This window comes from Dermacentor albipictus, chromosome 7 (genome assembly GCF_038994185.2).
Source record: "Dermacentor albipictus isolate Rhodes 1998 colony chromosome 7, USDA_Dalb.pri_finalv2, whole genome shotgun sequence".
NCBI classification, from domain to species: Eukaryota; Metazoa; Arthropoda; class Arachnida; order Ixodida; family Ixodidae; genus Dermacentor; species Dermacentor albipictus.
The window spans coordinates 84,111,593-84,236,817 of record NC_091827.1 but is presented as its reverse complement, the minus strand read 5'-3'; the positions used below and the strand labels follow the sequence as shown (position 1 = coordinate 84,236,817).

Sequence of the window (125,225 nt, the reverse complement as noted above, 5' to 3'; positions counted from 1 at the left end):
CGCATGCGCCATGGAAACAGCTGTTCGCCGCGGCCCTGAAGTTGCGCTCCCGGACGCACAGAGGGCGCCAGCCTCGAGCTGCGCGTAAAACCCCTCAATCTCCCAAAGTAGCGCCATTCACTTCTCTCCTCCTCCGCTCGGCGCGGCCTCGACGGTGGCGCCGCCGGCAGTGGGCCTGCCGTAGCAGACGACGGCTAACACGCTACGGGAGGAAATCCGCGGAAAAGTTCGTTCGAGTCCTGCGGAGCAGTTTTTTCAATCTAGATCTTGCTTTGTCAGTCGGTAACTGGCCTTAAGAATGTCGTGTCGGATTTGCGGAAGAAATAGAGAAAAGCACCATTATTCAAGGCGTATTTAAGGCGTAAAGCGCGCGCACGTTGAAAGTTCGTGTTGCTGAAACACGACACAAGCACGCGGTGTGCTCAGACACGCGAGTAATTACCAGAGTTTCAGGTTTTGACAGCGCGAAAGTATGTGCACGTGGTTTCGTAGGTTAATTTACGTACCTGCAGGATGCTTTTGTTCGGCCGGCGCGTGAGAGATTCCGACTGTCTGCGGTCAGCAATGCCTGGCAGCAGGGCCGTTTCTGTTCCGCGCCTTTTACAGATGTACGTAGCTCATGCACAGGTTGTGGTGGCCATGAGCAACGTTTTCACACATAGGCGGTATAGATAATTTTAACAACTTACCAGCATATGAAATCGTTATTTATTTATTACAGTGCAAATGGTTAGAATTTGATAGAAAAGAAAGAAGGAACTTGATGGGACAACTGGAAAGAGGTTCAGAAAATAATTATCCCCCTCCCTCATTGGCACCAGCAACACTTTTGTTGAAGTGCTAATTTTATCTCTGTATACTACGTGCGTCTGTATTCTTTTGCGTTGTAAGTTTTCACAAGGAAGCAGTGTTGCGTTAACTGGAACAGTCAAGGCACACAAGACAGAAGAAAAGTTGATTCTTGGGTTTTACATCCCAACACCACGATCTCATAAGGCACGCCATAATGGGGGTTCTGGATTAATTTTTTTTGCAGCTGGGGTTCTTTAACGCACCCCCAATGCACTGGACACGGGCCCGTTTTGACACGGGCGTCAAAAGAAGAGGTTGGAGGAGCCGTGTCACTTAACAAAGCCGCGCGTTCTTTGCCATGCACTTGCTCGAAGTCAGCCCGCCCGATCTTGTGAATCCACACTTTTCTTCGTTTTGCGTTGCGCCCAGCGGATGGTAAAACAAAAAGCTTTTTGCCGTCACTGGGTCTGTTGTGGCAACCGTAGGCGCAGCAGCACGGCATCGCAATTAAGCACTCGGCCCTAACACATTGTATAAAACTACCGCGCTCCTTCAAACCGCCTGCCGTACTTCGTCGCGGAGGCCCAAAAATGGGGGTCGCAGGCCCAAGATTGGGGGTCGCAGCGCGCTGGAAAGAAAAGATATACAAAAGCGCGGCGCCTGCTCTGCGCCGGAAAGAAAAAAATATACAAAAGCGCGGGGCCCGCTTTCACGTGACACAGATTGGCCAATGGGGGAGCGGAGGAGGCTGGGGCGACAGGAGGAGTGGAGGAGGAAGCGCCTGGGTGAGCGGGGTGGCGGAAAGATCTAAGAATGGCGCTACTTTTGGAAAATTGAGGGGCTTTAGCTGCGCGTGCACGCCGAACTCTAGAGGAAGCAAAATCCTTGCACCCCTGGCGTCGCTGGCGCAGCGTATCCGACTTCGCCTGCCGCGGCCTGGCACGCCGAGAACGCCGGACTATATCTTGGCTTTTTAACGACAAACGGTATCAAGTACAACGCCATTTTGAGATGGTCGCATGACGACAATTTTGTTTGCTTCTATGATAGGCTAGCGGAGTAACAACCGCGTGACGTCCATGTGCCTTAATTGCCAACATGCTGTTTTTTTTAGTTGTATCTTATCGTAGAAAGTCGTCACATTAAAAGATAAACGTACTTTCTTGAGCTCGCACGTGCACTCTCGTTCCTCTTAAGCAGGTGGCTGTGTGTCGTTTGAATTTTGAATGTGTACTCGTGCTGGCTTCGTCATTTAGAGGGGGCGTTTTTATCTCGGTGTCTTGGTTATATATGCTTGTAAATAAAAAAAAATCATTTAGAAGTCAGCGCTTGTCTTCGTCGTTATTTCGGTCCTTTTGTTTATGTGCGCGCTGAAAGTCAATAACCTCCACGGAGGACGCCACGTTCAAAACTGAACTGCAGCATAATGGAAGTACAGTGAACTAGAAGGGTTCTAGTTAATGGAAGGCCCCTATCTTGGGACCTTAAACATAATGGAAAGCATCACCTACCGGTGCACGGGGCGCACACTCACGGCTGAACTGCACAGCAGCAGCAAAAACAAAAACAACAATAATGATAATAATAAAATGTGTATTATGGTGCCCAGGAACAGCTGCGGAGAATTCACATTGGCGCACTCAAAAAGTAATACGCAAGACAATATGTACAGAAAAGACAAATGTGGCCGTAGACGAAACGGTGTGGGATATGGAAGCCGAAAATGAGGTCTTACAACATCTTACAACATCTTACAAAAAATCTTACAACATTATTATATGCATATATACAAAACACAGGAAATGAACTCTGAAATATGTCAATAAAGGCAGAATAATTCGCGAAGGAAACAACAGGAAAAAAGAAAATCGATGTAAACTCTAAATCCACCTTTGTATCGCTAAAATGCTCAATCTGGATCGGGGTGAGCCTTCCTATCGTCGGTTACGCTATAACACCTCACCCTTTTTTTCTTTTTTTCTTGCTGTCCTTCCCCTGCTGGTTTAAAGTTTCGGTGAACAATCGACGTACGCCGTAGATAGTACAGTACGCGCATGCATGGCCGGCGGCAGAATATGCAACGATTCCTTTCCGGATGCAGTTCCTTTTCGCGCTTCGCCTGCAGCCGTGATCTCTGCACCACGAGGTCGCAGGCTCGACTCACGGAGACGTGAAAGGTTAACATACAAATTTAAATACTGGGTTGGGGGGGGGGGGCGCATTCCGGCCCCATCGGAATGCGGCTTCGAGATCAGCAGCGTAAACGGTGAATGATGGGAAAAAGATTTATTCTTTATGCAGGGCCATGCAGGCAACCTCAGTTGCCTTAGATATCATCATATATTCCCTCTGACAGCAGCTGAATATTAGCGGACAATGGGCCGCTCATTGTAGTTCATTCAATGGAGCAAATATGCAATGCGGACAATAAACCACATACGCAACCGCCAAGCAAGCAAACACGACAGCGCAATTTGTCGGATCTGTCGCAATTCCCTACCAGGGAGCACGGCTCGTTGGTCTAGGGGTATGATTCTCGCTTAGGGTGCGAGAGGTCCCGGGTTCAAATCCCGGACGAGCCCGTTTTTTTAATGTGTTTTACTATTTTTTTAGACAAAACTTGAGACGCCAGCAAAACATCAAACCTGTGCTGCCGGATCACCACCACTGCCACATTCCTCTTTCCTGAAGACATATATGAAAATAATCCAAGGCAGTGCCCAGTTGTCAGAGGAGCCTTGACTGATTAGTAACTGCAGCACTTGGTAGCATGCACGCTTCATTTGTGCTGATAAGCAGAAAAAAATAAGAAGTCCAATCCTTACATGACAAACATGTGACACCATGAAAAAACTAGCCACCTAACAGTGTCTCTGCCAGCACATTGTGAATTAGAACAACTGCGATAGCTAGCATACGGTCGTTGCAACAGCTCAAACCGAGCAACACAATGTGGCTCGTTCATGGACCATTACATGCTGTTAGATACGGGACATTTTTCTGAGCCTACTGCGAATTCCCCAGACCTCATCGAAACGCACCACAGCTAATTAAGGAGCGCAGAAACACGGACACCACATTCCTGAGGCATGACACGTGCAAACAAGTTGGCGGACCCCACTTCGTGTGCAGCCGGTGGAGCTATTCACTGCTTGGCTCTTCCTGAAAGTGAAGGGACGGGACTCTTCCGTCCTGGCACTGTTGCGGGTAAAGTGGATCCCGAAGAAAGACGGCTGTAATGCGCCGTGAAAACCTGGCGGCGTCGCCCCCTACCCTCTATGGTGACGGCGCATTGCAAGTCAGCAAGGCAAGACCGCAGGGAGAAGAAAGCCCTCGGACAAACACACGAGCAGCGACTCTCTTCGCTGGGTGTGACTCCATCGCACGGGCGCCTACCATTGGCCGAAAATGGCGTCACCTGAGCGGGCTCTCCCATTGGCCGAACGTGACGTGTCTTATCGACACCGAAGGGCTTAAAAGACGCAGACCGAGAGCACTCCTAGAGCATTCCTGGAGTCATCTCTTTCGAGCTTTTTGCCGCGGGCCGCAGTGTCCCAGTTGCTGCCGGCCCGTAATGACTTTTAAGACTGTTAATATACGCTCACTGTAAATAATGTAAATAAACCTCCCAAGTTTTTCATTTCGAAGTCCTCCTCAACTCCTACAGTGCCCAGCACATGGCACATACATGGTACCATCGAGCACTGAGGCACTTATGCTATCACATGTACATACCTGCCAAGCTGAACTTTAATATTTGTGAAGATACTGAGGACACAACAGTTAACAACCACAATTAATAACCATTTGCCCTTGGATGCAGCACATGAGCATCCGCAAACTTGGAACGACAGAGACCGACAATGCATTGTTCTTAAATCACAGTGACCTTTTCAACAAATTTGCTTCTGCCAATTTTGCCTCCTTCAGTCTCTGTAAACTTGCTCACAATAACGAGCCTTTAAAATAAAAATTAAAAGTAAATCATCTGGTTTTATGCGCCAAAACCACAATCTGATTATGAGGCAGGCCACCGTGGGGAACTCCAGATTAATTTTCACCACCTGTGGTTCTTTGACATGTGCCTAAATCTAAGTACGTGAGCATCTTCATATGTAGAACCTATTGTACTTCTTCAGAAAAGGGCGTTGTGATCGATTAATTTTTTGGATTACAATTCTAAATCAATGCCGCTGTTTCAAAGTTTAAATATACTGCCTTTTAATTTATTACTGGATCTTAACACTATATTGCATACTCATAATAGCATAACCACTAACTGTCCTTTGAGTGTATAAATTTTTTTTACCTTCCAGAAGCAATACACACAGTGCACTTAAGGGAAATTTTCTCTTGCCAAAAATGCATAATGTATATGGAAGGCGAAGGTTAAACAACACTGGAGCACTCCAATGGAACAGCTTGCAATCAGAAGTAAAACAAGCAAAATGTTTTTCAATATCAGTGAAATCTCATTATCACTCACTACTATTATCTGCATAGAGTTTTCATCTCGATGGTGTACATATGTTTACCTTTTTCACTCAGTGTATAGTTTACTAAATACAAATTCCTTTCTGTGTGTTTCTAATAGCTACGGTATTACACGTACCCTGCCTTGTGTTTATAAATGAATGTTTATGTATATATGATTTATTTATACTTTTTCGTATTGCTGTTAAGATTTTGAATTATAACTAGCATTGATCCTAACTAGCTTTGAACTAGGGATTCAGATATCCTGTACAACATTTCCTGTGTACTTTTATATACTTAAAGAAGGGAATTGCGCTAAAAAAGACACGGACGAGTAAGGACATGGACGGGCGCTCCTTACTCGTCCGTGTCTTTTTTAGCGCAATTCCCTTCTTTAAGTATGTACGACCGACTCGCCCAACAACGTGCTCTACTTTTATATTTTGAATAAACTTCAACTTCAACAACTTTGCATATCGCCCCACCAAAGTGTAACCACCACGGGTGGGATTGAATATGTGAACTCAAGCTCTGCGTGCACAAGTAGGTACCCTTGGCGTAATTTCACAATCAGCAGACTTTTAACATTGTCAGTAGGAAACTGAGAAGCAAACCTTTTAGGTCAAGAGAATTTATTTTTGGTAAAACTTGACACAGCACCTGTTAAATTGTAGGATGAGCCTACACTTGTAAGATTTATGAAAAATTCAGGTGAGTTGACAGGTGTGCAGATGTAACATTCTTCCCAACGTTTTTTAAATTGTAAGCCGAGAGAAATTGCAGGTGCACTCTTTTATGTCAGACATTCACAGAGAAAATACGTGTGAAATAACTCATCTCAATTGAGTTAACCACATCACAAATACAACAGCATTCACAAATTTTCATGTGCTACAATATAAAAACGAATTAATGGACATTACCCTCGGCACACATATCTGTTGAGGATTAGCACAACTTATCCATAACCTAAGAATGACAAGCTTCAAAAGATGACTACAACAGCAGGGTTGCCGCGAGAGCACACATTTGCTGCTGGACAATGCATAAAACTTAACGAGACAATTTCTGAAAATCTCGCTCTGATATGTGCTGAATGGAAAGGTGTTCATAAAAAATGCATCATTTAAGTGCAGTACCAGTTGAAGAAGTATGCTACACCTGTGAATTTTAAAATTTGTAAAAATTATGGGGCCAGGGTTAGATAGCGTACGTTTTAATGCGAACATTCTTCTTCGAGTCAATACAGTTGTCATGTATCTGGCTGTTTTCGTGGGCCGATCGCTAAGATAGTGCAGTCTAAAAATATGTGCTGCTGAGGACACTGGGTACATGCTACTAGGGTTGCTAGGAATGTGCCACTCTTCAATGAACCCCTTTGTTGCTAACATGTTTATGTGCCAGTGGTTAGGTATGTGCTGCTTTTCAATCAACCTCTATGACGGCAACTTGGGTCAGTGGGTATCACAACAACAAACACCTACGTGCTGTTTGCTGTACGAGTTGAGCCTGCTTGCATTTCTTAAAGGTTTGTCTCGAGCATGCATGCTCTTTGTGGGATATATATGCACTGTTAATGATTTAGCTTTACCGACTCGAGGGCGTTAATAAGGTTATTATGGTTGGGGTCAAAAATAGCATCGGCATACTCCAGCTTGGTCCGCACAAAGGTTAGAAAAGCAAGTTGTTTAATAGAGGGAGGAGCGAGGAAAAGGTTACAGCATAGATAACCTAGGGTACGATTAGCTGCATTTATTACGTGGTTAACAAGACAGGTCTAAGTTAAGTCATGCGAGATGTACACACCAAGGTATTTGAACGAATCAGTTGTTGCAATCTGCATGTTACTGATGCTATAATTAGGCATATCGGAATTACGCCGACGATGAATAGACATTAACACGATTTTAGCTACATTTAACATGGGCCAAGTGTTACGCCAGTTTTGTATGTGTGATAGGTCATTTTGTAACGCCCTATGGTCGGTGGGGTTAGTAACTGCTCGGCAAACCATACAATCATCTGCGAAGAGTCGGATATGTGAGGAAATATTACAAGGTATGTCATTGATCTATATTAAGAAAAGGAGGGGACCAAGTACGTTACCTTGAGGTACGCCTGAAAGCACGGGTGTTAAGGATGAAGAGTGTGAGTCAGCCAATATGAACTGCTGACGGTTAGTTAAAAACCCTTGAATCCAGCTTAGAACACAAGGATGAATGTTAAGACGAGATAACGTTATTAAGAGACGACCATGAGGGACTTTATCGAACACTTTTTTCAAAATCTAAAAATATTGTGTCAGTCGGGATGCTACGATCTAGGTTTAAACGTAAGTCGTGCAAGAAAAGAGCAAGTTGGGTGTGACAGGAATAATTTGAATAAGCCCCCGGTTCTGAAAAATTAGATTAAGAAATCGCTCAGCGACCATCTTTTGAATTATATTGAAATAATTTTTTTCCAAACTTGACACAAAACAAAAAATGAAAAAAATTATCCGGGTCATTATGACAATCGCTAAGGTTCAGATCTATAAATCTAACATTTAGCGATAAAGTTGTAAATGTTTGCCGGTGTGATTACGTTGTTTCATAACACGACCAGCAGCGTCACCTATGCTGTTGATAGTGCTATGGTACGATGATTGTGCATGCACCGACATGCTGTGCAAAGACAACCATTGGTACAGCATTCATTCAAGTTTACCATTCAACCTTTATCTGAAGAGATTCTATTGGGACCTTGGCCAGATTCTTATGAGCGTGATGTTCTAAAGGCTCTCATCGAATTCTTGCATGAGAGTGGTCTGGATTTGAGACTTTGAAGAGCCTTTGCTCTTCAAGTTGACTCGTCACGTCTTCATCTTCGTAATCAACCCTTCTCTCTGCATTTTTTACTCCCGTCTCCCTTCCCCATTGGTGAGCAGCAGGTCAAAACTTTGATACAGGCTGACCTCTCAGCTTCTCTATCACAATAAATGCGCGATGATCTTATATCATCTCCTACCTACATTTCCTCTCGCATTGATCATAGCCGTAAGGTTGGAATCATTCAATGCCGCACCAAAACCTGTAACGAAACAATTATTCCTAGGACCTCTCAGGAATGGAACCACCTTCCCGGCACACTTGTCGCAATCAAGGACAACTCAAAGTTTCGTTTGGCCTTATCAGACATCATTGCTCCCGGATGCAATTAACTAATCAATTTTGCTGTAATAACTAAGCATTTCTTGCCGCTTTGTTATTTGCTTGTGTACGTTTTTTACCCACGCCCCTCTGTAATACTTCGGTCTTGAGGGTACAATAAAATAAAAAATAAAGATGTCTCTCTCTTACTCTCATTATCATCATTAGCAAGAAGACCGAGATGACTCCTTTTTGTTTCGTATGTCAGTCGTTGAAGAACTGGCACATATCTCTGAAAATAATTTTCTTCCTTGTCAGTTTTTTTATTTGTATTTAAAAACTGATACATGGCCTTGGTAAAAAAACTATCACAGATTTATTCAGCAGAACTGTGAGAGCACCTCACTCGACACTAAATTCATGTTATCACAGTGACAGCCTTGGGCATAGCCAGCTTCTGCTGTATGTCTTTGTAGCGCTCCAGCTCGGCTGGCGAGACGGAAGGTACGAGATGCTTGAGGGCTGCCTGAAAGTCTTCCAGGGTAACCAGAACGTGGTGGTCATCTGCTGCTACAAGGCCTGCATGCAAATAAATAAGCATTTTCTTCATTCTTTACTAGTTATAAGTGACTGCTAATAGATCACCACCTTTGACATGGTGCACAAAGCCATTAAACAAAAACACAAATGAGTAGCAGTTAAGAGAAAATAAATACAAGATAGACAAAAGAAGTACTTGAAAGTATCTACGGTGAACTGAATGACAAGCCACCTATGACCAGTCACAGTTAAATTATACAGCACAGGCCTGAGTGGGTTGTTAAAGGCCAGTTGCAACAAAACTTTGAAATTGCACAGACTATTTTTGAAAGTACACAGAGAGAGCAGATTCTGTGGAAAATTTCACGTTTGAAGTACAAGTCGATGTATGCTTGATGGAAAGCTAGAAAAAAAATAGATAATTTTTTTACCAAGACTGCATAAAACATCACCTTTACCCCTCACTAGAAGTAACGCATAACTCAGAATGCCGAGAACCAGCATGGCTTTTTGGCGTGCCCTCTAAACTGGTGGTGCTCATGGTTTTCTGTAGTGCGCTGAAAACTCCTGGAGGTGGCACATTGGAATTCGCATCGTATCTGTTAACCACCAGGTGCATGTGCCGTCTGCTAAAGTTAAAACTCTTGGGGCTGTTACATGCCAAAACCTTCATATGATTATGCGGCGTGCCGTAGTAAGGGTCTCCAGATGAATTTTGACCACCTGGGGTTCTTAATGTACAATAAGTACATAGCATGTGGGTGTTCTTGCATTTCAGCCCCATCGAAATGGTGCTATTTAAAAGAAAATAAGACAATTACCAGCTCTGCAGCTTAGCCAAGATTGCTTCACTAGTACAGTGGAACCTCGTCGATACGATCTCGGTATGTATGATTTCCCAGCGCCAACATGCGCGATCAACAACACAAAAAAGTGACCCAATACAGTTACCCTTTCTTTTACCGGTCCATACGTTCCCAAAAACACGATCTTTCAGCATCAATGTTTAGTACATTCCTGAACTGCCATCGTATAATACGTTTTCCAGCCACTACATCCCATGTAAGCAAGAAAAGGTGTGAGGTGCGCATGACTGAGAACAGTAGCCGCCCACCACGGCAACTTCTCCGCAATACTTGCCTGCTCGAGTTTCTTATTCTGGTACCAGCAAATCTCCTCCAGGGTCGTTGCACGCCGTATCCACAGCGATTGCCAGAAACCCTACTGTGATAAGAATTTTTACTTCTCTGTTTCACAGCGCGTGGGCCACAGTGCCGTTGGAAGTGTACTGTACACTTTTAACGGGCGACAAACCCAACGTTCCCTGGTGCATGTGGCGAAGAAGGAGTGTCATGTATCACTCTGGCGACACCATAGGCATCGTATCCCGGTGTTGCCCACCAGCTCAATTTCGTTTGTATTCCCAGTCGCAGTCTCAAAACACTACGCAATAAGAAAATGACAATGTGCGCTTCTGGTCGCACAGGCCGTACCCGTTTGAGGCGCGTCTACATCTCGTGCTGCAATGATTAGCACTGAGTGGGCACATTAAAACTTCCTGCCAAAATGTCTCGCTCGGAGAAGCTGCTGCCCCTGGCCAAATTCAAGGAGCACAAACATAAGCTTGTGGATGCCGTAGAAACTTCTTTTTTAGTTCTCACACGAGCGACCAAGCGTGAGCAGACGATAGTCGGATTCTTCTGGATGTAGGCAATTCTTTTTGAAATTTGAAAGCAGATTTTCACTTACTTCAGCCTGTTCATTAAAATGCGTCAATAAATATATATAGTAACAGCAGGAAGAAGCATACTGATCCAAGCAGCCTTCTTGATTGATGTCAGCTATTGGCCAATGGCAGCCAAGTATGGGAATACGCTATATGACAAAATATAGCACCCGAGAAAAGCGAATAGAAGCCTTCTGTTGAAAAGAGAGTGTTCGAGAAAAAGGTGACTTTGTGCTCTACTTCCGACCTTCATGGACTGCACATGACAGCAAAATTTAGTTGAGATATAAACAGCAGCATATGCTAGCCGCAGACTATTTTTTTACCAAGGACCCCATTAAGCTGAATGCACCGCAAGATGTTACCTTGATGAGAAATTTCAGCACAAACAGCACAAAGGCAGCATTTTAGCTGTAACAATTATGCAGAACCGGCACTCCTGTTCAAGGAGCACTTGGTAGAACATTGGTGCAACAGTGGTGGAGCATGAACTAGCTCACTCTTTTAATTGTTACCGTAACTGATGACCTGTCAATTAGGGAGCAGTAGAGAATCGTAAGACATCAAAATAATATGTTTTCAGCCAGGTGCAAATTGTGTGCGTAAATTTTCTGCTGAAGAACGCCTGTGAAATACGAAAATATTGTGTGGCTACGCAGCTGCCCACACAGAGTTGCAGCGCCATCAAACATTCTCAGTTTAAAAGCATACGGTTCATTTGAGGCTCGGCGTTCAGGGTAGCACATTTCCTTGTTGGTGCGAAATAATCGCCAGGAGCTGATGGTGCCTCACGGAAAGAACACTTGTCCCATTATTGCGGACGCGCGGCCCAGCTTGCTTTCCTCTTTAGACTATTTAATGGTGTTGCTACCTTGTGCGTGCAAGTGCATAGTCACATGGTATCTTTAATTTTTGAGGGGCTTTCTCTCGTCGCCTGAAAATATAAACACATTATGTGTGCCTTGATGGAAACATCTTACTTTGATGTCCCTTTCCATCCTCTACAACTCGCTAATTGACAAATTGACATCTTCACAAGTAGAACAATGAAAATTTTAGTGAATTGCTTTTTATTAAACACGTGGATGTTTTAGTCATATAAAACGATGTCCTTTTTGAGGCCTTATGCATGATAGCTGGCACACCCTGCATATTCTTTTTCATAAGGGAGTGTTGGTTCTTGACAAGTCTTGCCAAGCTCCGATGACATAACTTCACAGTAAGGCACGAGGACTTCATTTGTGTGCTCGGAATCTTTCAGAATGTGCTCAAGCATGTCTTTCGCACCATGACTCTCACCTCTTTCCAGCTGGTCGATGTGGCGCTTCATGGCACGCACCATTGCAGACGATGAGAGCGAGTAGAAGTCAGCCCCGGTCAGACCCGGTGGGCACTCGTCGACAACAGAAGCCAGATCCAGGTCCTTGGCAAACCGGAACCTGAGGACAAGCGGTGTTCAGTTTGACAGGTAGCAGGCGAACCGCAAGTCACTCGACATGGCGCTTCATTTTTATCTGGCACACTTAGTTGTTCATCACTACAGTAAAACCTCGTTAAACCGTACCCACTTAAACAGTAGCTTCGTTTTAAAAGAAGTAAAGTCAAATCCCCGACTCAGCGGCCATTGAACATAATGTGTTTTGTATCCGCATAAACCGTACCAGCTTATTGCATACGCATCGGTTAAAACGTAGTGTTTAAACTTTTCGTCGCGCAAACACGGCGGTGAGCCGTCTCTATCGGGCGGCCCGGCAGAACAAGCCTCAGAGATCAGAACAACAGCCTCCAAGCGCCCTGTGCGTTTGCACGAAGCCACATCAACATCAACATCATTTTGATGCCGTGCTTTCTCTATGGCTGTGCCAGAGAGCGTTATGGTGTCGTGCAAGCGAGGACTCGTGTCGTTCCGAAGCTCGGATAAAAAAGACGCCGAGTGCTCAGAATAAAAGAAAAACTAGACATCGTCCGTGCTTTCGAACATGACACGAAGAAGTCGGTGCTGGCACGCAACAGGGATCTGCTGCTGGCTACAATGTGTGGCATTTGGAATGCTAAGAAGTTGCTCGGCAGCGCTGCTGCGAATGCGAAGACATGTCGACTACGAGGTTCGACTTTTCGGCATCGTTGCCTGTGTTGTTGCCGAAGTGTCGACTAGCGACAGTGATGAGGACGACACGGAAAGCGACAGCATGGGCGATTCAAACCCAACAGTGGCACAAGCTGCATGTTACGTCAGCCTCATGAATGCAATTGTTGCAACGAGAACAGGGGCGCGATAACGTAATTCTATTCCAAATGAAAAGTATTCTAAACTCCGGCATCCGGCAATGAAAAAGGCGCCCCCGAGACTTCTGCAGCACTACTGCGCACGTGCACGGAGAATGTGTAACGCCAACGAGGAATCTGCCATGTGAGTGTTTGCCGAGAAGAGGGGGCTGGCTGAAAACCTGGCACGCAGCTTCAGTAAGTTTGAGGCCGCTGTCGTCGTCGTGCTAGGCCGCTGCGGCATCAAACGAAAATAACCCTTTTGTCACGCGAAGTGACTAAATACTGCATGTTTTTTTCCCCTTTCATCGCACTCTCTCTGAGTTTCGTTTTCGACAGGTAAGTGGGTGATCTCATGCTATTCGGTTAAAGAGTACTACCGTTTAGTATATACTTTTTCAGAGCTCCGGACAACTACGGTTTAACGAGGTTTCACTGTATTTGATTTATGCCTAAGCACTCTTTTTTTCTTTTTGCCCGTTGTACTACTACAATAGTCTTTTATTAATTCGACTACAATTAACGAAATTTTTTTAGTAGTCTGACCCCAACAGAAGTTTCCAGCTGGTGCCTGTATATTTCCATGGACCTGAACTTTGGGTTTCAGATCATTTAGATAATTTAAACTAGGCTGGTCAGCATGCGTGCACCTGGCCCCAATGGTCACCACAGTTGTGGTTCCAGCTGTAATCTCAATGGCTACAACATGTGCCTTGGCGGCACGGGGGGACAGTGAATGCATAAACGATGTGTTAGCTTTTGCCAAAAACGTTTTGGCCCTCCTTTGGCAGATTTCTAAGCAAGAAAAAAACGGATGATGAGTTATTTACCTGATTCTAATGCGTGCATTTTCATCCAAGAAAATTGGTACGGAAATCACCCGCACGTTACAATCAGATCTGAAGCCGTGTTCACGGCACTAGGAGCAGCCTACCATCATTGCCATTGTCATTCAACATGGCGGCAAAATAGATTTTAGCCTAGGGTGACAATGACACGTTGCTTTCAGTTGACTAAAGTTGCATGTTGGGCTTGTTGGTATTGTTGCGATCGGTTGTTCACCCCGTGACAACCTCCAGTCACGGATAGTGTTATGGGAAACGGGCTGACAGCCTCATCAAGGTTGTTCTCAAATGGGATGATTTATGGCCACCAATGGTGTACCTCTGTCAGGAGACGTTTGGGCAATTATCAAGGCAACGGTCCTTTACCTGTCAGCCACCCAAATTGGCACGTCCATGCCGCAGACGGGGTCAGCATGCTATGCCCCATCCCCTGTTTGTGCCCAGTGACGTGCGTGTGTTTCCGACAAAACTCCCTTTGAAGGGAAAGGGCAACAAACCTCTGGATTGGTGGGACCTGAGGTCATCGGTCTCCTGTTGCAAGATTGGGGCAGGCGACTGAACAATGGCCACGCAGGGGATAAAAATTGGAGGCTTATCAAAGTTAAGCCCAGCGGATGCTTCGCATCTGCTGGGCTTAACCTTAGCGTATCCTTAGCGTTTGGAGGCATCTTGACCGCATACACGCCCGGCACAAAGACGCTGGCGCGGTTGCGGGCACAGAGACTGACGCGATGGCGGGCGCGCGCCGCTTCATCCCTGGCGTGACGTCACATATCACGTGATGCAGCGATGGTGGCGCCGCCGCCGCGTCGCGCGCGACGGCGTGAACCGAAGTGTGGAGGCCTCCGCCGGGCGACGTCCAACGGCGCGATATGAGGCCCCATCTGCAGCCGGTGTGACGTCATCACATGACGTCACATCATGTGATCTCACTTCAGGGTCAATGGTGGCCACCGCCGGGAGGCGACCGACGGCGCGATATGAGGCCCCATCTGCAGCTGGTGAGACGTCATCATGTGACGTCATGTCACGTGACCTACTTGAAGGTCACTTGAAGGTCAATGGTGGCCACCGCCGGGAGGCGACCGACGGCGCGATATGAGGCCCCATCTGCAGCCTGTGAGACGTCATCACGTGACGTCATGTCACGTGACCCCACTTCAGGGTCAATGGTGGCCACCACCGGGCGTCGGGCGAAGGCCCGAAACCTACGTTAATATGCTTCGCATAAAAGAGCGACGGATGGCTAGGGAGATTGGCTGCTACAACTTCTTCATGAACTCTTTCTGTACTACTTTGAACTTTCTTGTGAATATGTACTATAAACTTGATTATAAGATGTCTTGGATATTGGGCCCAACCCCACATTCCCTTACTCCTCCACGATCAAAGTATATTCCACATCTTCGGTCGCAACAGTATATCATGATGGAGGCAAAAGGCGTAGCGCATTTACGTTAAGGACATTAAGGATCTAATCCTTGTTAAAAACTCTGAGCAGGTTTTACATTGTGTTAACTTGCATGCTAAGAAAGGACTACAAGTTTTTTTCCCATCAACATCAAAGACCTATACTACTCGTTACCGCAGAGTGGACTCATGATTTGCGTTGAACATGAGATTGACGACTTTGGCGTTGTTAGGGTTCAAAACAAAGCAGGAACTTCTGTGGCTAATTTTTTAGAACTTTTAGGCTTTTATTTGTCATCTACCTTTGTTACTTGGAATGGTGTACCGCACCGGCAGAAAAACGGAGTGTGCATCGATTCCTGCCTTGCCCCGGTCTTACGTAATCTATATCTAGGCATGCTGGACAGATGCCTAGATGAAAGGTTAAAAGATTCAAATGTTCTTAAGGTATTTTGATATGTTGACGATTTTGTGCTCGTCCTTGGTTACCAATATCTAAGTAGTACCAATATCTTAAGCAGGAATGTGACAGTGAACTGTGCATTGTACGAGAGTGTCTTAGGCTGCTCACGATTACCTCTGAGTTATGTAGTGACGGTTTTGTAGTTTAGTAGTTGTAGTTATGTAGTTATGTAGTGACGGATGTAGTGAGGGTTTTTAGACCTACAGATTGTAGTAAATGACCATCAAACATGCTGCTGTTATCATCTGCGTGCTAACAAACCATTGCTCTCATTTCGTTCTTTGCACTCTAAACTTGTCAAGAGAGGCATTGTAAAAGTGTGCTTAATCAATGCTCTAAAAGAAAGGTATATAGAAAGGTATATAGGTATATATGTATGCTGTGATCCACAATAAATACTCGTTGAAAGTTAGCACCAAATGTGTGTGTCGTCTATGTTCTTCTTTTGTCCTGTTTCTGATGTGCTATGCCTTTTGCCTCCATCATTGCTTTCAGGCTTCATTTACGAAAGCTCAAAGGTGTCGGCGCTGTTGTCTGTAATTTCTGCGGGCTATGCACATGGATTTCTTTTTTTATGCTTTAGCATTAGGAGTGCCAAAGTGGGAAAAAGTGCAGGTGTGGGAAGCGTAGGAAGCCGGTCAGGTGGTAGAGGTGGAGAGGGGACGTGAGAGCTTGGAAGAGTGTGCGTGTGCATATACTATAGCGCAAGTGACTCCAGATCACCGCGAGTTGCACTTCACTCCTCAAAGAGGCAGGCCATGTGTTGAGTGAGCTCCTGAACGACACCTTGCAAAACGCTGAATGTGGTTGAAATCACGAATACGGGACTTCAAAAAAGTGCGACGTAATGCTAACGCATTTCTCTGGCACTTACTGCTAAATCGCTACTGAAATATTTTTTTCTTCTGTGTGGGTTGTTTTGATTGGGGGTGCTAGTCGTACGCATCAAAATACATATATTCGTTTGTTTTGTTTACTTAAAATATTGAAATTCGAGCCAGAATGATTATAGAATAGCATCATTAATATTTGATCAAACATTCAAGAACATTGAATATTTGCACAAGCTTATTAATGTCCCGTCTGTGAAGGTGAATTCTGCAGGTTTTGTATTACTTATAGTTGCCAGAATTGGAGGTGCACTAATTAAATTTTTTATGCTTCTATACAATAAGGTGGGTGTTAAGTTTGGGTGTGCATTGTTTTCTGCTATGAATCCACAAAAACTGGGTGCATTACATATGGGAGAACGTTGTAAACAATGGTACTGGCAAATAAGACAGCGGTGTGGTTCGGCCTGACAGATAACTACAGTAGATCAATACAGTCGGTCCTGTCGAGAAAGAATTAACAGAAGTCGACTGTATTTGTTAGCATACAACACAAATTTTAATGGCTACAGGGTCTTTATGCCCCTTTTCCATAGCCACTGAGGAGTGTGCTGCAAGTTTGTGGTGTAATGCTGCAATAACATAGCATGTGCCATTATTGCAAACTATGACAGACCCAGTAAAGTGACGACTATTTTATTTTCAAGCAATACTAAATATATTGCCCAATATCTCTTACTGTCATCAACTTTAATTGTTCACAAGCAGTAGGGTTCTACAGGTCAACGGAAAACCAGTTGCTTTGAAGCACCATTCTACAATTGACTTTTCCAATATCGTCAGAAAGCATAATTCACTTAGAAGCATGTTAACCATGACCTGATAGAAGAAATCTCCTTATCATAATTGATGTTGTTTATTGAAACACCTTAAATACTAAGGTAATACTTCCCAATTTGTTGTCTTACTGCTTGTCACTTGCATTTGTTCTTGCTTATATATAAGTAATCATAAGAATATTTTTACGATCCTACTTATTGTACTGTTACAATACACCTTTTTCTTGCATTTATTGTCACCTGTGTTTGATTCTGCTTGCTTATCAGAAATAAATTATATTCCCTCGTTAAGTTACTGTGATATGTCAAGATACTGAATACAGAGGACCTCATTCATATGCCTTGGAAAAAAAAAACGCTGGAAAAAGCAATGACCGAGAGAACGTACGATCCGAATTACCTAGAAACTTGAAAGGCTCAACTGTAGTTGGCATCTACATGATGTCAAGCGTTGGAAACGCAGACAAGCGTTGGAAACGCAGACGCAAATGTGTGGTGCCCGGGCAGCCCAAAACACATTTTCTTGTTTTCCTATTGTGTAATATTTTAAAATGGCCACGGGAAACCGCAACGAAATCGAGCTGGCAGGTGACGCTGTATGCCACTGGAGCGGCACGTGGCCTTCTCAATGTGGTACTTGCAGCAGGGATCGGCGGCGCGTCTGGGTTATCGCCTACTAAAAAGCATGAATTACACTTCCAACAGCACTATGCCCCATGCACTGTGAAACAGATAGGTGAAAGTGCTTATCGCAATAGGGTTGCCAGCTACAAAAAACAAATACAAGGGTAGTGTTTGGAGAAAGAAATATGTTAAAGCATACAATCACACAAAGTAAACAATGTGTGGGCATAAAAGACCTAGCCGAGTGCGTGTGCATGCGTGCATACGTGCGTGTGTGGTGCTTGCACTTGCTTAAAATGTCAAATTTATGGGCAATGAAAAGGGGTCCTGAATGTGCGGTGCATTTAAGAAACTGACACAGCAGTCCATAAGATCGGCCTGTCAGCTACTATGCATGGCACCTACTTAAGTGAACTCACGGTCCCTCACTTCACCCAATACCTGCTGGTGCTCGGCACTCAGCGAATAATCTGCAATGATGTGTTTCGAAATCAAATCAGATTATGGTGCTTAACAACCCAGAGCAATGGAGAGGCAATGAGAGATGTAGTAGTGGGGGTCCTCCAGATTATTTTCGACCACCTAGCACACCTAAATCTAGTACACAAGCCTTTTGTCTTCCACCGCCATCCAAATGAGGCCAGTGCAGAAGGGAGTCACCGCACCAGTTTTCTATGTTTCTGGAGAGAGAGAGAGAGAGAAAGCATATGAGACAAAAAGAGGCAACTTGCTTTCTGGTTAAGGCCTTGAGGATCTTGAGCTGTGACTTTTTGTCTGATGGGATACCCACGTACAGAAGCTGATCAAACCTGCAAATGCGTGGTTGTATATACATTCAAAACGGTGGACTTGCAACAACATTTGGGACAATGAAAATCAGAACATCAACAGAGACTCGGGGCATGCAAATATCTTAAACTTTGAATACAGAGCACATAGCTTTGTTTGAAGCCGATGTATTTGATTCAAGAGCTGCACATTCAATTTTTTCACATGATTCCATCGGCCTACTGCACACTTTTCACTGAGGCATACATTAAGCGCATAATTTTTTCCTGCATTTCCATCACCGTGATATATTCCATAATCCTTGCATTATGAGGCCGAGTGTATGAACTGTTGTTACTTTTTACTTTCAAAAGTGCTTTCCACAAAGTCCAAGTCTTCTGCAGGGTCACAGGCCATTAGTCAAGTCCTCATCATGGGCTTTTTTTGTCTGTGGGCCTAGACATCCATTTGATGCTCAGCAAAATTATAATCTTATTTTTATTTTATTAATTACGCCTAGGTATGCAGTGTAGCTGGATTATTCAAGCCTGCTTGCCGTGGGAATAGGCATATCCATTGGTCATTTCCAGTTCACAACTGCAATCGACCAGGAATTGGGTTGAACTTAGTTCCGACATAAAAGCTGCTCAAGGAGCATGCCACGTACAGAACTGAATATGCATATTTTTACGGCCTTTCTTATTAATTGTTCGCTTTCAAAAACATTGAAAGAAGAAACAAACTACATGAGCATTTCTTGCATTAATGCACTGCTGGTAGCAAAGTGAAATAAAATAAGTACAATGTACACACCAGTGAGCATTTGCTCAAAGTTTTAGCAGGAATATGCCAAAAAATGTCTCCGTGTATGTGTACTGACTTTATAGTTTCTCTTTCTAAAACATAGTGACCTGGTCACAACACAAGATTGAATATGTATTGCTCCTTGCAAAGTAGCAAAAAGAATAATAATAATATTTGGGGTTTTACGTGCCAAAACCACTTTCTGATTATGAGGCACGCCGTAGTGGAGGACTCCGGAAATTTTGACCACCTGGGGTTCTTTAACGTGCACCTAAATCTAAGCACACGGGTGTTTTCGCATTTCGCCCCCATCGAAATGCGGCCGCCGTGGCCGGGATTCGATGCCGCGACCTCGTGCTCAGCAGCCCAACACCATAGCCACTGAGCAACCACGGCGGGTAGTAGCAAAAAGAAAGCAACGTACCCCCCTCCCCTGAACAATAGCACCTTGGTAATCACTCCCATTTAGTTAAAGGCTTCTTCACACTGCCGTTTTCTTGCAGACCAGTTTCAGGCATTTGCTGCGCATTATGAACAGACATTTTAATTTATAGCATCATGCGACACAAGAGGCATCATGTTCCAGCATTCTCCTATAGTGATAACTACAGTCGAACCCACTTATAACAATATTCAAGTGCACACGAAAATTCCATTGTTATAACCGATAATTGTTATAACTGGGTTGCATGAAAAAATCAAAATAGGGGGATGGCAGAACTGATGTGAGAAAACTATTTAGGTGGGGAGGCCAGTGCCCCTCCCTACCACCTTCCTCCGCCCAGCTGCTGATTGTGTTCAATCGTTTGAACTGCTTCCTGGGCACTCTGATCGCATGTAACCAGCCACGGCTGTTGGCGTTAAAGAACAGCACTGGTATAACAACTGCAAAGAAGTGTCACGGGTGGCAAGCGATATGCGAGCACCGCCGAGGCATCTCCTTGGTGGCCCCAAAAGGGGCCTTTTAAAGACTGCGAGAAGGCTGCCGTGGCAGCCTGTCAGCTTGAGAAATCCAGAAGAAACGCTGAGGAGAGATCGCCACACGCATCTCGCCACGTATTTCTCACTGGCTTGCATGAGAAAAGCCTATGTCCGTCAGCCATGCATGCTTTACGCGAAGCTTGCCGGCATCTTTCTCCAAGGCATCTAAGTGTTCCATGTTGTGCAGCGGAAGGTTACTTGCAAAAACGAAGCCCAGGAGGGATTGAATCACATGCAGGGCCTCCTGTGAGGACGACGTTCAGGCAGCCTGCACTACCGCATCATCGCTGCCGTCGTTGCTGTCGCTATCTGATGCGAGCACGTTCGTGACAATCATCTTATCAGTTCGAAGCACTTATTTCCAAATCTATAGCCATGCGACTGATCTTCACCGGCAACGTATGCATTGCCAATGATCAGCTAGCGAATCAGCCATCTTCCGTTTAGGCGGTGGGTCAAGCGAATCTGAGAAACCACGTGGCCATTAACGCCTTCGACGCAACCAACAAAGATGAACGCGAGCGATTAAGCTGTTCGCAGAACTGCGCGGAATGAGGAGCCAACGAGCAACATGCGAGCAATCTGCGAGCTGCGCAGTTGGCGCGGTCCATTCATGTTTCCAAGGGGGGGACAGCATAGAGCTATGGGCGCAGCCCATTCGTGTTAGTACGGGTGGAAGCGCGACGGGAGAAAGCTGTGCGGGGATGACTGGAAAATGAGCGCGCGGCGGCTGTTGGAGCAGAGGCCCATTGTGCAGCGGCTTGAATTTCTCGTTTTCTTTCTTTGCTTTTTGAGGATTTCACCTTTCACTACCTTTCAGCTTGGACATCCAGCAGCCAGGCTTCATCGTTATAACCGATAATGCAGCATCGGGGCATTGCAGTAAGCGGGTTACTTCACCATGGAAAACATACATAAGTCGACAGTGCAGCATCTTCTCATTGTTATCACCAATATATTGTTAAAACCGGCATCGTTATAAGTGGTTTCGACTGTATATCTCGAAAAATTAATTTATCTAATAGCATGAAATTTTCTTTTTTCAGTGGCTGCCAACAAAACAGTGGCCTACACTACACCACAACAAGTCAGACAGTATGTCGGGCACATCACAAGGAAGAATGAACAACATAAAAAAACAATAGTACAAGTACAGTGCACCCTTATACCTCGAAGACGTAACACTAACCATTAAAATAAAGTTATACAACTGAACCTGTACAGTTGGCCACAAAAGCTTATGGGAAACAGCATTTGCAAAAAAAAAGAACTAATAATAATAATTCCAGCAAAGCAAATGCACAAAGTATCAAATTCAACTTTCAGCATGTTGCAGCATTTGCAACTTACATAGTGATCCATTAAATTAGAAGTGCCATGCCATAACAGAGCAGAAATTTACATTCGTTATGGATCCAATGTCCCAGCAATTTCTGTCCCAGACTTTACACAATGCCACGCAAAATCATATGACTGATTGAGTAATGACAGAGTCCAGTGGACAATTGCAAGATTGGAATAGGCTGAATGTTGCATGAGGTTGGAATGAGACTCACACAGGCTCCTCAGAATCAAAGCTTCACCCGTGAGCTACAATGTAACTAAACTAACCAAAATTCATCCTGGCCTGTTTAATTTAGTTAATAATTAAATTAGTCAAATTTATCTCGATCCAGATTAATTCAGTATGTACCCAACTGAGCCTAAGTTTGTTCCAGACTGGTAACATGACTCATACCAGGATCATTTCTGGGCTAGTCTGGTCACAAACTAGCGAAACTATCTGCAAAGTTTTCTTTCTGAGGAAAGCGTACAGATTACTTTTGCGGCGTTCTGCATCATTCAGGCGGGTGCCAACTTTCACTTTCATGTACTTTCAAACCTCAATATACTGAACATGATATTAACGAATTAATGGATATCACAAGGTAAATAAAAAATCTGAAACCTTTTATTCCTGCCATTATCAGTGTGTATGCTTGCATTGAATATCGGATATAATCAAGTTCAACAAGGCTTCATTACGACAACCTCTGACTATATATCTCAAGAGATTTAGCACAAAGGATTAAAGGGAAAAAGATGCGAAGGACTGTTTAGGCTGCAACAACAACATCGACAATGTTGTGAAGCAGAGCGATGAAAAGCGGAACCAGCAGTGGGCACACCTTCCAGGCCGCAGAATGGCTGGGTCCAGCAGGTCGGGCCGGTTGGTGGCACCGATGACAAACAAGTCCGCTGACTTGTTGAGCCCATCCATTTCAGCCAGCAGCTGGGACACCACTCTGCGGGAAAAACAAAAAGGGGGAGGACCCGATTAAATCGTCAACCCCACCACCATCAGTGTGAAGCACTAAATAGAAATACTGGGCGTGCTCCCATTCTGGCCAGCATAAGAGAGAGTCTGTGTTGACAGCTAAGAAGACAGCTTCAAGCCCAAATGACGAAGTGCATGTCTAGAAGACGTCTCTGCATTGCAACACCTCGCGCAGACAAGAAAACGCTCAGAAAAGCACATATCATGGCTATATTTTAGGTTTGCACACGCAGTGCGCAACCCTGTGAAAAATACAATGTAGCTTACACTAACAGCATGACTATGTTTTCCTTTCAGCAGATGATATTCCATTAGGTTTCCGAGCCTTCTGCTCTGATACCATTTTGTCTGGATAGCAAAGTAGCTTGCATTGCTTTTCACCTCTTGTCTTCCCGATGCTGTCTTTGAGAAGCTGTCTCTTTCACGAGCTTTGTCAGAACTAGAATGAGACATAAGATAGCCACTGTTCGGTTAGCTGTCTATTTAGCCGTCTAAAGTGGGTATTGGAACACAGCCGAAAAATCAGTTTAGACTGACAAAGTACTTTTAAAGCTACATTTTCACTCGTTTCATGCGAAGAGGTTGATTAATAGATGAAAAACATGAAGGCCACGCTTTAAAATTGACTTTAATTAAATGCCAAAACTCCACCCCTGGTGCGTCAGTGTGATGTCGAATGAAAATTTTGATCACAGCTCTCCCTCTCTCCTCCAGTATTTGGGCCATTGTGCCTCGGTAAGAGTTCTTGAAGCTGGCTGAGTTCAGTCTTTGGCTTCTCTAGAGCACAATATAGTTCGTCTTTGCCAATAACAAACTAACTAGGGCCGAGCAGGCACATTAAAAAAAACAGTTATCACACCAAATTGGTACAAGAACATTAAGGTGGCAGTGCCACACATTTTTTGTTCTTTAGTTTTTTTTCTGCCTTACAAAGCCTCCTTTCATGGCAAGAGTGGCTTGCTTTGGTATTGCAGAAGGGTAATTAACTGATGCAGACCAAATCCTTTTTCTCTTCAGCATCCCACTGATGCCCAGAGCAGGACAAAGATCTCTCCAAGCGATCTCCAGTTTTCCATCTTCTGCGTCATCCCACGATATCCTATGTCGGCAAATGCGAGCAACCGTGGGGACTTGCCTGTCCATGACACCTCCAGAATCTCCGCTGCGTCCACGGTTCGGGGCTAGGGAGTCCAGCTCATCGAAGAAGATGACGCAGGGTGCCGCACTTCGGGCACGAGCGAACACTGTAGTCAAAACACACAGTTGAGCCAGCCGCGTTTAAAGGCAGGCAGAAAGAGAATCCAGGAAACAGATTTTGCAATGATCCATTTGCAGATTCACGCTTTCTTTTTACCACCATCTAGCGCACACTGTCACGCGTTGCTTCTGCCAGGACCACTAACTCAAAGTGATGAATGAAAGGCAGATGGGCACAATCAAAATTAAACAAAACAACCATTACAAAATACAGACACATGTCCTCAAGAACTACAGGTCAGAAGAAACAATCTTTTCATGCTGACATTGAGTCAACATGCATTTCTCGTGACGAGGCAAAGCCAGGAAGCAGGCAGCCATTTGTAAATGTAGCCACAGGTGAGGCAGCAGGTACCATAGCAGTACAGGTAACATTGAAAATGGTGCCTTGGTATATGATTTGAAAATACATATCTTCCAATGTGCTTGGCACAAAATTTTGTCGAGACGAGTGTGACAACAAGCTTGGAAGGAAGAATCCCACTGCTAAAGCAAAATCGTGAGCCCACATTGACCTAGCAATGTCTGCACTGTAGTGAGAAAAACAACATGATAAACCTGTTGCGTCTGGACCTGCACTATCAATAAGCATATGTAGTGTGTCATCCAAGTATTAGCATGCAATTTCCGAACAGTCAGCGAAGTCAGTAAGCACTTTCCTAAATCCCAAAAAGAAATTAGGCCTCTTGTAACTGAAAGTATACTCTTACGTCTCCAACCTGTATGAAAATATGAGGCCATGAGAAACTGACAAGGCGTACTATGTTGTCTTTTCAGTTTTATGAGCTAAACCCACCTACCAGCTCGGACGTTCTCTTCACTCTGCCCGACGTACATGTTGATTAACTCCGGCCCTTTGACACTGCACAAAGGTAGACAAGAAGAAAAAAAAGAAAGTCACCGCTGCATTCCTCCAGGCTAGCTCTGACATCAAATAATGCATCGTATGCTGAACTATCCACTAACTGCGTACAATAGTCTTGAGCTGGTCAAATAAACAAAACAGAAGAGAGAAAAGGAAGAGGAAAGGCAGGGAGGTAAAGAACTGACGCGGCACAGCAACTTCAGCCACCTGCTCATCACGTCACATAAATGATTGAATTCAGAGGAATCTGCCAACTCTTGTCTCGACTCCCTCAATATTTTGTTGTAACTTCAGATGCTGCCTGGCGTGATATTATTGTTGGCAGGTCACTCACAGTCATGCAATCGCTTTTGCAAGATTTTGTGTGATTTGGCACAAGACAGATTGGTGTCTAGAGGAAACAGCATTCCTGGCACTGGGCCAAAACAGCATGCACGGCACTGTGTGATAAATACTGTTGTCCACAGACGTTGACGCATACAGTGACGAGTCGTGTGAAACCTGGGAAAAGTGATAAACCCTGCAAGTGATCTATCGAGAACACGGCCCCTGGTCTATCTTACTGCTAGGTAAACTCGTCTCGCAAACTCGTTACTCGCAAACTGATTCTGTTACAGAAATGCTGCAATTACTTAACTTACCCTCCCTAGCAGAACGACGCCATGTAGCCAGACTTAAGTTTCCTTTTGCTTTGGAAAGGGCATTTCAACATAAATACTACTCCCTATTTAGCACCAAAACAAGGCAGAACCTCAAGAGGTACACATGAACATAATTTCCGGATATCTCAACTGCACATTAATGCATACGCCAATTCTTTCTTCCCCAGAACAATAAATGAATGGAACAGACTACCAAAAGCCATTATTCAATGTGATACCGTTACACAATTTCAAAACAATCTGAGGCAAATCATGCCCTAAACAAAATTATGTACATTATGTTACATTAACACAGATTGTGTTTATTGTCCCTGCATATTGCTTTTGTATTTGTGCTCTTACTAGTTTCCTGGTTCTTTTTATGAATGTATGCTCAAAAGCAGTGTTTTATTTATAATTTGCGTGCATTGTGTATAATGTACATTATGTTTTTCATTTTCTGTGCTGTACCCCACCCCTGTAACGGCCTCCGGGCCAACAGTATGACTAAATAAATAAAAAAAAAACTGCTTGTAAGTGGGCATCGTTTTTACAACGAGTGCATTCTGTTTAGTTATTAGAAGGATGCACCGTGCAGTTAATCGTGCAATTGTTTGCAGATACGACAGGACTATGCGTTATGTCCTCAACCCCTGACCTCTTTACGAAGACCACGGACATACACTTCCTACATGCTACAACTAAGCCGACTGGGCAAGAGGCTGCTACCATTAGAGATGTTGAGACACCAGCCTTGAGGGTCAGGCTCGCAGAAAGCTGCTAGAACACTGCTGCACTTCATAAAGACGATTAATGCACCGCATATGAGCATGCGCATCACTTAGATTTTTGTTCTTCCTCCTTTCTATGTTCCCTTTCCCCTAAGTCCAATGTAAATTAGCAAACCAGAAGCATGAACAAAAGAGGTAGATGGGCAGCCAGAGGAGAGCCAATGTGAAAGCTGCTGCCCAGCAATGTAACAAATGTCATCTTGATCATGACTGCACTTCTCGTGCAATATTGCTTAGTATTATCCTACAGCAAGCACATGCACAAAAGTGGGGAGAAAGTCTTGATGGAGCCATGACACGTTCAACTGAAGCACAAAAACATTGCAAGAGGCTTTACAGAAACCACACTGAAGTACCATTAATCCTTTCCGTGGCAAATTTTTTTTAATTCCGGAATATACTGCCAGAATTTCCAGAATCTTTTTGATTGGTTCATTGTGAACAGCTTTCATTATTGCAATATCAGCAGCTCACTTTTTATTTTTTGTTGTATTGAACGCGAATTATATTTGCACATTCCCAAATTCCAGATCACAGATCCACAGAAACAGTCATTATGAAGTGCAATATTTCTTGAAACAGAAGTCAAGCATTCTTTTGTAAACCTCGGTGTGATGCATTCTTACTAGCACAACATGGAAAAAAAATCCTGGAGGTGCCAGCAGCAAACAATTTTGTCAAGCTGTGTCCCTATGAGAAAGGTCATTATATCTTTATTAATACTAAGTTGAAGCTCCGAAGAGGACTCGCTAAACCTTTCCAGGTCTATTTACTTGAGGTGAAGAAACGTCCAAAAGCAGGACGAGTCTGGCACTGAAAAGGCAGTTGTCGTCACTGCAGCCATCTCGATCCGTGCTGCCATATTTAAAAACCCGGACAGCTAGATTTCTGCTTCATCTCTGTCAACTGTGCCCTCAAAAAATTACTTTTCTGAGAAGCTGGCACCACTTAATAGTGCAGCATTAAAAGAAAAGTGACCAAATGAGTGCCACTCCTCCATGGCACTCAGTACGTGAAAAGGAGTCCCTGGACAAGTGAGCACGTGGTGAGTGCGCATTATCGTGAGCAAGCATGCGCTAGGGGGCTCCTTCCCGCTTCTTTTATGTCGGATGGGAAAGGAGGGCGAACACCGCTCTGCTTGCTTCATATCGGTCTTGGCTCACTGCGCGCCTTTCTTCATCGTCTTTATGGCACCCAACATTACAGTAGTAGCGACGCATCGGACCTTTGCCTTTGGCTTGGCTTTGTCCGAAAGGCAGCCCATGCGAGCAAGAAATAATGTTCAAAATAACCATTGAGGTGTTTTTGGAGTCAAAATTTGGGGGAGTTTTTTTCTATTCAAATACATAGGACCTTCCCGGGACCAACAGAGCAGTTCGAATTATCCGTCATTTCGTATTAAGAGATTTTGAATTATTGGGATTTCACTGCACATAAAAGGTTACAGTAGAACAAACCTAAAGCGTACAGGAATTGGTCTCTAGACACGCTGAAGTGAATAAAGAACATGCGGCAGAAAGCTGGACGGTTCGCAGCCAGTGGTTAATATTACGAGCACAGAAACTGCCGCAAATTGGCCTTTCCGTTAGCACTGCAGTAATATCTCTGATTGCTACACCGGGTATCAGGGCTGGATATTAATCCACTGAATTGTTTGTTGTTTTGTTTCTTTTATTTGTTCGTCTTGGTTTGCCTGACAAGGCGAAAATCTTTTCACCGTTCACATCTGATAAGGCGAGACGACAGGAAGCAGTACGTCATCACTGTTGCCGGACTGCCACATGCATCGGACCACTGGGTCACGTGTTCAATAATTTTCCTGCACTGTTCTTACATGTGCTACATAGCAGATATAATAAACAGTGGCATAACGTACTTATACATATCATTCGATGGTGCATTAAATCTGGCTGTCGACCAGCCGAGAGAGAGAGAGAGAGAACAAAAAACTAAAAACGACCAAAGAAATAAGTTTCTTCCGACTAGGAATTGAACTTTGGACCTCAGCGTAGCAGGCGGAAAGTTTTTCTCAATGCCTGCACTGATGCTTTCCAACTTGTTTTTCCAGTTGTCAAATTAAACACTGCCTCAGAACTGTCCAGACCTTTTGCCCCGTTATTCTTTATTGATTTCGATATTTCGGAGGCCAATTCTTGTGCACTTTATGTGCATTCTGCTCTAACCTCTTGCTTTATAACGTACTTGACATCTAGAGCTGTTTTTGAATGCCTCTTTCGTTAGAATAGCGAGCCCTTCACCACACCAGCATTGACTACCATTGAAGTCCACTATGGCACTTACTCCTCCCTCTTGTTCGTGCAGGTTTCTAGCTCACACATGTGATCACGGTAAGGTATGCGTATATGACAAGCAGCTATGTACGAATTTTAGCCACTGTATTCTGAAGGTAAAGTAAAGCTTCGCGGAATGCGGTTGCAGAAGACCATTCTTCATATGGATACGCCATATATTTAAGGCGACAAACAGTATTGCTTGTGCATACATCCAATGTAGCTTTAGACACTTCGAAAAAACTAAGCTTAGCATAAGTGGATTGCATCAAGGCTCAACTTCTTGGCATTGTGGCAGGCCATAAAAAGACTTTTGCAATATGTCTGGTCACCAACAAGTTTGTAAACAGAGAGCTTTAGTACAGCGCAAAACAGCAAGTGCAAGGACTTGGAATTTTAGCATTAGCATCAGCACCGCGTGATCCAAACCGTGCATGTCCAGTACAAAACTCATGTTAGGATTGTTGCGCACGTAAGTAATCTTAAAGATTTAGTGTTGAATGCTGACACACACAACAGGAGCTTTGTGCAGGGAAAAAATGGCAATGCCCATTAAATAAAGCGTCACCCATTTTGATCCACCAAGTCATTGCGCTGCCGCTGCTTGGCCCATTTGTTCACAACGAATCCTTTTACTTGCTTTAGATTTATGGCACAATGCTCCAACAGCAGAGTATTAGTGACAAATGGGCATTGCTTCTGAGATCTGTAGTCGATTTTTTGGCACTGCAGGCTTAACAAGAGAGGATATACTAGCTGTACACAGCCTCCGAGATTCGGCGCCACACGTGCACCTCGATTTCTCGGGCAATAGACTATGCATATTTGCTTGTACTTTGTAATATTTCATACGGATGGAGTCGAGTCACAACTGGCAGTTGATGGTTATCGCCATCATCCAGGAAAAAATCGAAGTATGGTTGCACCGTGCACCAGTGAAACGCTTCGGGTAAGTGTGTAGCGTGCTGCATTGTATAGCATCTCCGTGCACATATCCGCATCCCTGGTGTGAATGAATTGCAAATGGTGGCAGCACCACCTGAATCACCAAGTTGAGCGAATCCACAGCAACGGTCTCTTCATTACTCAGGCCTTGCCTCCTATGAAAGCCACCCACCTCCCCCGTCATCTGAATAAGCAGTGCATCGAAGTGACGGTGCAAGGGGTGGCTTGCCTGAGGAAGCTGAGGGCACACTCCGTGGCAACCGCTTTGGCGAGCAGTGTCTTTCCCGTGCCAGGTGGACCATAGAGGAGAACGCCTGCATTTCATCAGTGGCTACAATAGCGTGCAACAGCCTGGATTACCTTGCACAGCATCTTGCTCTGTTTATACACAAAGACTACAACGGGTGACCATATCAACGAAAAAAAAAAAGAAGAAAGAAAAGAAGGAAGGTGACCCGTCTCAATCTATGGTAGAAAGTGATTGCAATGTTTGGGGAGAGAAAAAGCTTCCTTCAATATACGTTAGTGCATGATTAGCCTCCTTATTCCAGAGGACCACTGGCAGCTTGCACCAATGCTGCATGAGAGCTGACATTTGGGCAAGTTGGCATAGACACATGGCAGAAAAACAGCGCAACTTTAAATGGACGAAGAAAGAATAGACACGCTTTGGTGCTGAATCACAACTAAGCATTTATGGAAGACACAGCAATATATATAAACTCTAACTTCGTTATAATGAAACGGGGCTATAACTAGCACTAAAAGCCCAAATAAGCTTACCCTCTCTAGCCTCACGCCGTAAAATAGCACGTCTTAACCTTTTTCATAAAATTTTCCATTCTTTGCCTTTTGACAACCCGTACATAAAAAGAGCACATCTCATTGCCCGCACCAGTCACTCTCACACAGTATATCCCCCACAAGACCATACCGTGACTTTTGAGCAATAATTTTTTCTGCACACAACACGAGACTGGAATAGCCTGCCCACCGAAGTTGCCACTATCATTGACCCACTTGCATTTAAGCGACTCATCGAAAATATCCCTTTGTAATTTGTAGTATCTATCTTTGTCACTAACCCCCACTCCCTCATGTGATGTCTCAACAAGAGACCTTTGAGGAAATAAATAAATAAGTAAATAAATAAATAAATATGGGTATTATGAAGTAGAAATGATGTTCCCCTTGAAATTGTCATAGAAATATATGTATTTAAAACCTCATTTTAACGAAGTAAAATTGGCCTACCAATATAACGAACTAGATTCATCTTCGAAACCAAAAAAAATGCCCAACCATTGCACACCGAATTCATCACTTACCACGAGGTTCAGCACTCCCTCAGTGCGGCATTTTCAAAACACCGGCGTCCCCACATCAAATAATTAACACATTGTAGCGACCACCTAGTTGTTTGAGAATGGCATCAAACGTCTTTCATGTCATGTTTAATGCATTGGGAAGCAACAGAATTGCCATGTCTGTGGCCAATGGAGCAGGCAACCAGACGTGTAACACGTGCTGGACAGACAAATGCAGTATTACAGCACAAACACAGTAGCTAAAGGATAAATGCTGCAGTTCACTGTCGAAAAAGTGGCCGCCACATCAGTATGAGTGTGCCATGACAACAAACAGCAATGACGAGAAACCAATGCCATAGACACGGACAGCAGATGACGCCAGAAGCAATCCGCACTAAACGCGGTGGCGACAGTGACTCCGCTCAATTTTGAAGGGAATAGTGCCCTGGAACATTCTGTATACACTGTTCTACAAACCTGCAGACTTGCCTTTCGAAAATTCAAGCAGAGCACATTGGCTGGCAGCATCAAGTTGCTTTCATGCAGCAAGAGCAAGTGCCACGCAGCAGTGAAGTCCCCTTGCTGACGTCGCAATAGAGAGGGTGCCACTCAAAGATCTTGGGGATAATAGTGTAACTTGTGAACCCGTGACACTGCCACAATGCACTATGTACACCAGGTAAATAAACTTGTCTTTGTCTAATTCGACAGTTTGGTCATTCATCACCCTGGAAAAAACTGGGTTTGCGGTCAGCACCATAAGAAAGGAAGGCAAAAGAAACGTGCAGTGCTCTTTCTATTCCGCAACCCTTCATACCATTTCTAGTGGCGCTTCTGGTCGAGAAAGTCATGTGCTTGCGGGACAACATGCACAGTGCGATGAGCTTACCAGACCGCTTGAGCCCTGCTTCGAGGAGCTGCGGGTGTCGCAGGGGCAGCTGGAGGGTGTCGGTGAGGGTGCGTTTGGCATCCTCCAGGCCACCCACGTCCTCCCAGTGGACGCAGGGGATGCGGGGTGCTCCTACTGCCTGTGCCTGGCTGTCCTGGAGCCACTCGAGGGCCGACTCCAGGTCAGACTGCATGAGCAGGGGGCCCGCCACGCATACGCCTGCCTCCCAGTCAGCTTCTCTCTGATGGTGATCGCTGCTGCAACTGCTAAAAATAAAAGAAAGAAAGAAAGGAAAATCACTGGAGTTCGGCCATTTTTTTAGCTCTTAACTCAGGTTTTCAACTACACTAACATTTTCACGTCTCCTGATCTTTCACAGGTTTTCTCAAACTAACTTTACGAAACTTCCCTGGAGGTTTATGACACTGGAGGCTCACATGCAAGGAAAAAATACTGTGGCAAATGTACCCCAACCGGAGCAACTAATACATCTAAGACAACGAAGCTGTAAAGGTGACTTCTCACGTCCTTTGTCCGAAGCACTAGGGCCCCGTTTGCTGGCTGTTCTTAGTGACAATTCATCACCGATGCCAGCTGCACATTGTCACCAATTCCCTGGTCATGTGGCTGCTTCGGGGCTGCCACACAGGCTGCATTGCTGGGCGCTGACATCAGCTTTTACCACCACATCCAGGCTCCACAGCGAATTTCGGTTATATGCTGGAAGTTGTTACGTGTCCTCCAGGGAGCGTTCTACTGCAACCATTCTTCAAGTATGCTCATTAATAGCAGAGATAGAAATATTTCAGTGCTGCGAACCCATGATTTCAGCAGGCAGGCTCCACTGCATAGCGAGACTCTCTCTCCACTCGCCCTGTCTAGCCTCCGCAAGCGAAATTCCTTCCCTGTCTTTTTTAGGCTTGTAGCGCAGCTCAGAAAGAGCAAAAAGGAAGGTGGAAGGGGTGATGAAAAGGAACGGAGAACCTTCCTTTTTGCTCGTTCTGACCTGTGCTGAAAGCCTAAAAAAGTCATGACATACCAACTTGCCTAAACGCCATGCTTTTGTCCTTCCCTGCATACTCCTATGCCGGACATCGAGGATCGCTTGACACATGTCACAGGGCCCGCCTTCACTTTTTTTTTTCTCCTCGCTTTTTTCTTTTTCGGCGATGCACGCTTCCACTGGCAGCGTTGCGCGCAAGCTGTTATCGTTTCACGCAGCGCACAATTTTGCGCGCTGTGCACAAGGAAACATGACTAGCGGTATAATTCAGTGTTACACGAATACTGAGGCAGAACAAGCAGATTGCAGAGCATGATCATGCGCTGGAACACGGTAGAATATGGCATAGTTTTGTTACTTGCGCACGTGACCGCACGACCGTGGGAACAAGCAGACGAAGTGGCAGTGCATCTCTCTTGCTCTGGTGTGAAGTAAAGCAAAAAATACGTAGACATTCTGTTTGTGTGTTTTATTATTTCTCTAAACTTCGATTCGTCAATTCAAGCAACAGATGACACAGATAACAGATGGTGCCTTGAACAATTCTCGAAGTCACGTGTCACCACGAGCGACGTCCCACTGCGGACCCGAGAGCGTAGGCGCAGGGACGCGAGTACGTCATCCTCTGGCTTGGAGCGCGGCGGCCGCGAGGAGAATGAAAAAGGGCGTTCAGTTTGAAATTTCAGATCTTTCCGCGGCGTGTAGCGATATAATACTTTGCAGACACTATCCTTAGCGTGCATCATATGCTCTGTGGTTGTCAGCTCAAAATGGCCAGACCTGGTGAGGGGCCCTTTAACGCTATCGTGTTAAAGCCGCCTTCACGCCGTTTGTATGCTTTACCGCATAACACAAACGTACTGCGGCAAAGCTGACTTTAAAGACCGGCTGCCATTGTGAAACATATGCATTAGACCTCTGCCCTTTTATTGTTAAAGAATCAGGTACGCATTGGCTTTATACTTTGTTTAGGTGCCTTAATGTCATTTATAAGTTAGTTTTCTACTTTGTATACATAAAAAATGGGCGTGCGTTTGACTCGAAGGCGTATACCGTGGCAAATGTATGCCAATTGGAGCAACTAATACATCTAAGACAGCGAAGCTGTAAAAGCGACTTCTCACGTCCTTTGTCGGAAGCACTAAGGTCCCCTTTGTGGGCTGTTCTTAGTAACAATCACCGATCACTCAGAAAACTACTGCCATATGAATCAGCAGGGAGTGGAGTTTTTTTCTGCATCTTGTTTAATTTGACGCGGCAGATAATTAGACTGGTGCCGTCAGTCCAGTCAGGGTCGGATTAATAGAAGTTGACTGTACGAAGCGTTGGGAGAATTGTTGTAGCACAAGTGGCCGAAATGCGCCAAACTGTGGGACTCAAGTGGCCCAAGATGCGTGCTGTCGTTTTTGAAGTTGCAGTAAGCTTACGTTTCCGTTCCTCTTATTCGACCTTTGTTGGTGGCTTCTCTAAGAGAGGCATTCTGGCAGGAAGTTTTGACGTGCCCACTCAGCGAGAACTGCTGCAGCACGAGACACTATTACGTGTGGAGCTGGTTGGGCCCAAGTGGCTAGAGACGCACTTTGTGTTGTTCCTATTGCTTAGTGTTTTAAGACGGCAACAGAAAATAACGGCGGTGTGTTTGGGTTACTGCCCATTAAAAGCATGCACTACGCTTCCAATGACACTATGCCACACACGCTGTGAAACAGATAGGTGAAGATGCTCATCGCAATTATACCTGGAGTTGGTGGCGATAGCTAGTACTGCGATGTGTGATGACTGGTGAGGAGATTTGCAGATACTGGAAGAGGAAACTGAGTGCCTGTAGCATTTTCATGTGATGCAGGAGGACAAATATTGCAGGGAAGCTGCCATGGTGATTGGTATACTGCTCTTGATCGAGCATGCTGCGAGCATTTTGTTGTTGACCTGGTATTTACCGGCCAGAAAGTGTATCATACGATTGCCTGTGGATCCAGATGTTCTTGTGGCTTTCTTTATTATGCTCTATCTGTCTTAATTGTCCTAAATTTCAAAGCAATCCACGCTTTTTTAAGTGAAAAGTACTCTGCGAACATGCACAAACGCTACTAAGCAGTGGCTCTACCTGTCGAGCTGGCCAAGTTGAAACGTGCCAAGCATCTCACCACGCGGGCTTGCCTGCAGGTAATTCATAAGGGCGTTCTATGCCGCTTGTCGATGCATGCGTCTGTGGCTTAATGGTTTCAATATCGGGCTTCTGTGCTAGAGGTCCCGTGTTCGAATCATGCTGTCGGATGATTTTACTAATGTTTATTTAATTGTTTATTACACAGTACTTTGTTGAAAATGACTAATTTACGAAGTCGCAGAGCTGTTTGAAACCAGAACGACGACATTTAGGCAAACCCATGTACTTCCTATAATTCCCATGCTGGCTCAACCGCCTTGATTGCAGCTCCCGTAGACACTAGCGCCAGAGTTCCCTCTAGTTAATTATTGGATTAAACTCCATGGTTAGCAGCAATGACGAAAGTCCCAGCATGTTGCCTCCGAGATCTTTGCATCAGCCGTGGGCACTGCCTAATCTCGTAAAAAATTCCAAGTAACTGCACATTCTAGGCTATGAGCCACTTCCGGCGGGTGCTAATGCAACATATTTTTTTTCAATCTAAAAAATGGCTATTTCTGTTAGCTTTTCGTGACATTTCCACTTGTATTTCAAATGTAAAGTTTTGCATGGAGGCTCCTCTATATCTGCCCTATTAGGCTTCTTGCATGGTCCAAAACTTTGTTGCAGTTTGCCCTTCAGACACTGCCATTGCCATTTCAACTGGCGGGGATCAGGTCCAAAAGCAGTGGTTTCCATTACAATTAATTTTTATTTGTTTCTTAAAACAGACAATGCGACTCAGTGTGGTGCAATGCCGAGAAAGCCACAGAATTAAAAAAGAACAAAAGAAAAAGAGATAAGAAAGCAGCGGCACGGTTGTTGTGCAGTGAAGTGCAGGGTGCCCCCTTGATTACTAACCGTGTGAGTCTCGCATAGGCCCGAGCTGTGGCCTGGCCCACCAGTGCACACAGGTCGCCCAGGTTGAAGCCCTGCAATAGTGATATACACACACGTATAGTACTCAGTGCTATCAGGGGGGGAACAAATGGCTGGGTTAAAATGCCTCAGTCTAAAGAAATATATTCACCTATGTCCCTAGATTTGAACATGAGACCGTAATTGTGCAAAACGTGTGACTTGAGGGCATCTTAATGGCTGTTTATTAAACAACGAGTCTAGAAGGAACAGGCCATTGAAGAACCGGCTATCCCAACGATGGCAACATGATAATGATGATGACTCTAACAAAGATGTCACTGCAGGCATAACTTAAAAGAATGGGAGACAAAGTGAAAGCAGTTTTGAGATTTTAATGGCCGTTGGGGTAAAAGTGTTCGACTAGTGGCTTTGAACTGAATATGAATAGTGTTAGGAATTGTTAGAAATGACAGTACTTACTACTTCCTGTGGTTGGCATCTCTCGTATTGCACGTGCTTAAAATTACAAGTGTGAGAGGAATTCTATATGACCACTAAAATAGAACAGCACTTCATGCCACTGCTTAGCTATTCTCCCGGGTGGTGTTTTCAGCAACTTGTTTTTGTGGCTTGCTATGACCTGTCGCCATAGGTCGGCAGAATAAGTGGGTACTCACTGACCAACATTTTCACAGGTTCTGTACTCTCTCACACTCACTGGTACTCACTCCCTTTCTTACTCCCGCCCGCTCGTACTACTCACAAACAATCATTCATGTTCGTACTCTCATTCATTACCACTGACTGGCGCCCCCTCACACTCATGTTCACATCCACTCCCACTCACTGGCCTTCGCACACATAAATACATGCTCACGTCCCCTCACACTCGTCGACAGTAACTCCTGTTCATGCTCACCCACTAGCGCTCCATCTCTTGCCTGTAAAATTAGTATGGAGCGAGCATGAGTCAGTACACTCGTGAGTTTGTATGGCAAGCTTACATGCAGCTTGAAAGTGGGTGGGAAAGCACCTTCACTGGCAAGGGTGGTGCCTGCAATGCCACTGGTGGTGCTTATCGCGCCAGTGCTGTGTGACACACGGTAGCTGCAAGGTCACCGTTCATTCTGCCCAGCAGCAGTTGCCTTGCATGCTGCATTGCACCGACACGTCGTACCCATGTGTGGTTACAGAACACCATCTAAGAAGTTGAGAGCACAATGCTAAACCTTGCCATCGCTGAACACGTTTCGCCCTTCGGGCGAAGCTGCCATGTTTTGTGGTACAGTCGACAGCCATTTTAACAAACTGTAATAATCCAGTGAAAAAGGTTTGTTCTATCCAAGTATATGTTCTCTCAAGAATAAGCCCTGTGGTATGTTGCGAAATGGCAGAACTTTGCGTATACCACTGTCTAACCCGAAGGCTATTGCAAAAACGCAGAAAAGATTGAAATTAGAATGTGTAGATAAATGGGCTTACGTGGTAATCGTACTATACCATGCAGTACAGTGGCTGGATGTCCACCATTTTCCAATGGCTGGTTGCCAACAAATTGCAGTTTGCCCACACAAAGGGGATATATACACCTGCTCAATGAGAAGATTATCGGCAGGCCAGCTCCCGCACGGCTAACCAACATTTATAGAACCAAGGTCAGTTGCAAAACTCTCCGCCCCTGCCTAACCTCTCGCGAAACACGTCGACGACTTCTGGTTAGACAATCCTGGTGCCGCAATGGGCTCCCACTAGCCAGTGGCGTAGCCAGAAATTTCGTTCGGGGGGGGCTCACTTTGCAGCTCGGCCTGATATATATATATATATATCATTCAACAACCGTGTTTACATTTTCGTACATATGCAACGACCAGGGGAAAATCTCAATGATGTTTTACTTTGTTAGAATGTATTGCGCAGGAGCAGCTGTCACTGGTTGTACATTGCGAGTACTTGCTCCGAAATTACACTCGCAACAGAGAGCACATATAAAAAGCAGGAGTTCTGCAACATATACGAGGGCGAGTCAAACGAAAGTGAGCCAATGCGAATATATGACAAACGGGGTACTTTAAATAAAAGTAGTCAGCATGAGTATTTAGACACTTGTCCTACTAACGAGTCGCGTAATTCCCGTCTCATAAAACTCCCTGGGTTGCTGCCTCAAAGATCTGTAAATGACTACACGTCATCTTCCGACACGAATCTGGTTTCCTTGAGCAGTTTCTTCAAATTTCACCAAATGTGGAAGACGCAAGGCAACAGGTCTGGGCTGCATGAGGGATGTTGCAGCGTTTCCCACTTGAACTTTGCCAGTTTTGTATTAACCACATCAGCGACGCGGGAAGGGGCAATGTCGTGAAGCAAGATGTCCCCAATGCTCAATTTTCCACGTCGTTTGTTCTTAATTGCGACACGCAGCCGATCCGATCTTTCACAATATCTGAAACGATTTAGTCTCTCCAGGTTTAAAAAATTTGATCAATAGTGGCCCCTAACAATCTAAAAAGAAGTCAACGCTTTTCCGGCATAACTGACGGCCTTTGTTTTCCTTGGGAGTGGTGGATTCAAATGTTTCCGCTGTAAGATTTGCCGTAGTGTTTCAGGCTAGTAGTAGGGGCACCATGAGTCATCCCCGGTCACAATTGCAGACAAAAAGTCGTCACCCTCATCTGGGGTTCTTTGACGTGCACTTAAATCTAAGTACACGGGTGTTTTCGCATTTCGCCTCCATCGAAATGCAGCCGCTGTGACCGGGATTCAATCCCGCGACCTCGTGCTCAGCAGCCATAGCCAACACCATAGCCACTGAGCAACCACGGCCTTTTTAATTGTATTGGGGGTGATTTCACGGTGACTTTGCCCCGGCCATGGATCGTCTTTGTAACTTTCATGTGCTTCTTTGAACAGTTTGCTACAACGCTTCTTAGGCGCCAATGAAACGCAATGTTCAACGCATACGGCAGCCATACGGCGAATAATTTCTTTTTTGGAAACATCTTCATTTGTCAAAAACCTCACGACACCGAGCTGTTCAACTTCTGAAGTGTCCATTATGTCACGCAACCATGTTCAACCCCATGATGAGAGCATTAAAGAACATTTAACCTCACCTCTGCATGTCACTTGCAAATGAGATGCGTATGTGCTACGCGCATGCCTCGAAAATAATGAACCGAACCATTATTGCGCGGGGCGGGTTTTCTCACTTTCATTTGACTAGCCTTCGTACATTAGAAATGCGAAGATATAATGAATATACAAATGTGAAGATACAGCTTGATACAGGGCAAAAAATTGTCACTGGAAACAATGTTCACTGCGCATATGCACAAAACCTCGCAACAAGATATTTAAATATACGAATGTCACCAATAAATCTACGTTCCTAAGAAAAAGTCACTAGATATAATGCGTCAAACAAGGTAAATAGGTTGCGCAACCACAGATTCGCAGATCACAGCACCCCCCCCCCCCCCCTTTGCTCCACTCCCAAAATGTATCGCGTGCGACGGAAGGCGGCGCGCTTCCTCCCCGCTTTTCTCTCTTGCGCACACCAGACGCAGCCACCATCGTCGGCTCAACCCCTCCCCTACCCCCCCCCCCCCGCACGTTTTCACTCGCACATAGAGCATGCGGCGCGCGGTCACGATGTTATCGCCCTTGGCCTTTATTTATACGGAACATGAGGGCAACGGCAGGAATGCGCCTGGAGTCTTCATAGAGCTGTCATCGCAATAATAAAATAGTATCCGGCAACTGAAGCGTCCCGTCGCCCATTACTTTCCGCAAAAGAAGTAACAAAATCGAACTTTCCCCATGCGAAAATTCGCTGCGCCACAACAATGTCTTCTTTTTTTGTGTGTGTGGGCAGGGGGCGGCGAAATAGAATAACGCAAAGGAAAGCATGTCGGCTACAATCGAATGCCTACTTTGGGCACCTAGTGGGGCTGCCGAAGGAATATCGAAGAAAACGTGTGACGCTTGGTCCACAGAAAACCATACACGTACTGCTCGGTATCCTACAACGGCGAGACAAAATTTTCCGGAGAGGTTGCGCTCAAGCGAACGCGTTGCAATCCATCGAGTCCCCGCAGTGCTGGCGGCGAACGACTATGCATTGTTTCTTTTTCTCGTCTGCTAGCCAGAAAGCGTCCAAAACTCTGCCAGGCGAAAATGCAGTCGGCCAGAGAAAAACAAACGCGCAGCCAAGTGCGCCGCGCGGTTATCGATGCAGCACGAGAAAAACGCATGCGCTCTGGCTGGATCCGCAGCCCAGGGGTTGCGAGAACAAAAAAAAAAAAAAATTAGAAAGAAATGACAAAGAGGCTCAATATATCCTCGCGAATAATAGTCTAGATAGAAAAATAAATCAGAACTTAGTTACAATGGTGGCTTTAGTGTCTTGACATGGATGCTTTGGCGCAGGTGAAAAAAATGTGTATATTCTTTTCTGTGACCTGACGGCACAAATGAACCACCACAACGCTTTGTCTCATCGGACCTCGCTGCGTGCTTTGTCAACTTGTCTGATAGTATGTTGATTTGGCTTGTCTCGTTGTATAGCCCGATGTACGACTTTAGAAAAGTCGATGCACCTTTGGCGTCAAATGTTTGCAACAGCATTAAACCCAAAAAGTTCCGGAATTGAAAATCTAAAGCACGACTTTGAAAATGTCAATGGACCTTTCGCATCAAAATGTTATGAGAACTTTATACCCACAATGTTTCAGAATCGAAATCCAAGCACTCCGTAGATTCCGCGGCCTCCGCGAGATGCCGAGACGAGCCCGCTCGCCTTCAAAACGCCCTTGAAATTTTGTGCCCAGTGGGGCTCCTTGCGTTACGATATGTGACTCCTGATGCATGGACGTTGCCCAGAAATCCAGCCCGATTTAGCAATGTTCGCGCTCAAATATCTTTTAGAGCGTGAATTAAGGACATTCTAGACAAAATCAAGCATGATTTCTGGCGCCGGGAGTTGTTTTGGTCGGCGGCACATGACAGCACGAAAAGATTTCGGGGGGGGCTGAAGCCCCATAAGCCCCCCCCCTGGCTACGCCCCTGCCACTAGCAGACGACAGAACATGAGCGACAGTGCCACAGTCAGTACACTCTTACAAGGAGCTGTTCAAAAAATACAAGATTGTTTATATCTCGCACGGACTTTCATGATACTGGGATTCTTTCTTTGAGCTTCCGTCACTAAACACATTTGAGTAACATATCAATTTAGCAGCAAGAACTGGATGTGGGCAAGGCTGAAATGATGGCTTTCCACAGCAGATGCGAGAAATGACGATGTTCAATAAAAAAAGTGAAAAATGTCTAAGTTTCTGCATGGAACTATTAAACTATTAGCAGTGCTCTAAGTACACCTTGATCTCATGACGCCAGGTACCACTTTTAGATCTCAGCTGAAGTTAATCAATCAGCAACAACATTTACTTCCGAAGTATTGGAAGTTGGGCAAGTTGGTATGCATTCACATTTAAGAAAGTTCCTAGCAGCAAGAAAGGACGCAAACACAGGGCAGAGAAAGGGCTCATTCGGTCTGTTTTCCCTGTTCTTCGTGTGTATCTTTTCGCACTGCTTGAAACTTTCTTAAATGTGGAAACATTTACTGCCAACTCGCTGCAGTAGCCCAGTGGCTACGACATTGTGCAGCTCAGCTCAAGGTTGCGGGTTCGACTTCAATCACGGTGGCCATAGTATTTCGATGGGAGAAAAACGCACAAGTGCTCACATACTTAGATTTAGGCGCAAATTAAGGAACCCCAGGTGGTCAAAATAAACCAGGGCCTGTATTCTGAAACATTCACCTTCCACAAAACTATTGCCTTTGCCACGTTTCTGGCAACGGCGTGTGCTGACTGGCGGTTTTAGCAAAACCGGAAAATAAACAGCGCCATCTAGTAGTTCTGGCCCACATCATTTTAACGTAATGGTGTCGATGGGTGCTCTCGACATATATTGAATGAACGAACCCGTCTTTTGGCATCCTTTGGCGTTCCGTTGGTGGTGGAGTGTAGTAGAAATAAGATAGGTGGTAGTTTATAGTGGCCTTTTTGGTGGCGTCTTACGCACATTGTTTCGGGGCGATATTTGTTGATTCATTTAAAATAAAACGTTTCACACTTCCTTATTCAATGTATTTCACCTAAAGTGGCCATAACCAACCGTAGTCAGTGCACAGAACCTGTACTGTGGCCACTACACTCGAAGACAACACACCCAAGCCACTCTGCACTCGCACGATGTGCTCTCTCATGCGATGTGAAGCGTTCGACCGCACATGTTGGTAGTGCATGCTGATGTCGCGGGTAAGCAGTCACTTGATTTACTGAACGTGACTATCGCAGCAGCGAAACTATCACGGAAGGCGAACGTTTTAGAATACGGCCCCAGAGCCATCCTCTACGGCATGCCTCATAATAATAATGTGGTTCTGGCATATAAAGCCTTAGGATTTACTTCATTTTACACAGATTCCACAGGTGTTACTGCTCCAATTAGTTGTTTTGAATCAGTATATATTCCAGCATTTTTAGACAGAAATATTATAGCTGTCTAATTTCAGTCCTCAAAGGAATGTAATTTTTTCTGACGATGTATTTATGTGACCTGTATTTGGGATCCAGAGAAGTCAGTATATTTGGAATACCGTAAAAACCGGACTATAGGTCGGACCGGAATATAGGTCGATCCCCCAACCAACGAATTCTAAAAATGCAAAGAAATCTTTTTCAATGGCAAAAGTACCGAAAGACACCCTTACATTGAAACAAATGCGACTCATGCACAATAGTGACAGTATTTATTCAAGTGCCGATCACATGTGCACCCGGCCAATTTTTAACAGTATCGTGCAGCCATCGACCCGCGTGCTTGTCAGCACCTTATTAACGGCGCTGAGCGGCGAAAGAAACAAGATACGCACAGCCGCTCCATGCCGTGATGATAAGGTGCTGACAAACACGTGGGTCGATGGTCACGCGATACTGTTAAAAACTGGCCGGGTGTACAGTTCGCAGTAGGGCACGAAGTGCGCAAGCGCTACTCCAGATCAGAGCAACGCGTTTGATTAGAGTGGTCCGAACTAGAGTCGTATGAGGAGTGCTTCTCGCTGCCCAGTCCAGAGGCGCGTGCGATCTCTACCGCTTTCAAATGAATGCATTCGGCTGTCACAGGCAGCGATCTTACACACAGCTCCCGGACGAACCCCGCAACCTTGTCTTCCAGTTTTGCGGTCCGCTGCGGTCCGCCCATGAAATGACGTTTTCTGTTGGTTTGCTGCTTCTGTCTCCGCCAGTACCGAATGCTCTTTTCAGATACTCCAAATTCGTGCTGTGCCGCGAGGTTACCGTGGGCTTCTGTGCACTCAATCGCCTTTTTCTTGAACGTGATGGTGACTTGTCAGCTTCCACTCGCAACAAAATGTGAAAAAGCAACCTTTAACCAATATAACTTTGTGACAATGTAAACGCAAATTGGCAGTGCCACAATGTCGCCACGATGTGCTCGACACGCTGCTTCTGATGGCGAAGGCGCTTCTTTACTTCATCCGCCCATTGTTGCAAGACTTCCATAGTTTTTCCGCCAATGTCCGGTATATAAGACGAGGGTCGCCTTTTCCAATAAATTTAAAAAAAAAAGTTCAACCTATATTCTGGTTTTTACCGTAGTCTGTTTTCTTTTTTCCTTTTAATACAGAGACAAGTGCGATACAGTCGAACCCATTTATAACGATGCCGGTTTTAACAATATATTGGTTATAACAATGAGAAGCTGCTGCACCGTCAACTTTTGTATGTATTCCATGGTGAAGCAACCTGCTTACTACAATGCCCCGATGCCGCATTATCGGTTATAACGATAAAGCCTGGCTGCTAGGTGTCTGTGCCGAAAGGCAGTGAAATGTGAAATCCTTGAAAATAATAAAAAAAAACAACAAGAAATTCGAGCCACTGCACAATGGCCCGCTGCCTTCTCCGCGCACCTCTCTCGTGGCCCTTTCACCGCTCTGAACATGAATAGACCGCGCCAACTGCGCTGCTCGCATGTTGCTCGCTGGCTCCTCATTCAGCGCAGATCTGCAAACAGTTTAATTTCTCGCATTGGTCTTTGTTTGTTGCGTCGAAATCGTTCCTGGTCCCGTGATTTCTTGGGCTCGCTTGGCTTGCCGTCGAAACGGAAGATGGCTGATCCGCCCGGTGATCATCGGCAATGCACGATGTTGCTGGTGAAAAGAAAGCGTACGGCTATATATTTAGAGACTAAGTGTTTCTAACCCATGAGGCGATCACCGCGAATGTGCTTGCATTGGATAGCGACAGCGACGACGGCAGTGATGACATGGTAGGGCAGGCTGCCTCAATGTTGTCCTCGCAGGAGGCCTGGCAAATGGTTCAGTCCCTCCCGGGCTTTATTTTCACAAGGAACCTTCCGCTGCACTACGTGGAGCACCTGGATGCCTTAGTGAAGAATGTCGGCAAGCTTTGCGTAAAGCAAGCAAAGCTGATGGACACAGGGTTTTCTCATGCAAGCCAGTGAGAAAGCATGTGGCGGGATGCCTGCGGCGACCTCGCGTCAGTGTTTCTTCTAGATTTCTCAAGCTGACAGGCTGCCACAGCAACCTTCTCACATTCTTTAAAAGGCCCCCTTGAGGCCACTAAAGCGATGCCTTGGAGGTGCTCGCATATCGCTTGCCACCCGTGACCCCTCCTTGCAGTTGTTATAGCAGCACCATTCTTTAACACCAACAGCCGCAGCTTGTAACACACGATTGGAGCACCCAGGAAGCAGTTAAACGAGTGAACACTCACCAGCCAGATGGAGCCAGCCAGATGGAGCAAGGCAGTGAAGAGGGGCTCTGGCCTATCCACCATTATAGTTTTCTCACATCAGCGCTGCCATCCCCATATTATGATTTTTTCATGCAACCCAGTTATAACAATGAAATTATTGTGGCACTTGAAGATTGTCATAAGTGGGTTCGACTGTATACCTTGTTCCCAGACTGCATGTTTATTTTTAATTCCTACACACTAAAAGAATCGCTGTATAATGCCACAAATGCCATAACCTTATGTGCCTTTTGACACTTGTATTAATTTCAAGTACTTAAAGATGCACGTAAATCACAGTTTATTCACGATCTTACACAGCACACATAATTACAACATACCGCATTACTTACAAGTACATCGTCAGAAAGTCATCATGAAGAAGTTGGGTGTAACAAATGCACAATTTATCCAACAGTTTCTTGTCAAGGTCAGGAATCTTTCTACCCCACACCGCATGGAGATCCGGATCGCGTGGAGCCCAAACGAAGTGGGGCTGCATTTTTGGACGCCCTGTAACCACTCATGTAGTCAGGCACAGCAAGTTGTCGTATACTGCATTGAGATATGCAGAGCACAACAACTATTTACAGACTGCTGAAACTGCAGGTGGCTACACTGCATGCCAATTGACAAACGAGGAGTGAACGCGGGTGAAGCCTGCTGCAATGGCTGCGCCGCAAATGTCTCTGACAGTGGCAGCGCCATGCAACATCGCTAAGTTTGGCAACTGACTTTGGGCCTATAAACTCAGCTACAGTGTTTTCCACAAAACAGTGGTTGGTCAGATAAACTGATGTCTTGATAAAACATTTCATGACAAGCGACGACCCCTGACAAACCTGTAGCATGAAGGAGAGCTGCGGTACGAGGTAAGTTCAACTCGAGGCGCACGTCTGCATGTCTGACTGCTGCTCCACTGCAAGCAAGACGGCTTCACTGCATCACACGCTTCACAGTGTGAATATCATGAAGAGCAGCCTACTTTCTTTGTGCGAAATGATACGAATAAGAAATAAGGAGTTCTGAAAATGATGCATTTTTCGATTGTTGGCGGTTCTTTCTGAAGCGCCGTATTACCACGGCTTCGAAACTTAGGTGATTAGGCCTAGAGGTACCCTCAGCACATTAGCATCCACGGCACTGAGCCAACAGCAGTTGGCGGTGGCAAGCCACTTGAATCGTCCACTCAAAAACTCTCCTCTCCGTTGGGCGTTGCGTGGTATGCCATTGCAAGAACCTTGCTGTTGGTGTATTCGTTTGAAGTAAAAGTGCATTATCACGTATTCTGTGAGTGGCCGGAAATAGTTCCGTGCAGTGCACTGCCGCACGCATGCATCGCAGCAGCAAAGTGCTAGTACATTGTACTTACATCACCTGGATAAAATTTGCCCAGAAATTTGTCCGTTGTATTTGATAGTCTATTATAACCAGGGTGTTAATAGCGGAATCTGTGGCATTGATAATATAGACAGACTAAAAGAGAAGAATGGCCTGTTATATTCCGAAGTATGTTGTATGCAGATCAATTGTAATGAGCATGGACTGTATAACCAGTGGAAGGGTCAACATAGAGACATGTCAAGATCTGAAACAACCAACAACAGCCACTGCTGCGGTAAGAAAGATGTAGACTCACGGCTGTCCTCTGGGCCAGATAAGAGATGTCCACAGAGTTGTTCTTGGGCAGGCTCCACAACAATGCATCCAGTAGCTGGGCACGGCCCTCTTCATCCGGGTACTGTGCACATGAGGGGGAAGAGCATTTCTTGAAAATCAAACCCAAATCATTTTACGGGGTTGAAGGCCCAGAGTAGCAGGGCACTATGAGGGATGCCGAAGCGGGGTCATAATGAAGAAAGAAGCATGAACGAGACAGGGATACAAAAACAGCCTACTCGCACTTACTCACAACTAGATTTTTCATTGAAATGCAGAATATATACAATCGTGAAGGTAAAGAAAGAAAAGGGCTCATGGTAGCTTAGAAACGATTAGAAACTATTCAGGAAACATGACAAGTGGTTGTCGACACAAACGCTTTATCCGAAAGTGAATGTGATACCTGGCTAACACATCCTACACCTGTTCTTTTGATGTGGATTGCCTCACTAATTTTCCGTAATGTCTTAATATTGTCACGTGGTCGTGACGTCAAAGAACACAGTAGCAATACTGTGAAAGGCAAAAACTAGCGTTTATTGGGCGAACCTGTGCCCACAAAACACGCTACACTTAAAGCACAACGAGAGCGGCGAACACAGTCGGCGATCGTCATAAATCTGATCAGCGGGTCAAGCGCGTCTGCTTTTATACAGCAGTCGTCGAATGTTCCAGACTAATCATTGGGATCCGCATGCCTTCTGCAAAGTTCTACATCATTCGCGTCAAGCGATGATATCAGATAACACAAGGTTCGGTGACAACAGACAGCGGATAGAAGCATCGACAACTTTCCAGAAACTTCGGATAAATGCAGGCGCGTCCCGCGCTGTGCGATAACATATAGGCGGCAAAACGTGTCGCCCGATAACGATAAGTACACGTGTCAATATGATGCCTAGACAGGATGATTGTGCTATTATTGCATCATGGTTGTATATAGTATGTTCTGTATTTCTTTCAATAAAAAAACAGTCATGAGTAAGCACTAGTGTCATTGTTTTTGTGTCCCTGTCCCATTCGCACTGCATTTTCATTATGACACCTTGCCAATTTGGCCAGTTGACGACTCTTGTGCCATAATTGGGGGCAGATTAATTTTGACCCCCTGAGGCTCTTCACTACAGACCTAGATATATAAGTACTACGTGCATATTTTTTTGCAGTCTGCCCACATCGATATGTGGTAAGTGCATTTGGGAATTTCAGCAGTAGCTTGTGCCCACTGGCAAAATGTCATAGCTACCAAGTCGCTGCGGTGGGTAGAACATCGCTTCAAATATTTCGTCACCGCAATTATAGAAATTGATCAATTTGATCAACAGTTTTCTTACATGCTGTTACACATTTATGTTAACATTCTTCTAATAGCAATATCATACAGCATCTGAAATAACAAATGAATTTTAGCAATTTGTCAGATCTGACAATTTTTGTCGGATTGGGGAGACTAGAAAAATTGAAACTTTGACTGGAGTTTTTGCCAAAACTAGCCTCCAGTGCTGCTAGAATGTTATCAATAAAAACACATGCTTTGGTTGACTCACAAAAATAATTTTTAGGTGACAGCAGCAGCAAAGACGCAGAAGTTTCTATCAGGTTGTCAATTTTCCAATCCGACGTATAGGCCGATTTAAAATCTCAAACAACACTAGACGCTCATGAGTGGGTGTCATTTTGATAATTGTGTTCGGCTAATGCCAAGTTAAACTTTATTTTTCTCACCAAAGGTTCCTTTCATCCATCAACGTTTCAACAGCATATGCACAAGTCATTAGGAGCAATCCTTCCCGTCACGCAGGGTTTTGACTCACAAAAGAGCTTGCAGTCGATTTCAGACCGACGTTCGGCAGTTTAATCTCATGCATTTTGAAAAACGCCTGTGCTAGTGGCCTTATTCATTGCTGTACAATATTGTGCAACACTCCACATTACTGTATAGTAGGGTACAGGAACTCAAGAAAGCATGTGCCAGCTCCAGCCCCAGTTGAATGCATGCCAGACCACCTTGCTCGCCCACAAAAGCTGATTGAACGCAATAATCGATTATGAGTAGAGTTCTGCAAGCTCCCTGACCCAACAACTATTGCTTTACATGCCAAAATAATGCAGTAAAAAACAAACCATGTGCCTGCTGCGATCAGTAAACCAAATTATCCCTGTAAAATGGGAACTTACCCATATTTACAATCGCGCAGTCACTGCTTTATTGCATAGCATGATGGCTAGTACTGACGCCAACAAATCATCACAATTTTTTCGTGTGGCGTGACTTACAAAAGTTGGGAACTAGAACCAAGTGCACATTTTGTATGCTTGAGATCTGTTTTACTCCTCAGTACTTATACTAAAAATAGCAAATTATTATTTTCATTCTTGTTCCTTGAGGTGCTTCTTTGAAGTTTCACATAAGAATTCTCAAAAATTGTCTGAGCAACTATTACTGCTACTATACATCCATTCAAAACATCAGTGATCAGGCTATAATTTTATGTATTGCCATATACGTTGTGACTACTACGTCTTGAAATGAGATGTTAAAATGTAAAATTACGTAAAATGAGCACACCTCTAGCCGCAATGAAAAGAGTTCAGCAGAGTGTCTATCAAGTTGGCATTTCCGAATTCCCCAAGTTTTTCAGGTATTTCCCGAGTGCCTTTGCGAAATTCCCTGAGCGACACCAAACTTTGATGTCAAGACGGGCTGACAACATATTGCCCAATTCTGTCATTCTCTATACTCGCAGACAACTTTCTGTGGCAATGAAGGGAAAGCTACGGAGGCAAAGCGCGCGCAAGTGAGAGCGCTTCTGAAAAGAGTCCCACGTTTTCATCCACATTAGCTTAAGCTGCGGAAGAGAAAACATAAACACCTTATTAGCAACAGTTAAAAATGTAAAAGCTTACTTATGTTGTGGCTTTTCCCTTCCGCGTCTGGGAAAACGCGAAACCGTCGCACGTGAAGCTGCGTCAATTCACCGTCTGTTTTAAGCAACCAAAAGCACTGTGAAATGCTGGCAGACTACTTGGCACGGTAAGACATGTGCAGAAACTCCACGCCCTGCAGCTTTCCCTTCATTGCCTCACAAAGTTGTCCACGAGTATAGCAAGGATGTTAAGAAATAAAAAAAAATGACTTAATCCAGTTTGAACAGTAAAGAGTAGTGTCGAGTTTATTCAAAAAGAAAACAGAAGAGAGGTGTAAGTGAAATGCACAGCAAAAAAAAATATATTTGAAAAAAAAAATGGTAAGACACATTGTCGAACATTCCCAAATATGAATAGAAAGGAGATGCATACAGAAGCAAATATTTTCGAAGATGAGCCGTTTCTATCAACTGATAGCAAGTTCATTGGTGTGAGAGCCGAACTTTGCCATTAATGAGAATCTCTCTCAACAGCTGGTAACCTCAACTGTCCTGACATACTCTCAGCCCGCCTACAATGCTTCAGTTACGTTTCACTACTTTAAAGAGTTTATTTTGGTTTGGATGAGGGATACCGGCATCAGTGAACACTTTGTTTTTTGAGCTCAAGCTCCTTGGAAGAAGTGACGGCGCGGTTCCCTTTCCATTAATTCTTCAATGCGTTGGTCCTTTCTGTTCATGATCTCCTTCCACCATGCGCTTGCCCCACACACCATTTGAAGCATCCTCTTGGCCAATAGCAACATCAACACCAGACTTCACGGACTCCCTAAGGGTCGCGAAGACGTCCAAAAAATCAGGCGGTTAGAAAAAATGAATGCACGTCTCTTACTGCCATTAAGGGCTAAACTTGCCGCAGGCACATTCGAAAAAGCTCTGAAGGCCTGCCAGTACACTTATTAGGCATACCGGTGCTTGTACGGGGACAGAAGATGGCGGGTGCACGCGTGTATATTTAGGAATACATACTGTATCCCGTGACAACTGACTCTTCCCATGGTTGTTATGCTGCCCTGCAATACTTCTGCATAAACTTCACAGCGCAACAATGCTGTACTGAGGCAAACCTGACCTTTGAAAACCATCACTATGCAACGGGCTGTGCTGTCCGAGCTTTGAAGCCAATCGTGAGGACCACAAAGCCAGAGTTTGTGCCATTGCTAACAATGGCAAATTCTTTCAATGAATAACACGGAACCGAACAGCAAGAAGCATGATAGAGAACATCCACGCAGCTCGGCCTAGTCTTGCCACGGTGGTGGCTACGGATGCCAGCGAATCGGCGTGCCAGAGCGCTGGTTCGAGGCGGCGAGGTCATCAAAATGGCAGCAGTGGTGGTTTTGATTCAGTGTACTAGAAGGTAGTTTTGATAAATGCCGCTTCAGACCTGCGGTCAGGGTAAAATGTCCAGAAAATCAGATGGTGAAGGGTCCTTGCATTCGAAATTTCAGACGTCCTTATACATAGGCTCTATGGGGTACCGCATGGTGGGTGGTGCTGCGAAGCTGTCCGAATTATCAGGCATTAGGCTGTACACACTGACAGCCCCCCCCCAACGACATGGCGTCAAGGATGATTAGTTATGATTCCTCTGTGTTACTTGAGCCAGGATTACAGCAATTTTCGTTCCCTATTGATAAAATTACAGTTAATTTTCCCTCATAGAAGCAGAAATTCCCTGAGTTTTCCCTGAGTATTTCCAGACTGTTAAAAATCCCTGAGAATCCCCAGTTTTCCCCATTGGTAGACACCCAGTTAAAGGAATTGTCTAGTGACATTAAGCTGGGGGGAAACAAAACACTGATTTCATGTAAAACGGGGTAGCAGGCAGAATGCTGTACTGCTGTAAACACATTGTGTGACTCACAATTAGGAAAAATTGTTTTCCGGTGCATTGTTGAAAGGACTGCATAATGGAGTGTTGCGTGGAGTCAAAGAGTTCCTCTGTTCTGACATTGAGCAGCCAGCACCAGACCTCTTAGATATACAGTGTAATACTGCTATAACAAAAGCACATCTGACACAAAAGTGCCTTCATTACGCCAAATATTCTTAAGCTTGCATTCGTTAGATGCTAATATTGGTGACAAATAGTTAAGGCTTACTTTGTTATATCTGATAATTTTTTATATCATGTCTTTTACAGTGTTGAACTATATTTTGATGATGGAAAAGTTTTTGAAACTTGGTAGGTTGAGCCTTCAGCTCTTCTAGAAAGCAATGAGAACTACCTAGGCAACTACCAAAATTCACGACATCTTACCGAGCTGGCGCAGAAACTTCCGGCCAGAGGGACCGCCTAGATTCCGTTTATGTGTCTCTACTAGCTCCTTATGGCAACAGCAGCTGCTTTGCTTCTTTATATATTCTATATGTGTCATTGTTTACATACTACATTTCATACATAGCAGGCAATGCTGTAGAAGCTATGAAAGTACTGTGGTCATAGAAATATCATTTAGCGCATTTTTCAGTGCTGTTCTTGATATGCAACATTTTCCACGAAATAACTACGTCACAAGTACAACTTGAGGACACAAATTTATGTCAAATCACATATTACCTGTGCAGATTTGAGCTTCCAGTAGGCGACATACTATATTTTTCTGTATATAATCCACACCATCGATTACAGCATCCCGGAAAGAAAAAGAAAAATTTGCACATACAACTCGCGGAAATAAATACACACAACGCTAAAATTCCCGAACGAGCACAAATTGTTATTTTTTTTCAACTCCAAGGCTTTTTTTGTGGGATTCGTGTGGGTTTCTTTTGTAGCAATTGCTACGAGTGGGTGGATGTCTCATTTTCCCTTTATTAATTACTTCTCTCCATCTTGTGGGTTTCCGCAGAACTATTACGCCAAACTCTTGCCTTTGCTTCAAGTTGTTGATGGGTTTGACTTTGCCCTGCCATCTGCTAACCGCTTGGTTAACTGAGATGGTAGAGTGGCTACCCCGGAAAGTCGGTGGTCTAGGCTTTGAATCCCAGACCAGGACGAATTTTTCTTCAACTGCGAGGCTTTTCTTTCGTAGAATCCGTGCGAGTTTCCATTGTAGCGATTGCTAAGATTTGCAATTGCTTTATTAGCTTGACTCAATGTTCCTTGCTAGTGCCCGCTTCAACTCACCGGGATTTCAATGGTGTGCAGGAGCAGGGGGGACAGGTCTGGGTGCAGGGCGTCCGGGTCGGTGGCCGTTGTGGCTACCACGGCTACGGGTGGCTCGTCCGGGTCGCTGTTCAGCAGGCGTAGCGTGTCACCCAGGCAGCGGACCACCCGAGGATCTGTACACCCACATGGTCTGCTTTTACATTCACAAGTGACTGGAAACTAAAGACAGCGCCAAACACGAAACAGCAAGACGGTATTAGGGCAAGTATAATGTGTGGATTCTTTTCACTGGATTTTATTCCTTTGATATCATTCCCCAATCATGACTGGCCAAGTGATAACACAGATGGAGCGCCACTCATACCACAGATGAAGTACGAAAAGGAATAGCATGCCGACCCAGAACAAAGGAAAGTAGGCAACAGCACACAGCACTGAACACTGTAGTGTGTTCAGTTTATTACAGGAGCAGAGAATAATGATGTAACATGTCACATGACTAAAACCTAAAGAATAGTCACTGTCAAGATTAAACTGATAGCGAAGAAGCTGAAACAGTTCCAAAAGGAATTAATTAAGATAAACTTTTCTTACAGCAAAGAGGAAATAAACCATATTTACTCAAATGCAATGCGACCACGATTGTAATGCGAGGGCTGACTTGTCAGTTTGCAAAATAGAAAAAAATAAAGCTGCGAATGTAACGCGAAATGAATGGAAAGACAAATGGTACCTTTTCTTCAAGGAATCAATTCGGACACGAGTTCTGTTCACTTGTCATTATCGTGGGGACAAGGCTTGTCATATAGGTGGGGACAAGGCTTCCTTTCAGTGGTATTCTTGGTCGATCACATTGGGAAATAGTTTCACTTTCGCAAAAATTTGCGTGACTCGGCACTAAAAGTGTCCCTGACAAGTGTTTCTAGTGGCCAAGAGCACTGTCGGCCGTACACATTGTGGGGCTTGGTGCCGAAATAAGTCAAGCCTTGCGAAAGCGAAACTATTTCCGAAAGTGATCGCCTGAGAATCGAGTCATCTGTGCCGTCGAGCTCATTTGATATTAAGTACTTCTTAAAAGACCGCAAAACCGTTTCATTTGGGGACAGTATCAGGCCACTACGAGGCCCTTCCGACCCGCCCCACATTTACAAAGGGCCTCCCATTGGTGCTACCATCTGAGAATCGACGACTCATTGATGTCGAGCCGTCGAGCCATAGTGGAGTTTTCCAGCTCCTAAGCCATCACACTTACTCGTCTCTCAAAGTGACCGTCATACCAAACGCTCTGCATCGCCATAATATCATGAATGAACATAATCAAAGCGCAAAAGGCCCCAGGGTAATGCAGCACCATAACTGTAACACCAGTCACAAGCATAGCGAAAATGCTGTCAGTTCCAACAAAAATGTTCTTATTTCAATTGAATTTATGAATGGAGTAGAGACGTAAATGTACAGGTTGTCGATGTAACATTGAAATCCACGGAATTTATAATACTTGTTTTGAAACTGTAAATTTTACTGTGATTTGAATGTAATGCGAAGGTCTATTTCAGGCAATGAAAATCATGAAAAAGTCACATTACAATCGAGTAAATATGGTACTGTGTTTTCTTTAACTGAAACTTAGAGGTAATTAAAGATAGCAGTTAAATTTGCTATAAACTTCATGTTCTTCATAAATGAAAAGGGAAATTAAATTAAATTGGAGGAAGTGACAACTTGCCACCTTTGGGAGCAGCACTCACAACCTCCACATGAAGTGTGTGACACGCTACTGATTGAGCTGTAGAGGCAGCTGTTCCCTTGGTAACTTTCTTGGTTATTTGTATGCATGTACTAGGTTGGACCAGAAGAGGGTTAGGCAGTGCTACTTACAGCTACGGTGGTAGATGATGGACACCTGCTAAACAGTAGGTGTCACATAGTATGTGAAGTTTACAGCAGGCAACTGGCCAACGAACGCTTGTTGGCTACCTGAAGCATCAAGGCCAAAAGAGTTGAAGCTCCCACTACACACAACGAGCGACAAGAATCGGGGAAACTGAGGAAGTCAGTTTTTGGCGACTACGAGAAAAAGCAGTGGTAACTCGTGAAAGGAATGTTTGCTGCCCGTTTTTGCCTTTCTTCCTTGTCTGTGCATACTCTGTCTTCTAATCCCACCATGCAACAAATGGTCTACAACGTTCGTATTGAGGTGAACTCGAGTAAACATGCTGGTTGAGCACATCAAGATAAGGTACATATGAATAGAAAGAGCAAAGTGCAGAAAAAGAAAGTAAGGAAAGCAAGAGTACCAATAAGAAGAACATGAAGCAAATGCTAAAGAAATAGCTAGCGAGGGCTTCAACGAGCACAATGATCAAATGGTGGAAGAAGGCACTCACCATCGCCGGAGCCAACGTCCCTGTCCTGGCTGAAGACCTCCACGTTGGACAACTGCAGGAGGCAGGGCGTATATCGCTGAGCTGCAAAGGGAGCCATGGCAACACATTACAGCGAAGCTGTCAATGAGACTAGAAGTGCTCACAAATTTTATGTGCCAGATTTCATAGTTCTCTGAAAAATCTAGATCATCACAAGTTTATATATTTTACGCACTGCTTCAACAACACAGTTGTGTTGAATATTTAATTTACTAAGGCAATTACGTTGGCTCACCCCAGATGGTGCCAATACATAGACACACAACATGTCCTCATTTACATGTTGCTTTAACGATGGAGTAGTGTTCACGAATGTAGTTCAGCTAGCCGACCCCAAGGGACGCCGATATGTATTAAAATCAGGGAAAAGACTGATAGGACTGGATTTACTAAAGGTATAAATGGCGGTACAAGTTAGATAAAGAAGTTTTGAGGCAGACAAAAAAGATTAAGGAGATGTACACAAAAATACTAGAATGAAAAGCATGTAAGTATAGTATACCCGATTAACTCAAGCAGACTAGGTGACCGTTTGTCACAGTCCCATTTCAAAGGGGATGCCAATAAATCATCTTTATCATCATAGTACACATACATACACAAGAAAGTGAGAGAAACAGACAGTAAATTGGATGCAAAAGATGGAAAGAAAACTGGCACCATGGAGATTTACAAGAATGGCAAGAAAGTGATTAGAAGGGAAGACAGAGAGTGATGAAGTGGAAAGGCAGGGAGGTTAACCAGACATTAGTCTCCGGTTTGCTATCATAAACTGCGATTGGGAGATACGGGTTAGAAATAGGAGAGAGAGAAAAGGGTTAAAAAAAATGCACACACAGAGACACACACACTAAGGGAAAGTCGGTATGATAACACAAAGGGCAGCACCTTGCCATATGAGGCTCGAGTGGGTTGCCCAAGGACAGAAATGTACTGGATGAGGCATGCATCTGCCGCAGCAAAATCCTCTGCACAACCTAATGAAATGCGAAAGTATTCACGCAGCGAAACATGTAGGTAACATACACTTTCCAGAAGCACAGAGATTCAAAGTGGATGGAAGTGTGAAGAAAAACCAGACGTGCCCTGGCGTCTGGGGTACACAAATTACATTTTAGCAGAGCCCACTCAATCAGGCAGGCCAATTCCACTGTTTGTGCACTGTCAGCGTGCTGGGCGTGTCGTCGTCTTTTGCGTTTGGGCCACTGCGGCACGTAGTAGTGCGCTACAGAAGCATTAACCGGTCAGTAGTCGAGATAAGCAAGAGACACTTAATGTATTCGTGGAAAAGGGCAGGGAAGAGATTGACAGAACCGGATTCATTACAGGCCTAGGTAGCAGTACGAGATACATATAGAAGTTTTAAGAAGAGGAAAAAAAAGAGATTAAGAAGCTGCAGGCAAAATGCAAGACTGAAAAGCATGTATGGCATACCCGATTAGCTCAAGTAGACAAGATGAATATTTGTTCCTGCCCCATTTCTTAGCCAAGCATTCAAAGCAATCATTGGGCAAAAAATGCTATAAAAGGCCGCTCAGGCAAATGTGCCGAGTGCCACTCAAAGTAGCAATAGCCGACACGACAGTGAAGACAACAGCACGATGACGGCACGAAAATGGCACAACGATAATGTATGTAATGTAATGCTGGCGCTCTACATGACAAAACAAGGATCTGATTACGAGGCGTGCCATGGCCGAGGACTCCCACTTAATTTTCACCAGCTGGGGTTCTTAACATGCACATCACGCATGGCACAAGTGTTTTTTGCGTTTTGCCCACTGCGGTTGAAATCGCCTTCAGCAGCAGCTACAGCCTTCAGCAGCACAATGCCGTCATGACGAATCATACATCATGAACCCCCAAGATTGAATTCGAGATAGGGAAAAAACAGGCAGACTCAATTCCAGTTGACATCTATGTAAAGCGAAGCCGTCTTGGCGTGATCGACTCATGAACCATGTGTGCGTGCACGTGAAGTGTGGTTTTAGAGCTATAAATATTAGTATTAAAGAGCAGCATGTAATAAGAAACGATCTTATTTGCACTTAATTATAGACACACTGGATATCATACACTCATATTTATATGCACTACATCATACACAAATTATTTGTTTCAATTTTCGGAGGTGGATCCACAGTGTCGAGTCACACTCGTAGTGTTTCGGAAGCGTTGGTTTCTTCTTGTGCAACTGCAAATCGAAACACGCCAAGCGCCTCAAAGCGCTGGCGTGTTTTCACTGGCGTGTCTTTTTATTTCTATGATGAAATAACAACTAGTTGTATGTTACCATGTTAGAAATATGTGAGTAAGACCAGTGAACACAACCGACTAAAAAATGGTTGTAGCTGTTGTTAATGGGGCTCTGTTACCAACTGCAAAATGGGGAGACCACACTTCATAATAATGAGCATGAGTGTACAAATGCCATTTTTATGGCCAAAATAGGTCACTCCTATTCTGAAAGCATGTCCACTGAAAGGAAAGCAATAAAAAATTAGAACCTCTTCACACTTTGTATTGTATTCATAATGTCATCGATCAATAGCACGTTATGCAGGGTCATGGCAGGAAAGTTGAGCAGTGGGGGACTCGTCTCCACTTATCGACACTAGCATTGTTACACATGCCTTTCTTCCTCTCGGTGGGGCAATTACCTTTCATCAAGGCATTCCTGATGCGTGTCTCTGCCGCTGCTGCCGTGTCCCCGAGAAGTTGCTGGCAGTTGACCTGCAGCCCAATATGTGGATGGGGATCAGGTATAACACACAACAGCATTACACAACAGCATTACACCACGGTGCTCCAGAAACAAGCTTATTTTGATTGTTTACCATATTTACTTGAACCTAACATGCATTTTTTTCCTGATAAAACAGGTCCGAAATTGCCTGCACATCAGAATCGAGTAGGACCTTAAATCTGCATTACCGTACGGCCAATGGCGTTTCAACATGGCCACCTCGTACGTGCTTTGACCATAGCAGCCGTAGCTCCCTCCATGTGCTGTAGTATGTGTCGTCTACTGTCTGGCTTCCCATCCTCTGTGCTTTCTCGATCAGAATGGCACTGCCAATTGCAAAGACACGCCGAGTTCATCATGATGTCACCTTTAAAAGGGAAGTGATCATGTGTACAGAGACGGACAGAAATCAGGCCACATTACGGGTGTTTGGAGTTCCTGAAACTTGCGTGCAAGACTGGCACGAACAGAAGGGGGGCATTCTCCTCCAGCAGCTGCTGCACATGGTGTGGCCGCATGGGTCCTATCTTAAAAGCGATCTGCAATGGGGCCAGAGTCTATGCATCTAGGTGCACAGCGGGCTGACAGCTTCGTGTGCACTGTGTTATCATCGCTTAGTTCCCGTTCAAGCAAAAGGCAGCACAAAGGTCAATTGGTTCGCTCCTGCTACCGTGCTTCCTCACACCAGCATTTTGATAGCGAGTTTCCGCAGTCATCGAGTGAGATGTGCTCATGTTTGCTTGTGCGTGTGTGATGCCATGCTTGTTAATTTAGTCAGTAAGCGAATGCTTACCAGTTTATACAGCCAATAAAGCTACTATTCTAAGTTCGTATAGCTGTCTACTAATTTGCTATCACAATCGATGCTTTGATTTTGGGGCAAAACTGACTCTTTCTTTATTCATCGTAAATTTAGTGCATTGGAACTAAATCTGTTCTTCCAAATGAGAGATAGTTGCATTTCTGTATGAAAGCATGTGGTGCGCGGTACTGTAAAAGACTTTTTGCTTTTGGTCACAGAAAATGGGTGCACATTACAATCGAGAATCGAGTAAATATGGCAGTCATCGATGAGGTCGTTGCTTAGAGGGCTGCTCCTTGCAGAAGCGTGATGCGGCTTTACAAATCCTGCATTCCAGAAAGGTTTAGAGCAAAACTAAGCAATAGTTGTTAAATAAAGTACACTTCCCCTCACCTCCCTTCTGTAGTTTACTAGTCGGGAATTTTCAATGTGAGCTAAAACAACCAAGCATTTGGCATAATGGGTATGGGTGGGAGGGGCTAAAAAGCCCAACATCTCTCAAGCTGATGCTACATTTGGCTGGTCACTTTCGAGTGTTCAAGTGGGGCGGTTTACACGGAATTGAGTGCTCGGAAACCAGGATTCACCTGGTCCATTCAGGGTGCCAGATTTCAGCTCAGAGCCCTTTAGGAAGTTCATATCTTCGAGTTGGGAACACAACAGAAATCTTAGAGGATTCTAATCGCGTGGCTCCTCCAGTTGCTCTGGGAGCAGCTGAACACTTAGCTCAGGCACTGGCAGGTTAGATTAGGTTAGGTTAGAAGAAGTACAGATTAGGTTAGGTCCCAGCATCGGAGCAAACTGTGCCAAAATGCTGTAGGAACCAGTCGAGTGTACCATTGATGCAGAAAATCACAGAGTCATGTACAACCCGTCATTGCTGCACTGACCTGGTAGTGGTGCAAGCCGAGGGAGCGCGTCAGAGCAGCCAGGGCAGTGCGCTTGCCGCAGCCATGGGGCCCACTCAGCAGCACGCAGGGCGGCACACGCTGGCGTAATGGCCTGCAGAGATACAAACACGCACATACACACCAGAACTCACCTCACAGCAGTCGTACTGCTAATGGCTCTCTGTTTGAAAATACCCCACTTATTTAGAATGCGGGAACACTGCTAAGCCCAAAGCATTAGCTATGCGCTGATGGAAAACCTCGCACTACCTAATGAAAAAATTTATAAGCCCCATATCTAATAATCCCTTATGGCCATATGGGGTCCCATATAAAAGCCCGTACATGCCCATACGTAATATGGAGCAAGGTTGATATGATTATACGAATGTACAGGAATCTCACATAAAAGCCTGTATGTGACACCTTCGTAAGATATATATGGGGACATAAGGGTTTTTATATGGGATCCCCATACATTCATATCAATCATATGAGACTTGCTTCACATGATATGCGGGAAGATGCGGGCTTTTATGCGGGACCCGCATGTTCTGACGGAGATAAGAGTACGCAAAAATATGGGCAAACGTATTTACAGAATATGTGCCAGGAGAAGCTACAGCCAAGATGACAGAACAATAACACAAGCACTTCTATCATCCACTTCATCGGCTTGCTGGGTGCTTTCCTCAGTGTGCAGGAATAGCCTGTAGCAATATGTTCATATGAAATCAGCATTGAGTATGGGGCACGTAGGTATTTTCGACAGGACTGCCTGGCAATCAAAGCTGCATACATTGCGCTGGAGACGAACATCCGAAATTGAAGCTGACATATTGCGGTTCATAAAGTGCTGCGAAAGCTGGTACAGCTGGCTGCGACATTGCCTCCAATATCTCCGGCGCAGCCAGTGTCACACACTGCTTATAACATCTTGGGTTGTTTCGCAACAACCATCTCGGAGGCCTGAATGAATACAGTGACACTCGTGCCGACCGATTTGACCACGAATTTGCCATCATTCTCGGGCTGTGTGCAACACTCACAGTGACTGAATGGTTACGAGCAGAAAGCAGTGCTTTATGACAAGACGAAGAGAGGGACACAGACTCCAGCGTTGACTAACAACCAAATGTTTCTATTCTTTCAGTCAGCATATATATACTCTATCCCTATTGCGAAGAACAGAGCAAAAACAAAAAAGGGACAGAAATTCAGCATGCGCAGGGGCAATAAATTGTAATCAATGAGACATGAAGGCTATCTCCTTTGGAAGGAGTGAAATCTAGGGGAGGCTTACACATGCGTTGCCGCTATTATGGTTGTGAAAGGCTTCAAAAATAAGACCTGCGCGTTTGTTGTAGTATTTTGACAAGAAGGTAACAACTTTAAAAGACGGCTTGCAGCCGAATGAATGATGCTTTGAACTGTTGCATTCTCTCACCTTGCCTCAACGCAATGTTTCAGAGATAAAACATGCATTTTTAAGGTTGCATCACAATTTTTAGCACACTTAAACCTAGCAGACTTGTTGCCAAGAAAACAGCCCGCTGAATCACAGTCAAATATGCAAGACTCTATTTTTTCTCTTTGTCCAGAAAGAAAAACAACAGCAAAGTGATATTAGTACATAGTTATTGAGGCCTGTTATCTTTAGCTTTGCTTTGCCTTTTACAAAGCAATATAGAGCAACCTAGGTCCTCATGCTTCCCATCAGCAACTGCAATGTGATATCACAAGTAACAAAATAATCCTTTAGTTGTGGAGTAGGAGTATCACGAGTTGTTGGCCGTCACTCTTTACGAAGAACCTCACTAATGCTGGAGTCATGTGTTGCATTGCTCTGATGCTTCTGATGCCATTTCACTGCCTTGGTTATGGTTTTATTCTGTTCTCCCGTTTACGAGGGCCGGTACTTTCTTGCCCACTCAGGTCGGTAACGACGCTTACTCCCAAAGCTGCGGCACGCTCTTTGGAACGAACTCTCCTGGGACAAGGATTTTTGGTGACAGACGAGGCATCACATTGACGGATGATGTAGTGCTGCAATGCATTCTATAATACACCAGCGCCCACTTAGTGTGCATATGATTAGCCAATGCAAATTGGAGCTGCCACTGGACAATTGCTGGCCTGTTCTGCCCACTGCTGCCACGACCTACGTGTCAGGTGTTTCAATGTGTTTTATTTTTACAGTAGAGTTTTGACATTTCAACACCAGCTAATTCGATTTTTCACTTATTTCGATACAAACTGAAGGTCCTGGCCAGCGCCCGTGCATTTCTGTGGGCTAAAGCTTCAGTTATTTCTACCCTAGAATTGGCCCTCACCAGATAATTCAAACTTGACTGGTTGGCATAGAGGCACTTGATCAATATCGTGACCTCAGTTGCGAACCCCAGTGGCCACACCGTCTGTTCTGGCGGCGCTATGGAATTGATGTGTTAGAGAGTCACGTGATCTCCCACCAATAATGCCTATTCTCGGCCTGCCCTAAGGAGGTACTCAAGTGAAAATGGCAGCTCACAGTGTGAATGATTACTGTATTTACTCATTTCTAAAGCACACTTCTTTTTTTTTTTTTAGAAAATATTACAACAGTGCCTGCACAGTGCAACCAGGTGCAAAACCACGGTCTCAACAGACAGTGCTAGAGCCAGCACCATCGCCATTGACGTCAAAAGATGGTGACAAAGAAGGTTCTCAGGCAGATGGTGATTACAGCACACTGCCTTCGGCCTGTCATTACGAAAGCTTATTCAAAAGATCAAAAGATTTATTTTACATGCTAAGCTGGAGGCAACAAGTCATCTCACATGTTTTTAAGTTTTTAAAGAATAGCATGCATTGCATAATGAACTAGCGAAGTGGTTAGTCAAAGTGTGGGCTACCATCCCATTTTCAATTGTTACACTGTTGTTCAATAAATGTGGAGTACCAAATGTGCAACAGGCCATACCGAGGATGACATGCTGTAGTGCATAAACAATAAATAATAAACAACAAACTGTCATCTGAGAGTGATGACCATAAACATTTGGTGTAAATAAGTTTCCATTCCGTGAATGTAAGCTTCTCAGGTTTCCTTTCTTCTGATTGCCAGAATCGAAGGCATGCTACATTGTTATTGTTCAAAAATCGGCTGCGTGTTAGGTTTATAATTCTTTTAGGCGTTCTAGTGTTATTTTCACATTTTGTTTCTGCTTTGAATGCAAAAAATTTAGGCATGAATTAGGTTCAGGAACCTCTTAGAATTAGGAAAATACTGTTAAATGAAGCAGCAGTTTTTTTTTTACCTTTCTTGAATTCAACCCGCCAGATACAATTAATATTTTCCGTCTTGTCAAAGCTGAATTAATGGACGTCAATAGTATACTTGACATTACTTACTGCGATTTAATGTAATAGCCTAATATTAAACGAATGTCATTTTAACAAATTTAACTTGAGCATCAAACTGGCCTGGACTGCTTTGAAGGAGGTCCGCCTCCAATGCTTTCGTTGCCTGCACAGTCACAAAGTTATCCACGAGCACACCACCCGAGCTATCCAAGAGGCTATGTACTCACAATCACTTTTTTATCATTACGAACATGATACTATGTAAGTACAGGCTGCAAAATGGTCACCAGAAACTGTGGATGCTATAGTATATCTTCCAAGAAATGCACAATATGTGCACAATTGATGGCAGTATCCATAGTGTGCTTGATAAGCACTATAGATATTGTTAGTGCACTATTAAAGGTACGTGTTGATAACTGATAGTTCGACAATGACTTCGATTATATCAATGGTACTACCAATAGTTTTGCGTCACTAGGGTTCACACCCACTCGTCCAAAGCCACTCACCCCGACTGCAGGAAGGGCAGCAGGATGGACTGCAGCCGCTCGACTGCGGGCGCCAGATGCGGGGGCTGGGGCGCGTCCCAGACAGGGTGGGGGGCCCATTTCCGGTGGTAGGTCGCCATGGCAGCAGGCACGTAGGAACCCTTGCTGCCGGCCTTGAAGGAAAAGGGCAGCGACGAGACGAGCAGCGAGTGAGGAGACCATCAAGTCTGTCAAATCCCACTGTACAGCGTGGTCCACTATTAGAGGGAACACCTAAGCAGTAATCAAGCCAATACAACTGAAATGTTTCTTTACCTCTATTAGAAAGGAGTGGTTAACACAACATGCATTTTTACATGAAATATCAATTCGTGGGTCTTTATGTCATGTACTGGCAGTAATCGAAGGCAGATTATTCGTTGACTCGATTTGGCTGCGCTACAATGTCTGGCTTTCTTTAAAAAATATTGAAATTAAATTCTGGGTTTTTTTTTTGTGCCAGAACCCCGATCTGATTTATGAGGCACGCCGTAGTGAGGGACTCCAGATTATTTTTGACCACCTGGGTTTTTTCACCGTGCATCTAATGTGTGGTACACGGGTGTTTTTGCAGTTCACCGCCATCGAAATACGATGGCCAGGATTTGATCTTGTGACATCGTGCTTAGCAGTGCAGTTACTTTTTCTTTTTCTTTTCATATGTGGCTAGAGCAAACAATACCTTTGCTATTCTTGCTAATCTGTCAACTTGGTAAACTTGCAAAAATCCCAGGGACATGACTGGAGGGGGGGAGGGGTGACATTAATAGCATGCATTTTTTTTTTTTTTGAAGCTTTGCCTGGAGCACCCACCCGCTGTGGAATACAAGCACTTTATTAAATGGGCCCTGAAACACTTCTTGAACATAGTAAACAAACGTTGCTGAATGTCACAGAGGCTGCTATGAAAATGTGAGTCAAACATTACTGCATTGCACGCGGCAGGGAATTTACAACCTCGTGTCCAAGCCACGAAAAATTGCTTGCTCTTCCTTCCACGATGCCGTCATGCAGTGTCATCAAAAGCAGCTGGCCCACCAACACTATTGGCTGATTTCGTGATTGCGAGAGCATTCTCAGTAGTACATTAATGCTAATATTTAGTTCAATGAAGAAAGACATATATGTGTACGATCTCAAAAAAAAAATCTAAATTTTTTTTCTCATCTTTGCACAGTGCGTACATGCATTGGCTACGCATGCCGGCACAAGGAGCCATTCTATAATTAGCCAGAAAAGTGTTTCGGGACCCATTTAACGATGACTATAGATTGGTTGCATAAATGGACACTTGCTGGCTCATGCTCCCTTGCGAATATTTTCGCAGGCCATGTATTCCCTCACACTCACGTACACCCACATTTGTCGGCACTTACTCCTGTTCCTGCTCCCGCCCACTCACACTCGACATCCACTCGCACTCATGCTCGCACTCATTCAAAGTCACAGTCACCAACTTTCGTTCCTAACTCGTGTTAACCAGCACCGACCCTCGTTTATGCTAACGTCCACTCACACCCTTCGTCAATCGCTAACGTTCCATGGAACAGCTGCGAAACAAGTCTGGAGCAAGTATGAGCCAGCATAACCGTGAGCGAGTACGCCTGCCTATGACGACAACTTGCCTCTGGGCGCAGCACACAAGCAGCAGGAAATTTTCAAAAGATTGATTGATGGATATTGTTTTTTGGCGCAAGGGCCAGAAAAAATTTAATAAGAAAAGCAGAGACTGACGAGCAACACAGCGTTTTTAGATCAGATGAGATCTTCAGCGAAGGTGCTGCTACTGATTTTGTCTGTTTTAGGATAGGAACTATACAGAATAAACTTGCTCGAAGCAAGTACTCTTCTGGTGTGTGGCGTACTGAAATGCAACGAGATGGCGGCGCAAGTACCGTCACAATTTCTTTTCTTGCATTCGTATTTTAGCAATCTTGCACTGCGCCCAACCTTTCAACACTTTTAAAGGTTTTTCGTGAATGCAATTTATTTTTCGTAAAACATGATGCAACATTTGTAAAATCGTGGAATGAGCCCAAAAACGGGAATACATCAAGAAAAATTTGGGAGAGCCGACACGTACGACCCTCGCATAATTGAAAGGTTCGACTTCTGTGGGGCGCTTAAAAAAAAAAACATTCTTAGATTTTATGTGCCAAAGCCATGATATGATTAGTAGGGAGTCTTAGGATTAAATTTGGCCACCTAGGGTTTTTTAACGTGCCTGCAATGCAAGGCACACAAAAATTTTTGCATTCTGCCCGTATCGAAATGCAGCCACCATGGCTGGGATGAAATCCGCGACCTCACGCTCAGTAGTGCAGAGCTATAGCCAATGTCATAGTCATAGCCACAGCTTTAGCCACAATCAGTTCAGGGGACACTTTTCTCAGCCGTACGACCATACAAAATGGTTCAAATTCATACATTAGAAGATAATTCGGAAGAGTTATTTGGTGCACAAATCGACCAATTAATACTGTATTTACTCACATAATGATCGCACTTTTTTTGTCAAAAAAACTGAAGCGAATTCAGGGGTGTGATCATTATGCGGGTTAAATTTCCCGCGAAAAGAAACATTTTCTTTTTTCATCCCGCAGCAACAAGATGTCAACAAGCAGGCAGCTGCCGCTGTCAGTGCGGGACACCAAAACAAAAATGGTGGGCTGGCAGAGCAAGCCGAAAGCGCCGAACGCGATTATTTTTATTCTTTTGAGTACATTACGTGCATTGAAACAGTTTCTTCCGTATTAGTAATGAACAATCTCGTTAATGTCGGCAAGTTTGTGACAATAACGTAGCCATGTCCACTTTGAGGGGACAGAAACAGAGATGGCAGTGACATAGAAACACATGGCGGACATGCTGCTGAAACTGCGGCATTTGTCTTCACTGCTATTCTAATACGGCATGTTCCCGCTAAGGGTGGGCGAATATCTTAGCTGCGTTACAAGTGTCAACGTATGAATAGAGTACACTTCTAACGTATCGGAGTAAACGTGGCCACTATCATTGCCACTCGCGATTTGTTACGTGCCCACGAGTGCAGACGAGAAGAATCGAAAGGTGCCTTTTATGTTGTTGTTGTTGCCCAAAACCATTATGCAGCCTACAAATAATAAAGCCGAGGCAAGTTTGGTTGTAGCTTTTTTTTTATGAAAGTGCGGGAAGTGATGAAAGGAATGAAATGGAGCATCTGCTTAAGAATGTTGGGTGCGTGCAGACTGTTTGGTATGTCTTCAAGAGTCGTTTGCGTAGCATTCGACACATGGTAAGCACGATTATCATTAGCTAGACTTGGCACACGAGATACTGCTGCGACAGGCTCAGGGTGCGATCATTACACGGGAAAGAAAAAAAAATCGAATTTTGACGACAAAACAGAGGGGTGTGATCACTACACGAGTGTGATCACTACACGAGTGTGATCATTATGCGAGTAAATACGGTATGTATTCGGCAACTAATTCGCACTAATTAGAGCAAAGCAGAGTCTAAGAAAAATGGCTAATATGGGCTTGCAGAGGAGAATAACGGTGGGAGGTTCACCTGATAGAGCCTGGTGCTGGTGTCACAGAAATAGCCAGGAGCACTGTTGTCCGGGCCAACCAGGTGGGTGGCTTTGAAGAACACAACGTGATTCCTGAAAGAGAAGGTAGAAAGATCAGGGCAGCAGCTATTGCAGTCCACACAGAGGCACTCTCATCAGCCCGCAACTCTTCGCTCTGCTACTGACGGAATGGAAATCGAGGTGCATCATCGATCGAGTGAAATGCCACGACATGCTAAAATAAAGGTTGCCAGAGCAGCAGCCTCCACAGTTTACTAGCAGAAGTGAAGCCAGCGTTGACCTCCTGAAAAATAGTTGCACCAGTTGGAGTCTACCGAGGTCAGATGTTCTAGCTCACTGAGGATCAATGCTAAGATAATTTAAAAATAAAGGCTTGCTGTTTCTGGCTAAAACATACCACACATTCTTGCATAAGGACCACACATGTCTAAGGGCTGTATCCCTATATTCCCCTATCCCTATATCCCTATGTCTAAGGGCTGCATCTCCTATTTCATAGCGTGCACCTCGTTAGTTGCGGCCATGCAGCAGTATCTCCATAAAGTACACAGATGCCTATGGGTCTCCTCTTTGGTTGTTATTGCAGTTGATAATATCTTGGTAGAAACTCAGCGACTTAACCGTTGGCGTCATCAGAAAATTTATTTCCCAGTGCACACAGTTTGTGCCATATGGGGCACACTTACAAAATACAGGCACAAATTTATTTCAAAGAAGTGCGACCCTTACATGAGAATAGTATACAGCAACCCTTATCTCAGTATTAATAAGAATATGTCCCATAAAATTTGCCAGGAAATTCATGCTTTAACCTAAAACCAGTGACACAAAGAAACACGTCGAGCAGCATCCAGAAGATGAAATTAGGCATCTTAATAGCCATACGAACTGGGAATAAAAAAAAAATTCCTATATTCTCCACCGTATGCTAACATTTCTTTTTTTTTTTGTGGTAAGACAGAAGCAGTTCAGCTTCACCTTTAGGACATTGTCTCCACTAAAGCAACTTTATTTTAAATATTCTTTAGTGAAATGGCCAAGTAGACTGTATATGATTACAGCTTCATGCCACTACCCCACCAAAAGCACTGATGTGATACCACAATCTGGAACGCAAAATTTACACACATAGACACACAAAAAGAAAATAGCAACAGCAATAAGGCCAAAGAATTGAAAGGGGTCCTGCAACACTTTTGGAATGTGACAAGTATGAGGGGGCCCCTAAAAGAAAGGGAATAGCACTGTGCAGTGCAGAGCTACCATACAGCGCATTCGTCCCTCTATAGAAGCGTCGAGCAACTCGTCATTTTGAGAAACAGAAAAAGCATTAAGGAGGTGTATACGAAAATGCTAGAATCAAAAGCATGTATAGCATATCTGAGTAACTCAAGCAGATTAGGTGACCATTTGTCGCCGCCCCATTTCAAAGGGGATACCAATAAATCATCATCATCATCATCATGAGTTAATTGCACCCAGTGGCGTCTCCTGGGAGGTTTTCTCCTAGCACGGCATTTTTTTTTTTGTGAAAGCAGTTTTGCTTGCTTCTTTCTTTGTGAAGGCCAACTCAAGTGAACAGTGTGCAGCTGTGAAAGTTTGTTCCTCGATAGGAAAAATGCCGTAGAAACTGTTGAGATGTTATGTACTACTTACAAGGGTGGTGCTATGAAAAAAATTCCAGCGTTCGAGTGATTTTCCTGGTTCAAAAAATGTGAAATATTGATTCATCACAAACCTAGTTGAGGCCCGTCAGCTTCACAAATGGACAAAAATGTTAAACAAAAATGTGTGCATTTTGCAAAACAGACGAGTTTCAAAAATGCCTCCGAGAACTAAATCACAGATTGGACAAATGTGAGAAGCGTAATCGAAAGTACTTGAAGGTGATAAAGTTGTCTTGTCAAATAAGTATATATATAGACAGTTTTTTAAAAATATCCATGGTACCCTCTCATAATTGAAGTTGCTTAGTCGCTAAACGCCAGCATCAAAGCAAAAAATATATATACATTTTTTTTCTATCTAGCCTAGACCCTTTCATATCCAAAAAATGAAAGTACCAATTAGTGTACTGCTTAGCACAGAAGCTCAAAAAAACATGTTTAAATACATGCTGCACTTGAATGCAGTGAAAGAGAAAGCAAAATGACACGCAACAGTTTTGGCAACATAGGGAGAATTGTTGGAATTGCCTCTCTTTGCATACATAACAAACACAAATTAACATTTATAAATCAAGTACATCGTAGTCAAAAGCGAAGAAAAGAACAATAACCACGCTACACGAATTCACTAGTTACGTTTCTTGACTAGTCGGCTTGTAAAGTTCATCCATAGCAACTAAATTTTTATTTCTCCTTTTCTTTTGCCTTTTGAGCAGCCATATTTAAGTACATAACAATGTGACTTGCCTCTACCATATAAATTCTTAGTGAGTCATAATCATATAGTGGTCTTGGCACGTAAAACCCCATAATTTAATTAAATTATATAAATTTTCAGCAGTCTTCATACAGAAACCTGGTATAAAGCTCACTGAAAAGCTGTAGACATGAGCCCATAACAGCAAACCACATTAACACCATACTCCTCAAGATGCTAAATTGAGGTGTAGCACCTGAACCGGCTTGCCCAACTGAGTCGGCTGCCACTACCAGTGCTTTGACAGCAATGCACGCAAATGGATTGTCAATGCACACAATATCTTCACAAACACTCAGAAAAAAACAGGGCGCACCTCTGCGATGAACCATCGGGGAGGTACTCCTCAGAGCAGGGTGAACCTGGAAACAAGAAAAATGGAAAGACACATCTGTCAGTTGAATGTCCGAAACACACACGGAATTGTAGCTCATGGCTGTAGCATCAGCTATGGCTGAAGAAAAACCCCACAGCCACTGGGCCAATCGGGAGTTTGATTCATGGCCACAGCAGGCGCATAGACACTGAACAGAAAACTGCCATGTGGAGTACAGTCAAACCTAGTTGTACTGAAATCGCATCTGAAGCAGAAACCCCTTCGTTATATCCGATATTCATCATATTGTACCATATTTACTCGTGTAAGGCCTGCCCTCGTGTACGGCTCCCACCCATACTTTGGCGGAATGCGGTATTTAGCCCACTTTTCTTTTTGATGTAGAAGCATCAAATGGCTCACTGAGTGAAAAGGCCGACGTCCTGTGTCTATAGAAGCGAAACGGGACTTAATTTCCCACTGACTGCAACACGACATATTGAGCATGGCTCGATATGTGATGTCATGCCCCTTTAGCGGTAACACCAAAGGGGGGATAACATGTACTCAATGCATTCATCGTCTCAGCTCTGCTGACACATAAAGATGTAGACGAGATAGAGATGAGTGTTTGTCGTTTCTCTCTATCTCATCTGCGCCTTTCTCGCACAGTTTTTTTTTGTTGTTAAAATGGTATACTGTACTAGTTCAGTTTCAAAAGTTGTCAGTGACACTAAAATCACCCACCGTGGAGGTTGATGGTGACGATGTCTCCGTTACAGATGTACCTGGAACATCAGGAGATGGCACAAGGAATTTTAGAATGCGTCTTTCATGGAACCAAAGGTCACCAGGTTGTCATGTTATCAAGGCCATGACAGTAAGTCACAGTCCAATATTTATGTCTACTCGCACGCATTAACAGTGTCAGCTTGCCTAGAAACAATGTTAGCTATAATGGGCAACATCAATTATCCGGCAACTTTGCCTGTACAACACCTTTATGGTTACCAGGAAAATATTGGTAAATGGAAATCCCAGTAAAAACTGCCCCTGGAAATATGCTTTCGCCAAGTTGTAGTGACGGCACAGAACTAGAAACACTGACCAAAGTGCGTGTTAAGAATCTCACTTTAATTCCATTTCATTTATTCTAACTTGTAAACAGAAAGGCCCTAAAATTACCATGATAATGGCAAGCATAGTCTATTGTTGAATGTTCCCTCACGTGTCGTGTTCGGCTGCTAGTTAGACATGTCTCAGGCCGCATTCCAACTTAACTGCTGGTACTCATCTGTACAGAAGAACCTCGGTGACACACTTCCATTTAGTAAGATTTCTCGGTGACAATGTCCTCAATAGCAAACACCTACATATGACCCAGTAAAGTTATACGCTTCTTTTTTACCGGTTAATATGTTCCTAAAAATCCAATCTTTCAGCACCAATGTTCAGTACAATGGTAAACTGCGATCGTATGGCGCATCTTTCAGTCGCTAGATTCCAGGTGAACAAGAAAAGGTGCAATGTGTGTAACCGAGAGCAGTAGCCACCTACCGCTACAACTTTCCGGCAATATTCACCTACCTGTGTCACGTGCAAATGCTGAGACGCACTCAATTTTCTCTTCCGGTATTTGCGCCGAGAAGTTGTAACGACACTCACTCGTGAATAACATCAAGGCCGAAATGCCGCTCGCTCCGACTCGCTCGGCTGCTGCGCGCTCACGTTCACTTCGAGCATGCTTGGGGTATATAATCGGGGCATACCGGTTGTTTCTACGAAAACCTTAAGTAATATTTAAATATAGCCATTTTGGAATAAAAGGACGGTTCCTTCGGAGACATGCCGTCACCACTATGGGGTGACGGGTGATGCGTGGTAAGTAGTTTGTAATTAAAAAAAATCTATGAATCACTTTTTAAACTATATCATCGTAATTTGGAAATTGAAGTGAGCTTTGCGTACAAGCCATATCAACTTTTGGATCTGGTAAAATGGGATTACCCACGAAACCGTGGCACAACAAATTTCGACCATCAGAGTGCATAAAACCAGAACTTCCAGGTTGCAGCGAATGCTTAGCTGCAGCCCTCAAGGCGAAATTCTGCTTACACCCCCCAGCAGCAAGCAACCAGCGCTCTGCGACAGCGAGGAGCACTGCAGCAAGTAATGCTCCTCAGCAAGTAAGCGTTGTAGGAGTCATATATAGCCAGTGTCTGTTACATCCTTGTAGCACCACTGCAAGTATGTTCGCTTAACAGGATTGTTCTATCCTATGTTATTGCGTTTATGCTGTTATTATCCCTGCGAACTACCGCTGCAGAGTGTAGAATTGCGCACGAAAAACTTGCACCGCGCTAGACTAAGCTCTGTCGGCCAGCGCCGTAACGTTGCCTTTGAGAAATATACTGCTGTATAGCAAATAAGCTGTTTGAATAAATACTGACAAACTAGGACATCGTAAAAAATATATTTGAGATGACCATCACAAGTGTGCTAGCATGAGGAACACGATCAAATGAACAGAGACACTGCAGGAGGAAGCAGGACACCGCTCGAACTGTAGCAGACGACAGGCACGAGTTCCTGCCCTGAGTGGTGCTCACAGATTAGTAATTGCACTTGTGATGGCCTGTTCGGTAGCTGCAGCGATGTTGTCGAGAAAGCACAATCTTTTGTCCCTCAAGAAATGGCTAAATATGCTGTATTTACTAAAGTGTAACACAAGTTTTTTTTTCATGATTTTCATAACTTGAACTTGACCCTCATGTAACATTGAAATAACGGTACAATTGGTCATTTAAATAAATATATTCAAAATATCTCGGTTTTAAGCGTTACACTGGCAACCTGTATGTACCTTTAGGTCTCGATACAATCCATAGACAATTCGACCAAAGCCAAAAATTGCTTTTTGTTCGAATCGATGTCGTTTTCACTGTGCTTGTGACTGGTGTTACGGTTAAGGTGCTGCTGTACCCTGCAAGCTTTTTGATGGTCGAGGAGCTGGGATTTCTTGATGGCCAAGGAGCTGGCAAACCCCACTGCAGCTCAGTAGCTTCATGTCAACAAGATGACGATTCACGGATGGTGGAACCAGCCGGAGGCCCTCTTTTAAAAGCGAGGCCAGTCGGAAGTGCTCTGTAGTGCGCGTAGTGACCTGGTACTGCCCCTGAATGAAATGGTTGTGCGGTCTTTAAAGAAGTGCTTAATCCCAAATGAGCTCGGCAGAACAGATGATGACTTGATTCTCGGGCAAGTCGACACTCACGTTACAGTCGAGGTGGCGTTAGATTCAAGTAAATACGGTACTAGTGGTTGTCAAGCAGAATCCAAAGAGAAAGTGCATAGACATCGTTAGTGAGCTTGGACTAGCAGTATCCACTGCAAACATGCACAGCCAGCTTGGCCCATGTGCCCTGGTTACGACTAGCGGCGAAGGCTGGTGGCTTGATGTACATCGCTTTTCCAAGCGCTAAATGTTGAAGGTGACATGTTTGAGCCCCCGCTGCAGGTGCCAGGACAAAGCGCTAGCATGCAAGGACAAGCCAAGAAAGCTCATGGCTTCATGTTAGCTATCCTCTTGTGCACCAGATTTAAGAGGTCACACTAGCTGTTGAGTTTTGGAGCCGCAGCAGTGTTGAAATGGCAAAGCGAGCTGCAGCACAGAATGTTAGCTTTGAAACAAGCATGCACGCTCCCTATTTTCAGTGCGTCTCATGATGCCAGTGTTGCGCCGGTGAGTGCTCGCAGTCATCGAGTGAATTTTGTTGATGTGTGTCTCTGGGCATGTGGAACCATGTTAAGCGAATGTTTACTGAATTTTAAACTGCCGCTAGAACTACAAGACTTATTTCATGTAACACTAGTCTAATACATTGCTTTTTCTGATGCATTTTTTATTAATACATATGAACGAGTTTCTACTGTACTCAAGAATGTACAACACTATTTGCACAACGCTTGCAATCTAATTAGACACATCTCTTTTCTTATACAATTAGAGACAGCATTCAAGAAATTTCACATATAGTACAGTACGTGAATCCTGCAACAAGCAATAACTTAACAACAGTGATAATCCTGTGAAAGACGGCCATGGCAAAAAGTAATACAATGTACACATGAAAATATGCTACTCAGCCTAAGAAGTAAAGGCATAAGGGAATGAACTGAGCAACAATAACAATAACACTGGATGTAGCTTTTGTGCATACACCTTGAATGCTCCTTGGCTTGTTAGTTGTCTTTGACCAAGTGCATCTACAAGTGCTTTATTGTCCATTCCGAGATAAAACGACTTAGTTTATACTCTGTTACAAGCTTAGCAGGCAACACTGCAGTAGTAGTGCAGTCTGACTACCGGCATTTTACGGAGCAGTTATTTTTTTAGCTGTGACAGTTTCTCCAGAATAACTGCTATACATATACAGTCAACGACTGATTTTTCGAGTGCTCGATTTTTCAGACATGCCCGATGATCCAGACGCCTTTGTGGCACCGTCACGTATCCCATAGAGCCAACGTACAAAGACATCTGAAATTTTGGCTGCAAAAACCCTTTGCTCTCTCATTTTCCTGACTTTTTTGCTGAGACCACAGGTTCGAAACGGGATTAATTGAAGCCGTCGCCACTATCGTTTTGATTATCTGGAAGCCTAGAACCAGTGCTCGTGCACGCTGATCTACTGTCAGCCATAGAAACCACTCGCGCACCTTCGTGCTTCCAGTATGTGGTGTACTAAGATTTTGTCACGAGCACAAGTAATGTGGCGTGGCCGCTGGCCGCAAAATGAATGAATATTTGATGTTTAATGACGCAAGGGCAACTGGCCGCATAAGTGTATCACACTTTCTGGCATACGAGTATGAGACTTGCTGTTACATCTAATTTATTTAAATACATTAATACCTTGCTTTTACGCGCGATGCACTATGTGATTACGGGTGCATGTTCCGTGCTTCGAAACAGAGCGCCAACTTCAACAACGTATTGCCAACTAGCCCTTAATCTTGCTTTGTTAGGACCAACGATAAGCACTGAACCTGAGCTCGGGCATTATATGACACGAACCATGACGACACAATAACGGGAATTCTATGGTGAGGCATACCGGTACACATTTGACGAGCCAGAGGAACCCGCAATAGATGTCACCATGTAGTGTAACAACCGGCATACGCACATGCTTCTCTTACCGAGGCCTTGAGAAGTGATCCTTCAGCAATGCTGCGCATTCAGTGGTGCTGCTGTAAGCAGGGCTACGCACAATGGCCAGGTTGAACTCGTGCGCCAACACTGGCAGACTCCCTTTGCTGGAACCAGCCAAGGCCTCCTATGAAACAGAGAAGATGCAAGAAAAATATTCCGGCAGAACTCCTCTCGCGATAAATGTCAATATTAATGTGATGAGCATTGAGGCTACATAGCAACAGTATTGACACCCCCAAAACACATTGCGCATTTATTCGTTTATTTATTTTCAGGTTACTGATAGTACCTGATGAGACCTTAAGCAGGAGTGGGTAAATGCACATTAACAAACATGTGGTAATCGTGTTAAAAATTTGCCAACAATTGGGATACTCCCTAAGGCGAAATTCGAGCACAGCTCTCTACGCGTTTTCATTTTGTGAGATATTGACCGGTTCGAACAATCTGTCTCGTGCGGCATGTTGCAAACACAGCGAAATGTGGCACGACTGGCTCGCTAATCAGGAAATTGCGAGAATCAGCGTGTGGGGCCAGCATATGGGCGACGACGCGTGGGCATGATTCACAGAAGCCGCTACTGACTAAACTCCCAGACAATGCGCGTTACTCTGGCACCATCTCGTAGCCCACTGTCACCGCACTACACTTTTCTTCTCACGCTTTCGCCATACCCTACTCTGCATTCCATGTATGCATCCATGCTCCTCTCTCACCCATTCCTCTGTAAATGTTGTGCCATCTAGCAATGCTGCCACGAAGTCCACGTGTGACAAGATTCTGAATTTACTATATTCAAACAAGATTGTCTGATAGCGTATGTGATGTGGGTTCAGTTCCTCCCAGCACCAAGGAATTTTAAAGCAGTTGTCTCTTTTTTTTCTCATCGCAAAGCGATGTATACCCAGTGACACATACCATCATCATCATCAGCCTGGTTACGCCCACTGCAGGGCTAAGGCCTCTCCCATACTTCTCCAACAACCCCGGTCATGTACTAACTGTGGCCATGTCGTACCTGCAAACTCCTTAATCTCATCCGCCCACCTAACTTTCTGCCGCCCCCTGCTACGCTTCCCTTTCCTTGGAATCCAGTCCGTAACCCTTAATGACCATCGGTTATCTTCCCTCCTCATTACATGTCCTGCCCATGCCCATTTCGTTTTCTTGATTTCAACTAAGATGTCATTAACTCGAGATTGTTTCCTCACCCAATCTGCTCTTTTCTTATCCCTTAACGTTACACCCATCATTCTTCTTTCCATAGCTCGTTGCATCGTCCTCAATTTAAGTAGAACCCTTTTCGTAAGCCTCCAGGTTTCTGCCCCGTAGGTGAGTACTGGTAAGACACAGCTATTATACACTTTTCTCTTGAGGGATAATGGCAACCTGCTGTTCATGATCTGAGAATACCTGCCAAACGCACCCCAGCCCATTCTTATTCTCCTAATTATTTCCGTCTCATGATCCGGATCCGCCGTCACTACCAGCCCTAAGTAGATGTATTCCTTTACCACTTGCAGTGCCTCGCTACCTATCGTAAACTACCGTTCTCTTCCGAGACTGTTAAACATTACTTTAGTTTTTTGCAGATTAATTTTTAGACCTACCCTTCTGCTGTGCCTCTCCAGGTCAGTGAGCATGCACTGCAATTGGTCCCCTGAGTTACTAAGCAAGGCAATATCATCAGCGAATCGCAAGTTACTAAGGTATTCTCCATTAACTTTTATCCCCAATTCTTCCCAATCCAGGTCTCGGAATACCTCCTGTAAACACGCTGTGAATAGCATTGGAGAGATCTATCTCCCTGCCTGACGCCTTTCTTTATTGGGATTTTGTTGCTTTCTTTATGGAGGACTACGGTGGCTGTGGAGCCGCTATAGATTTCTTTCAGTATTTTTACATACGGCTTGTCTACACCCTGATTCCATAATGCCTCCATGACTGCTGAGGTTTCGACAGAATCAACACATACAGAGTGACACATACAGAGTGACTCAAGTTGGCGTCCAAGAGGCCCACTGAAGAGCGACACACAACCAGTGCCACATGCCCAGTGACCCAAGTTGGTTCGACGGTTGGTTTCAAGCCCTGTTCCCACAGCACAGCAGCCCAATGCTCTACCCATTAGACCGTGGACTACCCAATGACACAAGTTGGTGGAAAAATGGTTAGAACACAGAAACAAACGTAACAAAAAATGCGCAAGATATCCTAAGAATGATAATTGCATTTAAAAAAACCCGTAGATCCCATTCACTGTGAGTATCAATGTTATGGGAAGCATTTTGCAGGTAACTGGATCATTTCAAGTTATGCTAACAAGATAGACCAACATATATGTGTAAAAAAGAAAGAGTGTGCGTGATGCCAGTGTGTATCTGACAACAGCAGTAAGGTGATGACAATCAGTGCTCACTGCTGTGCAGGGTAACGGAATACTGGGTCCAGTGGTCCATTATTAATGCAAATAGCATTCCTTGCCTACTTCAGCCGTTTTGAGACTGCACACGTGCATGCATGCCCGTCTGTCCGTGTGTCCATCTAGCCTCTTACGCCAAACCAGTTGCACAAGTTGTCCACCTGTTCGGGCAGCTAGGTATGCTGCCCAAACAGGCAGACACAAACACAAACAGGTAGCATCTCAACCAGGTATGCTCCTGGTCGAGATGCTGTTGCAGTCATTCCACTGTCGTTGCTCCAGCCTTGCGATCATACACTCGTCATGCTGTCGTCATCATGCCATCTATGCCGACCCAGTCACCCATATTGTATGAGAGCTTGGGCCAATAGGTACGGCCTCGTGGTCGTGATGCCATCGCTATCATTGTATTGCCTTTATTCCACCTTTGTCACCCAACAGTCATCATGTCATCGTCATCATGCCATCGTCTTCATACAGTCATCATGCATTCATTGTCACGTTGCCATAGTGTTGCTGTCGTGGTCATTCAATCATCGTCCTTCCAGCTTCATGATCAGACTATCGTCATGCTATGGTCGTCACGCCTTCGACTCTGCCGCAGTGGTCCGAAAAGCTTGTGTCACTAGGTATGTGTTCGGGCTCATAATGGCCTTGTTGTCATTGCATCCTCCTCATTTCAGCTTTGTCATCTGACTCTCGTCATGCCGTCCTCATCACACCACTGTCATCACATGGTTGTCATTGTGCTGTTGTTTTATCATTGTCATCACTTCAGAAACATCATCCTATCGTCGTCATGTGACCATCGTCATACCGCCTTCATCGTTCCAAAGAAGTCAATGTTTCTTCGTCATTCTATTCTAACCATACTGTCATCATTCAATCAAGATTATGGCAACTTTGTCAGGCTGTCATCATCAGTCGCTACCATGCCTTGATTGGCATATTGTCATGATGCTGTTGTTAGCATGCTATCATCATCTCTCCAGCTAAATCATCTGACTCTCATCATGTCGTCATCATCAAGCCATCGTCGTCATACAGGTTTCGTGACACAGTCATCGTCACACCATCGTTGTCATAGACTGGTCGTCATCCTATTGTTTTCACTTCATTGTCTTACCATCGCTGTCACCGCACATCGTCATGCATTCATCGTCATACCGCTGTCATCATGCCATCTTCGCTACACTGCCTTTCACCATCATCCCATTGTTGTCACACTATCTTTGTCGATCCATCGGCGTCATTCCTTCTTTGTCATTCTATCGTAATCATACTGTCGTCATTCAACTGTGATTATGTCATCATTGTCATACCATCGACGTCATGGCGGCAACGTCGTTCAGGCGGATGCTATCATGCATCCGTTGTCATACCGTTGTCGCCATGCCGTCTTGGTCGTTAGATCGTCGTAATTCTCGCTTCTTCATCTGGTTGCCATTATACGGCATCACTGCCTCAGCATCATACAGTTATCATCCTGCTTCCATACTCACAGGCAACCTTGGCAAGTGAGAGCCATAGCAAAGAGAGAAGGCATGTTGTCATTCATTTGTGATTATGCCGCCTTTGTCAAGTTGTCATCATCAGTTGGTATCATGCCTACACTGTGGGACCATCGTCTTGATGCCATTCTTACCGTGCTATCATCGTCCTTCTGGCTATGTGATCCAACTCTCGTCATGCCCTTGTCGTCAAGCCACCATCGTCATACAGGTTTCGTGATCCAGTCATTGTCATGCCATGTCACCATACACTGGTCGTCCTCATACCATTGTCTTGCCACTGTCGTCATAAAGTCATCGTCATGCACTTTTCATCATAGTGTTGTCATTGTGCCACCATCATCAAGCTGTTGTTTCACCACTGATATTGCCACCTGCAATAGTGGGCACAGTGCAAAAGAAGAGGCAGGAAGGACAAGAAGGAAGGAGCCCGCATGCTACCCCCGCCCGCTCGACAGCCAGGTCCCATCGCCATGTTTTTCGGGAGCCAGCTGTCCTCATTAAACAGTGCGAGTCCTCTTTGAAGACACGTGACAAAGTGGCGGAGGTGCTGGGTATTTCTCACTTATGCCACAGACCCCTCCTGGAAGCAGAACCACCAGCCCAGTGCCAATCGACACTACCGTCCATCGGGCCAGCCAGGGGACTGCCTCCGGACGATAACACAGCAATTCCAACCATCTCAACTGGTATGGATAGCATGATGATGACCAGCTACGCACTTCAGAACCCACGGATTCCAAAGTCATTCCATGGAGACGTGTTCGAAGGTGTCGAAGACTGGATGGCTGACATTGAGTGCGTGGCCAAGTACAACGAATGGGAAGACACAACTAAACTCAAAAATATCTATTTTTGCCTGGAGTACGGTGCGCATACATGATTTCAAAACCATGAGGAGCAACTGATGTTGTGGCCTAAGTTCTGCCGTCAGCTGCTAGACACCTACGCCAGCGCTGATTGCCACGAGTGAGCAGAACGATCAATCCAGGCCCGTGTCCAGCTTCCCAATGAAAGTGTCACTACGTTCATGGAAGACATGGCGCCCCTCTTCAGACAAGCAGACCCTGGAATACCCGCGCAGAAGAAGTTGCGTCACCTGATGCAAGGAGTGAAGGAGCAGCTCTTCGCTGGTCTTGTGCGGAGCCCTCTGAAGACAGCCGCCGAATTTTCATCTGAGGCTGTAAGTATGGACAAGATGCTCCAACAGCGATTGAACTTCTACAAGCGGCAAGTGAGTGTGACATCCCCTTCCGATATTTTCATGGCCACTAGAAGCAACAATGACAACCTCAGAGAACTCATTTGCACCGTTGTACACAAAAATATGCAGAAGGTTTACAGCGTATCACAGGCTACGGTGAGCTCCATTGAGTGTGTTGTAAAACATGAAGTGCACCAAGCATTCCAGTCCACCTTTCCTCTTGTTAACACCGCGCCTGCACCGATTGAACACCGCTGTTCGACCTACGTAGAAGCCCTCAGACTCCCTGCTTCATTACCCCCGCTGTTTTTTCACCCCACTCATCCAGTTGCACTTTCACCAGCCCAACCGGTACAATGCATCAAAGAATGGCGCACGCCTCTGTGCTTGCCCATGCCGTTCCTCCTGTTGTGCTTCAGATGAAGCAGCCAGTGCATTACACCGACGATCGACGCATGATGCCTCTTAAGTCAGATGTTTGGTGCACACCGGACCGCCATCCTCTGTGCTTCCACTGCGGTGAGGCAGATCATTTGTACCGCCAGTGCCCATACCAACGTCCCGGGTTGCAGGCTTTTCCACCTACTCACCGCCACCCAGACCTGGCCAACGACCACGGGATACTGAAGATTACCTGGCTCAACAATGCATACCACCACTTACTGGGTGACAGTCACGCTCGCCATTACCAAGGCAATTTTCACACCCGCCCCAGCGATATTCAAGCGCAAGATCGCCAAGTCCCCGCCGGGAAAACTAACTACAACGACCTTTGGGGGCAAGGCCACCGGTACTCGACGCGCTGAAGACCTCCGATCAATGCGAACAAGGACAGGACGTCAACTGCAGCTGAACAGAATGACCGGCTTTCGCTCAACATACCAGTGGAGATCGATGGTTACGTGGTTAGTGCTTTATTTATTTATTCAAAATACCTTACAGGCCCGAAGAATGGGCATTCATCGGGCCTGTAAGGCTGGTATCCAGTCTTACAGGCCTGTAAGACTGGATAAGATAAGATAAGACTGTAAGACTGATAAGAGTCGGGCCTGTAAGGCTGGTTATTCATCGGGCACTGGTATCCAGCACGGTGGATAACAGTGCGGACATATTTATTTCTAATAGATAAGTGAATGGTGCGTAAGAAGACAAAGACTGGATTATCAGGCACAAATAAAACACATACACTAGCAATCACACGAGCATTATGAAAAAAATGGCGCCTGTGTGCATCCCTATTTTGTGTCTTATACCCCTACCTTTGTCATCTTTTGTGTCATTGACTTATTCAATATTACAGCAGCTAACCAACAAGCCCAGAACACGGTTTCAATATGCAACTCCAATGTTTGTCCTGTTATCTTCTTTGTCCCGATCTGCCTTTTTAGGTCCATATATATATATTTTTTTCCACTGGTTTTGTATTTTATATCGCAGCTTCGAATGCTCTCACACAAGTAGGAAGCGTGGCATATGTGCATACCAGGTGGAGCCGTGCTGTGGGCCGGACCAGCAGTGCAGGCAGATCCCTGTTGTGCAGGTGAAACCAGAGGTGGGGGCTCAGGTATGCAGCGTCCTCTAGAGCGACGCCACTCACCAACTCGCTGTCCAGCATGTGCAGCCTCTCTACACTCCAGATCGCCACCTGACGTCTGCAATGCAGGGGTTTAAGCAACTTTATTGCAATTTCTTGAGCCACTTTTTGTGCCACGTAAGCCCTCTTCTGAGCCTCCCAAGTATTCATAATACAGTCTTACCCGCTTACAATGATCCCAGATACAACAATCTATCGATTATAACAACCACATTTCAGTATACTTACAATTTCCTGACCCTGTCTATTGAAACTGATTCCAGATATAGGGAACATTTTTAAAATCACTATACGGTTACAAAGAACGCTTCAAACGTGGTCAGGGTAGAAAATAGGGCACACACAAAGTCCCATAGCACAGAAGCACGACCAGACTGGGCGCATGGCAGTGCACGGTCTGCTTCAATCCAAGCGCAACGACGACGGCACTAAGGCATGCATTTTCATAGTTGTCTGTGCAGCACTACGTGCATTACGCCTACTTCAACGATTTGGAATAGCCGTCTATGTCCTTCTGCCAAGGGAACAGTGGCTGCTCAAACATTCCCGACGTTACTGTTGATATTCAAGCGGCCTGTGCCGGCGAGAATGCTGCATCACGCAATGTTGCACAGGAGTGGTGCTTACTGCGCTGTTATCAGCAGGTCACGGTTCGGTGGCACTTCATTCACGCATTGTCGACTGCTGATAATGGTTTGCGGTGACATCCTCCATTTCGAACTATGCGTTTTTTTCACCCAAAGCGAGATTGATAACGTCATTTTACGGCTCGTGTGGGGTTGACGCGCATTCGCAATGCCAAGACTATGATGTCTGAGACCTTCACGGAATGGGGACATGCCGCAAGAGTTTCTGAAGTTTACGCGTCCGGCCAACTAGAATGCTTTGCTCTCTTGTGCTGAATACAGTGATGTCCCGCTGGTAGTAAAACATATGACAAGCTCCTGAATTAAAAATGGATGGTTGCACTTGCAGTTTAGAAACGACAGGTGGAGGGAATCGGGGACTGTTTTGAGAGAGTTATATGCCGTTATATCTCGTTCTTTAGAAGGACATTTCTAACATAAATTTGTGGTTAGGTACGTGAATGCACTGGGAAAAACAGTGACACTGAAAATCTGGTTTTCAAATCAAAGAGCTGCCGCATTGTAACTGCTGACACCTGCTTCAGTGCGGTTAATTTTGGAGGATCTTTAAGGGCGAACTTGTACATAACGAACTACTGATATAATGACTGTTTAATGACTGTATTAATTTTTTTAATGACTGATATAATGACACAGAGGACTCCCTGAAAGTGAAGGGTAGCCTTTACTCAAGAAGGAGCAAGCGGCATGCGAACTATATTCGCGGAATGAAACACGACAGGGAAATTTGAAAGTAGAAATTACTTGAAAGTGCGATGCCACGCTGCTATGCATCTGGTCACTAAAGATGGCATAAACTCTAATTTAAACAAATCAGTGAAAATTACGCCTGTGTAACTCGAACTGGAGATGACAGAAATGAAAGTACATGCATAGGTTAGCCCCGAGTTGGTGCAACGCATTTTGTGAACAAAGTGAACAGGTGAGTTTGGGCCAACAAGCTTAGGTAAACAGTAGTGACTGTCCAAAAGTAGCCTAAAGCAAGCTACACCATGGAAGAATCTACATAGAAATTCCCCTTATTAAATAAAAAACATGTCGTACGTTACACGCCTATGCACATTAGGGGAGATAGTCGAATTTGTTTAAAAGGGGTCCTGAGCCACCCCTCGGGCTTGGTAAAAAAAACATAGTCCATAGCATTCCCTGCTGTGAACATCTCAATCTAGTTTTGCAGTCATGCGCGGCGCGTGGAGCTCCCAAGTGGGGCGTGAAGTCAACCTTTCTCTCAGATGCTCTCGTTTAAACAGAAGCCTGCTCCTCACTCTTTTCTGGATGTCCTATTTCATAATATAGCACATTCCCACACATGGCTGCTATTGGCACATAGCTCACATCAATCAAGAAGGGTGTTTGGATCAGCACGCTTGTTCTTACTGTTACTGGTATAATTATTGATAAAGTTTAATAAACAGACAAGCAAAAATCTGCTTTCAAATTTCGATAATAACTTTATTTATTTATTCATTTATTCATTTAGAGAATCTGTAGGCCATCAGGAGTACCTAGCAGGAGTGGATATAAATACCTTCAACTAATACACAAATACATGCAATTCAGGTGGATCAGTACAAAAACACCAAGTGTTGTAACAGCAACAAGAACAAGTAAGCTAGAAAGTGTGATAACAAAAACAGAAATTAGAAGAGGGTGCTTTTACACACCTACAAGCTCTATGATAAATGCCAATGCTGAAGACCACCACAGCTCTTCAAGCACCCAAAAGTTAGGTTAGGCTATACAATCAGGCCAGTAAAGAAATGCACGAAATACTGCAACAAAGCAAAGAAACAACATACCAATTACAATCAAGCGAATGGAGACGTATGTGCATAAGGTAACAAAGTACCAACAAAACAGAAAGGTACCAACATAAGGGACCAACAAAACGGAAAAAAAAGATACCACTACGTCCTACGTAACCATTTGCTCGATTATCAGTACTGCACAACCATACCAATGAATTATGTACTTCCGGAATAAGTAAACTATCATCTGCTCACACTCACCCGCACCCGCCCGCGTAGGAATTATGCTTTGGCCGCTCTGCTTATCGGTGTCATAGCCGTCGGGTCTCACTAATTTTGACTAGTTTTGAACACTCAACTAGCCTCGAACCACGCGAAACTAAGGTCAGACCGACACACATGCTTGCCAGAGCGTGAGCACTCCTGTCCGCTCCTGGTTAGACACCTTGGTAGACCTCGCTTCGTAATGAGCACTTTGAAATGAGCAAGTTGGATGTGGCTACTATTGGTCAAGCTGGTGCTGGACAAAGCCAGTCCACACCACGTAGCACAGCTAGACTAGAGCATATGAGCGCGAGCGCGCACTCAAGCCTTGCCGCGCACAAAACAAACGCTGCGCATACGCACAACAGTTGCATGCAGCTGTAATATACTACATAGCATATATACTGCGGCCGTCGCAGGGTGCTGTGACGAGTCTACTGGCTGAGTGCACTGCGGCTTGCCGAGGAGAACCACGTTTGGCTTAGGTACGCTTCGCATATCGTGGGCGCAAACATTGGAAGTAATGGCATCTATGTGGACATCCAAAATCTTAACTGCATGCCACAGCGAGTAGGCAGAGCATTGTGGGCAAGCCCTGCTCTCCCATAGCCAGCAAGGTATTGGAGAAGGAGCAGAAGGTGCACGAAGGGAGTGTTTGATGGCCAATAGCTCCACTTCTGCTGAATGCATTGAAGTACTTCTTGTGTCAAAGTATTTCTGAAATAGCCTAATTTGACTTTAAATGCATTTCTCCACTTCGATAGAAAGTGGTTCAGGGGCCCTTTAAAGGGACTGACAACCAAGTTTTATAGTGTGCATTTTTTTAGTGCAATGGAAAGCTTACCGGTCAGAGTGTCGAATCATGCAGCGATAACATGGAAAGCAACATGGAATATTTTTTTATCCGAATTTTTCAATCTGCTATGAGGATGTCGTCGTTCGCTGGAAGCAAGCTGGAAACAGTGATAGGTGAGCGCGATAGCAATTATGCACCAGCATTGGTGGGAAGCAGACGACAAGTGAAGTCATAACTGTGACAAACTCACATTCTGTTTACCAAGCCGATGATTCATGCTTTCTCCTATGTTAAATTCTTTCTACAATAATAACTACGTGCTTTAGTGGTTTCCTGTCGAACGGCGTCAGCGTTACCAAGTCGAGGGTGCTTAAAAGTGAAAGGACGTTCTCACATGCCATACACAGTTCAGCGTGTTGCCATAGCCACACATGTGCTTTCAATTGCCGACGCATGTCATCTTTGGAAGACCTGAGCGAGCTGGAACAAAGGAATTTTAGCTCAGATGCATGCTCAGAATTTCGCGCGTGTGCAAAAGCAATCATGTGCACCCCCACGCATTGAGGGATGCAAGCATCGCTGATTAGCATAAACTTTGCTACATTATACACACAGAATAAAGCACAATAGGCTAATATTACACGAACTGCAATTTTAAGCAATAAGTATGTGGCACTTAATAACAGCTGACCTACGTACAGTAATCTCATAAACTACATCCGAAGTACCAAGGCTCCACCGCCAGTCCATGCCACATACTGTTTTTTCAGACTTTTATTGCCAATTTACAACTCTAATTCCTACTTAAGTGCTGGATGGTCATGGTCCGACATTTCCATCACCATTTCATAACACATTTGTTATCACTTTCTTTAAAGCAAGCTGGAAAAAAAATATGGTAAAAAACAAGTTGCACAAATGATAACACTACTGCACACTAATGACTAGTTCAGGACAGGTAGTGCGTGTACTCACGCAAGCAACATGCCACAAAAGAAGCCAAGTAAGTGTGGCATCTTTTTCTCAGATATTTAATTGCAGGGATTAATTGCATGCACGCTGGGCTATGAGTGATGCCATAGAGGGGATCTCCGGATTATTTTGGACTATTTGGCATTCTTTAATATGGACTTAAATTTAAGAATAATCAAAGGTTTAACGAAAGCTCGTCTGGTGAAGGAAGAACATGGTTTAAGAAAAATGTACACTCACCAACGAAAAATATTTAAAAAGAAAGCTTTTTCAATGTTTCAGTGCTCACATGCCTTTGATTTTTCAGTGCCTTAAACCTAAGTACAGGAATGTTAAATTTCATGCACATTGGAATGTGGCCCCAGCAACCAGAAATCAAATTCCTGACCTCTGGCTCACTGCAGACACAGTGTGTCAGTTCTGGCCCATTCTGGTAATTTTGGCTGAGCAGTCTCGGCAGCCCCACATAAGTACCTGTTTGAAAAGTATACTTGACCTGCCTTTCAAACAATGTGGCTCTAGTAAAGGGCAGGAAACATAGCTGTGAAAAGGTTCCAAACCTGCCATTCAAAAATTTGTTGCAAGTTGGGTGTTATCCAGGTGTTATGCAGGGGCACCAAAGGAAAATATTAGGTTGAGCTTAATCGATAGATTACTCATCTAGAAGTCCATCATTGTTTCTTGTGTGCCTATATATGACTTTGTTGCAACGTATCAAAACTGCCCCTGAAGTTTCTGTTGCTGCTCAGCAATTTGAACGCTCCGCGCCAAAACAGTCAAGCTGACACAATCCTCTTGTGACCTCTCTCTCTGCTCCTCTCTGTGAATCAGCCAGAGCTAGTGCTAATTAAAGTTACTGTATAAGGTCCCCTCCCCAAAGGAAGCCATATACAGTAACTCTAGTGCCGATGTCACATGAGAGGTACCATGTTCTATGTGTAGTTTGTTGTGCAGTGGCTTTTCTGCTCACAATTTCGCTTGCCCTGTGTTTTGCTAATAAATCAGCTGACAGAGGCGCTTCATCGTCCATGCTTGTGTTCATGTTGTGTGTGCGTCTTAACTTTTTTCAGCACTGTTTTCTAATCATTGTACTATAGTCTCAAACAGGTGGTGCCATACCAATTTTCCGTTTTCTTCACTTTCTCGCGTGCAAAGCCTCTGTTCTCGCTATGAATGAGAAATTTGTTATTGTAAAGGCCTGATCTTTCAATCTAGCTTGATTTAACACCTCCCTTTAGTGCCCGTTCAAAAAAAAAAACAACTTTTCATTTCTGTGCATTCTGCACTGTGCAAACATAATGCACTCTGCGTCACGTTTATGCCATTCCTGCAGCACACTTCGAGCCCTCACTTGAGTTGCGGCTCCGGCGAAGCGCTGGGGCTGCTGCCTCCCGGCTCTTGCAGCCACGCCTGCGCCCAGGAACCCTCGGCGAAGCCCAGGGCAGCCATGGTCGAGTGTCCAAGGAAGACGCAGTTAAGCGGGTCGGCTGTTGCCGGTATGTTGCGTTCTGGCAACTGGGGAAGGATGTGGATGCGCAGGAGCCCCGGGGCTCGCCTCCTAGTCGATGCCGCTATGCCCGCTGCCACAGATCTGCGGCACAGTGGAGCCAGTTCACTTGACGCAGACGACATGTCACACATCGTGTCTCATAATCAATAACATAGTACTGGGTGTTTTTTTCCTATAGACTATACAGAATTTTCAAAAATTTTTTCTGGCAGATAGCACAATTCCAATCCATGAACTGGATTGCTTGAGGAGGCGGACATTATTTGCACAATAAATCAAAACACCTATTTGACTAATTAACATAATTCTCCCATGAGCTTTTTAACTAATCTCTTTACAGCACATACTGAAATTTATGAAGTGAAGCCGGTAAATTAGCAAGGCATATCCACTTTAAATGAATTCTGAAGATGGCACGGGTTTCGAGATGTGTGCCATCAAACTTGCGGTAAAAGTGCACTGTTGTTTCACTTAACTTCTTTTATAAAATGCCATTTTTGCATTAAAACACAAAAGTATACGGAATGCCAATGTACTTTGTTCCACATCTGAGGAATTATTATCTCGAAATTGATGTCATCCTCAGAATTCCTTGCAAGTGGATAGGCCTTGCGTACTCACCACTACAATTAGTAAATTGCAATGTGTGACATAATGTAATTTGTTAAAATGTTAATCACTTAAATTCTATTATCTAGTTGACTATGCATTTTGATTTCCTGTGGAAGTTACTCCCCCTTTTTGAGCAATCCAACTCAACGACTAGAATGTACTATTTGCCACAGGCAATATTTTTTAATTCTCTATCATATAAAAAACACTATAATGCTTGAATGAGCGCAGGCTGCAACAGAAATGCATTTTTCCTGCTGTACTAATTTGCTTAACAATTATTTACTCATTTGTTTACCTATTCAACTGCATCTGCAACCTCATCGAAGAAATTACAGCAGGGAGGGATGATAGCAACATCCTTTCTTCGTTGCATCCAAACGACAAACAGCTAAACATACAGACCACGTCACAATGCATTCAAGGTCCCTCTGCAGCAAAGAAATGCTTTGTGGTTTAAATATCAACAGCAGAAGGGCACCGTTGGACATAACATATTACGCATATACATGCGTAATACGTGGGGAAAAAGAATTTTCGAATATGATACACTTTTCAATCATGCAAGATCTTTTCATTGTAACATTGCATGTTCAAAAGAAAACAAGCAATCAAGCTTTCTTGAAAACTTGAACAGTTTTCTTGATTTCTTTTTTCTCCCACTGCGGCTACCTTTGTTGATTCATTCAGCTACAAATGCTGCCGTACTGTTTCAACATTTTACTGTTCTTGCTATGCGTTTTGTGTCTCCTCCGTACACTATAATTCCACATGGTTGTGCCCCCCCCCCCCATCACTTAATTCTCTCTGGGGCTCTAAATTGTGGGGTTTCATGTGCCAAAACCATGATCTGATTATTAGGCAAACCAAAGTGGGTGCTTACTTAAAAGGAAGAGGTCCGGACACCACCCAATCCACACACCAATCATCCCGACCAAACGGGCTTCCGTCATACTCTCGACTTCATTCACCATAGTGGGGGACACCGAATTAAGTTTGAGCACCTGGAGATGTTCAACACACATCTAAATGTAAGTGCATGGAAGATTTTGCATGTCACACCCATCGAAATACAGCCTCAACAGCCAGTACTGAACCCCCAACGTCGAATTCAGCAGCACAATGCCATAGCCACTGGACTGCTACGGTGGGCCTCTGGATCAATCTTGACCACCTGCGATCTCTTCAAGCTTGCAGAAATCTCAGGCCTCAAGCCTGTTTTCTATTCTGGCCCTCAAGTGAAATATGATTACCTCTAGCTAAAAGTAAACCTACTGCTTTTGTGCTCAACAGATGGGGTACCACAGCCACTGGCCGAGCCGTTGTGGTGGACAACCGCTCAAAGTTGACGCAATCCAATTGCACATTATTTCCCTACTCATAATGCAGAGTCCGCCAGCAGCCACTTTCCAACTTCAATTCTTGCGACTCCATACCCCACTCTCAGATGGGTACGCCGTAAAATTTCGAGCAAGTGCCCCAACCCCGTTCCCCCACTAGCCTCTGATAACTTAAAACTGATGCCCATTTCTGAGCACCCCCCCTCTCCCCCCTACCCCTATCAATAAAAATGTTCATTGCTTTGCGCGCCACTATGCTCTTCCCTTTTTCTTTTCAGAAAAAAAAAAAAGCTTCCAGGCAACATCTTGACTTTTGCAGCCAATGAGCGAGCGCACTCCCCTCCCCCCCTTTTTCGGTAGTATCCCCCAGCCCAGGAGGAGTGCTTGCTCAATATTTTACTATATCTATATTGTAGCAGACTGGCTCTCCCTCAGAGTTCGGTCTCTTGGTAGTTAAGTGCACTGAACATTAAAGTGACAGTAAAGTTGAGCTAGATCAATAGATTATGCAACTATAGTGTATCGTAGTTTTCTGTGTGCCAGTAGAAAATTGCTGCCAAGGGTACTGCTGTGGCGCTTCAATTTGAACTGCTTGCGGCAAAACAAACGAGTTGACCTAATCTTCACTTGACCTCTCTCTACTAAGGCACTCTCTGAGAACCAGCCAGTGCTGGTGCCACAGGAAGTGTACCACTGTCCACAACAAGTGCCACCACTGCCCATTACTGCACATTTTTCAATGTCCACCACTGCTATGAATACTGGTGTAGCAAAAATAATTTTCTCCTGCACCTATGAAACATTTCTGATACATATCATTCCTATTTGCTGCGAAATCAGATGGCACAAGTACACCAATTGGAAACCAACGCCTACCTGTCTCGCTTGGTTCGGTGGGTTGACTGCAGAATGCGGCTAGTGTACAAAATGGTGCCAGCCAGCCTGACAACGTCGTCACACGAACCAGTGTCACCAGCAGGGGTGTATTCCAGTGATGGCCGTATTACCACAACCTGCACAAGATATTGATCGATCAAACAGGTTATCAGGTCGATATCATAATTATCAGATTCCCCTGACATGTGGCAAAACCTACATAGGCAAGACAGGTCGTTGTTTGAATGTACGAATCCTTGAACACGAAACATCTATTAAAAACCGGGAGTAACGTCATTTATCCACGCATTTTCTAGATCATAAATGCAGGCCTCTGCTCAACCAGGTCAAGATCCTGCACAAGTGCAGTCACGAAAAAGCACAGGAACTTCCAGAGGCATATTATATAAAAAAGAAGGGACAAGCATGCATCAGTGACACATCGATCATACTTTACAATAGGGAGGCACGTTTCCTAGAAAATATGATTAGCTGAGCTACGCCATAGGGTTTTTTCTTATCTTTTTTTTCTCCTCTTATCTGCTGCTGATACCCTCATGTGCCTGCGCTGGCATGAACTGATATTTAAGTGTTTCTCTCGAATAAACCTCAGTTGTTAGTTTGCGCCTGTCCCGTCTTATTCCTTGTGATCATGTACAAAGCGCACCCAATCTTTCCAAATACAATGAACCAACTTGCCCAACATCACATCCTGCTAAACTAATAATGCGACATGGGGAGTCAACTGCTTCCAACAACGCAGCACTCAGGCGCGGCACATGCACGCGACGTCGTGACGCTCGTAGATGTTCGCGCAGTTACCGAACACACGTAGTACAACATGCACGCAACAATGAGCACCTGCGTCTCGGGCACTATGAGTCCCTGGCGCGTCGGCTCGCAGTCGACCACTAGCACCGCGTCGTCTCCGAAGGCGGCCAGGCTGTCGTCCATGCGACACAGGATACCGTCGCTCCGGTCTCCGCCGCCCAGCGCCTCCCAGAGGCTCGGACTGTTGAGCTTGGCGTACGCGTCGGCGCTCCTGGCCAGCAACGACACCTTGGTGAGGCACGGACACCGCACTCCACAAAGAACGTCCACCGCTTGACCGTCGCCCCATCCTCGTCTGCGCTTCAAAAACTCCCGAGTCACGAAGAGCTCAACGGCACCTCCAGATAACGCCGAACTCGGCACTTCGCGATCGCCGACGACCGCGTAGTCGACGAAGAGGCCCGGACACGTGAGCGCGACGTTTTCGGGGACGACAAGGGCCAGAGTACCGTCGTCGGGCGTACCGCCCACCGACAGTTTCTCGGCGACGCTTCGGCTGATCCTGACACGCAGGTCATTGTCGTCGCCACGGCCGCTGGAGGCGGAATCGGGCATCAGACGCAGCTTGGCTCGAACTCGCTTCATCGTGGCGCGCTGTCGTCGGATCCCACGTAGTACCGAAGGGATGAGATTCACACACAGCCGACTTCCTCGTTCAGGGGAGCATTGCCGTAGGAAGCTGGCGTTGCGCTAGCACAGTCTACATTCGGCGAAGGCCATCGTCACAGATCGGCAGGTGCGCTGTTTTGCGATGGTCTTTTTTAGCTTATCAACGCAAATAGTTTAAGCAAAGACGCGACGACCGTGCTAACCCCGTTTTCACTGAAACTTCGCGCACTTATTACGCAATCGCAACGCAGCCGAATCAGACGAAAGAGACAGGGCGAGTTGAAAATTGGTGCACGTTCCTCGTGTGTGACGCGTTCACGCTCAATAGCAGAAATCTGTGTTACAGCCGTTCCCAGTTTTTCAACAAGCTAGCGAGCGAGCGCGATCTTGTCATTTTGCTCCATGTTTTGCTCATAAAAACTGCTGATGGGATGGATGGTTGGATGGATGGATGGCGGCTATACCCTTTGTAACGGGCGGCGGCTAGCGCCACCTAGCCTTTTGCCCCCCCCCCCCCCCCTCCTATTTTATTATTATTCTTTTTTTCCTATCTTTATATCCTCTTTTTCTCAACCTAGTTTTTACTCCCCCCCCCCCCAAGATAACTATCTAAAACAGTAGAGGAAACATTTTGTCCCCGATTTATGTTATTATCTATCCCTTGACTTCCTCCACCAATCCTCTAGCCTCCCCTTCGTTACTGCCACTCTTTTCTCGTCTATTTGCCCTCGTTCACCGGGAAAACCTAATGCCCCTTCCATATCTGCCACTGTTCCCTCTGCCAGGGTCGGGCGAAGGGCTGTGCATCTCAGCACTATATGTTCAGTGGTCTCCATTTCGGCTCCGCAAGCTGCGCACCGAAGGTCCACGTCTTCAAATTTAGCCCTGTATGTTTTCGTTCTCAAAACCCCCGTCCTAGCCTCGAATAATAGTGAGCTGCCCCGCGAGTTATCAAATAAGAGCTCTCTCTTAATCTCCTGTTTTTGTGACCTATACATTGATAGCGATGGCTTTCCGAGCATTCTTTCTTCCCACGTTTTTCTTTCCGTCTCCTTCACCTCCTTTCACACACTAGAACCACTTTGGATCCCCTCCCTCGGCTGTAGGTATCTATTCCTCAGCTTCCTCGTTCTGAGTGTCCGCTTTGTGTTCAAACTTTTCATGTACAGATATTTGTACACTTTTCCTGCCCACCTTTTTTCCTCCAGTGCTGGGAGTCTCTGTTCAAATTTTATTTTACTTATTGCCTCTCTACCTTCAAATGACGTCCATCCCATGCCCCCTGCACTCCCTCATTAGGGGTGTTCCCGTGTGCTCCTAAGGCCAACCTGCCTACACTTCTCTGTCTCGTTTCTATGCATGCCTGAACTTCCGATTTTATGCACAGTACTGAACTGAACCATTTATGCCAGTGTTGCCACTCGCCCTATCATGAGTGCCGCTAAATAATAAGAATCAACATCAAATCCAGTGATTTAAGCCTACAGCAAAGTACTATTATTAATCTTGAATTTGACTTAGTTTCACAAAAAAAAAGGGTGATAATTTGCTCTGAGAGGTCACCGACAGGGAAGAAGTGGCGCTGGGGTTCCAGCGCATCAAAGCGCCCACCCATCACAGCTAATTAAAAATAATTTTATGCGGTCGACATTCTGTTGCTAGCTAACAAGCAAAGTGATTTGCAACGTCTGGCTCATATCTGTGGACAAAGAGGCAACAATTTAGGTTTGAAATTTAGTGTTAGAAAATCAGATGTTATGGTATTCAATGAAAACAGTGGACAGTGGCAATACAGGGCCAGAAAATACCTCGGGTAACAGAATATAAATACCTTGGTATATGGATAAACGAAGGCAATAGATATATGGAAACACAGCAAAAAACAATAACAGTGAAGTGGAAGAGAAATGCAGCCATAGTAAAGCACAGAGCGCCATGGGGATACAATAGGTACGAGGGGCTCCGAGGTATGTGGAAATGCGTAATGGTTCCAGGACTTTTTACTTTTGGAAATGCGGCTGTTTGCTTTAAATAAGGGGTACAATCAGGGCTCGATGGGAACCAAAGGTCAGCGGGACGCCTCGCATTGGGCGCTCACAGGAAGACTACAAATAAAGCTGTGCAGGGTGATATGGATATGGGCTGGACTAGTTTTGCAGTGAGGGAAGTCCCAGTAAAATTGAATATGAAGAACGACTAAGGAATATGGAAGAAAGTAAATGGGCTGGGTGAGTGTTGAGGTATCTGTACAGGAAAAACATTGATTCGCAGTGGAGGAAAAGAACTAGGAAAGAAAGAGAAAAAACAAGGATAGGAAAGGCAGGGAGGTCAACCAGAACAGCATCCGGTTTGCTACCCTACACTGGGGGTGGGGTAAAGGGGAAGAGAAAGAGGAAGAAAGTGAGAGAGTAAGCACTGAGTACGTGTGGGAGGGACACCATACACAAGGACACTATAAACGGTCTCCTAAGCCGGTGCACTTCAAGTACTGCACTAGTGCCCGAATCGCTTTTCGAGCCAGTGACGGGTGTGGCCACGGTCCGAGTATCTTTGACTCGGTGAACGGTCTCGAGTCCAGTCGGCGTAAAGTTGCCTGCAGAGAGAGGCGTTGGACATCGTAGCGAGGGCAACTACACAATAGGTGCTCGATGGTCTCTTCGCACCCGCAGGAGTCGCACATCGAGCTCTCGGCCATTCCGATACGGTATGAGTATGCGTTCGTGAACGCCACTCCCAGCCACAAGCGACACAACAAGGTTGTTTCGCCGCGGGAAAGGCTAGATGGCAGTTGCCGCAGCGTGGGGTCCAGTTTACATAATCTGCGATTGAAGGCAGTTGAAATCCAGAGATCTTGTGACTTCTTGCGTGCAAGTGGGCGAAGTTCTCTGGCAGCGTCCGACCTCGCCAAAGGTGTTGGACGCGTCTTGGTATCTTCGTGGGCACACCGGTCAGCGTTGTCAGCTAGGTTGTTGCCGACGATGCCACAGTGAGCAGGGATCCATTGAAATATAATGTGGTGTCGTCTTTCCAGAGCATGGTGGTGCACTTCCCTGATGTCAGATATCATCTGCTCGTAAGTTCTGTGACTTAATGCAGACTTGATGCTGTGAAGGGCTGCCTTAGAGTCACAAAATACGACCCATTTCTCTGTTGGCTCTTCGGTGATGCACATCATAGCGGCATGGAGAGCTTCAAGTTCTGCCGATGTAGATGCAGTCGTGTGCGACAATTTTAATTTAACTGTAACGTTCTTGGCTGGAACGACGAATGCGGCAGTTGAGCTGGTAGGTGAGGTCGAACCATCGGCATATATAGGGATGTGGTCATGATACGTCTGGTGCAGTAGTAGGAGCGTAAGTTGCTCCAGAGCCGGCGCTGGATGATTGGACTTTTTTATAATTCCAGGAATAGCAATATTTACTTGAGGCTGTCGCAGGCACCACAGGGGAGAAGAAGGCTTCGCCGCCGGTGTAAAAGATGCCGGTATGCACTCTTGATGAGCGCTAATCACTCCTGAAAAGGTCGCTTGGGTCTCTCGGCTGGTAGGGTGGCCAAATGATTGTCGGGGATCCTTGACAAATGGCGAATGTGCGCTCTGAGAGAGTCGACAGCTACATATGTCTGGATTATATGATCTCCCGCGATGGCGATTGTTCCTGCCGTTGAGGTGCACTGAGACAGTCCCAAACACGTGCGTAGGGCTTGACCTTGTATGCTCTCCAAGGCGCGAAAGTTCGTCTTGCATGCATTTGACAACACTGGTAGGCTGTAACGTAGGAGTCCGAGAAACAAAACCCTGTACAGCTGCAACATAGAATGAACTGGCGGACCCCAGTTTTCCCCGCAGTGAAACTTGAAGACCTAAGCAATGGCGACTAACTTAATTCTTCAGATAGACGCAGTGAGGACTCCACGAGAGGTTGCGGTCAATGTTGACGCCCAGAAAGAGATGCGTCTTAACATAGGATACAGCTTGACCAGTGATGGAAACAGGATGCAATGACATTTGTGTGTGCGTAAAACCAAGTATTACGCACTTTTCAGTAGACACACTGAGGCGTTGTTCTCGGAGATAAGACGCCGTCATGGTTACCGCCCGCTGAAGCCTGGCTCTTAGCTGAGGGCGAGTCACCGCAGAGGCCCAGATGCAAATGCTGTCGGCGTATATTGAGACATGAACTGTCTGCGGTAGGTAATCCGCTAGTCCTACCAGGGCGAGGTTGAACAAAATAGGGCTCAACGCTCCACCCTGCGGCACACCACGGCAGATGTAATGGTCTGAAGTTGGGCCGTCTTCGGTCTGTAAGAAAAGCGCCTCTCAGTCAAATAGTCCCGAATCCATTTATATATCCGGCCACCAACTCCAACAGCCTCAAGAGAGTTCAGTATGGCCTCATGGGCGACGTTGTCGCATGCTCCTTTTATATCTGGAAAAAGTGCCGCAGATAGGCGCTTGATGCTTTTTTGATTTTGGACCCATGTTACGATGTCAATGACGTTGTCGATGGACGTGCGACCTCGACGAAAGCCTGTCATGGCGTCCGGATAGAAGTTGAATCGTTCTAGGTGCCATTCCAAGCGAGCAAGAATATTTCTTTCCATCACTTTGCCGACGCAGCTCGAAAGCGCAATCGGACGATATGATGAGAGCTCAAGCGGAGACTTTCCAGGTTTCAGAATGGGGATCAAGCGGCTCGATTTCCATTGTTTAGGAACGACGCCGTTCTGCCAAGACTCATTGTAGTAGTTGAGCAGCTCATCACGTGCGTCATGTCCAAGGTGGCATAGGGCAGCATACGTGATGCCATCAGGTCCTGGTGACGAAGAACGCCTGCAGGTCGCCAACGCAGCATCGAGCTCTTCGAGTGAAAATAGCACGTTCATTTCTGGTATACGCGCCTCAGGGATCTCATTCAATGCTGCGTCAGTAATGATGGCCACGGACCCAGTAACCCGTGCACATAACTCTTCAGCCACTTGAATTTCCGAGCGGAGTTGGTATAGAGGGCCAGAGCAGCGAAGGGCTTCCTTTGATGCGGAGATGAGCGAAGACCCCTAACCATTCTCCATATGTGCAACAGCGATTTTCGGCGATCAAGCGACTGACAAAGTTTTCCATCGCTTATCTTTCACTTTATCCATGCGACGCTGCACTTTTTTTTGTATGCGTCGTGAAGCCCTCAGATCCAAGACGGACTCCGTGCGCCGATACCTCCTCTCCGCCTGTCGGCGTGCCGCACGCAGCCTCTCCAGTTCGATGTCCAAGTCTGTTCGCCTTGCTGACCTTGTAAGCGAGCAGATGGATGTTTTCAGTGCCTCTGCGATTGCTTCTTCGACAGTGAACTAGGAAGCTTACCAGCAAGTGTGCGGCCTGTGGGGTGGGCAACACAGCAACAAAGAACGTCAAGCGGAAAGTCAGAGCGGCTAAAATAATCTCATGGGTGGCGGCAATGGAAAAGAAGCCTGCCATGAGCAACTACTTAAGAGGAAAAAACGAAATCAGGAAAGAAACAATTTATGATAACTCAAAGGGAAGCTCATTACTTTTCGAAGCGAGATCGGGATGCCTTAGAACACGCACCTATAAAGCAAGATATAAGAATGAAGAAGAATCCCGTGCTTGCTGCGGTAAAGCTAGGGAAACTATGGAACATGTTTTATTAGAATGTGAAGGCGTCTGCCCAGCGGTCGATTTAGGCACCACTGGCCTCCTTGAAGCCCTTGGGTTCAGCCAGAGCAGTGGAAAAGTAAACATGTCCGCAATAGGGATTAGTAAGAGGCGATTGGAGGATTGGTGGAAGAAAGGTAGGGAAACCATAAAAGAAAACGGAGATGTACAAAAGCACAGTTCGCAATAGGGGATCAGAAAATTTGGTTGTTGGAGTTCATAGCGTTTTCTTCTTCTTTTTTCTTGTTTAACCTAGGTAGGACATTAGACAGTATAATAGCAAGAGCTTGGTGACGCAATTCACCGCCCCGTTCCAAAGGGGACGCTCATAACACTCATCCACGCATCCATCGAAGCGCCCGCCTATCAAAGCTAATGAAAAATAATAATACCTAAATAAATAAAATACAAATAAAAAGCGTACAAAGGGATTTTATTCAAAGCACTCATGCATGAAAAGAGCAAGACTGCGAGCCCAGCTAGTGCGCCTATACATTTTATTTATTTATTTATTTATTTATTTATTTATTTATTTATTAGTGAGACCCTCAAGGTACACAGTTGTACATTACAGAGGCGAGAATACACTTTGAAGAGTAAAAATATACAAGAATAGTTCTCACAATTCAAAGTGCAGGGCACGAAAGATGATATTGAAAAAAAAAAGTCTTATTTACATAATGAGGCACTGGAAGTGGTAAGGGAATACATCTACCTAGGGCAGGTAGTGACCACGGATCCGGATCATAAGACTGAACTAATCAGAACAATTAGAATGGGCTGGGGTGCGTTTGGCAGGCATTCTCAAATCATGAACAACAGGTTGCCACTATCCCTCAAGAGAAAAGTATATAACAGCTGTGTCTTACCAGTACTCACGTATGGGGCAGAAACCTGGAGGCTTACGAAAAGGTTCTGCTTAAATTGAAGACGACGCAACGAGCTATGGAAAGAAGAATTATGGGTGCAACGTTAAGGGATAAAAAAAGAGCAGATTGGGTGAGGGAACAAACGCGAGTTAATGACTTCTTAGTTAAGATAAGATCGTCAACAGGCGCTCGATGTGTGTTGCAAAAGTCGGAGCAAAAACGATCAGGTCGTCCAGGTAACAGGGGCAGATGGACTACTTGAAACCGTGTAGGAGGGCGTCAATCATTCGTTCAGACAGAGAAGTGGTTCTTGAGGGGAAGGAGAAAAGGTTAGCGCTATCTTTTGCAACCCATGCGGGAGCACGGCTCAGCGCCAGCAGGGTGGAGGGTATGGGGTTAAAAGAGAGAGAGGGTAGGAAGGAGAAAGGTAGAGGGTCGTAGAGATGGAAGCGAAGTAGTGGCCTATCAGGAAGCCCGAGGTGGTGGGATGGCCGTTAGGCCATCCGTATTTGTAGAAATGTCCTATAGTCTCGCCGAGAGCCCCGACGAGTCGAGGTACTCGACGACACTTGGGAAGGCTGGTAGCTGATTACGACAGGGAAGAGGATATCTTCCTGTCGTGAACATGGGAGCCCCAGGTGGTGGAACTCTTGCAGAGGTCGACCGCGGTGCTGCAGGTGAGCAGGGCAGGCCAGCAGGAGGTGTTCCAGAGTTTCTGGTTCACCACAGGAGGCACAGGCTGGCGAGGCATCGGGAGTAATAAAAGCTGTCTTCTCGCGGTCCATCTCATCGACGGCAATTTGCCAGTAGCCGGAGCGAAGGTCGATGGACGAAAAATATTGTGCAGACAATCCAGGGTATCGTCAATGCATGGTAGCGGATAGACGTCCCTCTTGGTTACCTTGTTGAGGTGTCGATAATCGACGCAAAATCGCTAACTGTTGTCCTTCTTTTTAAATAGTACAACAGGGGATGCCCATGGGCTGCAAGAAGGTTCGATGATGTCTCGAGAAAGCATCTTGTCAACTTCGTGTTGGATGATATGTCACTCAATAGGCGAGACGCGGTGGGGTCGCCGATGGATCGGGCTCGCATCACCGGTGTTTATTCGATGTTTTACGACAGATGTTTGTCCTAGAAGGCGCTCTCTAAGGACGAATATGTCCCAGTGTGAGGCAAGAAGGCAACGTAGTTCTTGAGCACGCTGGGGAGGAAGGTCGGGAGCAATCATTTTTGTTAGGGCATTCAAATCTGAAGGGACAGGGGGCGAAGCAAGCGTTGAACACGAGGAGCTGTCGCAAGTTAGAGCCGAAATTTCGTAGTCTCTGGCTGGCGTTATTTGCGCCAGCGACATTCGGCGCGGGAGTACTTGTGTACAGAGTCCAAAGTTCACAAGCGGAAGGCAGGATGTGTTGTCCAAAATGGTAACGACGGTGTGAGGGAAAGCGACGTTATGCGAGAGCAGGACATCCAGATTAGGAGATACGATGTAGTCACCGTCTGGGACAGGTGGAACGGGGGAAGGAAGGAAGGAAAACTTTATTTGGTCCTGCAAGTAGTGATAATTACTCACTAAGCGGGCCACTCCCACGTCGGGACCGGAAGGCCAAGCCTCACGGCCACATCGTGAGCCTGCTGGACAGCCCAGAATTGTTCATCCAAGTCCGGGCTGCGAAGTGCAGCCTCCCACCTGGACGCATCCTTGATCGCCGAGTCTTCAATTCTTTCGCAAGACCAGAGCATGTGTTCGAGCGTGGCTAAAGCACCACAATCTTGGCAATAAGGCTCTGTATACGTCTCTGGATAAAACATGTTCAGTCTCCGTGGGCAAGGATAAGTACCAGTCTGTAGTAAGCGTAATGTAAGTGCCTGAGCCCTGTTTAGTTTAGGATGCGGAAAACTGTAAACCCTGCGATTCAGAAGGTAATACTTCGTGATTTCATTGTATGTGGAAGGGGAGTCTCTATTCTCGGGGAGTACCGCCACGCCGTTGCGCGGGGCAGAGCGGAGGGTAAGATCTCGCGTTGCCTCATGAGCGGACTCATTGAGATTCGGAGGGGCTCCCTCGATCATCTCAAGGTGAGCAGGGAACCAACATAAGTAGTGTTGAGAGATCGCACATGTCTGCATAATTTTAAAAGCAACCTTAGCCACCGAACCCTTCTCAAAGGCCCTAACGGCCGACTTTGGAACGGGGGAGACACCTATATAAGTAACGGCACGGTGAGGGAGGCGAATATGCTCTGTGGAACATAGCCGTATCGAAGCACTATCGGGAGGGTAAATAGCAGCAGGTAGAGCGAGTTGCACAACACCAGCAGAACAGTCTATGAAAGCGGAATGTGTAGACAAAGTCAAGGCCCGGGATGAGGTCGTGAGAGCAGTGCTCTAGTACATAAAATAAAACAGAAGTATGATGTCCGGCGACACTCACGCGAGCCGGACACATGCCAATAACGGCTGGTGTTGCACCGTCGGCGACTTGGACCACATGCGACGGGGCAGGAGTAAGGACTTTCTTGAGACGATTTCGAAGGTGAGCATTCATCACAGATACGTGCGCGCCAGTGTCAATCAGAGCCGTAACAGGTACACCATCCACGTTCACGTTAATGAGGTACCGATGTGTGGGCAAGGTCAAAAGAGGATTTTTGCGTCAGGTCGGTTTGGCAGCATCACCTCCAGGTGCTGCACCCGTTAGTTTTCCGGAAGGGTGTACCCGAAGGAACTAGGGGACGGTGATCGGCGAGGTGGCGAAGGGGAGCGGCTAGAGCGGGTAGGACAAGAAGTGTCGCCAGAATTTGCTGGCTGCGTTTGCGGGGCGAACCGGGGAGCAGCATGAAGGCAGTGAGATGGGAGGTAGGGACAGGGGGTCGAAATCCACGAAGACCGGTAGTGACGTGAAATATGGCCGACACGGCCACAAGTGAAGCATATAGGCCTGTCGTCTGGAGTACGCAATTCGGCCGGGTTGCGATACGGCGTTGGGACATTCAGGCTGCGGTTGCGCATGACAGTGCTGGACGGAGTGTAGTCAAGCCGATTAACTGAGCAGACGTTGGTCAAGCCAACGTTGGTCAATTCTTGGCGCACGACGGACTGTATCAATGAGACGGTCGCCTAGCAATTGTCGGGGCCATGGGTAGGGGTCGTGACAGGAGATGCGGCTTCTATTTCACGTCGGATGACATGGAGGATGTCATCAGAGCGATTAGGTGTGGGCGGTCTGCGGAGGTCTTCGCAGGCGGACGTAGCAGCCGTGTTGGGGAAGGCGGGGAAATGGCTGGGCAATGCGGCGACTCTTGGCTTCTTCAAACCGCCGGCATTCGGTAATGATGGCTTGCACAGTGGAAGATTATTGAAGACAAAGAGATGGAAGGCATCATCTGCTATGCCCTTAATGACATGTGCAACCTTATCAGGTTCGGACATCTTCGGATCCACTTTGCGGCACAGAGCGAGCACGTCCTGGGTGTACGTGAGATAGGATTCAGTGCACGTCTGGACACGCGAAGCGAGGTTTTTTTGGGCGGCGCGCTGACGTCCAATAGGCTTGCCAAACAAATCTTTGAGTTTATGATTACAAATGTCCCAGCTGGTAAGTTCCTCCTCGTGGGCCTGAAACCAGACGCGTGCCGTGCCCACGAGGTAAAATATATCACATTAGCGAGCATGACGGTCTGGTCCCAGTGGTTGCTGGCGCTCACCCGCTCATATAGTTGAAGCCAGTCTTCAACATCGGTGTCGTCGGTGCCAGAAAAGGTTCCTGGGTCGCGGGGTTTTGCTAGAATGACGGTGGGCGTGGGTGCCGACGGGCTCGAAGGATCCTCGCCTTGAGCTGGCATTGTAGATGCAGCCAAGGAGCGCCCGCTGCGTAAATCCGTCTTGATAATGATCCCGCCACCTTCACCAAAAATGTTACGGGGTTAAAAACAGTCAGGCGTGTATTTACAGAATATTTACAATAATTATATCAGCTGACGAGATGGTAGCCAGTGCGCGAAACCCAGAACATCGTCATTTTCCCACGATATATATATATATATATATATATATATATATATATATATATATATATATATATATATATATATATAATGATCAATCACTAAATCCCATACTAAACGTCTACTGACAGCACATTTTTGCATGGCTATTCTGGTGCCAACCGGAGCGCTCATAGTCATCGCTACGATGTACGTATACTATTAGGTGTTGCTTATTCAACGACGCGTGCATTCCTTGATGATCCACTCCTTCGAACAGCGCACTGAACCGAAACTGAAAGCAGTTACCCACGACCACCGCGAAATGGCCGAGAAATCAGAGAGAAGGACGGCAGGAGTGAAAACGAAAGATTTCAGTAATTTGTTAAGGCGTGATAAAAAAATGACAGCACAATTGTGCGACCTTGCAGAATTACAGCCCCATTTTCAGCGAGGCGTCTGTTTCGTGCAAATGCATTACGCTTTTTAGTTCCTGAAATTAAGTCAGCAACTTTAAAGGCTCAACCAGACGATATGTCACTCATCCGTTTGAAACCTTCCCTACATATAACATTTTCGAACGCTTTCTTAATAATGTTTTACAAAGGCTGTATTTGGTCAACACATATATAAGCTAGTTGGCGTACATGTTGACCATAATGCTAACCCCTCCCCCCCCCCCCCCCCCCCGCCGCCAACTCTTTTTGATAACTCTGATCTCGATTCGTCGTTATGCCAGGGCAGCAGGATAAATTTTGGGCCGCTCGTAAGACACACTCATAACGATCTTAAAAAGAAACTATTCGTTGTTTTCAAATATTTGAAGCCAACCGAATTCACCAACTGAGTGTGAAGTTCTAATTAATGTCTGCTAAACAATGTGCCACAAATTACCGGAAGTCAAGACAAAGGCAAACATTCTCAAAGCAATGCCAAAACAAAATGGGTAATGCAAGCTCTATTTTTCACAGTGCCTCAGAAGTGAACTTTGACGCCTGCGCTTGTTTACACGTAGCCTGTCCATTTGTGTTCATCTAAGCGCATTCATAGGGAGGCAGGTGAGCGCGCGTCTCCAGTGCTAGCCCGGCCGTTGCGCGCGTATTCGCAACTCATATCAACATTAGGGGGCGCTGCGAAGCCTGACTCGGTCTGGCTACACTGTGCAGTATGGCGGCTTTACGGAGGTCCCCGCGTACGCTTTCCTTGGTGAAAACTTTAAGTTTGTTGCACTGCGATGTTAATTCGCGGTGTTTTGTGGGGGGAGAACGGGTAGTGGACGCCGAGCACCTCATTTTAGTCGGTACCAGTGGTACAAAGAGTAATTAAGTAGAAGTGGTCGCGCGTGTGTGCAAACCTCCGGCGTGACAGCGGACCTGCACGAGATTGTGGTGAGAATCGCCGACGCATTCCGGGACCCATCGATCGTGGAGGCAAAGTGTTCGTGCACTGCTGGATTGTCGCAAAAGTGCAAGCACATCTCGGCTGTTTCTCCTGGCACCTTATCCTGGAACATTTGGTGTAGTTGTCAGTCCCTTTAATGTTTCATCTCTACATTGCGTTTCAATGCTGTTCATATTGCAAAGATCGTAGTAAAGTGAAATGTTCATGTGCGTGCACCGTTGTAAGCAGGAGATCCTATTATGTGCCGAACTGCAACTTAGCTTCACCTTGTGCTGTGGCGCTTGGGGTTACCTATCACAATACATATCCTGCTTTTTTTCTTTTTTTGCCGACATGACTGTTCGTTTCCTATGGCTCATACGTTATTGTTTCACAATTTGTGCTCGAGCAACTGCGTGATATCAGTGGCGACTCAGGCAGAACTCATGAAACCAACTTTTGTTGTCTTTGTTAGTGCCCTTCTTAAAGGGGCCCTGAAACTGGCATGCATGCCGCATAATATAGATACCACGACCACCACAAGCTCTGTTCGCAGGACGATCAGACAGCCGTGTGTATTTATTGGTCTCTGTAAGTGATGTAGCTCCAGGCGTCCATCTCGCGTTTAGAGAGTGCCACACATGCCTGAACCACAAGTAGCAATGTGTAAAAAAAAAACTTGACCAGGACCTTGCTACCTTGCCATGCACCGTGTAGCTTCCAGCACACTAGCTGAGGCGAAAGGAGAAAGCAATGCATCAGTGCAATAACTACTAATTCCGCTTACAGTTCAATGATTCGAAAAATTTTTGCAGCAGGCGGTGTCCTTTTGTAGTGAGGTAACTATGATCAGTCGGAAGTGTTTCAGTGCCCCTTTAAGTGTTTGTTAAGTGCTTTAAGTGCATGTTAAACTTTTATGTCACTTACTTTCCATTTATTGATATATTGCTAGTAAGGACAGCTCTATATGCTCTCTGGAGGTCAATAATTATCATTCACTGATGTTAAGTCTGCACAAGTGTCTGCCCATGTTGTATTATCAGTAGTTTAGTTATGCTTCCCAGGACAGCCATTTGCACTGTATTCAACAAACTGGGAAGAAGCATAAATTATGGTACATATACCAGCTGGGGTCATTTGAATCAAACCATTCTTTCAGAGTACTCAACTCTGGTGGCCAAACTTTTTAAATACTCATCGTATGCAGGTTTGACACTGTTCCATGTTACTTCTCATGTTCTGTTTGGCCAGATATACCCTCATATGCTAAAAAGTGCAACAAAAATGGGCTTGAGTAAAACGTATGAGGCAAGTACAGTGAACAAAATATTGAGTGCATGTGGTTTATTTTGTGAAAAAGTACAAGTAAGGAAAGGGACAACAAACAGCCATTGAAGAATAACCACAACTCTATGCACACAGATCATAAGTGAGCTGCAAATATCTCGGAATACCATAAGATGAAAACTTGCATAGAATGCGTAGTGTAAATCAGCACTTCAATGAGGAATACAAGTTGCAAAAGAATGTGCATTGCTAATTTACAAAAAGTGTGTTGAAGTTGAAGTCTGCAGGTTTGGCCAATGCAAACAAGTGCAGCATGTAGATCACATGGCAACGACCGTGTCTGAAAAGTATGAAGTGGCTGAGTGGCATAAAAAATGCTGGATTTCCAAACAGAAGACCGCACTTACTCTCAAGGCCGCCACACTTTGATGGAGCCAAGGTCACACGCACAAATGCCTCTATGCAGTACAGGCTACTTGCAATATCGCCAGCCATGGCACGACTTCAGGTGAATCACCTAATGCCGAATATGCAAACGTGCCACTGGAATTCATCTTTTGGTGGCACAGCCACAGTTACTTTTAAAATTTCACACATCAACTGAGCAGTCTCTGCAATTATGTTGCTACATGTAGTTAGAGAACAGTTAAAAAGGTGACTCAAGAATGCAGTGGAAATATGCTTCAATTTCACCAATGTCAATGCAATTGTTTTTACACATAACTGGTGCCGTCCTGAAAGTGGATAAATTTTTGTGTAGCACGTCACACGAGCATTCAGAACATCGAATGATGGCAGGCCTGTGAATGTATTTACGTTGCTACTATTTATCGTGTTCACAAACTTCTGTGGAAAAGTACCCGATGTCACTTGGGCAGCCTTGCTTTCTGTAAGCCTTGTCCGTGAAGCCATTTCTAGTAGGAAAGTTGCCACGTCTTTTTCTTCTCTTGAGTACTCTGCCATTAATGTCCGGAGGCCAGGTTGGCAAGCACATTCCTGTCACAAAACAAAAGCAAGAGTTGTAATGTCTGACATATCTGACGCGAAATGCAGCTTCTTTTTGTCATTCCAATAATGCACGTCAATGTATTAAATTCAATGTTGGAAGTAGGAAAGCCAGGCTTTTTGCATCAGTTAATTTGCACCCATCACACACCACACTCCTTTCACGAAGTTAATCCAGAAAACATGCTGCCGGCTAGGTAAAGACAGCTACCACATCACAAATATATAGAAAAAATAAATTGCCATATTTGCTATGTCCTTGTCCCTTATGGTGTTTGCAAGGCTTTGGTCCATGCTGTTAGGGGATGGGAAATCGTCCTGCAATGTCAGATAGAGTTCAGTTCAAGAAACCAGTGGTTAAGCAATGTGTGCACAAGTTGCAATTAATGTGCACCCATCACACACCACGTGCTACAATGCTTTTACGATGTAAATCCAGAAAGCATGCCACCGTCTAGGTAAAGACAGCTACCACAACACATACATATACAAAAAGAAATTGCCAGGGAAAAAGGGCTATCTCGACGCTTTTATCTTGAGTCCCTCATGATCTAGACTACGCCACACACTCTGAACAGGAGCGATGGCAATCCGCCGTCAGGGTATGCGCGCTGCCTGCGTCACGTGTTCTAGACTATTTAATCGAGCTGCTCGAGCACCTTTGTTTATTTTACCTGTGAACAAGGCTCCCGTGTGGGAGCCGAAACGTCTTCTTTTCTTTTAAATCTTTATTTGGTCGGCGAAGTGCCCCGGGTTTTTGTTTACCCTTTTAACCATGTTTCATCCCGACCAGACGGGCTTCCGTCAAACACTGAACTTCAAAAAGAAATTACCATATTTCCTTTGTCACTTATTTGGTCCATGCTGTTGCGGTCAGGGGGTGGGAGATCGTCCTGCAATGTCAGAGTTTAATCCCAAGGAATTAGTGGTGAAGCAATGTGTGCACAAGTTGCAGGCAGCCAATTTACCATGGTGGTCGTGCTGACAGGTGCATGGGGCAACACCTTTGCTTCTAATGGGGAGGCAACAGTTTCTTTGCTTGATTCATTCTGTAATGCATTAAAAGGTGTTGACATCTATTGCATGCTTGTAGACATGGTGTATGTACCATAAGCATATAAGTGCTGCACCATGTAGTCAAATTAACTTACTCTGGCTGACCGATACACACGTCGGCGAAGTCTTGCCAGTGAAAGCTCTTTCATATGAGCATCCTTGTTCTCATCATAACATGACGTCCTTGGCAGGTTTTCAGTTGGTACTGCATTTTTTTCAGCCGCTGTCTTTGACATGCTACATCTGAAAAAATAAATGAATTGTTTATGCTTTATTGTGCCTCAATATGGGCTGCACCCGGAATTTTTTTCTTTTTACCTCAGAAACAAGGCCACAATATTTATAAAAAAACATTTGCAAGGAAATGAAGCTAGGTTTGAGTGTGCAAGGCTATGCAACGTTGTACACCGAATGTAGCATCTGCAAAACGTAGTTGAAAGCTGCTCATAACGCAAAGTGCACAGGTGCAAACACCACCACATGACCGGAGTAGTTTTGCCACTGACTTGGGGATGATTTCATAACACAGATAAAGCTAGCTTAGGTACTAATACTGCACATACATATGCGACACGTCAGTAGACGGCGGACGCCGTAAATTTTCCTCGAAACTAGCAAACGCGTGTAAAATTGACATGTGGCTGTCGCGTAAGTGGCAAACTTCTGCAATGAACGTGATAGGCTCGCCGTCGGTGCGAAATACCAGTGTCATATGGCCACTCTTGAGCACGTCGCAGATTCGCAAGTGCAAGTGGCAAATTCGTAATCAGTCGCGCTGGGAAGTGCCCGCGTGCAGTGCGCCTGTGCTGCAAGTTCATCCGCACCACGCATGATATTTATTCCGCTTTAGCATGCCACATACGTGGCACGTTTACGCTCAACACTTCCCGAACTTGCTAGTACATCATTCGTAAACATTTGAATCTCCGACGCCCGTATAAGTTGCGCGAGACGTGCTGGGCATCAAAAGCCTCCCGAGTTACAGCCGGGTGTAGCCAACGAGCGCAGAGGTGACGTTGCTCGCAGAAACCGCTGTGAAGCGCCGAACATGAGCTCTAATTACAGCCAATGTGATTAACGAGTGCAGAAGAGACGTTCCTCGGAGAAACCGCTGTGACAGGTCTCGAACCTGTGCTCGAATTTCGCGTTGCGGCTAACATATGCAGCAAATAGTGCATAGCCCAATCGCCAGTGCCCGCAATGCGAAACGTGTTTACATAAGGTGACACAGCGACATGTATAATGGCCACGCACAATGGTCATGCATTAGGGTCGAGTTCACAAGTTCACAATAGTGTCTCACCTGGTAAGGAGAAATTATCCGGTGCAAAATGCCGTGAGCAAACAGTCACTGTAAGCGTCACAGCCTTGCCGATGCGGAGGTTAGCGATCCACCTGGTTCTGCGGCTTCAGCCTTTCCACTCGGAGGGAAGTGCGTGAACGGAAATATCGCTGTCCTTCCACCTCGCTGGCACGCACCGAGGAACACAGCAGAACTGCTTGGCCGTTCGCTTTTTCTTTGCTAGCAGCTTCATTCTTCCGTCCGCGACAGCAGCCTCTACGGCACACACGGCGACTGGACCTCCGTATTTCGTTTCTCCCTACTGCCGCTAGGTGTCGCATGAATTGCTGGAGTTGCGAATAATCTCGGAGGCAACCTGCGGCGGATACGAATGCTACGCGAGCCGACGTCGCTTGTGGCTTCAGGTGCGCTGTGTTCTCGCGGGCCTAGTGCTGGAAGTCACGTGACCTGAAGTTTCGGCGACGCACTGAAGCTACAGGCAGCACGAACCGTTCGCTCGCCGCTGCTGCCGCTATCCCTCACGCAAGCGTACTGAGAGCGAGCGTCCGCGGTCATCGAACGTCGTCTGTTCATGACTACGTGTGCGCGTGCTACAGCAAGCTTGTTTATGGAGTTAGTAAGCGAATGTTTATTGCACTTTATACGACCGATGCATGTGCTATCCTTAGTTCTAGAAGAGTTGACTGTTGGGCTAGTTGGTCATCCATATTTGAAGAAGTAGCTTAGCGCAAATAAAACCACAGACACAAGGAAGACAGACAAGGACAAACTATTGCATAGCTGTGCAATAGTTTGCCACTGCAGTCAGTGCTTCCACTTTTGGGAGAAACGGCGGCTTTTTGGAAGCAGTTGAATAAGAACTTTTTTTTTCTTTACAAAAACTGTAATTAACGGAAAGTCTTGACACTTTGTGCACACAACGCGTAAAAGATGCTGCTCGAAATTTGGCACATTTTCTTTCAGGACATTGGGCAAACTCACAGTCTGTCATATATATGTATGCGTGACTGTAACACATACGTCTGTAAAGCTCTAGAATTCTTGAACAAATCAGTTTCTACAAATACTATAATACATCAACACAATTCTAACTTTCGGCACACGCCACCCACGACATGGCTCCTTTTCGTAGTAGGTATACCTCGTGTTTAATTTTAACGTTAACAGAATTTAAACAAAGCAAACAAATCATCTGTGGCATTTAGAATGAACTCTACTAATTGAGCTGGAATACTAGAAGAGATATACATTCCTTACAGTTGAAACCAATACCCATAATCGACTAATTAACGATATGCCACTAATGAACTTTTCAACTACCTTAGCGCACATATTGCATGGCACTAATTGAAGGCAGTGATTTGACAAGGTACATCCACATGGAACGAATTTTGAAACCAGCACCAATTTTGAAATAAGCGTAGTCAAAGATTGCCGTAGGTATGAACTGTTATTACACTTATTAAAAAAACTTTTGTGCTTTGAATATCTAAAGTTACAGAAACACTGAATGCATTTCGTCACAAACTTTGGGAACGCACATCTCAGAACAGGTGTCATCCTCAGAATCCGTTCAAATTGGATATGACTGAATGATTGAATTGACTCTATGACTGAACTGAATATTGGTAAATTGCAATACGCGGCGTAAAGTAATTAGTTTAAAACTTAATTAGCAAATATTTGTTAACTACTCAAGAATTCACTCTCAATTTCTTTTGTGCAAATAATGTGTGCATCTGACAGTAATCTAGCTCAAGTAGAATTTCGCTATGTCGCGAGTGATTTTCAAAAATTCTGCTAACGATTGACGCCCTCTGTGGTTCTCCCACGGAAGCGGATAAACTTTGCAAACGTTTTATATATAACGCCTGGAGACAGGCAGAAAACGGTGGTTTAGCCATTTTCCTTTAGCCTCTAATTGACCCAAACACTTCAAAATTAGCCTGCACATATAACCCCAAGCATGTCCGCCATCCCCTCAAATTTTAAATTTGATAAATTATCAAGTTCTTCCAGGGCACCGTAAAGTCTAGCACACGATGATTACACTCTAAGAACAGTTTACACCCTTTGGCGTGCTCCTTCTGCCACACAACGATAATCGTCATCTGCCTTGAGGCGTTTCCTTTCTTTATCGCTGCGAGCCCGGAACTTTCCAGTAACGAACGGCACGCGCGTTATCAGCATAGAACAGTTTACACCCTTTGGAGTGCCCCTTCTGATAACGCGCGTGCCGTTCGCTGCACTGGAAATTTCCGGGCTCGCAGCGATAAAGCAAGGAAACGCCAAGGTAAATGTACTACCTGGTAGCAAAGCTTCCATAGGAGCCCATACGTACAAAACATGGCGGTCCATCGGTGGTTTATGGGGCTTAGCGCCATCTGTATGTGGTGGGAACACTTCCGGCGGAAGAAAAAATAATGTGACGCCATGTCCGTTAAAAGCAGATGTGACGTCATTTTGTTTTCGAAGGCGCGAAATTTGTTTTGTTGTTCTACCTTTGGAGCTATATATTCAAATGCCCTGCCATTCGACTTGACGGGCGTTTCGAGCTTTCAGCGCGGAAAGCGATGCAGGAAAAGGCCAGCCGTACGGTTGTCGAGATCGCGCCACTACACAGAAGATACTTTCTTTGGAGGCCGTCAAAAGCTTTAGGTGTAGAGTGCTGATCCTATTGTTGGATGCCAAGCCCGTCGGCCAGCGCGGTCGCACGAAAACAACTACACAATTATCTGGCGGTCGTAACTCACTACATTTGACTGAACAGATTAAGAAGCAATGAAGCTACCCGCGTCACCAAATTCAGACAAACTTTGACAAGCAAGAAAGCACAAACTGTGAGGGGGGCGTATTTCAACAGGTGATACGAGTGCGCCTTTCTGCCCATTTCAAGATGTGCATTGCATTGCAAGTGATAGTGGCGTCAACGCCCCCTGTAGCGATGGGCGCTTAAAAGAAATGCATTTATTAATAATAATAAAATTAAACTTGTATTTTCTCAACTCGTCAAGAATGTATAAAATTGTCTAGGAATTTTATTTTCGTTGAATGAATCTAACTTTGTCTCGTTTAAATTAAAAAACGCGTTTTTCTTTCGCTATGTTTGTTCCCTCCAAACATAGTCGCGCTTCAATCGCTGCTCCCATAACCCCCCATGCTGATGTCGGTGACAATCTGTACTGAACCGCTTTTCGCCCGAAGCTTCGCGACCTATTTGAATCGACCTTGGAAACGCCTCAAGGCAGATGACGATTATCGTTGTGTGGCAGAAGGGGCACGCCAAAGGGTGCAAACTGTTCTTAGAGTGTACGAGTACATCATTTAGTCGCAACAGCTTCGCAGTAAAAAAAGAAAAAGAAACAAAAACAAACACTACTTCTTCGAAAACAGTGGAAGTCTACACTGAACTTATCGATGTTCGAATAGTGTAATTTTCAAATCATATAGAATACAAATATTATAGAAAAAGAACCTCCGTGTATAGAATCAAATGGGCACCGGGCTATGGTGGTTTCATAACCCGGGCGGCCGTCCCCGCCAGCGGCGAGTCAGCCATGCATGGATGGATGTTATGAGCGTCCCCTCTGGAACGGTGCGGTGGGTTGCGCCACTAAGCTCTTGCTGATTAGTGCTGGCGAGCAGCGCCAGCACTAATCAGCGCCAGCACTAAACGGTGGAAGTCAGAGCACTGGCGTGGGAAGCAGATGACGGGACGAAGGCGCTCACGGTGCTTCCGGCAATTTCGCACAGCGGGTTTTAAGGCCTGACGTATCGGAAAACGCATTTTCGCGTGTGTGCTTTTGAGAAAGGTCGCCACATGCACGAAGCAGGCCAGATTCATGGCACTGTGTAATATATAAAGTAGAAAATTAACGCAAATTTCCATACAAATGCACCCAGCCAACAGAGTTCACCACGTAAGACGTGGAGCACCAGCATTAATATTCCAGTTGGAATTTTGCTGCGCACGTTAACATTGTCGCGTGCTTAGTTATGTAGATAGGGGAATGGCAAAATAAATAAATAAATAAATCCCCTACGGGGTACAATAAGAAAAATTCTCAGTCCCGCCCGAAAGGCGAAGCACCGATTGCGATATAGCAAATTAGTAGGTAGCTGTGTGAAGTAAGGATAATAGTTTTATCGGCAGTACAAACTTGTAAGCATTGTTTAGGAACTAAAGGAACAATGATATAATAACGAGGACGTAGAAAGAAGCAGACGCACAGAGACGGCGCTGTCTTCATGTGTCTGCTTCTTTCTACGTCCTTGTTCAGTCGCGCTCACACATTCTATCATGGATTCAAACCAGCTAGCCCACCAACGTGTTTAACTACACATTAAACGGCACGGTGACGCGCACGCACAGGTAATCGTGAGCACATTTCCCTTGATGAGCGCGTAAACTCGCGGCAAAAATTATGCAGTGAGAAATCGCGGCAGCAGCAAGCAAATTGACCTTCGTGCATCTCTCGCTTCAACGCGAACGAAACGTCGAAAGCACAGCGCATATGAAGCTACGCGCACTCTGCAAACATCGCAGATCGCTTTGAAGATGAGGCCCGCGCGGGCGCGCACTTTGACCACGTCGCAGATCGCTTTCAAGACATACGAGCGCCGGCAACTCGTCCCTACGGCGTCCGTCAAAGGCATCTACTGCGGCGTACGCGATCAGCGTGGCTAACACCGTAAATGACGCCGCGGTTGTCTCCACTCTGTTCGGAGCGGTGGGCGAGGAGGGCATCGAGGCACCTAAACAGCTGCCGGAGAAGACGCCACTCCCCTCTGGCCTGACCGCCCTGCCTCGCGGTTGACAGGAGAAAGCACGCATTCGGCAGGCCTAAAACCCCTTAAACTTCGCAAAGTAGCGACACTCTCCTCCTCCGCCACTCCTCCTTAACTCTTCTTCGTTTCTCCTCTCTTTCACGCCCCCTCCTCGACCGTGGCGCCACCTACACTGCTCGAGCGTAGCAACCGCGCCAACATGCCCTCCTCGCCACTCCGTAGACGGTTTTCGAGCAAAAATGGCGCTGAAGCAAGGCGCGAGGGCCCACGTGATGCTATTAGGCCAATAGTGACATGGCGGCGGCCTCAGCCAGAGCGCGCGAGGAGGAAGTGGCACTCTTCAAAGCGTGGCACATGGTGACATTACGAAGTCTAAGGGGCTTTAGGCGGGCCGAGTTACTCGCTCGCGCACGCGAGATTGAACCGCGTTCGCCGGCTCACCCTCGCCCGCTTTCACTCATACGGGACCTCATGGTGACGCCGACGGCAGACATGCGCCTGGAGTGTCCATATAATTGCTATCGTAATAATAATGGATAACAGCACCCAGCAAACCATCAGGTTTATTCGAAGAATCACCACCAGTTAACTACGGCATGAGAGAACATAACCTAGTGCGGCTCATCCAAGCCTTCGTTGTCAGCCGCCAGGGGCGTAGCCAGGGGGGAGGGGGTCTTATGAGGCTTCAGCGCCTCCCCCCCTCCCCCATATCTCCCGAAATGTTTTCGTGCTGTCATGCACCGCCGACCCAAACAACCTCCGGGGCCGGAAATCATTCTGGATTTGTTCTAGAATGACTTTTTTTCGCGTTCGAAAAGAAATTTCGGCACGAGCATTGCGAACTCGGGCTGGATTTCGCGGCAACGCCCATGCACCGGGAGTCCCATAAAGCAAGGAGCCCCACATAGAATGAGCCCTATCCGAGCACAATGTTTCAAGTGTTTCAAGGGCGTCTTGACCGCGATCGAGCTTGTCGCGGCCTCTCGCGGAGTCCGCGGAATCTACGGAGCGCATGGATCTCAATTCCGAAATTTTATGGGTATAAAGTACTCAAACTTTTGATACGAAAGGTGCATTGGCATTTCCAAAGTCTTGCGTTACATTTTCCATTCCGGAACTTTGTGGGCTTAATGTACATTTGACGCCAAAGGTGCATTGACTTTTCTAAAGTCGCACGTCGCACCATACAACGAGACAAGCCGAATCAACACACTATCAGACAAGTTGACAAAACAGGTAGCGAAGTCCGATAGGACGAAGCGTTGGGGTGGTTCATTTGTGCCGTCATGTCACAGAAAAGAATATCAACATTCTTTTTCACCTGCGCCAAAGCATAGATGTCAAGACACCAAAGTCAGTAAAGGTAACTACGTTCTTATTTATTTTCCTACTTTGACTTTTATTCGCGAAGACACATTGAGCCTCGTCAATTTTCTTGTTCTTGCTACCCGCGGGCTGCCAGAGCCAGCTTGCGTTTTCCTCGTGTTGCCCCGAACATCGCGCGGCGCACTTGGGTGCACGTTCGTTTTTCACTGGCCGAGTGGATTTTCAGCTGGCAAAGTTTTTGACGCTTTCTGTCTAGCAGACGAGAAATAGAAACAACGGTCGCTCGCCACCATCACTGTGGGGACTCGACGGATTGCAACGCGTTCGCTTGAGCGCAACCTCTCCGGAAAGTTTTGTCTCGCCGGTGTAGGATACAGAGCAGTATGCGTATAGTTAGCAGTGGACCAAACGTATCAGGTTTTCTTCGATATTTCTTCAGTAGCCACATGAAGAGGAAGCTTTAAAGCTCGGGTGCTCTTATCTAAATATATGTAAAGGGAGAATTTGTTTTTCTTGGCAACCACTTCACCAATTTTGACGAGATTTAATTGTTGCATTGAAAAGAAAAACTTGAAATCTAGTGACTGTTGGTTTCGAATGTTTCACTAAAAATTGGCAAAAATTGCAAATTTTCAGAAAATGAGACTATCAAGTTTACCACTCAGTTGCTCAGCAATGGAAAATGCTATGACAATTCTGTGAACCCCTTCTCATAGCACATCTAAAGCAAACAAAGTTGATATGTTGCACATGAACCTGAAAAAAATTAGTAATGTGTAAATACAGCTTTTGCAGAACTCTTGTACTCAACGTAACAAATTCATGTAACATAACTTGACATATAGAATTGGTCCCCTCTGAACAATCTACTGGATGCAGTTTAAAGAACCGCGATATCTGTTCTTGACGGAGAGCTATTATTTTGTAAACTTGGTGCTTCTATATTTTTTTTTTGAGGGGGGGGGAGGAACCTTCGAATTTTTGAAAAGTCTTTCAACAAAACTTAGGCCATAACTCGAAATTCCGCTTCCAACAGTCACTAGAATTTACCTTTCTCTCTCAAATGCAGCAAATTTCATTAAAATTGGTCGAATGGTTATCTCAGAAAGGAGTTTTTGCGTTTTACTTGTATTTGAATAAGCCGGGTCGGGGTTTGGCCCGAGCTAAAGCATTCGAGTGTGGCCAAGATGTTTTCCTTTGAGCTTTTTTTTTTTTCATTTAGGTGCCCCCGCCCCACAAAAGAAAACAAGACATTGTTGCTTCGCAGCGCATTGTCGCATTGTGAAAGTTCGATTTTGTTATTTCTTCTTTTGCGGGAAGTAATGGGCCACGGGACGCTTAACTTGCTGAATACTCTTATTATTACTATAGCAGGTATATGGACACTACAGACGCATTCCTGCCGTCGCCCTCACCCTCACGTTCCGTATTAAGTCCAAGGGTGATCAAATCGTGACCGCGCTCCGCATGCTGCATGTGCGAGTGAAGGCGTAGGGGAGGGAGGTGAATGGGTGAGCCGATGATGGTGGCTCAGTCTTGTGTGCGCAGGGGGGAAAAGTGGGGAGGAAGCACGCCACCTTCCGTCGCGCGCGATGCATTTGGGGCAGTGGAGGGAGGGATGGGGGCGGGCCTTAGGGCTCTGTGATCTGTCAATCTGTGATTGCGCAACGTGTTTATTTGCCTTTTTTGACGCATTGTATACAGCGACTTTTTCTTAGACACGTCGATTTATCGGAAACTTGTACGTATATTTAAATATCTTGTTGCGAGGTTTTGTGTATACGGGGAGTGAAGTTTGTTTCCAGTGACACGTTTTTGCCTTTAACGAGCTGTATCTTCGCATTTGTATATTCGATTGTATCTTCGCATTCCTTATGTACGCGAGCGAGTCAAGTGAAAGTGAGCTAACCTACCTCGCGCATTAATGGTTCTGTTCATTATCTTCGACTCATGCACGTAGCGCATAGGCATCTCTCATTTACATAAGTGACATGCAGGTGTGAGGATAAATGTTCTTTAATATTCTCATACACTGGATTGAACATGGCTGCGTGACATAATAGACGCTCCAAAAGTTGAACAGCAGGGTGTCGTGGGCACTTTGACAGCTGAAGGTGTTTCCCACCAAAAAAATTAGTCGTCGTATAGGTGTAGCCTACGTTGAACATTGCATTTCATTGACCACTGTGAAGCGTTGGAGCAAATGGTTCAGAGAAGGACGTGAAGTTGAAAAGACGATCCAAGACCGGGCCAAAGCCACCGTGCAATCACCCCCAACACAATTGCAAAGGTTGACGAGCTGATTAGACAAGAACAGAGGATAGGCATCGATAAACTGGCAGCGCGTGTGAAAATCAGTCATGATTCGGTTCACACTATAATTCAGGAACATCTTGGTCGTCGACCCTTGTTTGCGCAATGGATGCCAATATTATAGGAACCACCACCAGAAGGCGGAGAGGTTCGGCGCTACCTTGACTCATCTAATCCGGTATCACAATGAGGGTGACGACTTTTTGTGTGCAGTTGTCATCGGGGACGAATCATGGTGCCACTACTACGAGCCTGAAACACTACGGCAAAGCTTACAGTGGAAACATTCGAATTCACCGCCCCCAAAGAACGCAAAGGCCGTGATTTCTGCCGGAAAGGTGCTGACTTTTTTTAGATCGTCAGGGGGCATTAATGATTGAATTTGATGAACCTTGAGAGACTATCAATCGTTTCCGATATTGTGAAACGCCGGATCGGCTGCGTGTCGCAATCAAGTACAAACGATGTGGAACATAGACGAATGGGGTCATCTTGCTCAACAACAATGCCCGTCCCCACGTCGCTGATGTGGTTAACATAAAACTGGCAAACTTCAAGTGGGAAACGCTGCAACATCCGCCATACAGCCCAGACCTGTCGCCCTGCGATTTCCACATTTTGGGGCAATTAAAGAACCGGCTCAAGGGAATTAGATTCGTGTCGGACGATGACATGAAAGAGTCAGTTACCGACTTTTTGAACTTGAGAAGCTTTATGACACGGGAATCACGTCACTCGTTAGTCCGTGGTACAAATGTCTAAATGCTCATGGAGACGTTTAAATAAAATACCTCATTTGTCACATATTCGCATTGACTCACTTTCATTTGATTCGACCTCGTTTATTTTGCGAAACTTCTGCTTTTTATATGTGCTCTCTGTCGCGACTATAATTTCAGTGTAATTACTCACAATACACGACCAGTGACAGCTGCTTCTGCGCAATACACTAGAACAAAGGACAAGGTCATTGAGATTTTTCCCTGGCCATTGCATCTGTGCAAAAATGTAAACAAGGCTCTTGAATGATAAAGTTTCAATAAAATGTGTGTCCTCAACTTGATCATTTCGTGGCCTTTACATTTTTCATATCAGCGGTATGCACTGCTTTGATGGTTTCGAAGCGATATAGTTCTAAAGTTCGTGTGATAAATTCTTTACTTATTAAGTAGACAAAAAACTTGGAGCCATTGATATGAAAAAAAATGCATACTTTTACCTGTCTTGACAGTGCGTAGCGTTCAAGAATTCGTTTGCAACATTTCTTGCAATGGCAGTGCTGTGTCCATGTATTTGATCCCTCGACAAATTCTATAAAGAAGAGGCCGAGCTGTCGTGACCCCCCCCCCCCCCCCCCCCGAACGAAATTTCTGGCTACGCCACCTTCAGCCGCATATTGTATGTGACCCCACACCCCAATTTAAAAGCGGTGGAAAAACAAGAGATAGACTGCAACATCAAAAAGGCATATAGTCAAGCCCTCGGCCTACCTGTCACCAGTCTAACGAGAAGTTCGAAGCGTTAGGAGTGCACAACACGCTTGACGAACTTATCGAGGCTCATACAATAACAGAATACGAAAGACTCCCGCATAGCAACACGAGAAGACACATCCTGCGCAAGCTCCACGTCGCGTACGCTGGACACACCGCGAATGAATACGACATCCCAACAGAAACCAGAGAGCTTATTATCATACCGCCGCTACCTAGAAATATGCACCCTGAACATCACATATAGCGGAGAAATGCAACAGCGAAAGCAATACACAAGAAGTTTCAAAACGACGCGGACGTGGTCTATGTAGACGCGGCAGAATATGCAGACTGTTGACACATGGCAGTGGCCGCCTCAAATCAAGCGGGCCGCCAGCTTGCCAGCGGCACCATTACACCAGGAAATTCGGAAATCGCAGAGGAAGCGGGCATAGCGCTGGCGCTCACTTGCACAACGGCCAGAGTCGTAATAAGTGACTCTAAAATCACGATTCATAACTTCGCTAAGCGAAGGGTCTCGAAAGAGGCGCTAAGGATCATGACTAACTTATGTGGACGCCCTCTGGGGCAACGAAACCGCACCACCCTAGCTCTAGAGTTAGCGAGCCGAGCAGGTTCAGGAGGAACAACGCGGTGCCCGAGTGTGGAGAGGGACCGCATGGTCAAATATAATGAAATCACCAAACACCACTACGGATTAGGGAGACATTTTTACTCCCCCCCCCCCACCGCACTCCTCATTAACTAAACAGCAGGCGACAGCATGGTGCTTACTACAAACACCTTCCCAAACCCAATCGCTTATAATCATTGCTATCCAGAACACTATTCATATATATGTAAAGACTGTAATCAGCGGGCGGGCCTCAGACCTTATCTGGGCTTGCCCCAACATAGTGCAGGAGCCAAACAACACATGCATACGAACGCGAAGCAGCGGGAGACCGCGCTGCTCAGCTCAGACAGCGAGGTCCAACAAGTCATCAGACAAGCCGAAGATGCCGCTGGACCCAAGGGCTCCTAGGCGCCATCTAAGGAAGGGGAGATAAGCTCCTCTGACACTTACAGTTTTCAATAAAAGTTGTTTCATTACCACCGTCGATGGGCGCTGGCAAGGGCTCCAGGGGCCAACGGGCATCTGCCGCTCTTCAATAAACCTTTTCTTTTTTTGACGTCAACTTGGGTCACTGTAAGTATCATAACAACATCACACCTACACAGTGACACACGTAATGCGATTGCTTTTGAAAATGAGGGTCGGCGTCGACGTTGTTTCTTTTTTCGGCTTTCAAAAAGCGTGTTTTTGCCAAATATGAACTTCAACATCGCGTTTGTACTGTTTAAGGGCTTCGCACGGGAGATATTGAGCTAAGAGGCTTTTGCTGCTACCGAAGCGGTTCCCGAAGACTATTCTGATTTTTTTCGATAACCATATAATGACGAAGTATTTATTGCAAGACTCCAAAGATTGCCAGAGCAACCGCTGTGGTTATGAGGAATAACGAGTAGGCTTGCGCATACGTCATTCGGCTACAACGTAGAAGCTATGCTACCAGGATGGCTGCTGCTGACGTGTACATCGGCGTAAATCATTTAAAGGTAGCGCCACCCCTTCAAGATTGGTGCTGTCCTCCTCCCCTGCGCTTTCCGTCGACGCTCGATCGGCTGTCGGCCTCGCCGACCGCCTTTAGCTCCATCGCATTTCCACGGCGTGCTGCTGTTTCTGGTGCACTTTCTCTCCCCCTACTTTCATTCCCTACCCCCTGTGCAGCGTGGTTGAGGTCAACGCATCTAGTAGCGATGGTTGAGGTGTCCTCTGCTGAGAGAGTTACTGCGCTGCACTTTCCCCCGACCTTTCCTTCCCATGAACAAGAATCTCCTTCTCTCTCCCATTGGCCGAACGCCATCACGCGCTTTTTTGTCTTGCTTGTTTTTGCATCCATCGGCATAGCGGTGTACGCAGACGCAATGAGGGGCATTACGCAGACGCCACGTCTCGCGTCTCCTTTGTACTTTAGTAACGTAGTTCCGTGTTCGCGATGCCGTCTTGCTCTGCCGTCGGATGCACCACACATGAAACTGACGGCAACCGACTCTTCCGGATTCCATCTGCGAAGCGAGACGCGGCACGGAGGAAGGTTTGCCTTCGAAGAATCAGCCGGGCCTATTTCAACGCAACGCAATGGTCCCGGCTGCGTGAGCTAAGCGAGCGATTCTTCGTTCATCGGTAATCTCATATGCTGCCACTTGTATGCGGATTCGTTAGTTTTTCGCTCTCTTAAGTCTTAAGTGCCGCATGTTCTCACTGCGTTTATTTGCAACTTTTGTGCCATACTTCAATCAGGTCGCTTTCAAACGCACGTGCTTTTTGTTGACTCAGTCATACATTCCATAGCGTTGTTTGGCCTTAATGTATGCGAACAGCACCTTTTGAGCGTATCGCCGTACGTAACGAAGCGGTGACGGTGCGGCGACCGTAAGTTAAAAGCGATCTGCGATGCCCAAAAAGAGTGCCGACTGCTGATAGAGGTTCGCGCTTTGTGTTCTCATTAGCATTACAGAGAGACGCGCGGGCCCGTGTTTTGAAAAGCGATCTACGAAATTGGCCGAGTGAGGCGCTGCTGAGACGTAGCTTAAACGCCGTGTTCTCGCTGCTTCGTTGGCACTGAAACGAGAGAGGCAGCACGAATAAGTGCTGCCTTGATGTTTCGCCAGCCAGTCACGATATTCCGTAAAAAAAGTCCGATCAAGAATACCGCCTCAAAAGCACGAACGAAACGTAGCGACAGCGTTTCATTCGAAGAGCGTCTCCTATTTGCGGCGAGGAGTTACGGAGTCGCCATCTGTCGGAAGCGCCTCCCTTGCGTAGTATGAGGGATCACGCGGCGCGCTCCTCGTATGTTTCGCTTACGGCGCTCAATAAAAAATGGCTGTGGCTTAGCTAAGGTTAAGCCCAGGATGCGAAGCATACTAGCCTTTATTTTAGTTGTTGAACCACTGTTTAGCCTGGTGAACTGCTGTTCCTTGGCTATATTTGGTTCGGCTAGACGAAGAAACAACTCATGCGTTACCCTGCTTCGCCTTCAAGAGTGGAACGCGACAGCGTTCCCGTCGACCCGCCAGCGACTACGCGCCCCGCATTGGACGCGGTGAGCGTCGAGCAACGCAGCGTTCGGCGCGGCAACGAAATGTGCGCCTGAGCAAGCGTCGCACGCCTGAGCCTTAGAAACAGCTCGTTTCTAAGGCAACACCGCATTCACTAGAGGCGCTTTTGTACCGCTTTGAAGCATCGTACTCGTGGCTCAGTGGTAGCGTCTCCGTCCCACACTCCGGAGACCCTGGTTCGATTCCCACCCAGCCCGTCTTGCAAGAGTTGAGCCAAAGCCACTTCTCCTCTGTCGTGACGTCACGGTGTCACGTGATTTCATGGTCACCGCCGCGCCTGAGGAGCTGGGTTGAGCCCTCGTAATATGCTTCGCATAAAAACACCAAGCGGCAGCCCTCCTGGACATTTATGTAGGTACTCTCAAAACAAGGGAAGTTTTTGACTGTCCATATAGTAATATTGGGCAAACTGAACGCACAGAATCGTTTACAGACGCTATCTCTTTACCGAATACGTACAGTGAACGACACTGCGCGCGGTCGTCGCGATGGAGTCCCCCGAACCGGCTTCTTGCATGAAAGGTAGGCACACGCTGAGAGTGAACTATGTGAAATATGTACAGCACACTAAACGTTTAGCACTGTACGCTAACAGTGCTAAGCATGTAACAGCACTGTACACGTTTGTACTCTTTAAGGGCTTCGCGCGGGAGATATTGAGCTAAAAGGCTTTCGTTGCTACCGAAGCGGTTTACGAAGACTATTCTCATTTTTTTCGATAACCATATAATGACAAAGTATTTGTCACAAGACTCCAAAGATTGCCAGAGCAACCGTTGTGGTTATGAGGAATAACGAGTAGGCTTGCGCGTAGGTTGTTCGGTCTAATGTAGGAATGCTCCGGCGAATGCCATCAGAGAACGTACGGAATGACCTGTACAACGGCTTAAATTACTTAAAGGTAGCGCCACCCTCCTCCCCTGCGCTTTCCGTCGACGCTCGATCGGCCCTGCCATTGGCCGAACGCCGTCACGCGCTTTTTTTTATTGCTTGTTTTTGCATCCATCGGCATAGCGGCGTACGCAGTGTACAGTGCACACTAAACAGTGCTAAACGTTACAGCACTCACGAAATATGAGTACAGCACACTAGCAACCATTGTTGCTTGGACGCTATCAGAACTGTTCAAAAATAATTTCGTTGTAAAGACTTCGACGCCTACGGCGACAGTGGTGTGCCGTCGTGACAATTCAACCTTTTCTTGCCTTCAAAGTTCTTGGACATTTCAATATTATTTCTCAAGTTGCGTCGCACTGTATGTTTATCGATCTTCTCAGCGTGCGATTTCCCTCTGCTTCTTTTTCGTAATCCAGTGCATTAATTCATAACACAAACATGACGATATGCCATTCATTTCTAATGCGCTTCTCACCGCTCCCTTTCCATTCTAGCAAACTTTCCAGAATGTAGTAACAAGTTCATAGACCTAATAAAGCATCATGACATTAGCCGGGCAGCGGGCGCGGGCGAGCGTCTCAGTGCGCGTTTTCTGCTGCTCACCGAACATCGCGCAGTCCCGGCACCATAGCAGAAATATTCCTCGCGTTTTTGCTTGCTGCATACCCGAGTTGTTGCCGATGGCTGTCTGCCGGTTCTAAGTTTCGCTAGCCAAGCTTCACCCAGCTCCTTGCCCTGTAGCTACGTGTGAATAAGGCTGACACCGGGCTCCGTTGCGTACGTCCGGCACTGCGGCACCGAGCAGTAGTCTACCATGCTGCACGCCTCCAAAGGCAGCCAATATATATTATGGCACTTTCAAATGTTGTCAAGCAGACACCCAAGGCGGTAAAGCCTCACCACTTTATCAGAACCGCGGCGCAGGAGGGACTTTAAACTTTCGTTTTCAGCTCGCTTTGGCGCTTCCGAAGCAGCCGACGCGACCGCTGTGTTCACGTGATCCCTCATGTCACGTCACTGCGACAGTAGCGCCAGCTTTTCCAGTGGTGGAGCTCGACCCCAATAGTTAGGCTCCGCGTAGGGGAAGCCAACGTCGGCGCAGGATGAGGAGAGAGATGGCGCTATCTTTTAAAGCGAAAGCTTTACTGGCCACGAATTTGCGATTTCACCGTGGCGGTGCTCTGAGGAGGCACATGACGTCGCAACGCGCGCCTCGCCGCGGATATTTCTCTCTCTCTCGCTCTCTAGTCACTACTGCGCATGCGCCACTAGTAGCACCGAGCCACAGATGTACCGCCGCTGCGCAGCGCCACGCCTTTCCGCCATCGCCATTTGGTATGACGTCACACCGCGTCCCTCGTCGTAGCGCTCGCCTTATCTCGCTTCGCCAGCTGCGTCGCCTGTCTGATAACATGTCGGAGGATTGAAAAGGAGAGCTCGCGTGAGCCTCAACCACAGTTGAGGCGGCAGTATGGACGGCGACAATTCTGATAAGCAAGAGGAGGCCTGGAATCGACATCGGAACAAGATGAAGAGGAAACGAATCGCCCAGGAAACAGACGAACAGCGCACCGAACGACTGGCTAAACGCCGCAACATAGCTAGACAACCAGACTAACCTGGACTTACAATCAAGATTAACCAAGGCTAACCATGCTATGCCTCAGCTTTCGCTACGTATATCCTAGCATAGCCGAGCTAAGCCACTGCCAATTTTATTTCATTTAGGGGCATTTCAACGATGCACCCGTGAGCGCTCTAGCTTCCATTCGGTCACTCTATAGAATTAATGACTTTCTTCCTTGCCTCCCCATCAGTAGCCTGTCTGTCCCACTCTCGCCTCGTGGAAGATAATTCTTTGGGACGCTGTGTTAAGCTGCACCACCACGATCGTGGTCGGCTGTCATACCCCAGTCATTAGACAGGTTTAGTTTAGCGTACGCAACTATAGCGTACGCTATACGCTATATATTAGACAGTTTTAGTGTAGCATAAAGCAGCAAACGCAAAGAGTTAGCGTCAGCGTTGCATGCACCACACTGCGCATGCGCTGTACGTAAACGGTGCTGGAGCTCTTACGTACGTACGCTATTTTCGAGATTTAGCGGTGAACGCTAACGCACGCAAGGGGAGCCTTACGTGCGGCAACATGGTGGAGCCAGTCGAACTGAGAGCTGCCCGCTTCAAATCTATCGAGCCCCCGTCGACCTGCACTGTCCAGCTCATTCGTTCCCAACTAATGCTCGTGTTTGCTTTACATTTGTGTGATGATGCTTCGAGAGCGGAGTACACGTGACAAATGGGCGTTGTTTACGATATACGTTCTCGATTAGCGGTTCAGTAGGCTTAACGAGAAGGTTTAGTTATGTTTGCTGTATCCGCCTGGAGATGGCGCCCAAGTGTATTTCGCTCGTTCGCTTGGTGTAAAGCCGCATGTCAAGCCGATGCATGTCACGTTTCCCGCGGCAAAAGAAAGTAGTGTGGTCGGTGCTGTGGTCACATTGTGTGTGCGCTTAACTAACGACGACGACATGAACCTCCTGAAGGAGGATTTCGCCTTGAACCCATTCGGACGGACGTCAAGATGGGCACCTGTTGCAAAAAAAGTGGAAAGAAGTGGGAAATCCGCTTTCTGGAAGCGAAATTGCTGCCGAAACATCCCCTCCGGAATAGCCTCGATGTTGAGCAGGCCGCTTTTTGAGGATACGTACAACCTGCGCGGTGTAAGATTTGGAGACGATCTCGCGGCTGCCACCATTTGTAAGATTTTACAGTCGTAGTCGTAGGGATGAACTTGACTCTTCGTCGGGACTTAGGGGAGCAGGATTTATTTACATTATTTACAGTTTAAACAAGACATACATCGACAGTCTAGCGTGACTCCCAAATGGAGCCCGCAAGACAAAGCATACAGCAAAACGAGCACACAGCTCACGAGTACATTTCGAGCACAGAGCACGACGACGAGCACACTCTAGCAGCCGAGAATCGCTGCTTATAATCACTTGGTCCCCCCTTGATTCCAAGGGGACGGAAACGTTCGTCCAGTCATTGTAAACACGCCGCCTCTCACCGGGATGGCTTACACACACACACACAGGTGCATGGCCCGGAGCCGACGTCAG

The 125,225-nt window shown here is 45.6% G+C and overlaps 1 protein-coding gene and 1 non-coding gene across 3 annotated transcripts; one reads left to right on the top strand and one right to left on the bottom strand.

Annotated features, from left to right (window-relative positions):
* Nucleotides 1-3,302: 3,302 nt before the first annotated feature.
* On the top strand, nucleotides 3,303-3,374 carry TRNAP-AGG (transfer RNA proline (anticodon AGG)). The gene has a single exon. It is a non-coding gene; the product is annotated as a tRNA-Pro (tRNA).
* A 5,379-nt stretch (nucleotides 3,375-8,753) lies between these two features.
* Nucleotides 8,754-91,987, bottom strand: LOC139048041 (peroxisomal ATPase PEX6-like). 2 transcript variants are annotated; one of them, XM_070522424.1, is made up of 23 exons: nucleotides 90,983-91,987; nucleotides 90,122-90,258; nucleotides 87,135-87,374; nucleotides 81,246-81,414; nucleotides 74,613-74,749; nucleotides 70,158-70,198; nucleotides 69,411-69,456; nucleotides 66,649-66,742; nucleotides 63,079-63,230; nucleotides 59,222-59,333; nucleotides 57,444-57,516; nucleotides 54,745-54,825; nucleotides 52,376-52,530; nucleotides 46,293-46,394; nucleotides 35,811-35,881; nucleotides 31,798-32,063; nucleotides 29,828-29,912; nucleotides 24,866-24,927; nucleotides 23,944-24,052; nucleotides 22,660-22,776; nucleotides 18,670-18,747; nucleotides 11,962-12,101; nucleotides 8,754-8,975 (listed from the first exon to the last, which is right to left on the bottom strand). In XM_070522424.1, the coding sequence occupies exons 1-23, from the start codon at nucleotides 91,535-91,537 to the stop codon at nucleotides 8,815-8,817; spliced, it is 3,183 nt and encodes a 1,060-aa protein (XP_070378525.1). In that variant the 5' UTR covers nucleotides 91,538-91,987; the 3' UTR covers nucleotides 8,754-8,814. The 2 variants fall into 2 exon arrangements, with proteins under 2 accessions (XP_070378525.1, XP_070378526.1); XM_070522425.1 differs by having other exon boundaries at nucleotides 31,798-32,060.
* Nucleotides 91,988-125,225: the final 33,238 nt, after the last annotated feature.

Bases quoted from the DNA above. Each gene is read 5' to 3' on its own strand.
- LOC139048041 (XM_070522424.1), bottom strand. From the start codon at position 91,537: ATGAAGCGAGTTCGAGCCAAGCTGCGTCTGATGCCCGATTCCGCCTCC. The intron at 81,415-87,134 runs GTGAGGGCTCGA...CCTGCATTGCAG, and splicing joins TCGCCGGAGCCGCAACTCAA to ACGTCAGGTGGCGATCTGGA. The intron at 12,102-18,669 runs GCAAGTTGCCTC...GCTTGTCCTCAG, and splicing joins CTCAAGGCCTTAACCAGAAA to GTTCCGGTTTGCCAAGGACC.